At 41.5% G+C, this 144,179-nt stretch overlaps 2 protein-coding genes across 5 annotated transcripts; both read right to left on the bottom strand.

Moving 5' to 3' along the window:
- Window positions 1–49,380: 49,380 nt before the first annotated feature.
- On the bottom strand, window positions 49,381–71,145 carry ALDH8A1 (aldehyde dehydrogenase 8 family member A1). 2 transcript variants are annotated; one of them, XM_028723483.2, is made up of 7 exons: window positions 70,966–71,144; window positions 68,351–68,498; window positions 67,908–68,063; window positions 57,817–57,966; window positions 57,124–57,380; window positions 54,275–54,436; window positions 49,381–50,361 (listed from the first exon to the last, which is right to left on the bottom strand). In XM_028723483.2, exons 1-7 carry the CDS (start codon window positions 71,101–71,103, stop codon window positions 49,897–49,899), a joined length of 1,476 nt encoding a protein of 491 aa, XP_028579316.2. In that variant the 5' UTR covers window positions 71,104–71,144; the 3' UTR covers window positions 49,381–49,896. The 2 variants fall into 2 exon arrangements, with proteins under 2 accessions (XP_028579316.2, XP_077782096.1); XM_077925970.1 differs by lacking the exon at window positions 67,908–68,063 and having other exon boundaries at window positions 70,966–71,145.
- A 1,988-nt stretch (window positions 71,146–73,133) lies between these two features.
- Window positions 73,134–117,588, bottom strand: HBS1L (HBS1 like translational GTPase). Of its 3 annotated transcripts, none has more exons than XM_077925967.1 (18): window positions 117,380–117,584; window positions 115,492–115,557; window positions 114,731–114,862; window positions 112,302–112,493; window positions 90,487–90,595; window positions 88,197–88,441; window positions 87,918–88,083; window positions 86,787–86,904; window positions 86,098–86,244; window positions 85,651–85,725; window positions 84,450–84,567; window positions 84,243–84,311; window positions 82,839–82,943; window positions 80,807–80,897; window positions 79,059–79,167; window positions 77,723–77,823; window positions 76,016–76,160; window positions 73,134–73,767 (listed from the first exon to the last, which is right to left on the bottom strand). In XM_077925967.1, exons 1-18 carry the CDS (start codon window positions 117,420–117,422, stop codon window positions 73,756–73,758), a joined length of 2,043 nt encoding a protein of 680 aa, XP_077782093.1. In that variant the 5' UTR covers window positions 117,423–117,584; the 3' UTR covers window positions 73,134–73,755. The 3 variants fall into 3 exon arrangements, with proteins under 3 accessions (XP_077782093.1, XP_077782095.1, XP_077782094.1); XM_077925969.1 differs by lacking the exon at window positions 73,134–73,767 and adding an exon at window positions 111,243–111,752 and having other exon boundaries at window positions 76,010–76,160; window positions 117,380–117,588; XM_077925968.1 differs by lacking the exon at window positions 73,134–73,767 and having other exon boundaries at window positions 76,010–76,160; window positions 117,380–117,585.
- Between the last annotated feature and the right edge of the window lie 26,591 nt (window positions 117,589–144,179).

Below are 144,179 nucleotides of genomic sequence, written 5' to 3'. Positions count from 1 at the left end.
CAGATGCCTTGGACCAGCCCTGGGAGCAAACCATATAAATAAAGGAACAAGCACACCCCATATCATTCTGTTTAGTCCTTGTGGTTTTCATTTTATAGATATGGTGGTTTTTTCCCCATTGGAAGTTAAGACATTACTGCAGTTCTGAGCTGCTGCTGAGTAAGGTCTCAAGACTAAGAACTATGCTGATGACAAAATTAGCATACAAAAGGAATGAGATATATAACAATCATGAACATATTTTATTCTATTTTTTGAGAAATAGACCTTATTCATCCAATTTTGGAATGACAAAGTAAGAGATTAAACAGCTCATTATAATTCATTCACACTAATTTAATACTTTATTGCTATGTAATCCTTTTTTCTTATTTTCTAGAGTATCATATTTTACTGTATTTAAGCTATATTATTGAAATGTGAAATTATTGAGTTGTCTTTGTTTTTGTTTTTATTATGCATTCTGTGGTTTTTTTATATTGTAATTTTATGTTGTGAACCATCCTGAGATCTATGGGTACTGTATAGGGTGGTATACAAATTTAATAAATAAATAATAATGAACTATAAAAATCTAAATTTAAACAGCTGGCAAGAGCATGAGCTGCAAAATGAATGTCAAATCTCAGCTAAAGTGAGGCAAGTGCCTTTAAATTTAATCCATTTCAATATATCCAATCCCCTATGTATCTGTGTATTCTCAATCTAAATCGCTTTTACAATGCTGTTCAATGACTGAAGTGAAATATTTTATTTTTGCACAAATTTCTATTGATAATGCTTCTTGCCATTAAAATGTCATGGCTATTCATGGGTGCTGCGAAAATATGAAATTTAATTAGAACTGTTGTTATGGCAAATTACAAATGAGTTATAGGTTTTTCCCAGTAACAGACAGTGGTGCAAGAGTGCCTTCTATGGACTAGAAGATGTATGACTGTGGAAATTTGTCACAAATCTAGGAATCATTAGAACAGTAAAGGAAATAGCTTCTTACTATAACAAAGAAAGAAAATCGGGGCCAATATTACAATTTATACCAGTGCTGGGGAACCAACAGCCCACAGATGACAAATATGATGGGGCGAGTGAAGATGCAGCTGATAGAGAGTTGGATTTGCAGGTTCTGATTGTTGGCAGCTGCAAAGTGCTGTGCCTTTGTCCACATGGGAAAAGAAAAACAGTTCCTTGACATTGTGATGTCAGGAGATTGGCAGGTGGGCAGCCCCAGCTAACTGTCAAACTTATCCCATGGGGGTCTGGAAGGTAAGGATCTGGTCCACAAGCCAGAGCCTGTTCCCTACCTCCAAATTATGCCATCAGCACCAGCCCAAGACATTTTGCTGCCTGAAGCAAATGACATGTTCACCTGTAGTCCAGAATGCAACTCAGTCAAGCAAATATGATTGGTATTCATTCATTCATGCCATTGTTATTGTCTTAAGTCTACAAATTAAAGGTAAAGTTAAAGGGACCCCTTACCATTAGGTCCAGTCATGGCCGACTCTGGGGTTGCGGCGCTCATCTCGCTTTATTGGCCGAGGGAGCCGGCATACAGCTTCCGGGTCATGTGGCCTGCATGACTAAGCTGCTTCTGACGAACCAGAGCAGCGCACGGAAACGCCGTTTACCTTCCCGCCGGAGCGGTACCTATTTATCTACTTGCACTTTGACGTGCTTTCGAACTGCTAGGTTGGCAGGAGCAGGGACCGAGCAACAGGAGCTCACCCCGTCGTGGGGATTCAAACCGCTGACCTTCTGATCAGCAAGTCCTAGGCTCTGTGGTTTAACCCACAGCGATACATAACTAATTATTTTTTAAAACTTTTTCTAGATGTTTCCTTACATTTAAATGAATGTAAGCTAGATTGTTATGTAACTTATGTAACCTACATTACATCGCAAGCAGAGTGATGAACAATGCAGTATTTGGAAGCAACCAAATTGCAGCAGAATGCAAGCAGTGACGAATACAGGTCAGAACAGAAATCACTGCCTACTTACATTCCAGAGGACAGCAGGCTATTTTAGGAGGTGCATGACATGTCTGTAGCAAACGCAGCTCTGATCCCCCACAGAGGGGAGTGCTGGGGGGGAGCGGTCAGGAAAAATGGCTGGAGGCGGCTGCTGTTGCTCTCAGCATCTGTCACCCAAACCTATGGTCTCACTCTGCCTCAAGGCATAGATTTTATAGAATTAAACCAAGGCATGTAATCCAGCCAAATTAAGGACTTTTAAATTCCATTAATTCAGCTTCAAAGGTTAAGTAGATGTTTAATTCTCTTGCACTGAAATTTACAGGATGGAACTTTAACTTTGCCAGGATTGTTGCAAATGGGTTCAATTCATTAAGGGCTTCGGTTACCTAACAAAGCTCAAACATACAAACTGGGATTGTTTACCCTTCATCCAGTGCTATTTTTCTAGAATAAGGGGTGCCGGAACTCAAAATGAATGCCTCCCTCTTTCTTTTAGAATGGCCATGGCACCCACCTAAGAGGTTCCCCACCCCTGCTCTATAGCTAATGAACTCTGGCAGAAATCTCCTTCGAGCCAGTTTCCACATGACTACTGGTGTCACTGTTGGACCACCTTCTTGGACTTCCTCTGTTACAAGCTCCGAATGCACAGATCTCCCTCTACCCAAGCAGAACCCACATGCTCCTCTCTGACACCCAGCTGAGAAAAGAGGAGTGACTGCATATATCCAGCCTGGAAGGGAAGCAAGAATTTGCATCCAGTCTCCAATTTCCATGACCCTCCCAGTCTTGTTGTCCTTGATGTCCACATATTGAGCAAAACAAAGCAAGGGGTGGAGGAGCTACATGAAGCAGCAGGCTCTCAACTCCAATGGCAATCCCAAAAGTTGTTCTACAACTGTTCTACCTTTTTATCTACCCCATGAGTGGAGATAGCCAGAGCTACCTCCTGCCCATTACTGCCCATGCAATGCAAGCACAGTGGATTGGGGGTTTTAATTGCAGCCTAAATTCTTTCTGCTCTTGCCCCTCAGGCAACTGAACTGGCTTGTCGCAGGTCGCTTTGAAACCTTGTCAATCTTCAGGTGCCTCAAGAAGCTACCTGGGCAAGGCAGGACCCAGATAACCTACCAGAATGATGTCCACGGGGAATTTTGAATGAACAGCTCCCCTGACAAATGCAGCCTTGGGATTCACTGATAACACCAAAATCTAGTTTACAGCATCCTTATTCTTTCCCTCAGAAAAAACAACCCTGCAGCAATTCTTTAAACGGTTTCTATCACACTGTCAAAATTTGTCAAAGAAAGAAGTATAATGATAAAAAGCAATAAATAATTTTATGATGCTAAAGTAGCAAGTATATACTATAAAAAGAGAAGAAGAAAAAGATAAAAAATGTTCAAGATGCTTTCTGTTTGCTGTTAAAGCTCACACTATAATAAATGTGCTGGTTTTTACAAGGCCACAGGACTCTTGGTTGTCTTTGATAAAAGCACATCTTGAATGTTCCATAATATCTCTCTCTCTCTCTCTCAAACATTTCAGACCATGAGTAACTTATTAACCACTTAACTCACAGTGGAAATAAGGGAACTGTATGGTGGATGTTTCTTTTCCAATAATGTTGTAAGTATTTCCTGGTTCTCAGAAAGCAGTGCACAGAATGTACAGAGACACAGAGCCAGAAAACATACCTAACATTCTACTGCGGCACCACCCACTTATGTCAAACATTTAAAGCATAATGTAGCATCTGATACAAATGTGCATCTATCCAGACAATCTCCTTACCCAAACAATTCCAATCATTTAGACTGGGTTAGGGATATTTACATACTGACAAAAGCCATTGAACTAGAGAAATAATAGGCCCAGTACCAATTCATAAAAGGTACCATGAGAAATATATCTTGGAAATAAATTATACAAATATTTCTCTGATGGTTTCTTCCCTTCTATTGACTTGATGGGCTGTTAGTTCCCAAATCCACAAACCAAAAACCAATATGGTTTTGTTTGGGTTTTTTGCTTGACTATCAGATGTATAAAGATGCCTTACAGACTGACTGACTGACTGACTGACTGACTGACTCACTCACTCACTCACTCACTCACTCACTCACTGGGACATCAAGCTTACTTAGGTGCTTCCATGACAGGCACAGGAATACCTATCAAGGCAGAGCACTGATCCAAGTAGCTCAATATTGTCTACCCCTGTGGTAGCCAACATGGAACCTTACAGCTGGCATGTCCAAAGTCCGTTTCAGGGGCCTAATCTGGCCCGCCGGTCGATTTAATCTGGCCCTTGTGGCAGTACATGTCCTGGGGTAAAATCCTTTAAAAAGCTCAGCAACTTCAATCCTACAAAAGCTGGTTGGCCCTCACGCATGCTCACTTCATCAAATCTGGCCCTCTTTGAAAAAAGTTTGGGCACCCCTGCCTTACAGATATGATAGACCAGAACTCTTACCCTCCCTGATGATGGGTTGAGTCTGGTGGGAGAAGGACTCCAACACTAACAAGATCTGGAGAACATATTATTGTCTAGGCCAGCCTACAATGATTGCCAGTGAAACTCCAGGGTTTCAAAAGGGTCCTTTCCAACCCTGGAGATGGAGCTGGAATTCAACCTGGGATCTCCTGCATGCAATACATGAGCTCTATAACAACATTTCACATCAACTTTCATCCAGTGACACCCCACGTGTAAAAAAAAACACCCCAGCACCCACATATTACTCCCCTGCCCCATGAAGTAAGCATTATGCTGATTTCGGGGGCAGCAGCAGGGGGGATGGACAGCTGCAGTATTATCTAACTTTTATGTACCCCCCAAAATGCACCTTCAAAAGCCTCCCATTATTGTCTGCTGTTTTTCAATATTTAATCTATGAAAGGCATCATCCAAAACAACAGCAGCACTGTAACTTCACGTTTCAGCCTGGGAATGTTCAACAAGAGAGGGTATGCAAGACGCCTGCAACAGACAAACACCAGCCTTGTTTGCACAGATAAATCAAATTAAATCACGCCAAGATATGAATTATGAAATTGGTAAATGCAGCCTCTGGAAGATACACCCGGATACAGATCTTTCATTACTGCCTACTAGGTTATTCCAATAAAACCAATGGTGCATAGCCCAGTGTCCTCATGCTGCACCGACAGCGTGTATGAGCGATGTTTAACAGCGATGTCTCTAATCGTTTATTAATATGACCTGTTCAGAGTACCGTTGCATAAGATCAAGCGCTGATGATAATGAGAAGATCTCATATGCAGAAATAGCAAGCTCATTCTTCAAGTGTGTAGACACCATACACACACGTGAGGGAGATGTTAGCTGGCCAGGGGAGATGCAGAGGTTTGCAGAAGCAGAAAAAGAAACTTTAGAAAAACACCTCAATTGACCAAGGACAGCCCCTGTTTTCTGTACTTGTCCCTGGTAAATCACTGTTCATATTTTGCTCCTGTTAAATTTTGCAGGGATGCATTTTAAAAAATGTTGTCAGTGTACAGAGACATGTGCTAGAATTCTTTGGGTTTTCACCTCCTTCCCTGTGGCTTTAAGACAGTTTAATATCTGAGAGTAAAACTACATGTTCTTGAGGTAGCATGACTGCAGATAGGGCTCACTTGAAGGAGAGAACTGGTGCCAAAAAGGGGAGGAGCTTAGTCTTCCACATATTTAATGATTCTCTTCTGCAGATGTCCGCATCCACTATGCCCTCCAGGGCCTGGCTCCAGGGCCAGTTCCAGGACCTGGCTAGAGGGGGGGGGGGAAAGGTCAACAGAACATTTTCAGGGAAGAATCAGCTGATGTGGAAAAGCCCTCCCAAAGGTGCCTTGCAAGATATCTGCCAATAGATCCCAATGTGATTCTCTCCATTCTACAGATTTATGATATCAAAACTGAAATCATTGTATTTTACACTGTTTAGCCTGCTTGGGGCAGGGACCTGCCCTTTTCTACTCTGTAAAAAGTGCCACACAGATTGATGGCACAACAATAACAATGCAAAGCCTGTTTGGTTGTCTTGTAGGAGAAAGACAAGAAAGCATTTCCTTTACTGAGCAAAATTTTGCACCACTGGGGCATCTGAATTTTGAGCAGACAGTCTTCGTCAGCACAGGTAGTCCAGCACCATGCCAGAACTTTGCTACTTGCTATAAAACAAAGCCTAACTGAATGTACTTCGCAAATTACATCTTTAAATGTAATATACAAGGCCACGGTCTGAGATTAAATGGCTTGGTGGTGGCCACAATGAAGAGCTGAACATATAAGATACTCCTGTCTTATTTCCATCAACACTTGCATGCCTGAATCCATTGGATTACCCACATGACAAAACTCAGTTTTACAAAGTGTTAAATGCCTATCCAGAATCTGCAGCAAATCAAAGTCTAATTTAAAATGACAATGAAATTATTTTTACTTCCCAGAAGACATGAATTCAGGTATTCAGCAAAATATGAAGAGACTTGCACTTTCTGGAAGACCATTTATTCGTTGATTAAGTGAATGAAGTTTCAGTGTTATGATGAGGTTAGGTAGGGGGAATGGGCAGTGTTGAAAAAAGCATTTATGCTGATGTTATGGAAAGTTCATCGTCGCTCATTTCGTCCCACAGAGCCCCAGCTGTGGTCAGTGTGAACTGGAGCCAACAAAGGCAACAAAGCCCATTGTGCTAAGATCATTAGAAAGTCACAAGGACTGCCACAGCAGGAGAAACTCAGGCAGAGTAAAGAGAAACGATGTTGCTGTAAACACAGTTACGAAAGAATTACATAATAGTCTTAGGACAGTGTGATACTACATTCCATGCTTTGGTTATACAGATGCAACTACCTTATGCAGAATCAGATCTCTGATCTATCTAGCCCAGCACTGCCTTCTCAAACTGGCAGTTTCTGTCCAAGGTCAAAGATAGATCTCCCCAGCCACTGTACCAGACACCATTTTAGCTGGAGATGACAGAGATTGAATCTGGTACTTAACGCTGCCACCTTGAGATCTTTATTTTGGCCTGCTTAAAAACATGACTAGGCCAGTTTGATGTGTCAAGCTAACAAAAGACAGCTTACAGAGCAATACAAAAATACAAATTGCAATTGTAAAGTAATACAAGAAAATAGCATAAAAGCAGACATTATAGAAACTGTGTTTTTAAACAAAAAAATACCAGCAATTATGTATGTATAAACCGTTTCAGCAAGTGCATCAGCCCCAAAGTAGTACCATAGCAGAGGAAAAGTAGGCTATAAACTAAATCTCATTTTTTAAAAAATAAGTTATGAATGCAAAAACTACACTCTGTCCCTGAAATGAGGCCTACCCCCAAGCACAGAACTATGCATAATCAATATGGTGTGCCAAAAACACATGTAAGGGAGGGTGAATGTGTGGCTTGGTTAAAGGTCTGAAATAAATCAAGCTACAATTTCAGTTTATTCTGGAATAGATTATGTATTTTTCATGAATGGTCTTAACTACAGCATTGTCCGAAATGCTCAAAAGGGCAGCAACAGTTACAGATTCCAGTGGTTTTTTCTTTTTTTATAAAAAGGTAAAGGGACCTCTGACCATTAGGTCCAGTCGTGACCAGCTCTGGGGTTGCGGCGCTCATCTCGCTTTACGAGCCAAGGGAGCCGGCGTACAGCTTCCGGGTCATGTGGCCAGCATGACTAAGCCGCTTCTGGCAAACCAGAGCAGCGCACTGAAACACTGTTTACCTTCCCGCTGGAGCGGTACCTATTTATCTACTTGCACTTTGACGTGCTTTAGAACTGCTAGGTTGGCGGGAGCTGGGACCGAGCAACGGGAGCTCACCCCGTCATGGGGATTTGAACCGCCAACCTTCTGATTGGCAAGTCCTAGGCTCTGTGGTTTAACCCACAGCGCCACCCGCGTCCCTTTTCGCCACCTGCATCCTTTTTTTTATACAGGACTTCTAATATATGCACCCATCAGAAAAGACACTCATTGCATTCTTATATTACTCTAAACCAACAAGCCATAAGGAATCCATACCCTCCAATTCTCAGGATGCTGGGAATCTCAGAAATCATGGGACTCTTGGCTGTGGAGCAGCTATGAACACTTGGTTGTCGATTACTTATGTCTCCTAGATTTAGTATATGTTTCCCCTACCTTGAATAAACAGGTTCAGCTAATCCTACCAATGATGATAAAAGTCTTCCTGACAAGTTCCCTATGCTCAGCATTGATCATATGTAAATAAGTTCTCCTGTTGAAGCCTTATCTGTTAGCAGTTCCAGTTGCTTCTTGACTTAATTGCCTCTGATAAAGCAAAACAACCCTGGTGTTCCTGTGAAGCTGGAGCTGCGATCCAAATGTTCATGTGGCATTTACTTGATAAACAAGGGAGATAAGAATCCTTTGCAGCTCAGAGGTGATCTAGAAGGAACCAGAACTAACCAAGCCAAGCCTCATATGATATTTGACATTCCACTGTAGTTTCCTATTAATCTGATAGTGTGTTCTAGTTTTGTTTGTGATCCCCCCATTCCAATCTAAGGGATATCTGATCTATAATATGCTAACTCTGTCATTTCCTAACTTCCAGTTTTGCTCTGGTTTTGGCCTCATTTTATAAAACTAGGCTAGGAGGACGTACATTTTGGTTAAAGATATATTATTTCTGCAGCTCTTGTTTGCTGTTAGAAGGTTCATTATTAGCACTCTGCACATTAACCAAGTCAATGGATCTTTCACAAGGACATGTTTAGTTGTCTTGCTGTCATTGTCAGGGTTGGTGATGCTTCATGGAGATGTCAAAGTAATAATCTAAAGCTCTGGGTATGTTGCAACCCAAGCTAGCCACTATGAACCTTTGATTTTATTGAAATCCATGGGATTCTCTAAGGCTGCAATAATATGGTTCCTTAAAGGGCACCCTAGGGGCATAGCATCGCTTCCTTTCTGAGGGTGGAAAGAGGGGTCTACCCTTAGAAAGGGAGATTGGATGCTGGATGCCTTCTGCATGAGGCTGAGGAAAGGTTCACAGCCAGTTTCTTTTCACTGTCAACACACTGACATCAGAGATGATGATGAAGAGGTTTTTGGCCCAGTATACCTGAAGGCCTCGGTCCTGTATACCTGAAGAAGCGTCTCCATCCCCAGCATTCAGCCCGGACACTGAGATCCAGCTCTGAGGGCCTTTTGGCGGTTCCCTCACTACGAGAATTGCAGTTACAGGGAACCAGGCAGAGGGCCTTTTCGGTAGTGGTGCCTGCCCTGTGGAACACCCTCTCACCAGATGTCAAGGAAATACAGTAAACAACTACCTGACTTTTAGAAGACATCTGAAGGCAGCCCTGTTTAGGGAAGTTTTTAATGTTTGATGTTTTATTTTGTTATTAATATCCTGTTGGAAGCCGCCCAGAGTGACTGGGGAGGCCTAGCCAGATGGGCGGAGTATAAGTAATAAATTATTATTATTATTATTATTATTATTATTATTATTATTATTATTCCAGAGACATCTCAGGACAGCCTTCCAGTTCCCCTGGCAGGCTCCTGGAATGGGGGACAAACTGCATGGGTTTCAAGTTGCCATAGTGTATTTCACTCCCATTGATACCAATGGATGGAAACAGGGTTCTTTTAGGACAAGGAACAGAACAGGTAACCAAAAGAAGAAGAAAAGGTTCTCACCTTTTGCCCTGCTGGAGTGAAACTAGCAAAACATAGGAAAAGGTGGCCCATTTGCCTTTGGTTCTCCCCAACCCTCTTTTGGACTACTTAACTTTGACTGGACAATCACTTTATTTTCAGAGCAGTGTCCTGGGCTTTATGATTCTTGCTTGTTTACCTAAGACAGGCGATTCACACATGCCATTGTACTGTGATATTTCAAAATTATTCAGTTAATTTTAATGGAACTCAGTTTTGCAAATGTTTAGATGCTTAGCATCTCTACATTCATGTGATGGCAGATAAGTCCAGCAATGGCTATGAGTCACGTTCATTGAATGGGACTGCAAAAATATAAAGCCTAACTTGACTTTCAGGGCACACTTCCCTCATAAGCAGTTTACAAAAATGGGTTTCAAAACACATAAAAACATCACATGCATAGCCCGGAGATACAGCAATTTGCTTTTTCAATCATGAATTCAAGCAGCAGCAGCAGGAGCCAAGAAAATTAAGCATAACACATTAACCAAATGTGAAATAGGATGAAAATGCCCCCAGAATTCTCTTCAAAACTGGCAGTGGTGAGACTGTATATACAGTCCTAGGGAGGAGATTCTAAAGGCCTGATGACATGACTGAAAAGGCCCTGTCCCTGATATTGACCAACCTAACAGCCCTTACTGGTGGTTCATTGCTGTATAGTACTATGTTTTTAATATTCAGTTGGGAGCTGCCCAGAGTGGCTGGGGAAACCCAGCCAGATGGGTGGGGTATAAATAAATAATTGTTGATGTTGTTGTTGCTGTTGTTGCCTCATCTGAGATCCAGTACTGGAAGGGACTCTGGCTAAGAGGACTACAGAGAAATCAAGAACAACAAACCACCATTTGGGCCCTGATCAGGAGAAGTAATCAGAAGTACAGATCAGTACATCTGGGAAGCAATTTATGGGCAGTTGATAGCAGTCTTTAACTTGCACTTGCAACAGCTATGGATAATAAAGCTGTTACTCACCTTTCTGTCATAAAAAAAAATCTAGGTGAGATAATAATTCTTTTCCACTGAATAATGCAGCTGAATTTACTGTCCTGTCATCACTTTTATTATCCCACTCATCGTCCATGTTATCAAAGTACTTGAGGATGGTTCTTGCTTTGTTTTGAAAAAGAGACTTTTGTTATACAGCGGCATAAACTGCATCCTAAGAGTTTAGTCGGTGGCTAGGGTTGCGACTCAGGCCAGAAGGCCAGAAGTGGAAGTAAAGGTAGGATCTTATGACAGTTCCATGCAGCCCCTGACACTTTTAAGCAACTAAATAACAATTGTTTTCTTGTTTGATTTGGCTGGGCTTTGAGGAAGTGTTCTAGCTTTGCAGCATGCCAGAAACTCGAGGTAAATAAAAACCAGAACACTCCAGATAGAGTTATGGTGTGAACAGGGAACAAACAAATAAAAACATCAGAAGGCAGATACCAAAGGTAACAAGAGTTGACGACTGGAACACACATTGACTATGATGAGACAGGTCAACATAACTCACAACAGAAGTGGCTGGTTAGGTGTGGTGGAGGCCCCCTCTTGGCTTCCGCTTACCAAGAGGAGGAGGGAAGAAGAGCAGGGAGCACAGTGCGGTGCCTGATGGCAGGAGCATTGGATTCACTGCACATCCAGGCACCAGACTGTGCTGCATTTCTCTGCCCCTCGCCCCTGCCCCTCTCCCTCTCAGCAAGCAGCAGCATCCTGCTGTGTTAGGAAGCCAAGAGAGCAACGATGCCCACACTGGCTCACCAGCCACTACTGCTTTGCACACAGAAGGTTTTCTTTAAATCAAAGCTCTAGCTCTCAATTCTGTGCCTGTTCTGAAAGACCACATTGGTTCCAGGCAAACCGTTTACCTTCCCGCTGGAGCAGTACCTATTTATCTACTTGCACTTTGACGTGCTTTCGAACTGCTAGGTTGGCAGGAGCAGGGACTGAGCAACGGAAGCTCATCCTGTCACGGGGATTCGAACCACCGACCTTCTGATCAGCAAGTCCTAGGCTCTGTGGTTTAACCCACAGGGTCACCTACGTCTGTGGGGCTTACTCGCTAGTAAATGTTTTTTTGGGAAGGCTGAAGCCTGCTTTCCCTTGTTTTCTGTGTCCTATTATTATTATTATTATTATTATTATTATTATTATTATTATTATACATACACCATACATTGTTTTATTTGTACGCTGCCTTTCCATAGTTCAAATCAGGCTCAAGGTGGCTGAAAACATGAACAAATTAGATAATCACAAACCTAACAAAGGTAATCATAAACAATACATAAAATTTCAAAAAGTACACGGCCACATTTAACATATCAGCAATATTCCACCCCTAATTCTGAAAGATGTGCTTTAAATGATACCTCCAGTCTCTTTCAAAATTTCAGCTGGAATATTGGTTCCTGTTGCATTATTCCTTCTCAGCTCCTCCTGAAAGAAATTCCAGCCTAAGAATGCATGGTCCTCTTTCATCCTTTTTTGCACCAGTTCCATTCAATCAACAGCATGGACAAATTAGCAGCAGGGATGTGGAAAAGATAGGATGCCAAAGCTGACATACATTCAATTTTAACTACTACTACTACTACCACTACTTTAATCTTCTGGTGTATTTTGGTCACAGAGAACATGCACTTCTACAATCAATGCATCCCTCAGTGTGATCTGTCTTACAAAAATAAAAACAGTACAGAATTGGTAGCAAAATGAATTGTTCTGGATAAGTGCAGGTGCTTGAGGGCACTGGCAGTTCATACATCAGCAGTACCTCCATGAATATTTTACATGCCTGTCTACTTTGCCATTCAGTAAAAATGATAGGGCTATCTTAGCAGTTACCACCCAAAGCCGAATTACTTTTGCAATGGAGCCTGGAGCACCTAGGACATTTGGCTATCCCCATGCTTGCCTGCAGCATGCTGTTTACCTGGATGATCCTTGTATTAAAATGGAACCACATGGAGGGTGGTATTCAACTAAGTGTAACTCAAAATAGGCCCATTGAAATGAATGGACTTCATAATGTGTATTAATTTCAATAGATCTAGTCTGAGTAAAATTTAGTTGAATACTTAGATGGATTTTTGAAAATCCCTTCTCAAATATCGTGAAAGCTCTCACTCTCATTTCTTTCATTTGCTAGGATTTTTGCCAGTGTAGCCTAGCTCAATAGTGATTTTCTGAAGTGCCTTTCAGAATGTGCTTAGGAATATCTATTTGCAAAAGTAACATATTGTCCCATCCTTACAGGCAAGAGCTACCACATTAAATTCCAGTTCAGTTTCACATAATATCCTGCTTATTGTGCATGCCCATAAATGACTGCTTGATGGGGGAAACAGCCACCAATGATTAACTTCCAACAATGCAAAGATTGGAGAAAGAAATAGCACAGTTTTTAATGTTGCTCTTAAATAAAATCATGAGCAAGAATGCAAGTAGTTCAATATAAAATTACATCATATTCTGAGATATATTTGAGTTAATATGTTCAGGGGCACCACTCCTCCTGCTTTTTCAAATTCGATATTAAGCCATTTGTCGGCAAGAAAGTGGAGTTCGCATTTTTAGAATATTAAGTGAACAGAGTGGTGGGGAAAGAACGTGCAGGCAACTTTGGGAGCTATTGTTAGGCCTAATGATAACTATAGGCAATTTCATGCAAATGCAGGAATTTGCTTGGAAGTTGCTCCTCGCAGTAATTTACAACAACCTTCTTTAGAAGCACAGATGGAGAAGTGTCAACAGCAGCAATTTCTGGTGACCTCTTCCTTTGCAGCTGCGTGGGTCTCTTCTTCAATTGCTAGTAAAACCCCAGGAACAAATTAATGTACCAACCATCAGATGGGATGAAAAATAATGGAAGTAAAATATGCTTAATAGTTGTAAGGTCAAACAAGGTGGCAATGGTGACAGCTATGGGGACCCCTGCAGATATTTTTCTTTGTGCATATTCATGATTATTTGTGCTCATGATGCTATTGCAGAGGTCATACATAATTCCACTTTCATATTATTTCCAATCAATACATGCATCCCTCCCACTTTGAGTTGCACACATGGCCATGCATATGCGTGGTGTCGTGAAATAAGTAAATACAGTGATACCTTGGTTTACAAACTTAATCCGTTCTGAAAGTCTGTTCTTAAACCAAAGCGTTCTTAAACCAAGGTGTGCTTTCCCATAGCAGCGGGGGGCTCAATTTACAAATGGAACACACTCAGCAGGAAGCGAAACATGTTCTTATTCCAAAGAGTTCACAAACCAAAACACCTACTTCCGGGTTTGCAGCATTCTTAATCCAAGTTGTTCGTAAACTAAGCTGCTCTTAAACCAAGGTACCACTGTAATCCAGTTCATACCCGGAAATGGCAGGAAATAACTGGAGAGTCTTTACTGCTCGTGAGGAGACCCTTCACAGAGCCTGAAGAATATGAATTTGTACTGAGCTCAGACACATTATGCTTGAGCCCTAGGTAAGAGGTGGGTGGAATGTAAAGAAGGTTAGGCATGGCCAACCCCCGTTGAAACCCAGGTAAAAGCAGCACCAACTTCAGTATTTAATTCCCGCTGAGTTCAGGGAGGGTGTGTAACATGCGCTGGACTGTGCTTAGTGCGGTGTAATTTTGTTTATAACAAAGGTTTGCAGCAGCTTTAAGAAATGAATTCCTTCTTAGGAATTTCTGGCTATGCAGCCAGCGAATTTGCTGAAGATAGCAGAGCTGCAGGCTTAACTGTGTTGCAAGAGTTCTGTATTCTGTTTGTACTGTGTTAATTTATTCTTTCTGGTCTTCAGTGAAGTTATGCTGCAAAGAAGTTATAAGCAAACAGGGGCGATTGGGGTGGTTAATGAGAGCTAGAGAATAGCACTCAGATGGTGTCTCAATAAAACACCCCAGTGAAGATGGGAAGGTAGCAGAATGTATCTGCCTCTCCCAGGAACTGGATCCCCAGGCTGCAGTCATTGGGTTTCCACAGCTAACTTGGGCTACTTGGTTGTTACCGCTAGCATTTGTTTGCTGCCTCCAGGGCAGCTGGAGTGCAAAATAAGAAGGAATGCACACCATAAAAAGATTTTCAGGACATATCGATTGGCATAAATTAGTTAATGGAAAACTAGATATGGCAGCAGTACAACCTATCTGTTAGGGTGCATACAGCTGATTTCCTATAAAGCAGTGGGGGAGGGGAGGGGGTGACCCAAAGCAAAGGCAGCTGCGGAATCATTCTTGCACGCATGTCTGCCATACTTTGATGCCCAGCGAGGGTTACGTACCATCTCAGAACCACACTGGTGAGGCTGTATATACCCCGCAAAAAAAAAAAAAAAAGAATCGTGGAAATTGTAGTTTACCCCTCACAGAATTATAGTTCCCAGCACCCTTAACAAAATACAGTTCCCAATGTTTGGGGGAGGAAGTGCTTTAACTGTATGGTATATATGCAGCCTAAGAGAGCAATCTCAACCATATCTACTAAACAGTAAATCCTGTTGAAATTGGTGAGACGTACACTCAGGTCAGTGGGCTAGGATAGCAGCCTAATTCACAAGAGACTGGATAAAAGTTGCTTTGGGGAGGGAGGCCAAAGAGGGGAAAGATTCTTTTCTGTGCCCCAACCATTTTGTCAACCTTTCATTTCTAAAAGTTTTTCTTTATTTTCTTTTTTCTTTTTTCCCTTTTTCTTTTTCTTTTTTTGAGGCTGGGCGCCTCCACACCATATAACACCAGTCCTGAGAGATCTGCATTGGCTCCCAGTATGTTTCCGAAGACAATTCAAAGTCTTGGTGCTGACCTTTAAAGCCCTAAATGGCCCCAGCCCAGTATACCTGAAGAAGCGTCTCCACCCCCATTGTTCTACCCAAACACTGAGGTCCAGCGCCGAGGGCCTTCTGGTGGTTCCCTCACTGCGAGAAGCGAAGTTACAGGGAACCAGACAGAGGGCCTTCTCGGTAGTGGTGTCCACCCTGTGGAACGTCCTCCCACCAGATGTCCAAGAAATAAATAACTATCAGATTTTTAGAAGACATCTGAAGGCAACCCTGTTTAGGGAAGTTTTTAATGTTTGAAATTTTATTCTGCTTAATATTCTGTTGGGAGCTGCCCAGAGTAGCTGGGGAAACCCAGCCAGATGGGGAGGCTATAAATAAATTATTGTTATTGTTATTTTCCATCCCTACACCTTACATATTTTTAAGTGGTAGAGTACAATGCAGGAAAGCTACACACACAGACACACAGACACTACAAATATACACACACTATACTCCATTCTCAGAGCTTTTCTTTGAACCGCTCCTAATTTGTCACCATCCTTCTTGCATTATGATGCTAAGAACAGTAAACAATGTCCTATCACAGCAGAGCTGAGCAGTTCAATAAGTTCCCAAATATTTTACAAGATGCTTTGGCCAATCTGAAAAGACATTGGCCTTTTAGGCCATATTCTTGAGTTATTTTCAGCTACTTATTCAGTAACAGGTTTAAAAGCTTGCTGCAGCAGCACTGCTGCCTAGCCTCTCCCTCTCCCTGCTCTACTTAAGTGTGCATCTTAGGGTAATCACTAGATAAACGAGAATATTGGTCTTATGTAGCTGAAACCGAGAGAATGCCTATGATTTGAAATTCAAGGAACTTGAGGTTGAGCAAGTCTGGTAAATTTATGAGCAACACTTCCCCGTATTTTTTTTTTCTAGCAAAAAGTGTGGATCACTGCCATTATCTGTGCTCTAGGGCAATGTTCAAACAAGTATTCATGATGTACAATAGTTTCATTGCTTAATGCCCTGAGCTTATAAGCTGTTCCCCAGTATTTGCAACTTGGGCAAGTTTAGGGAAAACCTTTGACCCTGCAATGATTCAAAGAAACCTTGCCAAGAGCTCTTTCTGTTTCCTTTGTCTTTTCTGTCAGCTTGCACCTCTTACCTCTATCTATTCCTGGGTTATGGCCTCTCCCTCTGTACGGGGTAGAACTGCAGTAGATTAATTAATTAAGATAACTTTTTGGGGGAGACTGAAGGTTTTATATAATTAAAATAAGTTTGATTGATGGAATAGATACCCTGATGTATTGCGTAGAATATATTTTGAAGGTGTTTGTAATAGAAGTACTTATAAAAATTGGCACATGAAACTAAGATTTCCTCCCCTCTCCCACGAACAGGAAGACCTGCCTCGTCTTTGATGATGTGTGCTATGACACATTCTTGCATAATCTAAAAACAGTCTGCTTTTTGCTTCAGCACTATTATTTTTGCTCATATACAAGTAAATCAGTTAAGATTTCTGTAATCCTATTATTCTAGTCCTAACTTCTCTAGGCCTGCTATCAAGCCACTTCAATTTCTTCCTTCAAGCCCTGCAACAGGCTACACCCATGGATTTGCCATAGACCACATTCTTTGCATGCCAAAGACCTCAGTTTAACCCCCTGGCATCTCCAGATAGGACTGTCTGAAATTCTGGAGACTGTCAGTTAGTATAGACAATACTGAGCTTAATGTGACCAAGGGTCTGTCTTGATATAAGACAGCTTCCTATGGCCCTCTGTTATGATAGTATGCAGAAGTGAGCCTAGGGCTTTGAGCTACACAGTGCTTCCTCCATCTGAAGAGAGAACATGAAAAGCTTCTATTCATGAAACAAGCTGCTGTTTCACATTTCATCCATACGGGAAACTGTGGTTTGCACAAACTACCATTTCTTAGCTGGATATCAAACCAGGATCTAACTAAGCCTGTGTACATATTATCAGCTTCAAACACAGCTAGATTATTCTTTTTTTCTCAATTTGGATCAAATGCATCAAAACACAGTATTTCATAAGAAACCACAGGATAGGTACATGATGTATATGGTTTTTGGCTAACGGTGTACGCTGCTTATGAAACCAGTGTTGGGAGCACATGGATGCAAAGTATGTGGAGATGTGTACACAGACTGAAGGAAACAGAAAAACGCAGGACTTTGATTAAATGGTAAACTGAAAAGATTTTTATAAACTACAAACAGAATTTTTACATCCCTTTGCATGAAATAGAGGGCAGGCTCATAAACCTGAGGCTAACTGCAGCATAGCTTATCGTTAGATCTGAATGTGGCCATACTTCCTTCTCCAACCATAGCCAAACAGACAGGATCAATCACTCAACAGTCATTGTCAAGAGTCAATAAGGACATTTCACAATTCAGGACACTGTCCTGAAGTGTATGAGATTGTCACAGTTTCTTCAGAATTGTTGACCATCTGCATTTTGAATATTCAATATCCCAAGTCCTTTGTAATTAGAGCCCCAATTCAGTCGTTCAACCCCATATGATTAGAAGCATGTGAGGGGAAGAGCAGGAATGAACCCATAGGCCCTGCCTCCTCCATCAGGCCAAGGTTCTACAGAAGTAGAGAAGGCTCCCTATGGTGGACATTCAGTCCCCAATGGATGTACGGCAAGGGCAACAGGTGACAACAGTACGACAGAGGTGGCAAGACTCCATCATTCCATGAGGAGCAAAACACCTGTTTTTCTCTCCTAGCACTGATTCTCCTCAACATGGTTGGACACATTTTGATACACACAAAAGGCATCTTCCTTGCCTTGGTTTGGTTTGGGAAGGGCTGTAGCTCAGTGCTAGAGCATCTGCTTTTCATGCAGAAAACCCCGGTTCCAATCTCTGGCATCTCCAGGTAGAAGTGGGAGAAATTCCTGTCTGAAACCCTGGACCACCACTGCCAGAGCATCAGCGCAGACATTATTGGGTTGAATGGACTCAGTATGAGGCTGCTTCCTATTTTCCACGTTCCATTAAGAATGAGAGATTAAGCACAGAGACTATTCCAAAGCAGTTTGTCTCACTGCTGATATAAAGGAGGCGATTTTCTTATTTCTTTTGGGTAAGGGTTCAAAGTAGATAGCCAGCTCTAATTCAAAGGAAGCCTCGCAGCTGAAATCCTTGCAGAATGCTTCATTCATTCATTATTGATAAGCATAGAACCAGTACAGCTGGAAAATAAAATATAGCTTTCTTTGTTCAAAAGAAAGAAGCTTCAAGTTTTCTAAGAGCTAGCATTCATGTAAGTTGCCAAGTGCATCTTAGGCTGTACAGAGACTTTAGCTTTTCAGAGACTTGAAGGCGATGTGATAGAGCCATTGTTGCCTGTGAAACAAACTTTTATCACCCCTTTACAGTGTCTGGATATATAGGTTGGGCAGGCTTTCTAAAGCGTCTCTCAATTGACTCTTAACTCTCTCCTTTTGCACATCTATTTATATGCCACCCTTCCTCAAAAATTGGTTTCAAGATCGTTCACAATAATGCAACTTAAAAGCTACCATAGCCAATAAAATCATAAAACATACAGATAGCAGCCATAGATAAAAGCCCAGAGATAAACGATACCTAAAATATCTGGGTGAATTCAAAGTATTTTTGCCTGATGCCTTAAAGGTAACAGTGGTGGTGACTATTAAAACACCTCAGAGAGGGTCTTCCATACCTGGAGTGTCACTGCCAAGGAAAAATACCCCATTCCATTTTCCTCTATTTGATTCTCTGCCAGTGGATAGATGATGGGTTTGGGATCTACAAGAGCCATATGTTTGCTACAATTGTACGCATTGACTACAGAACTGCCCCAAGCACAATAGAGAGGAAGTGAGAACCCAATGTTAAAAGGAAAAAACACCTGTTTGAGGAGCGCACAATTCTCCTCTCCACCTGTGGCCTGCCTCCCTGCAGCCCCTCTTTAGTCTCTAGGCAAATTTCTTCCAGCTGTGGCTCCAATACCCTGCCTGGGCAGGGAGGGTGGGGGAGTGTTTGGAGAAAGGAGCTGCAGGGAAGTAAATCAGGAAGAGTTACATACCATTTACATGTATGCCCACATTGTCTTTTAAGGTAAGCATCTACCAACCTCTGAGCATCCATATCGGTACAAGGAGTGAGTCAATAACCTACCTCTCAGGCCTGTTGAGAGGGGTGATTGAAGTGGATCATAAATTACTTTGTCCATTCAATGATTATTATCTTTACATATGAAACAACAGTAGGTAATGGAAGACTTGTACGAAAAAGAAAAAGAAAACCCTATGAAATAATAAATATTATCTCTCTCTTTTGAATATCCCTTATATTGAGCACAATGCTCAACATGGTATATGGTTCCTCCTAACAACAAAGGGAAACGGTAAAGGGATGGTATCCGCAATATACAAAATACTACTCCAAAATCTCGCAAATCCCCTAGACGCAATCAAAAATCAATGGGAGAATGACATAGGCTATGAGATAAACCCCACTCAATGGACCAGAATGTGGTCTAAACCCCCCTTTAAATCCATATCAACGAAAAGAAAAGAACTCACACTGAAACTCACCTACAGGTGGTACCTAACACCAAGGAAACTAGCGCTAATACACCCAGAAACCTCACCAAAATGCTGGAGAGGGTGCACCTCCACAGGCACATACTTCCACATGTGGTGGGAGTGTCCCAAAATCCAACTATTCTGGACAACAGCCATACAAGAAATTTGTAAAATAACTAAGCAAGTAATAGACACCACCCCAGAATTGGCCCTACTAAACATCTTCCAAGACAACAATGCCCATTTACACCACAAAGAACTCATAACCCACCTGCTCTCAGCAGCCAGAAACACCATAACCAGACACTGGAGAGACCTGTCAGGAGTAAGCATGGACCAATGGTATCAAATAGTATGGGAAACAGCCCTACTAGAAAAATTAACTAATAAACTGAAACTGACACGGGGACAAACAGAAGAAGATGCCTTCACCCCGGTATGGCTCCCCTTTATCACACACACAGCCCAACAGGACAATGACAATAATCCACCAACAGCATACAAATCAATATGGCTAACCTGATCCAAAACACCCACCCACCTCACTCACACACGAAAACAAAGATCACCACAGCCAATCACAAGCAAACAATCACACCCTAGGCCAACCCCAACCTCTCTCACCACCAAAGGAACACAAGTGAACAACACAAGCACGCTGACACCAAACTCTACACACATTAAACATAATAGAAACACCGCCACCCAATCCCACCCTTATCCATCTTCCCTCTCTCCACCCCCCTTTCTCTTTTCTCTCCTTTTTTTATTTTTATTTTTATTTTCTTCTCCCCCTAATGCCTCAACAAATGAAACGGATTTGTAAAAATGTTACATGGGGAAAAATATATATGAGGCACTACACTTCTGTAAAACAAGAAAATCCTTAATAAAATATTTAAAAAAAAACAAAAAAAAACATGGTATATGGTTACCCGATAGCCAAATGGCACCAGTAATTTGCTGTGCTATGTTTAAAGTAGCATGTTGTGTTGAAGATGCAGCTTGCAACAGGCATATGCCCTTCAGTTCACCTTTTGGGGAGCTCAGATCCTCTCTTCTCTGAGCAACTTGCAAAATCTGCCACACTGGCAGCTCAGGTCAAAAATGACAGCTGCTTCTGAGGCTGTCACACACGGATCAGCTACACACGGGTGCTCTGCCTGAAGCGGCTTTGCCACCTCCCCACCTCCCCCGCCCGCCGTCTTGGATGATGTTTTTTTCCATTGACCCATTTCTTTTGATTCAGAAAATCTGCTTGCTCTGAGTGGGAGAAGCTTAGCTTATGTAAATCCGCTGACAGGTCTGGGTGCAGGCTTACAGCAAGGTCTTTCTCTGGCGGTTCATTTGTGGCCTTAACACGCAAATGGAAGGACCGGATCTCCTTTGTAGTTAGAGGTATCACGAAGGGGGATGTCAGAGAGAAAACCATAAGCATGGGCAAAGCTCTGTCCCGAGCAGGGATGGGATTCATTCCTCTGCACCTGTTTGTTTTTGATTGCTTTGCCATTACTCAAACTCTGTCTACTGCAGGTTGCATTTCTTTAAATTGGTATGCTCCTGGCTGGGGCTGGTGGTTTGGGAGCACAGCACTGTTGTTTTCCATTCCTCTGGCAGTCTTCTGATCATCACCTACACAATGGGCATCACCAGTGCTTTTTTTCTTGATAAAAAAATGTTTAGGGGTACTCTCATTTTCCTACTCATATTGAAATACTGCCCCTCAGTGAGGCCAAACCTAGATTCATAAAAAGTTTAAGGGTATGCCTACCCCTGCGTACCCCCCCAGAAGCACTAGGCCTCACTATTTACAGTATGGCTAGTGTTATTGATTACCCATCATCAAGTAGCTATTGTCATGTGTGGTAACAATATTGTGATTAGTTTCTCTGCATATTCATATGATAATGCGTCATTATCATGCATTTTTGAAAGAAGAAGCAGCCCAAAGAAATCAGTAGTGGTGGGTCAGGGAATTGGATGTGCTTTGTTATAACAACACATAGAAATAACAGTTTTTCTTAAACTGTTTGTTAAAATGTAATTGTTTGGCTGGGGATGGAGACAGAATGCCAAATGCAAACTTCAGAAGTGATGGGACTTCTTTATTAGCAGGGTCTGTTCTGCACCTTTTTTTCCTGGGATGGGAAGCAAAACAAAGATTTATAATCATGGTCTGCGTGTGAATAACGCAGACCATCAGGTAACAAAACCCCATTGTAACAAACAACAGTAAATCCAATCAGCACCTTCCATTTCCTTTCTTCTTTCAAAGCTTTGAATGGCCACATGCAGAAGAAAAGCTGGCAATTGCTGCAAAATTCAGAGAGAGCTGCAGTAATTTAACAATTGACCAAAATTTTGGATTTTGTCAAATCATTGAAATTATGGGATTTCTTACTTATTCAGAAGTAAGTCCCAAAGAGTGTGTTCTTAGATTAGGATTGCATCATTAGTCTAGATCCCAAAATCCCCATACAATTAATTTAAGAATTTAGTTGTGCTACAGAACTGCTGTTAACTGCCTCTTTCAGCTGTGGTTAAATAGCAGGGGGCGGTGATGACCAACAGTTGCTTTAAGTTGTGCTGAGTAATTGCAATGTGTTATTTTTTTTAAAAAAAAAAAAAAGCTGGAACCAGATGTTCTCTTGCTCATGCCCTGTACTTGGCTTCTATGACATTCACCATATGGTGCACTCTTTATGGGCCTAATGTTAAGTAACAGTTGGCTGGTATTCTGCAGTTGGATAATTCTGCAGCAGGTGTCCTGTACTTATGAAATAGAATGCTATTCCTCCATGAATCAGGAATATTATGTCTATACCTGTGGCTATAGAGACAGACTGGAACAGTGAAGAGGGACAGAGATATCACAGTTAAGAAATGGGATCAAGCTATTTCCACCCATATTTGATTTGCTACTGTTTATGCATTTCCTTTCTGACCACTGGGAACCTGCTTTCTTCTAGGGCCAACACAAGGATGTTAAGAGTTTAATGTAATATGCTGACATAGCATAGCACTGGCAGCCCATGTCTGGGCTCAAGCGAGCTCTGGTAATAAGAAACTGCTTTATAATAAGAGCTTTGTAAGGTTTGGCGGTTAGGCATTGGCTAATTGAAGTGTGTGGGAGGGGAGGTGCGGCTATCACCTGCCCCTCCATGAATAAGGATATTCCGGTAAAGGAATCTGGATCTTGTCCGAAGTCCGCTTGAGGGGCTAGGGCCATGCCAGGACCACAGGAACCCTGGGGTGAGCTTTGGTTGATCTTCATCGATGTTGCTCCCTCATTTGGTGTTTACCCTTCAGACTAGAGACGCAGGAGTCAGTTATAGTCCGTTGCCAGTGCCTAAGCCAATACTGCTCACTTTGCTGTAATCAATAAATTGTGGACTAAATTTTGCCCAATAACTTAAACTAAAATTACGTGTCAGTGTGAAGTTATTTTCAGGGGAAGGGCTTGGGGGCCTCAAAGCACAACCTGCTGGATCAGGCCAATGGCCCATCTAGTCCTGCTTCCTGTTCTCTCAGTGGCAAACCAGTTGCCCATGGGAAGCCTGCAAGCAGGATTTGAGCACAAGAGCCCTCTCCCCTCCTGCATTTCCCAGCAACTGATATTCAGAAGCATACTCTATCTGACCTCAGAGGCCCCTACAGTCCATGGAGGAGCATAGCTTCCATCATGGATAGACTAATGAATTTGTCTAATCCTCTTTTAAAGCCATCTAAATTGGTAGCCACCACTGCCTCCTGTGGGAGAGAGTTCTATAGTTTAACTATGCACTGCATAGTTTTCTCCATCTTGATACTAAGTAAAGCTATTGGTGCATCCCGTCCAATATTATCCACCCTAACTGGAAACCTCTCTCCCTGGAGTTTTAGACACAGGATGTTCCCATTCATACACCTGGAGATGCCAGGGATTGAAAGTGGAACCTTCTGCAAGTGAAGCAGATGCTCTAACATTGAGCTACGGCCCTCCTTGGTGTCGGTGGGGATAACAAAAAAGTAACAAGCCAGGTGTGCTTTCTCCCTCTCCCCCTTTTAAAGGATGGGATTGATGAGTGTTGGAAAGGGAGCAGGAACCAAAGAGGAGGACAACTGGGGGCAAAATAAATCACCCACACAGCCTGTAGTCTGTCTCCAGGGGCAAATCAAAGCATTCAGCAACCATATACTGCACCAAGGTGACCAGGATGTTGCCTTGTCTAGTCTTGCTTGGGGATCAGGGAAAGAGTGCTGCTTGCAGGTTCGCCTGTGTGCTTTGCTTTCTGTTTATTCCCCTGTGTTTAGTCCCTATTAAAAAGACATCCCTTCTCAGCTCTTTCTCCTTCCAGCACGCTGTTTTATAGCAATTTTGTTGTCACGAGAGCAATCTGTTTTCAAGTCATCTTGTTGCCTTAAGGTCTGTCTTGTTGCTGCCCCCCTCCCCACCACGAAAACTGTAAATGTAGTTCATGTGTCAGTGCCCACAAAACTGTGTAACAAGAGCCCTGTAGAACTTTCAGCTGTGTGAGAGATAAATGTAGCAAACTGATGCGCTTTCCATTATTACTCCAAGCATGGTGCAACATCAACTGTGCTGGTGTTGACTATGGTGGCAGCACAGAGGAGCAGCAGCTCAGGGAACCACAGCGATATGTCCCAGGGAAGACAAGGAACATGGAAAAATTGGAGATGGGGCAACTGGCAGCTCTCAAGTTTAAAAAGAAAGTGCTCCAAATATGAAATTAAACAGCCCTTAATACTGCAAACAGAAGAATCTACTTCTCACCCTTGGCCATTGAGGTACACTGTTTTTTCTTGCATAGTTAGCTAAGAACTGGAAGTGATTTTTCCTTTTATAAAATAAAATTTGTTTTGTTTAAAAAAAAGAAACCACAGGCATAAGAATAATGTGTTCTCTTGCTAATTTAGTACAAGGGAGAACATGTGTCATAACACTACCAGTAATGGTACAAGAACATATTCCAGGATTCCTCTCTGATGACGATAACATAAGCGTGTTTGTGTGATACAATCAGTAGGAGTCATAAATCAGATAAAGGCTGTTCTTCTAATAGCACCTATTGGATTCTGTCTTTCAAATTACTGGTCTTCTTCAGTTAAAAGTCTCCGGTCTTCCATTATTTCCAACAGAGAGCAGTGGAAATCCAATGTGATTAAATAATTAGAAGAAAAATGATACAATAGTGCAACCCACTTTGTTGGGAGACCTCAGGTGGATGGTAGGTATACAGCCTAAAGTCATTCTACCCTGGCTCATTGTCCCATGATTTGTGCCAGAACAAATTACAAGTAGTTATGCCAATTGCTCAGACTCTTATCCTGATTCTATTAGTGTTCAACTTTGAGCATTTCTTTTTTTTAAAAAGCCCACAAGTTACAGTACCTTGTAAAACTACCTAATCTAACGGCAGTAATCTCTTTATGGCAGGGATGGGGAACATGTGGCCCTCTAGATGTTGCTGGCTTCCTGCTGCCATCAGCCCCAGCCGGCATTCTGTATTCCAGGAACATCTAGAGGGCCACAAGTTAGCCACTCCTGCCTTATGGCCACATGGGCAAAAAACATGTAATCCCACTTAGCTAGCTACACACTCCTTCCTTTATCAAGTTTTTCATTCATTTAAAAGACATTAACCAGACTGAACAAGTGTGCACCAGTGGTGGAGCTTCATGCTCCGGCACCAGGGGGCGGAGAGCAGGCGGGGTGGGGCTGGCGCGCGTCCTGGGGGCGTGGTGTGCCTCCCATAGGGACCTGGTGCCCAGCGCTGGCAAGGGGGCAGCCGCAATGGCACCCCGCCGGGATTGCACTGCTGGTGCGGTGCGCTCTCCCCACTCACCTCTTCCTCCGCCAGTGGTGAGCACCATTCCCAGCCTTCTATACCAGGCCTCCTCAGCCTCGGCCCTCCAGATGTTTTGAGACTAAATTCCCATCATCCCTGACCACTGGTCCTGCTAGCTAGGGATCATGGGAGTTGTAGTCCCAAAGCATCTGGAGGGCCGAGGTTGAGGAAGCCTGTTTCATACTGTTTGCTTCTTTTCCTTTAGTTTGTTTCTCTCTGTGTACAATCCTTAGCTTCTGCAGTTTTACAGAGCCTATGCTGACCTCCACAAACCAATCGTGGCTAAACCACCAAATTGCTATGGTAGTAGCAGGGACCTCTTTGGTGGGTACTTCCTGTTCTGCTCCCTGTTTGGGCACTACTTCCTTCCTGCTGCCAAGAGGTTGTGGAGGATGAGCAAAGCCAGAGTATCATTTTCTCTCATAGTACTCTCTGCCAGGATGAATTAATTTCCTATGTTGGAATATTCCGGTTGTTAACAGAAGGGTTCCCTCCATCTCAGGGTGGAAGGAAGTTGATATTGGTACATTCCTTACCGTAATACAAGGCCCCAGGATATTACTGCACAGATAATTCCTATGAAAACTGCCATATCACTAAGCGCTCTCTTCTCTTCGATACAGACGAGCAAAAAGTAATTTTCCTTTAGCTGCTACTACAGGAAAAATTCAAATGCATGAGCCCAAGGGGTAAAGGCCATGAAAATCCACCCCACTCCAGTATGCCTCCATTTAAAGCAATGGAGGCCAAGAGTGGCTTGTATAAATGTAGCAATTTCCCCCTCTCCAGGTGATTCATGACAGAAGCATCAATCCTGTTGACAAAGACAAAGCACCACATCCCGTAGCTCACAGAAAGCATGATGCAAGGTTGTACTGCTTCCAGCTAGATAAAAACAAAAAAAATAAATAAATCCATCATACTTGTTTGACTTTTCTCTTGGAATTTAGTACTCTGCAGTCTGTAGTTCATTTCTATAGTATCTGGCATTTGAGCAGCACCATCCTGGGAAATGACCTCAACGGAAGTAACAACTTAGGTTCCTAGAGCAAGTAACACCACAGCCCAGCATCTATCAAATGGAGCAGAGTTCTCAAAGGCAAAGCAATCCTCACCCTTACTTAATGATTTTTCTTCCTGTTTTAGCCATTGCAATATGCTGTGATAGTTCTGGTATGGTTTTCAATTGTCTTTTCTATTGCTTCTTTTATTTCTTATATTGTATTTTATACTGAGTTATACAGAATTCAAATTGTAATACAATAAAATACAACTTGTTCTGTGAACCACCCTGAGACCTCCGGGTATAGGGTGGTATATAAATTCAATAAATAATAAAATAAATAATAACTTAAGAAATAAAAGAAGCAATAAAAATACAATTAAAAATCAGTATGAATATTTCATGCAGACACTCCGCAGACCACCTGAATGAATCTCACAGGCCACTGGTGGTCCATGGACCACAGTTTGGGAACCCTTGTACTAACAAAATAAAAAGAGGGAGGGCCACAGTAAAACATTTTCAGGCAAAATATACATTTGTGGCATTCCTCAGAGGACAGTTTGTTTATCTTACTATCCAGTTCCGATTTCCCAGCCAGGTCACAAAGATGCAATACATTCAACTGAAAATCTTACACACAGGTTTCAAGTCTTTAGAAGCTCAGAAGCTAGCTAGATGGTGCAGCCCCAACACCTGCCAACTACTGGACTCTTCCTGCTTCTTCCATGGTCACATGCTATGGGACAAAACTCAGTGTGTGTGTGTGTGTGTGTGTGTGTGAGAGAGAGAGAGAGAGAGAGAGAGAGAGAGAGAGAGAGAGAACCAGTGAAAGAACAGGAAAAGGGTTTCAGTGGATGTATCCAGGACCTCTGCGTCAGATCTTTGAGCGGGGAACCTAAAGCCCTATAGGTGTTTTTTTGGACTCCAACTCCCATCAGCCCCAGCCAGCATGCCTTATGCCTGTGGATGATGGGAGTTGGAGTCCAACAACATATGGAGGTCCACAGGTTCCCCAACCCTGTTTTAAAGGGACAAGCATAATCTCCAGCTTGACAGGTGGCAACATTTTTGGAAGCCAATTTTTGAATGTGCTGTGGTGATTCACCCTGCTTAAACTTACAGGAGAATTTAAGACACTCTTAGTGTAGACTTGTAAGACAGATGGAGCAAACTCAAAGATAAGTGTACTAAAATGGTGGCTGATCTGAATTATAACTTGGTTTGCCCTGAATATTTATTCTGACTATTACAGCCTTTAGCAACTATTAACCAAATCTAATGTGTTCCACGGCTCGGAAACAACATCAGGAAAGCAAATGAACTAATTTGCTTGTATAATTATTTTTTCTGATGAAAGAAACAGGTTGTAAGGAAAGCTGCAAGTGACCCCGGCTTGAGTCTTTGATGACAAATGACTGCTAATGCACTATTTGCAAAGAACTGATGCAATATTACTAAAAGTTGGTCTCTCAAGAGGTCTGTTTGCTTTGTGAAAGCTCATCTGTGTGTCAATGACATGACGCAGTGAGAAAAAAGCATTTGCGAGCTGAAGGTCAGCCAGCTCTGGGGGTTACCTGCAGTTAGAGACTGAATTAATCTCTCTCCTTGTACTTGACTCGGAACTTTCCATTGTACCCCAGGGCAGGGCAATCTCTTACAGACAGATAAAGGTTTAATTGACCTGTGACAAATTCTTTTCTCAAACTATTCAAAACCACACTTTAATTACCTTTACAACTGAATTTAAAAGAGGATTGGACAAATTCATGGAGGATAAGGCTCTCAGTGATTACTAGCCATGAAACCTACTGTATGCTTCATCTCCACAGCTAGAAGCCATATGCTTCTGAATACCAGTGGCAGGAGGGGACAGTGCTCTTATGCTCAAATCCTGCTTTCAGGTTTCCCACAGGCATATAGTGTCAGGGACTGGCTGGATGGGGAGGAGTAGTGGAAGCTGCCTGACCAAGAGCCCCCCAGGGAAAGCACACAGGGAGAGTTTAGAGCCTGGATCCTGGTGGTGGGAAACTGGCCACAACCCAGACAATGGGACAACCAGAGGCTGGGAGCTTGAAGGAAGATGAAGGGGAGGAAACAGGCAGGTGCCGCAGGAATCAGACTTGGCAGCTCAACCCTGACATATTCTTCTGACAGTCTGCAAGCCCCCCATACTCCCAGAACAAGGCATCCATTGAATGTTACTTAGCCAGGCAGAAACAGAGAGGGAATCTTGGGGACTTGTTGTAGACAGTGGAAGGGGCCTGACCCAGAGGAATAGGAGGAGAAGGATGAGTTACAAGCCAGTGTGGGCAACTGCTTCATCTAGACAGGAGCAACCCTTAGAAGTCTCCATGTATTCTCTCTTCTACTTCCTTAATAAAGAAATTAACTGTAAGTTAGCTGGTGTTTCACTGCCTTTCTCTGATCTGCAAATGACCTGTTTTCCTTGTCAGCTCCCTGACATATAGGTGGCCATGGTGAGATCAGAATGGACCAATAGCCTGATCCAGCAGGCTCTTCTTATGCAACTGGAGATAAAAGGCCCAGAGTCAGCATGTGGCTCATATTCAGATGTTTCCCTGTGCCCTTGACATGTATTCAAATTAACTTACCATTGGCCCCTCCCTATCTTGGCACGCTGAGTAGCAAAAGGTGCATGAAAAAGAGCTTCTCATGGTCACGGACACAAGCAGGCCCAGTGCCAGGCTGCTGCTAAGAACTGTTCTGAGCACTTTCCAACTCATTTTTATCATGCAATCTGTGGGAGTAGCAAGGGGTGTGCTGGGCATCAGCCAATCTGACTCAGAGGGCAGATGGTAAAACTGAAGGCCATGACCAAGCTGACATCAGGCCAAGGTTCCATTATGATAATCAGCAGCAATGATAGTTCCGTAAGTCGGGTCAATGCACTTAAAACCACTGCTCTGTCGTTAAAATCCAAAAGCATTTGAATGCTGGATTTCTAGTTTAATTCAAAGCAGATGGAAAGTTCTGAAGCACGGAGGTTAGGAACATGGAAGTCACATTAAGCAGGGGTCTCACTCACTTTTTGTGGATGTATGCAATTCTGTGCATGCATGTGCTGAGTGCCTGAGCCACAAGCATCTTTGCTTGATAAATGCATGGTAAGCAGACAACAGGGGTGGGATGCTTTGGTGGAGTGGTCAGTAGGAGAGAACTAGCTCAGCTATGGGGACTGAAGTTGGCCTCTACTACAGCCCAGGAGCTGGAGACCTGAGAGAAAGCCTTGTGAAAAAGAAAACCACCACCGACAGCAGACTCAAAATTACTCTGAAGGAGGGGTCCCAGAGTCAGGGGGGAAATCATTGTAGAACTCTCCAAAAAAAGAAGTCAACACGAAGGAAGACTTGGGGGAGACCAAGGGAAACTTGCAATAAAATGTGGAGTGCTCCTGTTCTGGGGTCCAGCCACCCACTGCTTTCCCCAAAACACACCATTCTGTTCCATTCTGCTTCTCCTCAAAAGACACTCGATGTCCAATGAACATGTTCAGTCCTCGTTTGCCAGTCTGAGGGTTCCTACATATGTGAAGGAAGAGCTCTTTAAACAAATGAGTTCTGTAAACCTTGGGGTCCTTTCAAGCCTTCTTATACCTCCCTCTTGTGTGTGGATTTTGGCTGTATAAAGAACAGGACTCGGTGAATGTTAGCTACTAATATATAGGATATGGCAAGCACCAGGAGCCTCTCTCTTCTCATCCACAGCTTTTTCCCCTCTGACTTACCTTGAAGGGATTGCTTTTCCTGCCTGTTTACAGCTTAAGAGCATAAGGAAAGCCCTGCTGGATCAGACCAAAGGCCCATCTTGCCCAGAAGCCTGTTAACAGTGGCCAGCCAGATGCCTATGGGAAGCCCACAAAAGGGATAGGGCTGCAACAGCAGTATCTCAGTCATGTACCCCATGACTGGTACTCACAGGCATCCTTCCTTTGATACAGGAGGTAATAGAGTCATCACAACTAGTAGCCATTGATAGCATTATTCTCCATGAATTTGTCTAATTGCATTTGAAGTTGTCTACAAACCATTACTTGGATATGTATCAGAGTGTCCTGGCTCCTTATTATTCAAAACATGGTGACTTGTGGCCCAGTTCTCCCCACATTTACACACCTTAATGGTACCAAAGAAAGAAAGCATGGTCCAGATGCTATTAAAGCTAATTGCAATTGCCTCATAAGAAACGTGCAATTATCCTTATACTGAACAAGACAAAAATAATATTTCCACTAAAACCTGGCCATGCAATGGTGGCCATGGCAAAACTTTGCCCTGGCTATGGAACGGTTGATAATTCATAATATGAAGACAAGCAAAGGTTTTTTTCAGTTCTTGGAACAACACAGGACACAATGTGAGCATAGTTTTTATATTCTATTGAGAATGAATTGACAATAAGTTTTGGTAAGCCAATCTTAGTTGCTGCCTAAGCAAGACCAGAAGCTACTATCTTTCCAAGAGATGCAGCTCTGATTAATAGTTAACTAGATTTTACTGTTAATCCCAAGAAGTCAGTGAAAATGATGCCAGTCTTTGGACAGATGCCTAGTTTTGGCTAACTTACCAGTTGAGAAGAGTTTAATTCTGATTTTTTCCCTAGCATCATACTTTTAGTTTTGGGTGTAGATTTTCTAAATCCACATACAATTCAGTAAACTATTTCTTAGGGCAACACTAAGCTTTAATGAAGCATACTATGGGAAAGGTTTGAGAATCCCTACTTTAAATTTAGTGGCCCCAATCCAGAGAAGATTAGTCTCATTGATATGGGTGGGTTGTATATGTTAGTTGAAGCCAATTGCCTCTATTTACTTCAGCGTTATGACTAACTTTTCCTGGGTTGGTACTCTCTCTTCAGTTTATGCTTTGGGTTTATAAAAATCTGAGTAAGCTACTATCCAAGGCAACATTGATCCACCAGTTACTTTCAGACCAACGGGGAAGTGTAATGCCAGCCCTCTCTGCACAGCTGTCATTCAGTCCCAGATGTCACGTAAAAGCACCAGCCATCTCCTTTGGATGCATGTGGGATTTGCTCCACCCACCCTCATTCAACAATTGACCAGCACAGCCAACACATACAGCACTCTTCAGTGGACAAAAATCTCGTCCACACCAGTACACCAGCAACAGAGTGCCTACACAAAATTGTTATACACGTGTTTGTGAGAAACACTGAGTTGTAACTACTATGTTGACTGAGAGAGGTTGTGGTATTAAGGTCCAGCAGCCATCCTCAAGCTATGCTATGCACTAAAAGGGCATGAAGAAAGAAAAAAGAAGCTAGTAAGACTAATAGGCTATAGATAATAGAATCTTGATCTGCTCTTTTCAGTTCATTTCATCGTGCTTTGCTTTGCTTTTGCTGTTCTGTCTGTCTGTCTTTCTTTTTCCTTTTTCTTTTTGGAGGGGAAAAAGGATGCCCAGAATAGCAAAAGAGATGGCATTAGGATTTCCTATTCCTGCTGCTGTCAAGAGATAATAAGAAAAAATTGAGTTACATAACGTTTATGAGCTTACACAGGAAATTTAATCTGTGAAGACACAATGCGCCTTGGGACTTCCTAAATACCAGCGTTATCTCTGAAAGGAATAAGCACTATTAATTTCACGTCCAAAGAATTTGTACATTTTCCCTTCAACCTTCCTTGGATTTCCAGTAAGCATGGCAGATATTAATGGGCAGTAAGATTAAAGTGCTCAAAGGAAAAGTAAGTAACCTAGTAAACTGTCTATAAAACTGCGTTGGAAGACCAATGAACTCAAAAAGCCAGAACTGAGCATGGGATTGGGGAAGTGACTTAAAACTGATCAATCCTTTGATACCATGATTATATTTCTACTCTGAACTTTGTCCCTGGATATCTCAGTCTCTTCTGGGCAATGAAAATAGAAGATTATCCTGACAATACAGTATGCTCTGTGAGGTTCCTGCAAGAACAACATAGCAAATAAATGAAATAGGAAACATAGACTATAGAAAAGAATGAATATGATTACTTGCCTGGCTTCTGGCATAGGGGGAGAACAGGTTGTTGAATTTGCATTCCTTGTTGTATTCCATTTCTGTTTTGTGGCTTTATAGAATATGCATATCACTAAAAAAATTGGTCAGTAGATCAAATGAAATTACCGTATTTTTCCATGTATAAGACACCCCCATGTATAAGACGATCCCTATTTTTCTTAACCTAAAATTAAGAAATTAAGTTGTTTAGCTTTTTGGGGAGGGGGTGGAGGAGGTCACTTCCACCAATCGCTCACCTGCCTGCCCACCACTGCTGATCGCTTGCCACAGCCACTGCTGATTGCACACCTCGCCACAGCCACCAATTTTCTGCCCACTCACTGCCACCAACAGCCCATCCGCCCACTTACTGCAGCTGCCAATCACCTGCCCGCATCACCACAGCCGCCAATTGCCTGCCCAGTTGCTTCAGCCACAGCCAATTGCCAGCAGGCCTTGCCGCAGCCACCAATCACCCAAGAGGCTTGGCGTCCCTTAAACTTAAACTTAAATTAAACTTAAACTTAAGTTAGCCATTGCTAACTGATCAGCTCCATTCATTTCAATACAGTGGTACCTCGGGTTAAAAACTTAATTCATTCTGGAAGTCCTTTCTTAACCTGAAACTGTTCTTAACCTGAAGCACCACTTTACCTAATGGGGCCTCCCGCTGCCACCGTGCCACCGGAGCACGATTTCTGTTCTCATCCTGAAGCAAAGTTCTTAACCCTAGGTACTATTTCTGGGTTAACAGAGTCTGTAACCTGAAGCATATGTAACCTGAAGCGTCTGTAACCCAAGGTATCACTGTAGGTCTACTCAGAGTATTACTTCCCCCACCTTCAGAATTGTTCTTAAATATGCATAATAAAATATTTTTTAAAAAAATAATATGATCAGGGTTTCTTTAAAAAGGTGACAGCACCTGTGGTTGTCACATTTTCTTTCCCTCTCTGAGAAAGTGGGAACTGTGGTTAAACCAGCATAGGATGATTTGAAATGTTGCTGAAGGAATAGCATTGCAGACTGAAGCAAGGAGGCTCAGCTGCTGCCCTCACCCGGAGTCAAGCTATGAAATCTTGATGAGCACAAACATTGCTACAGGGAAGTAGCCCTCATGCAATCTAGCCATAACTGCAGCAGGCTTGGACAGGAAGCAAATACTCTGATACTGTAGAGCCATCTAGTGACTCGTTTCTGCAGCTGGACAATAAAACCTCCTAAAAAGGAGCACTTGGTACTTCCCAACAGGGATGGGGAAGAAAGTTGATGAAGTTGTATTTGAATGTGAGTATAGAATGTGTGTGCTTTCCAAAACAATCCACAAACCAAAACACAGCCATCTTTTGAAATTTGTGCTACTCTGAACTTTGCGACGCTGGTCTACAACTGAGTTATGGGTACAAAAATGCATCTGTTGGTGAAAATAACATACAAAAATACATTAAATTAGAGGAACTTGCTTTGCAGATACATGTCTTATTATGCCAAATTAATAAGGAGAAATTCACATTTAACTGTTGATGAATTTTCCCAGGGACTTTAAGAAATAATGAGAAGAAGAAGCAAACTGGTATGGAAATGTGCAGAAGTAATCCTGACTGGAGAAATGAGAAACCAAGAGAAACTGAAATTGAGATGTCAACCCAACCCTACTTTCCAGATCTGTTGTTGAACATTATTATTAAGAAAACTTTGAATAGTTCACAGTTTGTTCTCATCAGTGGTCCCTAATGCCCATTGGGACTAGTAGGGTGGAAGGCAAGGAGACCAACAGGAGGAGGAACAAAAGGCAATGACAGGGGGAGCTAATTCATACCAGTTTTGTCCCCATCCTTCTCCCTACTCAGCTCCACAAGGGCAAAACTGAGACTAAGGAAGAAGAAGAAGATCCCTGGACTGGATGCAAGTAAGAAGTCAGGCAGGTAGGGCCTGACCAAGGGCAAACTGAGGACAATGGGTTAGTGCCCCATTCACCCTAATAGACCAGCTTCTATTGCTTTATTTTTCATTTGGGTTCTCTATAAGGTTCCTGTGAGCTGCCCCTAAAAAAGACTTGGCCTGCAGCTCAGCCTTAACCAAACAGCCCATAATTGTTAGAACTAAGATGGCACCAAAAGATCAGATAATGGTCAGAGGACATGATACTTCCCTCTATTGATATAATTATATCTCGGATTGTTTTAAGCATTAGGTATTGTATTTTAGGATTTTGTTTTAATAGTGTGGTTTTAGCTCCGTTGGCCACTTTGCACTCTGTGTGATATACTGTAAGATGATGGTGGTGGTGATGATGATACAGCAGCTCTCCAAGGCTTCTGGCAGGGTCCTCTCCAAGGCCTGCCTGGAGATAGAAGCATAGGATTATAGAGTTGGAAGGACCCCAAGGGTCATCTAGTCCAACCCCCTGCAATGCAGGAATCTCAGCTAAATCATCCATAGCAGATGGCCCTACAACCTCTGCTTAAAAACCTCCAAGGAAGGAGAGTCCACTACTTTCCAAGGGAGTCCATTCCACTGTCGAACAGCTCTTAATGTCAGAAAGTTCTTCTTGATGTTTAGTGGGAATCTCCTTTCTTGTAACTTGAAGCCATTGATTTGAGTCCTACCCTCCAGAGCAGGAGAAAACAAGCTCGCTCCCTCTTCCATGTGACAGCCCTTGAGATATTTGAATATGGCTATTATATCTCCTCTCAGTCTCCTCTTTTCCAGGCTAAACATACCCAGCTCCTTGCTGGGGATTGAAGGTGGACTCACACTATCAGTCACCCAAGGTTACACTGGCTAGAGCAGGCATAGGCAAACTCGGCCCTCCAGATGTTTTGGGACTACAACTCCCATCATCCCTAGCTAACAGGACCAGTGATGAGGGATGATGGGAATTGTAGTCTCAAAACATCTGGAGGGCCAAGTTTGCCTATGCCTGGGCTAGAGCAAATGGGAACTGGAGTCCATCAATACCCAGAGAGCCACAGGTTTTCCCCATCTCTGCTTTTAATCAAATTGGTTCAATGCTTTTCTGCTCAGCAAATCCCAAAAGAGTAAAGGTCATATGAAAACAAAACACAGTGAAGTACAATAACATTCCATCCCGCCCATCCACCCATCCATCAGCAAGCAAGCAAGACAATTTAAAGCAGCAAAATCTCAACGTCGGCAGTGCATGGTGAAATGCAGGCACTGCATGGTGAGATGTCGGAGGTCAGTGGTCATGGAGTGTTCTGCATAGCTCTTTGCTCCTATTCTCTTATGGTAATCAGAAGCAGAATATATTACGCAGAAGTAGGTAATTAGCACATAATGTCCACAGCCATGAATGTGAGTTTTTTCTTATTCCACATCCCCATCAAATGGAAGTTTTTGTGGTGCAGCAATGGATTTACTGGGACTGCTAGCACATAAAGCTGTTATAGAAGGATAGGCTTCATTAAACTGGTGGTGACTTTCCCCTCTCAATATATATTTGTGATTCACACTGAAGCCTTACACTAATGGCCCTAGAGAGGTTCACATGGGGATTTATTCCTGCTCAACACAAGCAGATCTAAGCATTTGGACTGACTTATATCTCACAGGAAGCACGTGCTCAGCATTTGAAGAGCATATCAAGGGAACCATTTCCGTTTCTCGATGAAGAGCATCAGCCTCCTGCAAGCAGTTTTACTGCTCCTCCTTATGATCAAGTTCTGTGTGGGCCTGTAAGCTGCTTCATCAGTCAGCTGTACGGCACACACTCTTCCTAGTAGGGTTGTATCTGTCACAGTGTGTTTGATGGCCCTATAAACCTTTAAAAAAACAATAGCAGGAATTTCTAAACAGTGCCACAGCTCAGAAATAAATGATTGCTTCGAAAGCAAATATAGTCACGACAACAATTGTGTGATTCTTCCAATGCCCAGTTTTGTTCACTAAGATAAAGAATTTGTGGCATGTCATTCAAATGCCACATTTGCTGGAAAGGATGGGAATTTTGCCCCCGAAAATATGGAGAGCACTGGTTTAGGCGGCTATACTACAGCGGGACATTTGGGCCTCTTCTCTTGCACAGCAAACCAGTGACACACACACACACCTTACATATAATAAACATGTGTGTTGACATGCAGCAGTTCTTTTGGCCACTGACTGCAGCATGATGACAGACTGGGCTCTCAGAGCTGTGGGGCCACTACAGCAGCACTGGAGGGTGAAGAGGAAGGAACCAGAAGATAAAGACAGAGGCAGAGGCAGGTGGGCAGGTGACCCAGGAAAACAGCATAGGTTTGGTGAGGTTTAAAGGTGGAGAATAATTGGCTTTGGCCAGGGGAGTTGGTAAGCAAAGCAAGCCCCTAATGTGTGTGCACACACACACACACACACAAATGGGGGAGGGGTATTATCAAAAAACATCCCAGTGGAAATTAACATGCTCAATGGGCAAAGAATACTAGCTCAATTTTGGGGAGTGGGGATGGAATGCAGTATCCTGGAAGAGGGCACGGTTAGCTGGAACCCCGAACTCCACACTACAACATTTTGTTGCGGCCCCACTTGTTCTCTTTCAGCTTCATTTCCTTATTTGTAAAAGGCCACAGTACTATTGTAGGGGTGGCAAAAGTGCTTTGTGTGGCAAAAAATATTCTGCATGCATTCAGAGTTAGAGTAAAGGAGAGGCAAGGAATTCTATGGTATCCCTTACCAAATCAATCACCACTGCAATGTGAGCCACCCTTTCTAATTGTTATATTTAGAGCCTCATAAAGGATTTTGAAAAATAGCCAATTCCACACCTAGCAATTTTCAGGGAAACGAATGTACTGTTTGGAGGAAGATATAAATAATTCCCACAGTCACACAATGAAGCTCCACATCCGGTGGTTAAAATCATGTGAACTTGTCACCTGGGTTTGCTCGAATATAGTTTAAGGGCTGACCTTACAGAGAAGCATTAATCTCCCCATTCTGCCACAGCCAAGCTACCCTTCCGGGAGTCCGGGAGCCCTACCCATCACAAGCAGGAAATACACCATGACTCGCAAGATTCCTAGAATAGGTAGGACAAAGTGGGAGGGGAAGGGAAGCAACCGATAATGATAGGATCATACAAAAGAAGATCATTATTCTAATGAGTCATACACTTTCACTTCAGGATTCACATGCGATGCACAGCTAGAGTTTGTTCTTTTATCTAATATCTATTATCTAATATCTATTACAAAGTTAATTTTCTTAAAATAGGATTATATCAGGGCTGGTCCAGGATACTTTGCCGCTTGAGGCAAAACAGAAAATGCCACTGCCTCTTCTGCCCCCACCCCCTGGGGTGACAGGAGACAGCCTGGGGAAGCCCCGGCACACTGAAGGCGTTGGGAAGAAAAAAGGAGGTTGGAGAGGAGCAGCAACAGGAGGAGCAGGCAGTGACAGGCAAGAAACAAAGGAGGCGGTGAATGATGTGCTCCTGGGGGGCCAAGATCTGTCACCCCTCCCATGTGTACTCAGCCTGCCACCTGAAGTAACTGCCTCAGCAAGTCTCATGAGCAGACTGGCCCTGAGGTATATATCTGTCAGTTCTCAGGAAAGGAACCTAATCAAATGCACATCAACCATTGTGGAGAGTGGCAGCTCCTATACTTATTTTACCAGATTATATCTTCAAAATGGGACACGGGTGGAATTGTGGTCTAAACCACAGAGCCTAGGACTTGCCAATTAGAAGGTCGGTGGTTCGAATCCCCGCGACGGGGTGAGCTCCCGTTGCTCAGTCCCAGCTCCTGCCAACCTAGCAGTTTGAAAGCATGTCAAAGTGCAAGTAGATAAATAGGTACCACTGTGGTGGGAAGGTAAATGGCTTTTCCGTGTGCTGCTCTGGTTTTGCCAGAAGCAGCTTAGTCATGCTGGCCACATGACCCAGAAGATGTATGCCGACTCCCTCGGCCAATAAAGCAAGATGAGCGCTGCAACCCCAGAGTCTTCCGTGACTGGACCTAACTACTACAGAGGGCAAATACAACCCTTCTAGATCTATTGACGGGACGCGGGTGGCGCTGTGGGTAAAACCTCAGCGCCTAGGACTTGCCGATCGCATGGTCGGTGGTTCGAATCCCCGCGGCGGGGTGCGCTCCCGTCGTTCGGTCCCAGCGCCTGCCAACCTAGCAATTCGAAAGCACCTCCGGGTGCAAGTAGATAAATAGGGACCACTTACCAGCGGGAATGTAAACGGCGTTCCGTGTGCTGTGCTGGCTCACCAGTGCAGCTCGTCATGCTGGCCACGTGACCCGGAAGTGTCCGCAGACAGCGCTGGCTCCCGGCCTATAGAGTGAGATGAGCGCACAACCCTAGAGTCTGGCAAGACTGGCCCGTATGGGCAGGGGTACCTTTACCTTTTTTAGATCTATTGACACCAGACTTCTGAAGCTATTTAGCAATGGACAAGACTGTATTTCTAGCCTTACCCACTGAGAGTTGGTGCTGCTGCAGTATGGGATATGGAAATGTCTCTCATCCCTACTGCTGCCATAGCCAGTTTCCAATAGGTGTGCATGACACCCATAGAACTATATTCTACTAGACATCACTCCCTAATCACATTGGCCCTGATAACTGGGGAATGAATTAAGATTTTCTCAGCAATTATATATGGCTTTTGAGAGTCAGGAAATAGAAATGGAGGGCATCTGGGTACCAGTGGCAAATGAGCCATAAATATACGTTGGTTGTGTTTTAAACACATCCTCTGGAAAGATCCTAAGGCTCAGAGGAGAAAATAGCAACTACATAATATTCTGCCCACATAACTCTCCAACCACCATCTCTGATGCAAACCAAACATTCCTAACTGCCATAATAGAAACTGTGAGCATTGGCCCATAATTTCCTTGATTGTTATGCAAGCATTGGTGAGATGTGGGAACAGAAGAGGACGCATCTTTCTCCCAAATTCTCATGGGAACAGCTACATTTTCTTGAGCAAACACTGCCTACCTTCAGCTCTTACTGGTGTTCCTCATAGCATTGATTCTTGTTCATTGGCCTCACCAACATGCCCACATCTTTTATAGGGAATAAAATGTGCACCATTAAAATATTAGAAGAATGAGTAACTTTAAATTACACAGAGCCAGTGGACTAGCTCCGGACCATTGTTTAAAGATAACAATCTCTCATTCTGTGCAGGAAAGAATTTATGCACATAAAAGTAGAATTTAATTGGGCTACATCAGAAATTAGTATGACCAATAGAAGCCTCTCCCCTTTTTGTGAATGAGTAACATACTTCATACTCTGGGGACAGAAGAAGGAAGCTCGCATAAGGCACCAAATTTTGGTGTCGCACAGCTTGTTGCTAAAAAATGAGAAAGAAACCTCCCTCTGCCCTACTACCCTCCTATTTTAAGTGGAAATGTCAAAGATTGAACCTGAATCCTTTTGCATGGAAAGCATGTCCTCCTCCATCAGATGAAGGGTCTACTTTGTCCAAAAGTATATACTAGTTTTTAAGAACAACTAATTATTCAACAACATTCGTGAGAGGTATGCTCCATACTCAGAAATATGCTCAGCATCAGAGATGAAAAATTCACCAAAGCTCTACCTATATGAGCTAACCATTCCTGCTAGATTGCACCATCTTTCACTCCCACACACTTTGGATCCCTTGTTTCCTGGCATTTCCAGTCCACTGAACCATCAAGCCACTGTACAAAGAAAAAGCTGCCAATAACCTGTCAAGACCCCCCTTTTTTACTTACACAATAAAGCACATGTCTCATTTCTATAATATGACAGAGTTCATGAGGAGACTCTGTCATTCCCAGTACATTTCACTTTACTCACTGGATTTACAAGAAGATAAGAGGATGTTAAGACCAGAGATCTTTGCTTTTCTCATGCTCCAGCATGAGCCCAAAATTTCAGAGTTCATGATCTGGTCTTTCTGATTATTATTTTGCAAGGGAAGAGTGATACATCCTGAGGAAAGGGTGCAGTTCCCTTTATCTGACGGCTGCCCAGAAGCCACTAACTCTATTGACCTCCCAGGGACAGTTCTGGGAAAGTGGGATGGTGGAGGGGAGGGCAAAAGACAATGTAGCTTGTTTGCCCTGACATCATAAAGCACAAGGGAGCACAAATAGCTTATCCCAGAAGAGTAATAAAAGTTCATGTGCAGAAGCAAGCAAATCCCCCAAAAGGCATTCCAAGCATCTTGCAACTTAAGAAGCCCCATTGTCAAAAGAATAATGATCAAGGATAGAAAACACAAGAGCACCAGCAAAACAATATTCATCGTCCAAACACAGAAATGGAAATGGAGAGGTAGGCAAATATGCAAAGGAAGCTACTTTATACCAAGGTACTAGTCCATCTACCTCAGTATTATCTGCACCAGCTGGTGACTGTTCTCCTGGGTTTGGGACAGTTGCCTATTGAATAACCATACATTCCAATTTCTTTGTGTGGTGGTTAGATGTTATCCCACACTTTCCAGTGCATTTCCCTGTCAATTTCCTCACCCCACTTTACTTAAAGCAAGTTTGCTGTGTTAGACCTCTGGCACATTGATGAGAATTATGAGATTATGAATATATACAGTGGTACCTTGGGTTACATACGCTTCAGGTTACATGCGCTTCAGGTTACAGACTCCGCTAACCCAGAAATAGTGCTTCAGGTTAAGAACTTTGTTTCAGGATGAGAACAGAAACTGTGCTCCAGCGATGTGGCAGCAGCAGGAGGCCCCATTAGCTAAAGTGGTGCTTCAGGTTAAGAACAGTTTCAGGTTAAGTACGGACCTCTGGAACAAATTAAGTACTTAACCCAAGGTACCACAGTAATAATAAAAATTTATTATTTATTCCCCGCCCATCTGGCTCGGTTTCCCCAGCCACTCTGGGCGGTTTCCAACTAAATATAAAAATACAATAAAACATCAAACATTAAAAACTTCCCTAAACAGGGAATGTCTTCTAAAAGTCAGATAGTTGTTTATTTCCTTGACATCTGCTGGGAGGGTGTTCCACAGGGTGGGTGCCACTACCAAGAAGCCTCTGCCTGGTTCCCTGTAACCTCACTTCTTGCAGGGAGGGAACCACCAGAAGGACCTCAGAGGAGGACCTCAGTAGAGCAGCGGTGGGTGGAAGTAGCTTTGGATCTAACAGCAGACCTCTGGGTGGCATGAAGTAGCTCAGCAAGAATTCTAAGCTCCTGACTGTACACTCCAGTCACTTCTGGTATGCAAAGAAATTCCTGGGCTTTGTACCCTCTGATTCTAAATGTATGCATTTTGCACCTGGCTTCAGCTAGTAGATCTGGAGGTTTTAGCAAAAAAAGCAAAGTAGATACCACAAGTCTGAAGACCGCTCATCATCTTAGATGAGTATTTTATAAAGCCTTCATATTTGTATGTAGTAGCAAAGTAACTCAAACCTCTCTTTATGTGAAGAGGAGGTAGGGTAGAAGGGATAAACCTGGGAACAGTAGTTATAGGTCACACTCTAGCATCTCAACAAAAGTGTCAAATCGCATTGTAGCTTCCTTGCTTAGATAGCACTTGTGTTATAATGGTGGAGAGACATGATGTATGAATATTGGTCACGTATCATTTTTGACGGTATAGTGGGGTTAGGGGTGGAGGCAGAAAAGGTCTTGTGAAAGACAGTATCAGCAGATTTTTACTTCTTGAACAAAATGTATCATCTCCTTCCCATCTCTCCCTCTCCCTCTCCCTCTCCCTCTCCCTCTCCCTCTGTGTGTGTGTGTGTGTGTGTGTTAGGCCTGCATGGCTGATATTTGATATTCTAAAGAAAACACCTCACACAAACCCCAGGTTAGCTGTTGTGCCAACGTTCCTGTGAAATGTGCCTCAAAAGCATGGTTTCATAACATGAGAGCTGTTCCATGCCTCTGGGGCAATGATCCAGGTTTTGTCCTTTTCAAAACGGTGCGTGAAGCTGAGTGCCAGAAAATTGTACAGAAACGTACACATACAACACTGCAGAGATCTAGAGGCGTTTAGAAGCAACACCGGAAAGTGAGAAAACAGATGGGCTGTGTGCGCCATACTACATAAATAAATAATACGACAAATTAAATAATTCATGCAAAGAGCTGAGCAGATTTACATATGCTCAGCAAATCTTGTAACAGTCAGCTTCCTGGATGGTAGCTCTTAATCATCTCAAAATATAAACAAAATGCCATTTCTCATTGGTGGGTTATTGCTTAGTAAAATTCAAGCAGCAAAGCTACATAATATTGCCAAAAATTGCCTTCAGTAGCCATCCAGAACCTTCAAAAGTACAGTGGCAGGCCCTGTGCTTCTGTTCAAAGAGTTTGCTCCAAAACAACATGAAAGTATGGTTCATTCTTTAACTGTCAGTTGATACAGATAATGGGTGGTGCTCAACCAAGTTTTACTCGGGGTAGACCCACTGAAATTAATGAACATGAAGAAGTTAGGTCCATTAATTTCAATGGATCTACTCCACTTGGTTGGCTACCATGTACTGAACACTCTCAAGCAGATGTGGCCTTCCAGATGTTGTGCGACTACAACTCCCATCATTCTTGACCCGTGGCCATGCTGTCTAGGGCTGATGGGTGTTGTTGTCCAAAACATCTTCTGCCAAAAGAGATGGGATGGACATTTGTCAAGTTATGATTTCTAGTTTAAAATGTTCCCTGCCTCCATGTAGTAAACTGAACATATACTGCCAATAGAAATTCTTTGGTTGCTGGATTCAAAAATAGCAAGATATGAATGAAAAGGCAGCAGAGACACCGTGCAGAATTCCTCAGTGTTGCATTTAATAACAGGTTCAGCACTAAACATCCATCTAGATTTTTCCACCTATTCCTCAAACCAACAGGCAATAAAGCCACCACCTGCAATTTCTCAAGCTGTTACATTTTTCAATGACTGAACATGTGAAACATTAGCTGAGAAATCACACCATCCTAGTGGCTGAAATAATTCTGGGGGGAATTCCTTTGGCTGCTTGGGGGAATGCATCATGCAAGTGCTTAACAGCATTTCACGAAGCTGGGAAACTGGTTAATGCTTGACATTTTAGCGGTACTACTGGATCCTGCACTCACATAGATATGCAAAGGATATGTGGGACTGCAGAATTATAGCTCTATCAAGAGAAAATACAGACATAATTTCACCAGAAATATGTACCTAAAATTAGAAGACATGGAAATGGTGCAAAGCTGCTGTCAGTCATTCAGTGCCAGATTTACGTATAAGCTAAACAAGCTATAGCTTAAGGCCCCACTCTCTTGGGGCCCCCCAAAAAATATAAAGGGGAAAAAACCTGAATGTACATTTCCAAAATATAAGATAAAAAACAAATAAAATAAAACCTATATACAGCAACAGTGTTTTGTGTTGTGTAGGTTCCTATGGTGTAAGTATTGGGCCCCGGCTGCTAGTCTGCTCCCTAAAATATCCATGGTTTGCTCATTTCTATATATAGGGTCCCTACATTCTGCATTTGCAAATGGCTTTAGATACATTACCATATAGCATATATTCAACACGAAAAACAGTGACAATTTGTTGTTGACAAACGACAGCTGGACATATAAAGGGCCCCATTAACTTCAGTAGCCTAAATCCAGCCCTGGCTGCACCAGAAGGGACTTAAGGGTTGTCTACGCTAATGTTTGTTCTGTGCCTAGAATACATAGGTTCGAGTGATGGTTTTTATTTTTATATTTTGCTTTACCTGTGCTTTCTAGGCAGTAGTCTGAGCAGTTTTCCCCTAGCCCCACTGCTTTCCCAGGGAAAATCCATTCTTTACTGCTAAATTGGAAAAACCATCAATCCAGAGAAAACCCAAATTGCTGTTTGCTCCGATGGAGTGCAGAAAAGCAGTTTTCCGGGGGGGGGGGGGCAGCAATGGGACAAGAGGAATAGTGAATAATTCCTTAGAAGCCTAGGTCACAATATGTGGTTTCATGTATATTAGCAGTATGATGAAAATATCACCAGAAACCTTTCAAGACATTTGTATATCCAGTACAGGTTATGCTCCAAAAACCTGTTTCTAAACACATACTGCATCACTGGAATGCTTCCAGTGATACAAACCCATTAAGGTTTAAAATCCGATTAACAATTCAGTTTTGATAGACATGTACAACCCACCCCCCATCAGTTCCCAACATTAACACACAGAAATAGGGCCATCAGGACATTGCTTCTGTGTTCAATGCAGGGACACCACATCATTAAAGATGTGTGTGCCATTCACCAATAATGATACAGCATTTTTCCATTGAAACTTGAAACGTTTTTGTGTGCAAGTGTAAACAGCAGAGCTTAGATGTCTCCCAGTGGTCGGTGGTGACTTATCATTATAATGCTTGCGAATTTATGGGATCCACTTCAACCAAGAAAGGCAGGCTCTTCCCATTCTGCTCGTGGGAAAGAAAAAGAGCATCAAAAATTATTAGCCGGAGAACAGTAACTATGGATTGCAAAGCAGTTCCCTCTCTTCTGAAGCAATCTAACTTTATTCTGTGAGAACCATGAGAAGCAGCAGCAGTATTAGAATGGCTCTGCTTCCCTAGCCCAGTTCCCTCTCCTCTATTAGTGAGCCTCCAGAATGCATTTGTTTATTTGCATTCCTAAACTGCTTAACATTTGAAGGGGAGGATGCAAAAATGCAACATAGAAACCACAGAAGACGTCATAAAAACAGATAAGAGGATCCACTCTTTTCAGTCAGGGAAAGCCTGGTCAAAAAGATACGCTTTTACAAGGCAATTGAAGCTACTGATGGTTGCTGCTTCATGTGTGGAAAAGAGGATAACAGAGGGAAATGCCTGGTTTTGCTTGACTTTAATTATGTAACCTGAATCTGCGGCTGTGGGGTTGAATCCCACCCAAAGACAGTGACAGCCTGGATGTGCTGAGAGACAGAGAGAAAAGCTCCAACTTTTTCTGATGGTTTTCAGAAATCTTGAAGGAACCGTGCCCCGTTCAAAAGGTTTTTGCTCTTTGTGTGTGAAATGATGCCCCAGTGTGTGTCTTTTTCATTTCTTTGATTGACTGTTTAGCATCTGAGTCTTGCTTAGAGAGTTTTTAATGAAACAACTAATGAAACAACTAATAAATATAAATAAATGAAATGGGCAGGGGATCGAATTAGAACAGAAATTCAAAATTTTGCAGACAAACTCAAGGTTGGGAATTTTGTCAGGACAGCTCTAGCCCAGGATGAAAGCCGCAGTCAGTTAATTTGGCTGGGAGAGAAAAATAAACATTAAGGCTGCGTGCTATGTTAATATAATCACCATTAGGGAGTTTGCCAAATAAGTGCATCATATTTTCAACTAAGTGTTAGGCAATGAACTTTGCTATTCAGAACAAGAATTTTATAGCAGCAGGAGGCAGGAAAGCCAGACACAGGAATGCTGTTATCCTGGAGGGTTTGGCTTCTAAGAAACTGGTGTTAAGCCAAAGAAGATTCAACATTATCCTCGCTGTTGCATAATATTTAATTTGAATTGACACCCAATTTTCAGTTTTATTCACACCCTAAATTAATTTCTAACTTACGACTAGGTAATGACTTTTGTCTTCGCTCTCGGTCACGAGAGTTCAGTGAAACCTGGATAGAAACTGAAGCACAGCACTTGTTGTCTTGATGCAGAAATGAACCCACAAATGAGGGGTGCATGGTTATTTCTTGGGAGGGGAGCCTGCAGCTCTGCATGCACATTCAGCAGCAGCTTGTGTTTGCATTCCCTCCTCCCAGTGCTCCCCCCCCCATGAAAAACAGGTGGCAAAACTCAACATGAAGTTGCTACAGTAAGTCAACTGGGAGAGATGGGGCAGCCCTGAACAGATGCCGTTTTGACAACAGCCACATTAACCACCTGCAGAGGTGCTGAAAACTACAGCAAACTGTCTCTCTAGCTGGTTTCAGGGTAGGGGCCTGGCTAGAAAGCTTAAAGCCAACCAACGCTACATAGGAAATACAAACTGGCACCTCCCCATAGCTTGACCAAACGCTGCTAGAAGTGGCTAGGAGCTAGGTGGAGTCATAAATCTTTTTTTAAAAGTATAGACTCACACACACTGGCCAACTTCCATTTTGACTTGAAATGTACGTTTGGGGCTTCTCAGAAATACGTAAAGGCAAGAAGTGGGTGGGCAGAGCACTGGCCCGCAATGGCGCCCACTTGATAAGTGCTGAAGCTGCACTCCAACATGCTCCAGCTGGGGGGGAAAGCAATGCCTCTTCCTGTTGGACTGGGCCATATAGCTGGGATGCCTAAACCCAGGGATTTTTTTCAGGGGGGGATGCAGGGGTACACATACCCCTAAACATTTTGTGAATCTAATGGGAGAAGAAACCAAAAAATTTTAAAATTCTTCTCTAGCACGGTGAATCGTCAGTTCCGTTGCTACCCCTGATGGCGGCCTCTTTTCCTGTCACGGTGTTTCCTGAGCCTCAGACGGAAGCGAGCGTTTAATGTGTGAAGCAGTGTGGAATGTGGATGTGTGGTGTTTTGCAGAGGAATCAGAAAGATGTTAGTGTACACAAGCTCATGCCAATGTGGAAGTTACTGTGAGCTGTCAGCTGTGTAATATGAGGTAATGCATGTTCTTTGTACTTTTGTCCATTTACTGTACTTATTTTCCCCAATTTGAACTATAAAACGGTGGTTTTCTTGCGTCCAAATGAGAGTACCCCTAAACATTTTTTTTTGGGGGGGAAGCACTGCATAAGCCTCGGAACTGTGAATTCAGCAGAAGGCTGTGCAATAACAACTGGCATACTCAGAGTTCTAGAAAGTCTGCCTGACTGGAAAAGCAGAGCTTGTCATGTGGATCCAGTTAGCTGTAAGGCTGGTTGCAGCTGAGATAAGCATCCCCCACCACCACCACCACCCAAAAAATGTAGAGGAGGCAGTCTTCACCTTGAAACTCCAAGAGGTAGGGTGGAGTGACTTCTGAGTGAAATCCCCAACAAGCACAAAGAGAGGGGTGAAGAGGAATATCTGCAGTTGGACACCACTACAAAACATATCTCCGATCTTTGCACTGGACATTCGCACAAGGATTGTTGGTTTCAATAGATCATCCCCCTACCTGCTGCCCTCCAAATGTTTTGGACTACAATTCCAGTGAGCTCCAGTCAATATGGCCAATGGTCAGAGATAATGCAAAATGGAATTCGCAGCATCTGGAGCGCACCTGCACTAACATCTGTTGCAATGAATTCAGACCATATATTTGGGGTACAAGCAATAGGATTGGTTGCTACAACAGATACTAGCTGAGCATTTTGTATTTATCACAGTTCTCTGTGTAGCTTTGCTGAAAGTCTTGAACATCAATTGGTTGAAATTTGGAAAATCAAATGTTCTCAAACATGCCACAAATACAGACCCATGATCACAACCACCTCTGTCTTCCCCAAAAGCATGCTTCAAATGTTGTTAATCTAAGTCTTTAAATAATGATGATGATGTCCTAGGGAGACCGTGGTTGTTTGTTTTGGGGATTTTTTAGCTTGATTGTAGGTACTAGAAAATGCTGGCATCATTCTGAGAAAATTCTGCAACATCCCAGCCTGGCCAGAGCCAATTAAAATCGTTGCAAGATGACGTACACGTCTCGACTGAGGGCAGGAGAAAGTCAACCAGCAGGAGTGGAATAATCAGATCCAAGTTGATTTCCATCTGTAAGATTTAACAGATGGGCTGACTCTTCAGACTTACATAAAAACGATTAAACAAAATCCTCATGATGACTACATGATGTCTTTCACCAGACAGGACAGCTGGCAGCAAAGAAGGTTTTTGAAAAATTCCATTGCCCCAGGAATGGAAAACTACAAGATCTTTACAGTTATCAGACTGCATCTCGTAGGTCCAGTATAGCGAATCCCTTCCACTCTCCATAATTTAACACTAAGATTTCACCATGGGCAGTGAAATACAGTCAAACTATGGTAGTTTTCTACCCTCCAAAGCTCAAAAACATGGACGGTTTCTTCCAACTGAATCCTTTTTCCATTTTAAAAAAATGAATATTTTTTTCTTTATGGGTTTGTTCCATTTTGAGTGATTTTATTAATGGTAAAAAAAAAAAAGCATCACAGAAGAAATGTATTTCTGTAGTACATAAAAATATATTAAACCTAAGCAATTCACAAGGGGGAACAAACAACACACTCTGCTGCCCTCATATGGATGTAAATGGAAGCTATATCTGAAACAATCGTTGTTTTCCCTATTCCTAAAGCTCACAGAAGGAATTTCCATTTGAAAAGGTTATAAGGTTATAATTTCTCGAATTTCCATTTGAATTTGTAATTTTGGTCATGTTCAGTAAGCTAGAAGTTGCTAACTTGGCACCCGTGGGTGCAGCAGCAGCAGCACCCTGGAGGTGTTCTCCAGCTGCCCATGTGAAGCTTTGGATCTTCCTATTGTCCAACCAAATGACTCAGGGAGCAGACCAGGTGAAGGCAGGCTTAATATGAGCAGAGACTTTTGCAAAGCTGGGACAAAGGCACTCAGGCCTCATCCACACCATACATTTAAAGCACATTGTTTAACACAAAGTATACAGCTAACTGAAGTTTACCCCTCACAGAGCTCCAGTACTGTATGCAGCACCCTTAACAAGTTGCTTTGTTCCCAGGATTCTTGGGGGAAGTAACATGCTTTAAATGTATGATGAGTATGAAGCTGCAAGCACAGGCATTTTGCAGACCCCATCACCCCAAAATAAGCACTCGGTCCTAAAAAGAACCCACATTCCAGCTACAAGCTTTTAACTTGCACCCCTGCTTTTCTCCATGGGAAGCATGCAGGCAGACAACTAGCCAGTGAACTTATACCATCAATGCAATTACAGTATAAATTATGGCTTTCAGGGCACATTGTAAGCAAACCTGTCTCATTATCTATTTCAAAGACAGACACAGCAAAAACCACCGTGTTTGTTTATTCTGATGTGGAATATTTTTCATCAGTGCATCTCACTGTGTTTTATAGTAATTGTTTTCACCTCAGTGAAAAACTCATAGGAATCCTTTGCTCCTTCTCTGCCTACCCCTGAGGCTTTCATGCCGCCAAAGGGCAAATTCAAGTCCCTGATAAGCCAGCAGTTGGTCCACACCAATCCACACTGGAGTTTCTTAGCAACGCGATGAACCCGCCCCACATCCCTTGACCAGACAGTGGCTGCCAGTCCATATTTGACCCCATTCGCTCTCCTGATCACTTCCTCTTCCGTGTCAAACACTGTGACGCAGGTTACAGGGCCAAAGATCTCATCCTGCATGCAACTTGAGTCATCGGCAAGTTCAGTAATGACCGTCGGAAGCATGAAATACCCATTCCGGTTTCTTGTTGGAAGAGTCAAAGTATCGATCCCCTCTCCACAGAGAATTTTACCCCCTTCAGACTCTGCTTTTTTGACGTAGTTCTTTACCTATTAGGAGCAACAGCAACAAATCATTTTCGGAAAGGGTTGCAATTTCCGATTATCCACAGATTGGCTACAGAAATATTTTATTTATTTATAGGTATAAAAGTATTTCTAAAGCACCCTCATAAAATATCAGGGCAGTGCACACAAAAGAAATGCTTTTAGAAAACCTTAAAAGCATAATGTAGTAGTTGTGAAAGGTTTCAACAGCTCTGAAGGCCTTTCGGTGTAAAAAAAAAAAAAAGGTCTTCAGGAGGCTCCTGAAAGTCAAAAGTGAGGATGCCTGACAAATCTCTGCTGGAAGATGGTTCCACAGCATGGGACCACTGGCACTAAATGCCCCTGACATCTGGTTGAGGCCAGTCAGGGGGACAACTAACAGTGCACCTCCAGACTCCAGTGATTGGGTTGGGGTATAAGGGCTCAAGCAGTGCTTAAGACAGCCTGGACTCAAGGTGTCCAGGGGAACACAAGGCCCTTCAACCTGGCCCAGCAGCATATGGGAAACCAGAGCAGGTGCTTTAGCCGATGTGTCGCACGCTGCTGGTCAGCTGCCCCCACCAGCATCCTAGTCACTGTGTTCTGCACTAGGTAGACCTTCTGGACCAGGCCCAAGGAAAGCCTCGCATAGAGTGCATTGCAGTAATCTAGTCTAATCCAAATACAGTGGTACCTCGGGTTACATACGCTTCAGGTTACAGACTCCACTAACCCAGAAATAGTACCTCGGGTTAAGAACTTGGCTTCAAGATGAGAACAGAAATTGTGCGGTGGCAGTGGGAGGCCCCATTAGCTAAAGTGGTGCTTCAGGTTAAGAACAGTTTCAGGTTAAGAACAGACCTCCGGAACGAATTAAGTTCTTAACCCGAAGTACCACTGTATGGGACTTTTTCCAAGTGATTTGTACTGAAATGTCAACAGCAAGCACATGAGGCGGGGGCAGTACAGCTTTTGGAGAAGCTTCCTAGCTCCACCTCCCTCTATCGCCTACTAAAGTTGTGGAAGGTGATAGTCCAAAACCTGAAGCTCTTGCGTCAGAATCCTAGTTATGCAAGGGGCCCCCACAGACACAAAAGGCTCCCTGATTCACAGTGTCACCTTCCATGTGTTAGAAGAGCATGGAGCTAGTGCACTCATTTGCACTGCATCTGTTTGCGGATGTTGTTTAGTAACACCTGAAGAGAGCTGTTAGGGATTTCAGGTACAGTACTTAACTAATAATGTTGATAGTAATCAATGCTGGAGAAACCCTTGGAGCATTAAAAGTTTATATTTGCTCTTGGAAATCGGAAATATTATTTTCAATCCTGCTGTCAACATGTTTGGAAAACAAGCTTACAAGAGGAAGCAACAGTTTTAATTCCTTGTCACCCGGACAATACATGCAATTTTAACAACTGCAGTACTTAAATTTTGAAAGGTATACTGGGCCTCAAAATCAGCTAAAAGTGGTCGGAGTGAGAGAGTATAAACTAAGGGCATTTGCAGATGACCTAGTTTTGACTTTGCAGCAGCCAAACACTAGTACAAAAAGAGTTTTAGAACTGATCGAGATATTTGGTCAAGTTGCAGGATTTAAATTGAACAAACAAAAAACTAAAGTCTTGGAGAAAAATCTAACAAATGAAGAAAAAGAGACATTCCAGAATGAAACAGGTTTGGAGATAGCAAAAAAAGTGAAGTACTTGGGGGTGAATTTGACAGCGAAAAATGTGAATCTTTTTAAAGACAATTATGATAAATGCTGGACAGAAGTTAAGAAAGATTTAGACATATGGTCAAGGCTGAAACTTTCCTTGTTAGGCAGAATTGCTGTTATCAAAATGAATGTATTGCCTAGAATGTTATTTTTGTTTCAGACATTACAAATAATAGACAAGATGGACTGTTTCAAGAGGTGGCAGAAAGACATATCGAAGTTTGTTTGGCAGGGCAAAAAGCCAAGAATAAAATTTAAGACATTAACAGATGCAAAAGATAGAGGGGGTTTTGCCCTGCCGGACTTAAGACTTTACTATGAATCAGCAGCGTTTTGCTGGTTGAAAGATTGGCTGCTCCTCGAGAATACAGACATTTTGGATCTTGAAGGATTTGATAACAGATTTGGTTGGCATGCATATATATGGTATGACAAGGTAAAATTGCATAAAGGTTTTAAGAACCATATGGTGAGGAAAGCTTTGTATAATGTTTGGATAAGGTATAAAGATCTGTTTGAAAGTAGAACCCCCAGGTGGCTGTCACCAATGGAAGCAAAAGAGGTGAAAAAATTGAATATGGGTTCTAATTGGCCTAAATATTCTGAAATTATAGAACAAGATGGTGAAAATGTAAAATTGCAGAGTTTTGAGAAACTGAAGTTTAAGGTGAGAGATTGGTTACATTATCGACAGATAAATGAAGTATTCAAACAGGACAGAAAGAAAGGCTTCCAAGTGGAGAAGTCAAAACTAGAAATAGAACTGTTAGAACCCAATACTAAAAACTTGTCAAGAATGTACAACTTGCTGTTGAAATGGAATACTCAAGATGAAATGGTGAAATCCAGTATGATCAAATGGGCACAGGATGTTGGGCATGACATTGAGCTTGCTGACTGGGAGCAGTTATGGACCACTGGTGTTAAATTTACGGCATGTAATGCCTTAAGAGAAAACATTATGAAAATGATCTACAGGTGGTACATGACTCCTGCTAAGTTAGCAAAGATCTATCATTTGCCCAACAACAAGTGTTGGAAGTGTAATGAAACGGAGGGAACTTTCTATCACCTTTGGTGGACCTGCCCGAAGATTAAGGCTTTCTGGGAAATGATCTATAATGAAATAAAAAAAGTTCTGAAGAGAACCTTTGTTAAAAAACCAGAAGCCTTTCTCTTGGGCATGGTGGGCCAAATGGTGCCAAAGAAGGATAGGACATTTTTTATGTATGCCACTACAGCAGCAAGAATTCTTCTAGCAAAGTATTGGAAGACGCAAGATTTACCCACGTTGGAAGAATGGCAGACGAAGGTGATTGATTATATGGGACTGGCAGAGATGACTGGCAGAATTCGAGACCGGGGGAAAGAGGCGGTGGATGAAGATTGGAACAAATTTAAAGTTTATCTCAAAAACTGTTGTAATTTGGAAAATTAGGGGCTCAGAGTTATAAGAGATAAAGAACTACAGTTGTATTAATAACTAACAGAAGTTAAATTTATGAAATATAATCAAGTTTATTATCAGAGGGTTGCTGAAAAATCTTGAAACAAGAATGCAGAAAAGGGGTGGTATGGGGAAGTCGATTTTGTGTTTGTTTATGTTTATGTTTTTGCTTTGTTTCTTCTTTACTTATGGAAAACTAATAAAAATTTATTATAAAAAAAACAAAACAAAATCAGCTAAAAGTTCTGCCCTGTTCCACAACCCAAAATGACTGTGAATTTACAGTGAGGTGAGAAAAAAGTACTCTCTTCATATCCTGAGGTCCCTTCTTCTCAAGCCAGAAAGAAAAACAGCACTTTATTTGATCACAAATAATCAACAGCGCGGGTGGCGCTGTGGGTAAAACCTCAGCGCCTAGGACTTGCCAATCGCATGGTCGGCGGTTCGAATCCCCGCGGCAGGGTGCGCTCCCGTCGTTCGGTCCCAGCGCCTGCCAACCTAGCAGTTTGAAAGCACCCCTGGGTGCAAGTAGATAAATAGGGACCGCTTACCAGCGGGAAGGTAAACAGCGTTTCCGTGTGCTGCGCTGGCTCACCAGACATAGCTTGTCACGCTGGCCATGTGACCCGGAAGTGTCTGCAGACAGCGCTGGCTCCTGGCCTATAGAGTGAGATGAGCGCACAACCCTACAGTCTGTCAAGACTGGCCCGTACGGGCAGGGGTACCTTTACCTTCACCTTTAATCAACCTTGGTTTTTCTTTTTCTTTACCTTTGCTAAATGTTCTTTACTTATCAGTGCTCCCTGGTCAATTGTGGGATCTGAGGGGTTTCCAACTTTCCACTTTTTGACAGCTTCCACAAACCTTCTCAAGAATTCATTGCAAATGTTTCTTTGAACAAAGATTCTGCTGGTGCAGAGACATATTTCACCCTAGTAATAGGATGGAGAGGCAGGAGGGAAGAAAAAACATTGGTCAGGGATGAAAAATGTGATTTGTCTTAATCCAGATTCATTTATACTTGTCTTCTGCTTTCAATATAGACTGATTCTAGATCTTAGCTGTTCACAAAAGTAGGTGTGGTTACTAAGTGCCCCATTCCCCAGCACATGCTACCTGAGGCCCTGGAATTACCATATTTTTTGCTCTATAAGACTCACTTTTTCCCTCCTAAAAAGTAAGGGGAAATATGTGTGCGTCTTATGGAGTGAATGCAGGCTGTGCAGCTATCCCAGAAGCCAGAACAGCAAGAGGGATTGCTGCTTTCACTGCGCAGCGATCCCTCTTGCTGTTCTGGCTTCTGGGATTCAGAATATTTTTTTTCTTGTTTTCCTCCTCCAAAAACTAGGTGCATCTTGTGGTCTGGTGCGTCTTATAGAGCGAAAAATATAGTACTCCATCAAGTGCAAATATCAGCATGTGGTTATATTGTTTGCCCCTAGTACCACATAGACATTAGCTATCTTAACAGATGTGAGCTTCTAACTCCATGTTTGCCCAGATAACAGGGAGGAAGGTCACTTACAGGGACAATAATTAGGTATGAGAAGGGATATTTAACTCCTCTTGTAGCTACTGATTATTTCCTGTCAATCTACACACACACACACACACTCCCCCCCCCCCCTACAATCAAATTCACTTCTAATTTCAGACCCAGATTGGGGGCAGGGGCAGTAATCTTTTGGAGGAATTTGCAGGGATGAATTGATAGGTGCTCTCTCCCACTCAGATTCTCTGCTGGAAAATCCCTCCCTGGGATGTCCTGGTCCTCACCCTCTCCAATTCCCATTGCAAATATTATTCATCCCATCACCACCACACATGCCTGTTCACAACAGCAGTGATGTCCAGCTCATGTGTGAAAAGGCCGTCAGACATTTGACTGACACCACTGAGTGAAGGAATATCAAGTAACAGATGTTTCATGTTTGAATCAGCTGAGGACAGCCTTTTGAAATAGATCTTTGGTGATCACTCGTGGCCAGGTAAGATGGTCTTCCATGAACACAGTCTTAACAATGAGTCTGTAAGTGACTGTGGAGGCCAATTCTGGATCCACAATTCCTTCCACAGTGGGAATGCAGCTTATATGGCCACAGCGCTGGATGGGGTGAATGAGATGATGAGGGCTGCAGTTTCCAAAGCAGTAACTGAATGTTTAAAAGTGTTAACCGTTTCTGCGCGGAAATTTGGAGCAAATTACCCACACAAGCCTGTCATATGATTGATGTCACACTGTGCTTCCTGCATAATTACTGAACAGCGACGCCACTGAAGTTTGCAATTAGTCAACTTGGAAAACAGATCTGATCAATTTGTGATGCTCAATTAACAAATGCCATCCCTCTGGATCTTAATGACTAACAAGCTTCTGCACCTGGACAGCCAACATTCAGCAGACAAGGGAGCTAAAGCAAACAGTGCATGTGAGGAGATCACTGCAAATTCCTTACCATTTATTGAAGATTTTGTTAAAACTCTGATGGGCTGTGTGAAATCAATGCACAATTTATGCTGTATGTGAGGAGGGGGGGACACACTTATCTATCATATTCTATAACCCGGCTTTTTAAATATGTGTGTGTGTGTGTGTGTGTGTGTGTGTGTGTGTGTGTGTGTATGCAGATCTACGGCATAAAAATAATTAATCAAAACCTTGCAATAATATTTACCTTGGCAAGTTTCTAAATGTGGAATTTAAGAACTAGGTTTCACTTGCACTGCAATGGCATATAGGCTCTACAGAACTGTGTGTGCAGCCAAGGGACCCTCGTTGCACCTCCTCCAAGCATCAACAGTAAATTGACTACCCAACCAAATAATCAAATCAACCAAGCAATTCTTCCTTGGTGACCATATATTCTCTACTGAGGCATCTCCAGCTTTTTGATTGTAGCTGAATGAATTTTTCATTGCCTCCCACTGCTAATTCTGCCAAGTACTCTCTTACATGTATATGTGATTCCAAGTGGCACTACAGCACTACACATGAGGGGGGGTTTAGGGGGGTGTAGGTGGCAATTAATGCATGTTTCATTGCCATCTATCATACCCAAGCACTCTTCTACTGTAGGGGGATTTCTCCAAGTGGCCTCCTGCCACAGGACTATCAGGGTGTGGGCGTCTTCTTGCTGTTGTTGATATGTTCCTCAGATTCTCAAGTATCTCAGATGCATTTGCTTGGTATGGCAACTAGACAACAGTTCCCAATGTGCAAGTGGAATTATACGCATGGCACCAGATAATACCAACACTCACGGGGTGTCAGAAACACCATCTGTGCACTTGCATCAACACATACATGGACAAGGAGGGAATTCTCAAACAGAACTCAAATTTTCTCTGAACATGCTCTGAGGAAGCTGAAAAAGTACTAGCCAATAATAAATCAAGAGGATTAACATTTGCTTATTCATTCCTATCACTTGATGTTTATGTCTCGGTATCCACTCAGTTTGTCCCTTGTGGGATAGCCTTGTAGAAATCAGTTCCCGCATTCAAAATGACCCCCTCAGGATAAAATTCTGTTAGGGAGGGCATGCACATTTTTGGAGTTTCAAAAGCAAAGCATTGAACTTAGTATAAAAAGAGACAGGGAGTTGCCCATTTTCCATACCTGATTCGCAAAGCTGGATCTTACAGTAGTAGGGACGCATTCATCTAAGTTGGCATCCTCAAAGATGATAGCTGGATTTTTTCCTCCAAGCTCCAGAGAGAGCTTCTTACAATACGGAGCACTCCTTTCAATGATGCGCTGGCCAGTGAGAGTGCTTCCCGTGAAGGAAATCAATGACACCTTGGGATGGGAAACTAGAGCATCTCCGGCTTTCGGACCACTCCCAAATATGATGTTCACCACACCTGGAGGAATACCTTGCAGGTAGCAATAAAGAAAACATCAACACTCTTTCTCTTTGTAAACGTGGTATCATGCTGCTTTAAAGACTACCCTGCATCCTATAGCAATATATACACATTTGGATGCAAATGTGTCAACTATTTTATTACTATACAGTGGTACCTCGGGTTAAGAACTTAATTCGTTCTGGGGGTCTGTTTTTAACCTGAAACTGTTCTTAACCTGACGTACCACTTTAACTAATGGGGCCTCCTGCTGCCGCCGTGCCGCCGGAGCACGATTTCTGTTCTCATCCTGAAGCAAAGTTCTTAACCTGAGGTACTATTTCTGGGTTAGCAGAGTTTGTAACCTGAAGCGCCTGTAACCCGAGGTACCACTGTATTGACACTTTACAGATTGATTTACAGAAAATATGACACCCCTATACTAATACATCATTTGGGGAATTACCTGCTTTATTGAGAAGCTTGCACATCATCCAAGCAGTAGCAGATGTCATCTCACTGGGTTTGGCAATGACAGTGTTTCCACATGCAATAGCCGGCGCAATTTTCCAGGTCAGCAAGTAAAGTGGCAAATTCCAAGGACTAATTAAGCCAGCTTTATTTTTATTGTTATTTTAAAGGAGAGGAACAAAATAAATTGGTTTAAAACGGGAGTCTTGACATTTTGACAAAAGTTGAGATTTCCCCAATACCCAGCTTGGGAACACTGCATGCGCTTCAACTGTTTTCCCTTCTACTCTACCCTCAAGGACCCATTCTGGCTGCTAGCCTACAGAGGAAATATTCATCTGTGTAGGGGGAGGGCAAAATTTTTCAGCCAGAGGGTCATATTTCCTTCTGCGCAACTATCCAGAGGACACAAGCCTGTGGTGGGTGGGGCCAGTAGGAAAAGTGTGTTTTGTTGTTGTTGTTTAGTCGTTTAGTCGTGTCCGACTCTTCGTGACCCCATGGACCAGAGCACGCCAGGCACTCCTGTCTTCCACTGCCTCCCGCAGTTTGGTCAGACTCATGCTGGTAGCTTCAAGAACACCATCCAACCATCTTTAGAATCATAGAATTGTAGAGATGGAATGGACCATGAGGATCATCTAGTTCAGTCCCCTGCAATGCAGGATATTTTGCCCAAGGTGGGTCTGAAAGCCATGATCCCGAGATTAAGGATCGCATGCTCTACCGACTGAGCCATCCTACCTTGGCAGAGCAGTGTGACTCTTGCCTTCGTGCAGTCGGCTACACCCCTCTCTGTCCTCCATCCAAGGTAAGCAAAAAGCGTTATGACTTCCAAGACCAGACCATTTTAGCAAAGAGAAAGAGGCAGCATATGCTGCCAGTTAAAATTTGACCCATATGCTCACACTAAACAAACTTTATAGGGCAGTCCAGATTTGAAGATCGAGAGGCAGACTTTTTTGTGTGGAAGGATTTGACTGAATGTGGGATATATATATATATATATATATATATACATATGCAGGTTTTGGTGTCCTCGGGTGTCTTCCCGTGTAAAAGATGGGGTGCCTAGACACCCCATCTTTTACACGGGAAGACACCCGAGGACACCAAAACCTGCATTCCTGTACCCGTGAAAATCTACGAAAGCATATATACATATATATATACACATACACATACACATACACATACACGTACACGTACACGTATATGTATATGTATATGTATATGTATATGTATATGTATATGTATATGTATATGTATATATAACCGGCTGAGAGGCTCAGATGAAGAATTTTTGTTATCTCCTGTTTTACAACTTAAATATCAATTACTGACTAGTGCAGAGTGGCAATAGCTGCGATTGAAACATTTGCTGGTGTCTATTTATGGCATACTTGCTTTGTGTGCTTCGGCACCTCCTAAACTGTTGGAGGGAATCACTGGGTCCTTACAGAAAGCTAAACTTTTCATTTGTAGCAGGAACCCCCCCACCCCAATCATTCTGCTTGTACAAACTTCACACAAACACACACTCACACACTACATACGCCACATTTCTGTTATAAATTCATAGAAAATCAACCATACATCGGATTTGCACTGTTCCATTTTTATTTTACTCCATATGACAAGAACTAACAAAGGGGGGTGACTTATTCCTGGTCAGCCATAATCCCTCCACCATCCCAGCACATCCCAGCACATCTGCAGGAGCCCTGCCCAGATGATCCCAGACAGAAGACAATCAAAATCACAAAGAACTTGCATATGGGAGTGGATTCAGCATGGACTGAAACAAAGGACAATGATCAGATCTTCCCTCAGGGGGCAGGAAACTGCAAACTCCCCTTTGTCTCCTGGAAGTGACTCATGGGGAGGGGGGAGAGGAGGAACCAGCCAGGTGACAAGACACTCAGGTTACCACCAACTCCTCCCTCAACCCCTCCTTTCTGTAATATATGCATGATGTTTCTGGGGGTGGGCTTGACCTAGAGGAGGGGAATTTCAAAAGTTTTTATAAGACCTTGCACACTATTTTTCTGGGTCTTTCCTCTCTCCTGCAAGTGAGGGGAACACCCTGATGCATCAGCTCAATAAAGGCCAAGCCTACAGGCTGCTGTTTTGCTCCAAGTTATCTTGGTTGGTGTCTTTGTTTTTGTCCAAGAGAGCCCTCGGATTTTTCCGTTAACAGTTGGCGACCATTCTCAGGGACACTTGGTTCTCCTGCAGAGGTGAGGAGGGAGATAGAGGGGATCAGGCGCCACTGGGCAACCTTAGCCCAGGGATCCTTCTTCCTCTCCCTGCCTCCTCTTTGCGGGCGGTAATCAATCGTCACCAAAAGCTCAACCAGGGGAGCAAAGGCGAGGTCAAGCCGGCTAAAAGAAAAGGATCCCGGGATCTGCGGGGGACATCTTCAAACGTGAGTATGGTTTGAAGTAAAACACATTGGGAGGGGGGTTGGAGAAGCAGTGTCCCCACGACAGCCAGACTTTCCTTCTTTCATTTCTTACGTAGCCCCTCGGAGTCGGCCGGGTACGTTTAAATTCTGTCCTTTTCTACCCCGATTCTCCCCTTTCGGAAAGTGGCCAGGGAGATCGCGGAACTTTACTGTCTGGCGTTACCCCTCGGAGTCGTCTAGGAACGTCAAAACCTTTCTCTGTCTCTCCCCTCAATTTCTTACGCGGAACGTGTCCGGGGAAATTGTGGTACTTTTACTGTTTTCCGGCGTTACCCCTCGGAGTCGTCTGGGTACGTCTTAATCTATCTGTCCTTTTCTCCCCCGTTTCCCGTCTTGGAATTGAGTCCGGGGAAGCGTGGCTCTTTTGTTTTTTCTCTGACGTCCCTCTCTCGGAGTCGTCCAGAGGCGTCCAACCAAGCATTTTTTTCTCTCTCTCTCTCTCTTTTCTCGTCTAATTATGCAAATGAAGCCGCCCCTCCTGCCCGGAGACCTTTGTTAGGGATGACCCGGGTACGTGAGAACGCAAGGTCGTTTGTTTCCTTTCCAAACTCTCATTTTCTGGGACCCCGATCTGGCACTGCATTGCGCAGGCGTTCAGTAGGGGACTCCAAACTTAGTCTCAAAGGCTAGGCAGGAGGCTGTCGTGGAGGGTAGAGGGGGAAATTGGGGCCCCACACTAGGATTAGTCTTGTGAACAGCGCTGAGGTAAAGGAATTCCGGGCAGAGAGACCCGTGGTTTGAGTTTCCGGGCAGAGGGACCCGTGGTTTGAGTTTCCGGGCAGAGGGACCCGTGGTTTTGAGTTTCCGGGCAGAGGGACCCGTGGTTTGTTTCAGGTTCAGGTTTGAGATTTCCAGAAATTAATTTGTGGTTTATAGATAGATAAGGAATTGTGTTAGTCAAGGGTACTTTGAGTACTGAAAGGATCTTTTATCTGCCCCCCCTTTCTTCCCCATTGTCCCTCCTCCCTTGTGTGTGTGTTTCCACTCTTTCTGTCTTTAGCGTACTTCGTTAATGAAAAAAAGCCCAATAATAACATATGAGAGAATGGGAGCTCACTAAAACACCCTAGCTGGACTCCTCCTGGCAACAAAGCTTCCATGAAGCCTTTTTGCCCCACAGAGGATTCTAATATGCCCCTCCAGCTTGTCATCTCCAATTGGGAAAAAATAAAATAAAGGGGCAAAATGGTCTTTCAAGTACAAAGTATGAGACCGTTGTAACTTTTAGTGGGTGGCTAAGCTCACCACCTGGAACCCAGGGCACAGCAGCCACCTCAGGGATCCTTCAACAAAATCAGGGTGTGAACCCATAGGGAGAGCTGAAAACATCAAATTTGTGTTGTTAAACTATGACCTAAAGCTAGAACATAAAACGAAAACTTAATGGTGCTCAGAAGGCAGTAGATATAATAACAGCCCAGCTTGAGAGCCCACGCAGTAGAGATCTTAGTTATTAAAATAATAATAATAAATGAATAAGAGATGTACTCAAGGATTTAGGAATATTCCAAGCATTTGTATTCACATATGAAGTGTGCAAATGTTTGTTATTTAAGAAAAGCTCTAAAAAAAGAGTTTTCCTCCCAAGTGGTAAAATCCTGTATACATGCTACCTGTGTTCTGAAAGGAGGATTACCTCCCCTCCTTCCACTAGTTTAAAAGAGGAGGGTGATTTTAAGTCTAGTGGTAAATGATGTTTTGTTGTAACTTTTGAGTTTGTGAGTCTACATCCGTGTTCCAGTCTTTTGTTTCAGTATTTTGAAATGTGCTGTGGAAAAAAAAACACACTAATGTTTCTGCTGCAAAAGCCTAGTTGAGCCAACTGCTCTCTCAAGCTAAAATGCAGTGTATGTATTTCATTAAGCACATGCCTATGAAAGGATGGTGTTCTTTCTAAGAAAATTGTTATTAAATGTAGAGGCTTCCATGGCCAGCAAAATTCTATGAGTCCAGTCCAAATATCAGTCTCTATAAGACTTCCTGGCCTCTTTTCTCAGAAAATGCCCCCTCTTGTTTCATTCTATCTGTTTCAGTTTTTTCCTCCCTTCTTACTTCTGTGCCAGGTAAATTTACTCCCGAGTAAGCTTCCTTTAAAGGAAACTGCAAAGAGGGGGAAGCAATCTTTCCCAAGGTACCCTGCATCTCACTTTCCTATTCACTTTTGTGTTCCCTTTAAATCAAATCTATGGCTGTTTTAATTATTTGTGAGTGGTTATATCAATTGAATTAACTTTGCTTTATAAGAGATCCTCTCCCTATCTTAGGAAAAATGTTCACTTCAATCTTCCTTTAAAGATAATTTCTCTAAGAACTTGCATTCTTTAGTCTAAGGAAGCAAACTCACTCAAACTATCTCAAGATCTGCTAAAAGGGGTTCTGTGTAAAGTTGGGTACTTTTATTTTCCTCTTCCTTAGTACATGATAGGAGCATAGATGTTTCCTTTCCCAGTTGTAAATCTGTACTTAAATGTGTATGTCTCTTTGATAGTACAAATCCTGCTGTGAAATCTTGCTGTGAACTCTATATTTGGAGGGTTGGACTAGATGACCCCAGGGTCTCTTTCAACTCTCCCAATTTGTGGCTGTGTGGAAGGAACATGTGTCTGCAAGCATTGGAGGGTAATTCTTAAATTCTGGCGTGCTGATGGAGTTGAAATTCAGCCTAGTTTTGCTCTTTAGTCTTAAAAGGTGAGAGGTGAAGCTGTGATGTTTTGAAGCACAACTGGTAATATCAAGCTGATTACAGTGTTTATCATTAGGGGGGGAATCAGACTTCAGAGTCAATTCAAAGTTTAAGCACATACAAATACATATGGGGGCCTTGACCAATCCTGTAAATAAAGGGCAGGAAAGAATTTGTCTGCAAATGGTGAGGCTGAAATGACTGAGAATATTTAAAATAATAATAATAATATTAATAAAATCCTATGAATTCTGACTCTCTGGCCATTTTCCCCATATATAAGGGCGTGGCATTGTTCCGCGAATAGCCAGAGGGATATTAGCCCTTTCCTGTACATAAAGGAAGCAGTCCTTTGCTTGGGCTGCAATTGCTAGCTTTGGTGAATACCAGACGGATATTAGCCCTTTCCTGTACATAAAGGAAGCAGTCCTTTGCTTGGGCTGCAATTGCTAGCTTTGGTGAATACTTGAATTGCTGAGTTTCTCCTTTTTGTTTTAAAATCTAACCCTATTTTTAAAATCTACTCCTTACCCTTTCCTTCCCTTATTCAAATGGTAATTTAGCCAAAGGATGCAACATTTTCAATAGTATAAAAGGTTTGCTGAGACATTAACTCTGCACATACACAGAGGCTAGATCAGTCAAAAAAAAAAGAGAGAGAGAGGAAGGAGGGGGAACTGTAGGGTGGAGAGAGGAGGTTTTGAGAGCTTGCCTGCAGGGAGAAGCTTATCCAAATTTCCTTATGAAAAGAACTTGGAACCATTGGGGGAGATCATCCTTGATGTGTCTTTTGCTCCAGGGGCTAATTAAGACAAAGGGGTTGGGTACTGGACCATCAAGGGTCAAAAGGTTGCCAGGTTTCAGGTCTTGACATGCCGATTTCTTTTCACAGGTAAATATCAAAGCACTCCCACTGTGAGTTCCCCCTCTCTTGAGTAGTTTGCCTCCCCAATGGGATTTAAATTTTATAACACTCCCACTGTGAGTTCCTCTCTTGAGTAGTTTGCCTCCCCAATGGGATTTAAATTTTATAACAGTTTTTTTTTGTGTGTGTATATGCCTATGCATTTTAGGAACAGCATTTCCTGACAGACTTCTCACATGAAATAATTTCCCCTTTTAACAGGATATGTGAACCCCATTAACAAAGTGTTTGTCCCTTCTTTTCTCCCACAGCACAAATGATAATGAGGGGATGCAAACAGTGATTTAAATACTCTATAAAAGTAATTGCATTTGTATTTCTTTTGTCTTTCTTCCCTTAAAGCCAAACAGTCACTTTTTTCTGTTCAGCAAAACAAGTCTGAATCCCTGCTATATTAGTTGATTTTCCTCTATCTCTGACACTTTTTTAGGTTACAAATAATCTGTTTTTCATTTATTAATCATTTTTTCATTGGGTTGTTAGAATGCCAAAACAAGTTACTTCAGGTGACTTCAGGTTAAAAACAAAAAAAAACAAAACAAAAAAACACACAAATTGTGTGTCTTAGCATTTATTTATTTTTGGTTCCTCATAGGTCATTGTGTGTGTGTGTGTGTGTGTGTGTGTGTGTGCGTGTGTGTGTGTGTGTCTTACTTTGGGGACATGTCCATCACATGTTGAAAGTCATTTTCATCAAGTTCTACTTATCAGATAGCACATGCTGAATTTGAAGCCTTTTTCCATTGTTTTCCCATTTTTTTAGTCCAGTAGAAATCTGTGGTTTTGATAAAATCTTTGTATTATTTAATAATAATTATTTTCTGAATCTGATGTCTTTGTGTCAAGTTCGTTTTCATCTGAATGGTAATCTAATTTTTTGCTTTCTTTTTATTTTTTAAACTTTCTTGTATTTTTTTTACAGTTCTCTTTCTCTACACGTGGAGTAATTTTTTATTTAATAATATGGAGAAGAAAAAAACTAAATGAAGGAAAGCAAACAAACTTAGCAGATAATAACAGTAATTATATGGAAATGTGATAATAATATTAAAATGAGTAAAATGCTTAACATGCTAAGATTTTATTATTTGCAGCTAATAACTCAAGGAGATTTTCTTGGGGAGGGGGCTTTTGCCCCTTCTTTTCTAACTCTTGTCTTTTAAGTCTCCAAAACCCTGCCCCTTACAGGATATCACTTCTACAGATGTGCTACTACAGATCCAATGAAAAGCTTCGCCACCACAAGACTATTACCTGCAGCAGCAACGACAGACGCCAAAGTTCTCAAAGTGGCCACAGCAATTTCTTTCAAAGGGGAAGTGGGGCTGACAAAGGGGGGAGGAGTTGAATTGCAAGGACATTTTCTCACTTTTGAAACTCAAGCCTCTGTGCTCCAGGATTCAAAAGATACATACGTAAAAGATCACAATTGTGTCAAGATATGCAACTGATATTTAATTAGTTTGTTTTGTATTATGTGTTATTATGTAGGAATGTTGAAATGTGTCTGACAGTGTGATTTCCACAAAGGGGGGGGGGGCTATTTTTGGGCCTATTTTTCTGTATAATTGTTTTTATGTTTAATGTCTTATTCCTTACAACCCAGTGGAGGATTCTCATACATTTTATGCCTTTTAAGAGACCAGGCTATTATGTAGTCCAATGTTTAGAATTAGATAAATTTATAACCATATTTCGTTGTTCCACCTGGCACTATGCCAACCTTCCCTACCCATTTAAAAAATGTGCTAAAACTCGCTTTACTAATGAGAAGCTTCTAAGATACATGAAGGTGGATATGCTTTGGTTTAGTAGGAATAATCCCTTATAGAGTTAAATTGACTTATTTGGACAAGTGCCCTTTAAGAATGGGTTTGTTTTAACAGATTGGTTTGAAAAGTTGAGAACCATGGGGCAAGATAAATTCAAATTGGACTCAGTTTGAATTGGGCAAGTGTATCCAGGCTGCAATTAGCTTTTGGTCCTTTAAGTGCAAGTGAGCAACTTCCCATGAGTGCAAGACCACAGCCTATAATAAAAAATCCCATAGACTGGCCAAGGCGAAGACATTTCCCTCAGGACGTGCCCAAACCTGTGCCAGCTGTGGTGAGTGCCAGACAACATGGTTGATATGAAAGCCCTAAGTGGATTCACCAGGGATTGCCACTGCTGTGACACCATGCTGGTGTGAGACCATAGAAGAGCTACCTTGACACCTGAGAACACAAAAATGGCGGGGGACAAAGCAAACTGCATTTTTCAGTCATCAGTGGACCTTCCTGCTAAATGTAAAGCATACGCCACTATTGAGAAAATATCTCTTCCAAGGTACTAGAATGCCACAAGTAACTGAGCAACAAAATATTAATTTTACATGATATCCTATGTCTAACTATGTGCACTGTTACACCATTATATTTCTATGCAAATATCCTTAAGAAGCATGACATCCAAGTCCCTTTCACGTTCACATGGACACACGGAGAATAGCAGGTTAATATTTACCACCTTAAATTGTGCGGAGAAAAGGATTGCAAAGTAGCCACCTTTGCAATCTTATCTCCGAAGGGGGGGACTGTAGCAGGAACCCCCCCACCCCAATCATTCTGCTTGTACAAACTTCACACAAACACACACTCACACACTACATACGCCACATTTCTGTTATAAATTCATAGAAAATCAACCATACATCGGATTTGCACTGTTCCATTTTTATTTTACTCCATATGACAAGAACTAACAAAGGGGGGTGACTTATTCCTGGTCAGCCATAATCCCTCCACCATCCCAGCACATCCCAGCACATCTGCAGGAGCCCTGCCCAGATGATCCCAGACAGAAGACAATCAAAATCACAAAGAACTTGCATATGGGAGTGGATTCAGCATGGACTGAAACAAAGGACAATGATCAGATCTTCCCTCAGGGGGCAGGAAACTGCAAACTCCCCTTTGTCTCCTGGAAGTGACTCATGGGGAGGGGGGAGAGGAGGAACCAGCCAGGTGACAAGACACTCAGGTTACCACCAACTCCTCCCTCAACCCCTCCTTTCTGTAATATATGCATGATGTTTCTGGGGGTGGGCTTGACCTAGAGGAGGGGAATTTCAAAAGTTTTTATAAGACCTTGCACACTATTTTTCTGGGTCTTTCCTCTCTCCTGCAAGTGAGGGGAACACCCTGATGCATCAGCTCAATAAAGGCCAAGCCTACAGGCTGCTGTTTTGCTCCAAGTTATCTTGGTTGGTGTCTTTGTTTTTGTCCAAGAGAGCCCTCGGATTTTTCCGTTAACACATTGTTGCTTGCAAATGCTTAATTACACAGAGATTTGAAATTGAGATTGATCCAGCAAACGTTAATATTTTTAATATACTGGAGTCCACAAAGCTTGCATAGGAAGGAGCTGTCCAATACACCGGGATGTTGAGGTATAATGCTGAGAACACCTTGTTGAGGCATAGTAGTAGTAGTAGTAGCAGCAGCAATAATAACATTTTAAAATTCTGAAGTAAAATTGTGACACCTAGTGGCATATCTGTGGAATTCCATAAACAGAAAGCACATTTTACAAAACAGTAGAATTAAAGTAGGTTACGTTTTATCAGAATGTGGGATTAAAAGCTTGTATTTAAAATGTGAAAATGTGAAATTTATCTGCTCTTCCCATTTACAAAACCTTCATACTCCATTGAAGGTTATGGGATGTTGTGTTTTGTTGTAAAATCTATGGTGTGCAAAACTGTAAAAACAAAGAAACAAGGGATGGAAATTGTAGACATATTCTGGGACATCACTTGATGTAGATTGGAATGTGATTTATTTTGTTACGTTATCTGAAATACTTTATTCAGACCATTGAGCTATGGGCCTTCCTCGTGTTGTCCTCGTTAACCTTTGAGGTGGTAAATTCTGGAGTGGGCTCAGGCCGCAAGAGATCCTAACAAAGGTGTCAGGGTCACAACTGAGCACTGCTGGGCCGTGTGCAAACAGCACGCTCCATAATAGGCCTTACCAATTCCCACAGGTGTTCTCTCAGTATAATGCATACAGCCCACATGGTCCATTTGTGTACATTCTGCTGTCTGGTGAAGGATGGATGATGAAAAGAAACGGAAATTGTATACAGATCGGGGGATGTCCACCATTCTAGCAAATGTAATGGTTTTCCCTGAAACAGAGAACCAGTTAACAAATACGATGACGCTTTTGTTATTTAAGCAAGGAATTAATTGCCCAGATTTCATAGCCAGTGCCCCACTGCAACCACTACAAGTTGCAAGCAGTTTACAGAAATGTGCAGGGAAGCATGCACTTGTACTTGATGAGGCATTCAAGTATTACGTATTGATTATGCAAAACGAAGAGCACATAGGAAGGTGAAAACTCAAAGAGAACACCATTTCCTTCACCCTATTACCACTTGGAAGCGCAGCCCAAACAGGCTTCTGTCTTTACCTTGATCCTTTGATTCTGCTTGAGCAAATGACTCCAGATCTTCTTCAATAAGGTCTGCCAACTTGCTCATTATTTTTGACCTTTCCTGGGGGCTTTTGGCCGACCAGCCTGGGAAAGCATTTTGGGCAGCAATGACAGCTGCCTCAACCTTAAAAAGACAATGAATGCATGCAGTTTGGGTAGTGTTCAGCAAAACCAAAACACACAGTGTATGTTAACAGAAATTATGAGGAAAGGAGGGGAAATTGCTTCGTGGCAAAGCTCCTGTTTTGCATGTAGAAGGTCCCATGTTCACTCCTTGGCATCTCCAGGTAGGGCTGGGATGGACTCCAATCTGGAACCCAGACAGTCAGTATAGACATACTGAGCTAGGAAGATCAATAATTTGACTCTGCATAAGGCAGCTTCCTATGTATTTATTGTATCACCCTTTCCATGACTCACTTCAAGCCAGGGCACCATTCCAAGTAGAAAACCATAGCAGAAATACACAGGGGAAATTAATAAGTATTAAAAATAGGCTCTAGAGCAGGGATGTGGAATGAGTGGCCCTTCAGATGTTGTTGAGTTTCGATTTTTATCAGTCCCAACTAGCATGGCCAATGGCCATAGACGATGGGAGTTGGGAGTCCAACAACATCAGGAGGACCACAGATATTGCACCCCTACTCTGGAGCATATATAGATTGCTTCTTAGCTACCTAGGTCAACCACAGCCACCAGCCATGTATGAGAGTAGTGTTCAGAATCAGCAGTTATCACAACTGTTCAGAGAAGGTTTTAGTGTGTGATGCTGTATTGTGCTCTATGTTTGATGAGAGCCACACAAGAGTGGCTGGGGCAACCCAGTCAGATGGGCACTACTACTACTATTAGACTTATCTTCTGGGCAGCTGTGAGACAGGCACCTCTTCTTTAGAAGCAGAAGTTAAGCTATTGCCAAGACTATCGCTTGACTTGCCCAACGTTAGATCTACAAATGTTGTTGGGTCTATAACTTGCACCATCGTCAGACACTGGCCATGCTGGCTGGGAATGATGGGACTTGTTAACTGGGGACCCGAAGTTGGAGAAGACTGTGTTAGCCCTGTCTAGGAACAATACTCTTCCATCTGTATGTCATCTTCCAATTTATTACATTAGGTGGCACTGTTGAGCTTTCGTTTTAAGGGTAATAGCAAGAAACCAGCCATTTCTCCAGTTCGCATATGTGCTTATGGGCCCCAAAAGATTAGCAACTCCTGTGCTAAGCAGCAGCCAGGAACAACAGAGACCCATCTGGTTTCAATGGATATGAGGAGCACCAATGACCCACTGGTGTGGATGAAAAACACAAGCACTGAAAAAGCAGCAGGCCGGTCTGAACAGTCATCTAAAAGTCAAGTTTACACATTTGCCAAAAGCTGTTGTCAAACTCTCACCAACCCTGTCATGATGTTTGGGTGAGGAAATGTTATCTTCCAGATGTTGTTGAACACCAATTACCATGAAGTCTCAGTCCAGTCTGGCCAGTGGTTAGAGTTCATAGGAGTTGGAGTCTATCATCATCTGGGGAACCATAGGATCCCCACCCTTGGTTTAGGACCAGTCATCACACAGACAGAAGCCAGCAGGTTGCGCATTTTCCCAGTCTCATCACTGACTGTCGCTGGCAGGGAAATGCAGAAAGGGGGGCCCCTGATCCGCATGAGGAATGCTCTTAGATGTTACAGCAAAGATTACAAGAGTGCTCCACAGCAGTTACCAAGCCTTGAAATAAAAATGGAGCCCACTGCAAGTTTTTTTCCCTAAGGAGTACACAAACACCTCTATCTCAATCTATGTAAGTGCACATACATCTGGAGGACACAGCCTTAGGGAAGGCTGGACCACAGGTCAATGCAAGTGGCTACTTGAAGTTCTTCTCTAAACATAATTGGTCAAATATAAAATCACCCCTTCTGTTTACATACAGAAGCAAACTAGGAAAGCACAAAGCTTCAGGGAGCAAGTTTAAACTTTAGCAAACCCAGCTAGTTACACTTCAACCATTACTTATCAGTGCTTAGCAAATATTTGATAGACTGGCAATGCTGAAGGTTGAGGTGAAACTGAAAAAAAACAGATATGTGGGTTTGTTTTTTGCAACTCCAGTCATTACAAATAGCTATTTTGATTTAACTCAGTTCTTTTCAAAGCCTTAAGGAATAATGCATTAGGTGTAAGAGGCCATGAACACAGTCATGTAACAAGCAATTCACTGCCTTCTCAGTTCACCTTGTCATTGGATACACTTCCATCTTACCAGTTTGAGAAACAGCTCATTGAGAAAAAGAAAAAGAAACTTCAAGGGAAAGTACATTAAACTTGGGTAGGAACATTGAGGGCTTCAGCTAGTGGAAAGGAGTTTTGATTCAAAGATTTTAAAGCTTCAAGCCAATACCATTAACCAATGCCAGACAGACATTCTCTGCAAATATTTAGCAGCATAACACAAAACCTAAGGCAATTTCACTATGAGTTTTATACTGGGGAAAAGTTAAACAAATAAAATCAGCTGCAAACCATTTTTGTTAATTGTCCAGGCAATTACCCTGATACCATGAAAAAGGAGTTGAATCTATGCAGGAACTCACCTCCTCTCTGCCACTGTCTGGCACCTTGCAATAAACTTCTCCTGTAGACGGGTCATAGGAATCTAAATATGAGGAGCAAGGAATAAACTGGCCTCCTATATAGTTCTCCAAAATCAAGTGAGTCTTTGAGCCGGCCATTGTGACTCCGCTGGCATGATCTGAGTACTTTCAGTGAGCTTTCAGTTCATAGTGCACATCTATTGATTTATGCTTGTAAGCCAGAGCTCCTCCCTCCCTCCCTTTAACTTCGTTAACTGGATCTCCGAATGGGAAATTTCCATCTCTCTTCAGACAATGCTAGATACTATGGACATATGATGATAATAATGCCCAATTCACTTGTTTGTTTTCTAAATTATGATGCCCACACAGGATGATTTTATCATGTACATGTGGTGGTGAGTGTGCGAAACTGGTATTGGTACAACTTTGCATAAAATAGCCAACATGTGAAAAAAATCCAAATGCCTCTCTACACAAAATACATGATTGATTCAGTGTAAAGACTTCAAATGTGAACAATACTTGATGCGAGAGGAGGAAACAGGCGTGGAATGTATAGGCTGATAATTATTATATGTAACAAATTACTGTAGCAGGCATTCGGCTGGGTATATATTAAGCACGCACAGCTTTCCCTTTAAATTTATTAATTCATCTTCATGGGCTTAAGGCTAGTTCCAAAAAATATTTAGATCACTGTAAGTGGTTTTTCACTTACCTCTAGAAGCAGATATATTAGCTGTTACTCAGTTAAAATTGTGCAGATGTATTGCATTTTAAGCTATCTGCACAATAAGAATCCAAAATAGACTAAAAACAACAACAACTAGAATGCAATCCAGCATGCTATGATCTCCAAATAAGAAAGATCAGGAATTATGGGCATTGAATGCACATGGAAATTATACAATCGTTCTTTCAGTGGCCCTGAAACCATCTCCCTCCCCCTTGACTTGCATGATAAGCTATCAGGTTCTTCTTTAGGAAACTGCAAGTTTTCCTCTAAAAGTTCAGTAAAATGTCAAAGGATGAAGTGATTCCATTGTCTCCATACCACTCCCTCTTCAAGAAATCATCTGAGCTGAAGATGGAATAGTTTATGTAGCACACTTACATAGCTCATCAGAACTGGACATTATATAGCTTCATGAAACTTCAAGTGTGATACATCACATCAGAGTTTTCCAAACTTTTCATGTTGGTGACACTTTCTAGACATGCATAATTTTGTGACAAAGTAATTCAGCTTTACTAGCAAACCAGAGGTTAAACTAACCCTTTTCCAGCCCTGGAAGGTGCGCAGGGAGCGTTCACGCGACACACCTACACACTGCAGCTGACACACTAATGTGTCACGACACACAGTTTGGAAGGCTCCCTACCAGTGCTTTGGCCTTTTAAAAAAATCCTATGAAGATTGTATTTATTTAACTAGATTTGCTGGTGCATGACATGGGGAGCGAAAAAAGGGAGCCAGGAGGAAATGCATGTAAAAATGTAGACACTAAGCAACTCTTCAGATGTTACTCCAACATGAAGAGTGAGACTGATTTAATGTAATGGTGATCCTCAGGGCTGCATCCCACCAAGTTATCCCATTTGCACAAGGACTTCCAGCTTCACAACAAAACCTTCTCCACCTTTCATTCTGCTGCATTCCCCTGCTCCTCAATCTGTTCTGCGGTTCCCTCAAACCTCCAGAGCAGATGTGGGGAGCAGAAGTTCTGTTGTGCAATCAGTTCCAGAGCCACTGCCGATCTGATGAGGCAAAGTACAAGAATTCCCATCCCCAAATACAGTGATGACCACTATCTACAACAACAAAAGATAGACTGATCATCTTCATTTTAGAAGTACTGGCATTGTAGCTCATTTAGACCATGTAATTGATAGGTGAAGAGAAAATCAATACACTTGACCTGTCTTTAAAAGATGGCACATGTAAAGGTAAGATTCCAGGAGTTGCTGTAGACTTCTTGGGTGTTCTGAGATGTGCAGAGTGCTTATACACCTTCAGACTTAGGTGTCATCTGCTGGTATGCACCTATGTCTTTACAAGTTCACATCATTTGACAAGGGGGCCTGTTTACTGCCCCTCATAACCAACTGTACCCCAACTGCGCCAAGATTTTATTTATACAAGACAACATGAACAGAAACAAATATTATGCTCAGGCCAAGCTACTTTATTTTTCTACAATCTAAAAAATAAAAATAGCCGTTATTGGACTAACTAGGGCTACACAAATAAGTTTTAAATTAATCTGGAACAGAAAGAAATTAATGGTTAATAATGGTTTCTGAAACAGAAGGAAACAGGGTTCTTTGAAAATGTATTTGTATAAAATCTGGAACGCTATAGCCCAATTGAATTAATTTATGAAATAATGTGCAGCAGGTAAGCAGTGCCCCCCACCCAAAAATAAATTGTAAACAATGTTTAAGGCTGGAAGTAACATGCTTTCCCCCCACGATGAATCATTGTCCTTTAACACATCTTTCTGATAAACTTTTCATAAAGGTCCTCTAGAGTTACCAATGATGGTTTAAATGGGAAATAGAGTGGAACTTGTGCAGTAAGAAAGTGCAACGTGTATTTCCCTATTGGCATACTATTTTGAAGCAAGGACAGCTTCAAAATGTTTGAAGAACACCTGGTATTTCATCTCCTCCTCTTAGAAAGGTAATTGCCTTTGCTCCTTCCACTGATATGACTGGATTCATCAAATAAACATATTTGGACATATGATTTCATTTGGTTGGGTTGCAGAAGTTCTGGCACAGTCATCATTCTTTTATCTAAAAAGAAGAATAAGAATTTAATTTTTTCAGAAAAGACATTGGCATTTATCCAAAGTGTACAAATGCAAAGAGCTGGAACCAGGTTTGAAGGTGTTACTGGGCAGGACCAGCACACAAGCTGACCATATTTTATTTATTTTTTACCTTTCATAGCTAACAGTAGTAGTGGGGAGTGGTAAGAATAGTAAGAGGGAGGGGAGAATTTTATATTGGGGAAATGGCATAGAGGAAAGGGTTTTTTTAAAACAAACAAACCCTCTCCTAGTAGCACAGCTCCAATGCAAAAATTCTTGCCCTCACAACCTGCTTTTAAACAAGCAAGCAAAGAGACATTTGGTGATCCAAGCACAGATCCCCCATCATCACATCTAGTTTGGCGCTTAACCTTTTGTGAAAGAACTCAGCAAGACTTCTCTGCCTAAGATCACTGTGAGGTTCCCTAAACAAAATGCTGGTGTGTTTGGAACTTTGGAAAAGAATGGCAACTGAGCGGGAGATATGATAGAGGTTGATGAGATTATACATGATGTGGAGAAACGAGAGACCCAGAACAAAGAAAAGTGTTTTTCACATATTTCATAGATTACAGACCCTGTTGTCACAAGTTGTAATGGGCTCAGATGACTTTAAATTCAGATCTGAGACACTTATGAAGAACAGGTTTTTATCAATAGATATAAGCCATTGTAGACTAAATAAAACCTCTGGGTTCAGAGGCAGTATTCCACTGAACAGTAACTGAGTCTGTGCACACACTAGTGAATAGTAGGTGGTCTGTGTGTGTTACCTTTATGGCATAGGAACAAGGTTTTGGACTGGGTGGACCATTGGTCGGATCCAGCATGGCTCTTCTTCTATTAATTGGGACTTGTGTAAGAGCAATGGGTTATGGCACACAAGGGCTACCTTCTTCTAGCCATGTTGAGCTTGGGATGTGACTAAGCACATAAATGAGTGAAGAGCTGCAAGCACAGCTCTTTGACAGCGCACTGACACATCATTCCATGAAGCCGTTTCTGCAGTTAGCTAAAATGCTGCCCAACTGTAAGGTTTAAAAAGTGCACACGCAAAACCTTCACAATTTTCGTTCAGGAAGATGACTCTTATGCCACCCTGCCTCAAGAAAAGTTGTGCCACTCAACTGCATAGACAATTCATCACATGACCTACTTGGCATCTCTGAAATACTAAAAACAAAAAATGCTTACATATACCACAGCCAAATAATGGCTTTTAAGCAGTATGCATTTTAACACAGCAGTCTCCTCTGAACTAAAACCACAACTTTGCCTTTCTTCACATTGTACCTTCTAAGAAGTTTGGATGGGCAGATAAAGCCGAATCAAGCTATTCACACATGTACCTCTCAAGTGACATGCTGTGGATTAAGCGAACTGAAATGCTGCCACTTTCTGCATTACAACAAGCAGCTGATCCACCATCTAATTTTCCGAGACAGACCATCTTGTCAGAACCTGATCCCCAACCTATTGAGGACTGGGATGACCAAGCCTCTTCTTACAGATTCCCAAACCCCAATCAAAGTAGGATCGATGCTGGGCTAAACCACCTCCATCAAGGGGAAAAAAACCCAGTCAGCTAACTAAAGGATAGCATAAGAAAAGTGCAAATCACCAAGGAAAAATAAGGAAGGCAAGATATGATTGCCATCTTCAAATACCCAAAGGGCTGTCACATGGAAGATAGAGCAAGCTTATTTTCTACTGCTCTGGAGGGTAGGACCCACACCAACGGATTCAAGGAGATTTTGACTAACTATCAGGAACAACTTTGTGACAGAAAGAGCTGTTAGATTGTGGAACAGTCTCCTTAGGGAGGTTGTGGCCTCTCTTTCATTGGAAGCTTTAAGCAAAGGTTGGGTGGCCATCTGCTATGGATGCTTTAGCTGAGATTCCTGCATTGCAGGGGTTGGACTAGATGACTTAGTCCAACTTCCAACTCTACAATTCTATGATTCTATGAGAATTGAGACCTGGACAGAAAAGTGTTTACAAAGATTTTGGCCTGGGAGACGAAAAAAGTGCTAATATTTCTAAGTGGTTGTTGTTTATTTCCTTTAAAATGTTTAATAAAAGAGTCTCATTTCCAAGCCTGATTAGCTATTCAAGTAGCCTGTAGTTCATTGTAGGTGATTTTTTGAAACAAGTGGCTGGAACCTCAACGCAAAGAATATACCACTTCATAATCAGTCATTATAAAGCATGCATACAAACACATGCTATACCTCCGTCACAACTCCTGCAGCTATGGTGGAGCCACTGTAGCGCAACATGAACCTTCCAAGTTCTTTGAAGTCTTTATAAAGTTCCAGAGCAACAGGCCTTTGTGTTTGCAGTTCTACTAAAGCATTCTGTCCTTTAGTCAAACACCTGTAAGGGGGAAAGAGCAACAGTTCATATACATTGTTATTGGATCTATTATTGTGCCTGTACACATGTGTTCAAGGAAAACACACATTTTGGGGAATCAGTAATACCAACTTTGGAATATTTACTGGCGACAAATGCTCACCGCAGACAGGATTGCATTGTAGATTCAGGTAGGTAGCCGTGTGGATCTGACAGTCGAAATATATTTTTTTTTAAAAAAATTGTCCAGTAGCACCTTAGAGACCAACTAAGTTGGTTCTGGGTATAAGCTTTCGTTTGCATGCACGGTAGTATCTGTGGAAGTGTGCATGCACACGAAAGCTTATACCCAAAACAAACTTAGTTGGTCTCTAAGGTGCTACTGGACAATTTCATATATATTTTTTTATTTATTAGAATTGCATTGGTTAGAATTACTGAGCTTACTTTGGAGAATTTAGCAGTACCAATTAAAACCATTTATTGACACGGCTTGCTTCAAAAAGACAGGAGTGGTCACACTGTGATCACAGCTGTGTTTTTTTATTCATAAAATAATTTGATTTTAAAAATAATGGTTTCGTGGCTTGAAGCACAAGTACAGAATTTTAAGCATAAAAGGGGCTAATAGCACATTAAACAGACCATCTTCTCCACATACCCTGGACTTTATTGTGGAAAAGGGGGAATGAGAATGTTGGAGAAAGAGAGGCAGAGTTGATTTATACAGTAGGAGGATCCTAAGCCTTCATGATCCAGCCTACTTAGAAGGAGACCGGGGAGAACAAAGAAGAAAGATTCACATGTAAAATACTGGCTTTCCTGATCTCTTTCCCAAGAGACAGCAAAAATAAGGAAGTTGGAAAGAAGTCATACAGTTAAGACTCTAATGTTTACCTGCCTGGGGGGGGGGGGGCAAAGAACTGGATTTCCACTATAACCTTGAGGTGCACCAAACCTAAGGCCAGAGTCCATGTCTGAGAGGCTGGACATAGCATCATTACACAATAAAAGCTCAAGCTAATGGAATTTTCCTAGGTCCACTTCAGTCGTATCAACCAAGTGTAATCCCACAAGGCTAAAAGTACAGACCCATGGTTACACCAGAGCAAGATATGCCGGCTGGCATCCATTGCCTTTGCAAGGAATCATTTTTTTAATTAATTATAAATCCCATGGAGTCCAAGCAACCTAAAAAAGTTCCAGTGTTGGTACTCTCAAAATCTCTTGTTGGCACTTCCGCAAGATGGAATCTCATACACAGAATTTTTTTAAAAAGGCAATTTGGACAGGAATATGATACAAGCAGAGAGAATATAAAACCAAGAATGGTACTTCAAGCACCTATCTCTCTAGAACTAAGAAAAGGCAGCCAAATGACATGCTCAGAACATCCGTAGCAACATATTTGTTAGTTTGTTTCAGAATGCTTTGAGATCTAAATGTAAGATCAACTATTTGCATTTTATCTGCCTATCTGATTATCTCTCTTCCCATTTCCACTAGGCTTAACATGATAGAAATTCGAGTTGGACTTGCTATGCAACACATTTTTCACCAAAATTTCCTCTTAAAATACTTACTTAGGCTTTTTCTTTGTGACTTCACCTGTACTCTTGTGAAGCACACTCAGTAACCTCCTAATAGTGGCAGGCTCGCTTACAGTTTGAAAATGTAAAAGCACCTGAAACAAGAGTTTGTTTTAATTGACAACGGTCTTAAAACTATTTTCAGCAGATGACAGAACGTGAACAAGACCGAAACGCTTCTATAAATGCATTTTGCAAGCTACAAGAAGAAAGATTTTGCACGAATAGCTGGGAAAGGTTCAGAAAAGGATAACCAGAATACTCAGGGGGTTGGAGCAACTGACCTCTAAGAGGAAGGGTTACAATATTTGAGGTTTTTTAGTTTAGAGAAAAGGCAAGTAAGGGAGAGGGACAGGATAGAGACATATAAAACTATGTATGCATGGTGCGAAGAAGGTGGATAGGGAAAAGTTTTTCTCCCTCATCAAATTATCCAATGAAGACGAATGTTGGACGATTCAGGACAGAAGGAAGTACCTTGTCACACAGCATGCAGTTAAACTATGGAATTTGCTCCCACAAGAGATAGCGATTGCCACCAACTTGGATGGCTTTAAAAGGCAATCAATGGCTACTAACTATGACAGCTAGGTTCTACCCCCATTGCTGGAGGTAGTATGCCTCTGAATAATTATTGCTGGGAATTACAGGTATGGGAGAGTTTTCAGGCTCTGCATGTGGGCTTCCTATGGTCACCTGATTCTGCACTGTGAGAACAAGAGCACAGTATGAAACAAAGCAGTTCCGTTTGCTAAATGATCTCCGTGTGCAAACACAAATTGCCTTTCTTCTCTTCTTCCCATGGGTCGCTGCCCTCTCCAAATCTACTCTGGAGCATTGAAAGATCCCCCAGAATACATTTAGGGGGGGGGTGAGTGGAGGGGGGTTCTGTTGCACAGTCAGAAATCCTTGTAAATACTTTTTTGGCTACCACCCAGAGTTCTGGACTAGATGGATATTTGACTTGATCCAAGAGGCTTTTCTTATGAACTCCTTACAATGTTAACCAAAACTGTCTCTTGATTTAATTGTGCAGTCCACATGAGGCCATCTTTCTGTCTCTCAGTCTCAAGTAGTGCTTCTGCCTACTATCTTAACCCATGATTTTGAGCCTTCAAAATATCACTGTAATGAATACAGCCAATCTTCTCCAAGAGCAGCATTTCAAGATGTATTCTCTGCTTTAGGATGTGTGCAGCAAAGCAGGGACACATCATTGTGCAGTACATACAGAATGAATCTGATTAAAAAGCAGGCACATGCATGACTGATAAAATGCTAAAACACAGAACGTAAGGTCTTCAGAAAACAAAGACAGTGCCACACTTACAGGGAATCCTTTGGTGATAGGAACTTCAATATTGAAGATGAGGATCCGAGCTCTGAAACGTGTGCAAGCTTTAATAGGTTCCTTGGGGCAACAAAATATGCACGCAACACTGCAAGAGAGATTGTGAAGAAACAAATCAGGCTAAGTGGATCTGGGTTTTAAATGTGGTAACACCAAGAGGCATGCTTAGATGACAAACTAACATGGAGACTGCATCAATTCCCACTGTCATCCTTTGGCCTATACCAGGCTGATGCCTTCCCACAGTGGCCAATCCTATTTGTGTATCCAGACTGTGCCAGGGTGAGGTTTGCCCTCAGCTGGGCTGGATAGGATTGGCAGCAGCAGTGCTACCAATAGGTACTCTAGAAGTAATGCATTTATTACTGTTTGGGGATTGCTAGCTCTTCTAAAGTGCACACGCATTCTGTTAGGCAGGAGGTATGGAAGTGGTTATTTTATGTATGTTTGGGTAGCACATTGCTTTCTACCATATCGTCCCAAATGCTCTACAAAATTCCACATACATAAAACAAAGCAGAGAGTAGAAGTTTGCTATGGGTTCTCCAAGTAATTTTTAGTGTGATGTGCGGAGGAAGGTGGTGCTATTTGTTCACAACATTATAAGTTGGGCAGAATTATGGATTACTGAGAGAGCTTTCAGCAGCAGTCTTCTTAACTCCTTTCCCCTCTCTCTAGCTACTTAGTCCATCATGACTAATACGAACAGTGATCACCATGTCAAGATCACTAAATCTCTTTATTTTCTCATCTCCATCTCCAATAATATAGATTCAGTCATTCATTCCACTAATTGGTAACAAGTACAGAGAATCTCTGAGGGTGCAATCCTAACCCCATTTATCTGGGAGTAAGACCCACTGAAATCAAAAAGGTTTCCTCCTGCGCAAATATGGTTAGGATAATGCTATTAAATATTGTTAATAATCAAGTGACCCATTCTCCTGCTTCTCTCCTTCACACATACCCAGCACCACCAAACTGAATTAACCAGTTAAGATTCCCTTAGTATGTCAACTCCAGTACTGCTCTACATAATAAACTCCAACGGTGCTTGTTTTTAAGGAGACTAGTACCTTAATGTAGAATGCCACTTTTAGCTCTTGTTTCCGCCCCCCGCCCCTCCACACACACACACACACACACACACACTTATTTGGAAGAAGACAAGAGCTAACTCTTCCTTGGTCATCATAGTCTCTTTGATACTTTCTGCCAAATTTAACCCCTTTCTGCTTCTTTTTTTGAGCCCCATTTTCTTTTGCCACCCTTTTACTGGTCTATCTCAGCCAAACAGCAGTCACATTGTACTGTTTCTCTTCCTTACAGTACCAAGTGTACTAGTAGTGTTAAAATACCGGTAACTGTTGTTCAGTAGCAATAAAGATTTTTGTAAAAAAAAAAATAAAACCCAACGTTGTACGCAATCTATTTGAGCACTCTTTTGCCTCCCAAAACTCCAGATGAATATACCAACAAATCGTTATGCCTAGTCCTTATTAATTTTTTTATCCCAACAATTGCCTGTCTGTGATCAAGACCACTGCCAGTTTCACATCGTCACTTGCATGCAGGCTAGGTGATTTGCAGTTCTCTTGCTATCCAGGTAGCAAGCCTCCCACACCCTCCCTCCCCAACCGGTAAACCACTGATTATCAACTGCAACGGTTAGAAAGCTTCATGTTAAATATAAACCGTTGCTTAGGCAAAGTCTTTTCTGTACTCACTTGATTTTGATGATATCCATGCCAGTCAAAGTGAGAATAACGTGATCTCCTGCTGCAGCCCAATCCACTGGTTCATCATGTAGGGCAATTCCTAGAAATGAGTAAAACCAGAACTAAACAGTGCACTACCTTGGTTTAACTGCTACAAACAGCTCTGTTTTTGCCAGTTCTGCTGCATCAACCACGACTCATCAGTTTTCAGTATGAATGAGGTGATAGTAAAAGCTGTTGACTAAAACCTCAGGCAGCTTTTCTTCTCGGGAACTACCATCATCTAAAGTCACCTTGCCTTACGGAGTGAGTTTTCTGCAAGTCAATGTTGAGCTATAAGCCTGTCACACTGCACAGGTGTCACAATTTTGAAAGTATGACTGCACAAGGATTTAAGAAGGAATTTATTATTTACGGTACAAGCACCCTATCCGCAAACTTTTAAATATCTCGGTCGTACCTGCTTTCATTTTTCACCAAATGAGTTTTTGTTTGCTTTCGACGTAATGGTGAAACAAATGGGTGTGCTAGGAAGCACACTAAACTCTGTACTAAATCATATGTATGAGTTACTGAAGAATTCCTGCACTTATATGCTGATGGCTAAATGCACGAACATCTAGAGCTTTGAAGCATTCATATGGTTGCTGGAAACCGTAACTGGAAAAAGGAGGCAATTTTGCAAAAAATATTCTGGAAATGCTGTACTTAATTTGAAAGTACTAAACTTTCAGAAAAAGCACTATACTGTCATATTAATTTAATGCTTGATTTTACAAAGTTATTGCCTCATATTTGGGATATACATAAAGCAAACCCAAACCAATAATAATAATAATGCTTTGTCCATTAAAACAGTATAATTGTTCAGTTTAATCTACAATAAAAATATTCTGCAAGTTGTGAAAACCAATAAAGTATAAACTTCGAATGCAGTCCAGCTATACACACATACACACTGACTCAGCTAATTCTAATGGAAATTAATATTGCTTTGGAATGTGACTTCTGTAAAGAATATTTTAAGTAGCCATCCTATATAAAAAATAATGTTAAATGAAATAAACTGAATCCTGACTACTAGGATTATTTTCTCACAAATGTTGAAGTATTACAGTCTGAAAAAGGCTGCTTAGAGAAATCTCTATATCACTTTCTCTCCCTCCCTGTCTATGGCATTCTTACTATGCCAGCTATTAGTGGAAAGTTCAACAGTAACATGACAGCAGCTATATTATTGTTTCATTCTAATAACTGAAATAATGCAAATTATTTAAGTACTTCCATACAACCTTTCAACCTAAGGAAATTTTAAACTTTAAAAATGTGTATATAAACACACAACCTGCAATAAAAATTACAAAATATCCAGTAACAATATCTTACTAATAAAATCAAATAGCAGCAATTAAAACAGCTGCAAGGAGTGAGCATAAAACTGGGTCGGATAAAACAACCAAGAAGAGCATAAAGACTCCAGCCAAATGAAAAGCTTGATGAAGGGGCGGGGAGGGGAATTACCACCTTACATTCAATAGAGGGAAAGCGAATCAAACATATCTAGATAGGGAATTGCACAACTGGGTGTTGCAACTGGGTGCCTTCCATTGCCACCAGCCACATTCAATCAGAAGGCAGCAGGATGTGGGGCAATACCTCTAAAATGATGACAATAGTGAACAGGTTTTTGTAGAAGCATGTCATTCAATATCTTGGCTCTAACCACCCACCCACCCAAAGTGGAAGCCAGTGAAGATGGGAGGGGGGCGGAGCAAATATGCTTCAATAAATGTAAGAGCGGTGCACTAATCCAATACTGATGTCACCACGGCAGTTAACCCTTTCTGCTTTATCCAGGAATGCATGCAGCTGCTGCAAAAGTGCTCTTGGACACAGCTGCTCTCTGGACCTCCACAGTTCAGCAGGAGGAATCACCCAATTTTCTTTGAGGTTTTCACATATGACAATGTAGATTAACGCATTCTAAAGCTGCCTGCAGGGTAACCCAAAGGGAGATCACCCGTCAGCCTTCATACTATACCTTTTACAGTGCAAGTTTCATTCGGAGGCATCGCTAGCAGCCGATCTCCAACTTGAACATATCCTGCTTCAATTTTACCAGTCACACAAAATCCCGATCCTTGATCTGCAACAAAAACGTTGGTTGGAGACAGCAAAAGTATCATGCAACTTCTCTGAAGGTTGCACCACCAGAGATGCAATTTTTGATAAGAGAAAAATAGGTGCACAATTGATTTTACATTGTAATGCAAAGCGAGTCTTTGATTTCATCAGTAAAACAAATCTCAAACTTTGCAATAAGGAACCAATAAACATCCAACCAGTTAGTTTTCTATTTGAAAAATGTACTCAAATATTTTATGTTCCGTTGGGCTACCTATCGTGCTTCAGTGGTTTTAAAACTACTTTCTCACCAAACCTACAAATATGTGACTGGCTGGAGATGTTAAAACAGAGGGGTTATGGTGGCACTATGGTTGCCATTCCAGCACCAAGAACTGTACTCTTCTGCAAGCGCAGTTCTCAGTTCAGTCGGGGATTCATAGTGGATGCAGTGTCTTCTTATTTCCTATGGTAGCCCTGACTGTCAGCTTCTTCCCTCTTTGCCTCAGCTTTGCCCTTGGCAGAATGAGTAGGGAGGAGGGCGGGGAGAAAACTAGAATTAGTTGGCTCTGCCTGCCATTGGCTCCAGCTCCTCCTACTACTGCCCACTTTGCTTTCCAGCCTACCAGTCCCAATGGGCAACAGCTGCCACTGCATACACAGAATCTTTCTTCGATGTGTGCCTAACCATTATTGGAGAACCAGGGTGGAAATTCTTTCAGGACACTTTTGTTCTGCCCTCTCTACGATGAAAGTATCGGGGAAGGGGAGTGGGAGAAGCATCCTAGATTCAAAAACTATTATAGGTGCCAACGTTCCCATGTGCCGACACATCTGCTGAACTCAGCAGGTGTTTTTTTTTTATTTTCACTTAACAAAATGTATAGAGCAACATGTATAGTAGCAAAGAAAAATCTAAGCCATTTACATTAAAAGTTTAAAGTACTTATTTTAAAAACGCAGAAAAAAATCAACAAAATTTAAAAACAAGTGCATTGAAAATACAGATAAGAACAAAGGAACTTAATAAAAGTTACAAAAAGTCTGGCCGATTCTCCAAATTTAAGAACTGCAGTGATAGAATAAACATTTATAATTGTGGATACTGTGTATTGCACTACTGCAACAAGCTATGCAATGACCCAGCTACACCAGTACATGCATTTCAATCAGTAATGAAAAGCAGGATATTACCTATTCTAAGTAGCATTTCTAGATTAGTTTTTTTAAATAAATATTTTAAGGAAATTTGTTCACCAGTGAAGGGAAATTGTATGACAAAATTTTTATTTTTTTTAATGCTGGAAGAAAACTTACTAACCTTTAAAAACATCCGATACACATAATCTGAATGGTTTCTCCACAGATCTCTGAGGTGGCTTGAAAGAATCTGTAAATAAACCAATGTGCTCTGTGAATAGCTATGTCCTTTACTTTCTTACAGCAAGCGATATTAATTTGTCTCTACTGCATTCCCCCAGCTGTGTACTGAAACTGTTCTAAAAATCTTACAGAAGTAAACACATACCTATTTGTTCTAACAAGCATTTTCCTTCATACCATTTGGTCAGCTCACTCGCTTGACTTCTTGTGACAAGATTTTCACCACCAAGCCCACTTGTAGGTATATAAGCTACGTCCGACTCCTGGTTGAGAGAAGTGTTTAATTTGCACTGTGAAATTGGAAAGCAACTTTTCCAGTATTCTAAGTAGTATTTCTAAGCTTCTGAAACTCAAACTAAGATTCTTCTTGTGGAAGATAGAAAGCTAATGCTACTTAATCAGTTACTGAAGTTAATTAATAAGTCCTGCACTTCACAGAATATTGAAGGAGAAAGTAACACCTATAGCAATCTGATCCTTTCATGACATCACTGTATAGAACATCTCTCTCATACACATCCCCACACACCTTGAACTGACCAATGACAATTCCCTTCACACCTCACAAAAGGCAGGGCTCAATAAATCTATTGGTCTTCTCGACAGTGACAAAGGGCCTCTCCCTCACCTTGCAAGCCTTGCTGTAAAGCTTGGCTTGGCTTAAACTCTCTCTCCATACCCTGTTCACCACGGAGGAAAGGAAAGGTGCTCTCTTTCATAAGCTGGGCTTCCACAAAAAGCATCAGCACTGCCTCGCTGCTACTTCTGCAAAAACTGAGAGGGAAGGGAAAGAAACCACACCCAGGATGGGTAGTCTCTTTCCCTTCAATTTAGTTTTTTTCAGAAAGCAGCGGCAAAATGCCAGCGGTGCTTCTCTAAAAGCTCAACTCTCTGGAGAAAAAAAAAAATACTACTCATTTCCTCCACAGACAACATGGACAAGAGGAAAGGATGCTCTTGTTCTGTAATTTTTTCTTTTGAAGACAGCATTGAAGTTGAAGTATTGCTCTCCCAAGCAGTGGAAGTGGATATAAAACATCTGTCAGTGGAAAAGCAGAGGACTAGAATTTTAGTTCGTTAAAAAGAAATTCTTGGCAGTCGGTAGCAAATTAAAGTATCAGCCCTTTGAAGAGCTGAAAACCTTTTTGCTAAATGCCAGCATAATTTTCAAGTCATAATTAGCCAGTCACCAGAAATTTTGTCACAGCCCTATCACTTATTATATCCACACATTTAGAATGGGGCAATATCATTTTGTGACCTTCCCTGTACCCATAACAGTGGATATAGTCATTGAAAACTTAGCCTTTTAATCAGTCACTTGAATTCTATATCATTTTCTTTACCTTAAAGCCAGCTTGCTTCAGGAACTGCCCGAGCTTACTGACAATCTCCTGAAATCTTTCCTGTTGCCAATTGACCTAAAATAAACACATAATATATCACCAAGGAAAGATAAAGTACAAACACCATTCTTAACACAAGTGAAAATTATCTCTTGCCAAGAAGCAACATTAGCAGTAAGACACCCCACCGAAAAATAATTATAAAATAATAAGATAACCCAGTAGAAAGAACACTGAGTGCTGAAAGAATCAAGAAAATCTTCATTTAAGTGTCAGCTAAGGCAATAAAACACTTTGTATGTGCACCATTTTTTCCACAGAATTTCATCAATCTAGAATTCAACAAAATATTACAGTTTCCTTGGAAAATAACCAAGCTCCATTTGTAACAACTTGTGTGTTCTCTTCTTGCAGAAAATAAATTTTAAGAAAGTCAAGGGAAAATACCTGGTCCATTTTATTGACAGCAACTGCCAGCTGTGTGACTCCAAGAGATCGAACCAACAGTCCATGTTCTCGTGTTTGCCCACCAGTCTCAAATCCTGCTTCAAACTCCCCTCTGCTGGCATCCACCACTAATATAGCCACATCAGCCTAAGGAAGAATAATTGTTACACAGTATTTCTTGGCATTTATTAACCATACACACCCGAGCCCAACCACATCTGTAATTTCTTCACAAATACGCTTCCTTTCCCCCTTTATAATAAAATGCACGCATATCTGAGTCACTCCAAAAATGTAAAGCCCCAATGGCGCCCATTGTATTGCTACAGTAAGAACTACAAAGCTAAGATTTGCTATGCTCTTGCACAAACAGAGGAAAATGTACGGATCTATTATATCTTTGGGAAAGCTAGTGTTTGTTTGCTTTGCATTTGGACAATGCTTATGATATAATAAAATTTTACACAATGGTTCCTGAGATCAAAAAGCAGGTTTGTGTCTATGTTTGAAGACAGCTGGGTGCCATTTTGAATCAAGGTGGCATACTGAACATTTCAAAACTGCACAGACAGATTTTAACCACTGATTTTAACCACTAAACACTGCCAGTGAATGAACTGTTACAAAACTCAATTCAATGTGTTATCACTTCTTTTTATAGACAGGTGATGCCAATAAAAAGTCTTTACCATTGCGGCTCCTGTGATCATATTTGGAATGAAGTCTTTATGGCCAGGAGCATCCATCAATGTAATAACTTTTGTCTTTGTCTCAAATTTGGTCATACCTACATCCATTGTCACTCCCCTAAAAATAAAGCACAGGCATGAAGTGTGTCACTTACAATCCTTTCCAAAGTTTACCTTGTATAAATAAATGAGTGCTAAAAATAAACCACCTTCTTTGGGATAAGCACAAAAGAGTCTAATGTGATTCTAGTGCCATTCTATGATAAAGGCACCCACAAAATAATTTTTTTAATCATGGTTACAAGAAAAAGCTATCACCAAGTTGATACAGCTAGCAATGTACGAGCTTGTGTCAATGTACGAGCTTGCAATATCAGAGGAAGCTATGAAATGAGAATGTGCTTACATGCCAGAGCACATCCAAGAATGGTCACCACACCAAAGAAGAGCAGTCTCATGCCTACTTCATCATGGAAACTGGTCATGCAATTCAGCACTAATTCTGTACATAAGCAATGGCAACAAACAAAACCCAGTATCAATAGCCTTAGAGAAGGATATTTGCAAACTGTATGGAGCATCCTGAGGTTCCCTGGAAGCTGATCATGGGTTCCTTAGTTAGAGTGTACTAACCACCACTCCCATGCAGTTATTACATCACAACCAATTCCATCACATCCAACTATGCACTTTTACAGGAGAATTCTTTTCTCAGCTAAAAAGCCACAAATATTGCAACAGTTTCCTCAAAAAGTGTGGCTCCAATTCCTAAATTATTCCGGTTGCCTTTTTTCTGAACCTCTTCTGACGCTATATTATTTACCAGGTGAACCATCTAGGACTAAACACAGTGTTCTAAGTGAGGTCACAGGAGATTCCTCTACAGGCAAGTCATTGCAGAAAAGATTCCTTTCATGCAGAAAGTTTGAATACAACAGCTTCTTTCCTCAATTCACAAGAAGGGAGAACAATTCTATCAGCATAGCATTTATTCCACTAATTTAATCGTATCTTATTCATGCTAACAGTAAACATCAATGTTAAAAGTGCATTACAAGTAATACTTCATACACACACACACACACACACACACACACACACACACACACACACACATTGTATATTGCTCACCTCTCTCTCTCTTCCCCTGTCTCATCCAAGACCCATGCATAAGCAAATGATGCCTTTCCAGCTTTCTTTGATTCTTGCTCATATTTGTGCATAGTTCGTTTGTTCACATTGCCCAGAAGATACAGCAAATGACCCATGAGGGTACTTTTTCCTGCATCAACATGTCCTAAGAATAGGAAATACATGTGGGATTATCTCTGATGGATACATGTTAAAAGCCACTTGAGGGAAGAATTGTTTATGTGTATTCAGATCATTTTCACTCCAAAAAAATATTACCTATTACCACAAGGTTAAGTAGATGTTTTCCTCCTTGTCTCTTCTCCAGCTCAGCTTTCACATCTATTTGCTGTTTTGCTTTTCCGGACTTTTTCACTGAAGTTGGTGTCAAGGTTGGTTCTTCTGATACTTGAACAGTCTGGGGTGGAAAAGCTGGTTTAGGAAGAATCTCAGTAACCCCCACGTTGGCATCTCCAGCTGAGAGTCCCTTTTGTGGCATATGCCCATTCTCTTCAGCATTCACACTGGAAAAAGCAAAGAATGAACTTTAAGAGAAGAAGAGTTTCACAACTATACAGAACAAATGAAATTCATTCTTACACGTTCATCAAAACTGCAAAATAAAGGAACAGAGGCAAGCTACCAAACAGTCACAGACAGTGGGTAAATACAGACAATCATTTACTGAACAGTGACTTACTACAGTGTGAATGTCAAGCAGTTGGCAGGGCAGAGCAGAATCAGTACAGAAGGGACTCATAGCACTCTTCTTCCCTGGAGTTATGAGTAGGCACAAAACTCCTTCACCACTTGGTCAGACCATAGCCTGCCAAATTGTCCTACTCACTCTGTGCTAAGTTCTCACTTGGCAAATGGTCATCTGCACTTACCTGCTGAATGGCTTGCCTGAAATGCTGGCTTTACAAACAATAAATGGCATTCCAAGAGTTATTTGGTAGGGTACCTCCACTCACAGAAGGCTCTTTGATCCAGCTGAGACTTCTGCTAGCAGAACAGGGAAGGGGGCAATTTTTGCCAATTCTCCCTCTGTCTGCAACGCCCGCCCCCCCAAAAAAAAACTGTTCCAGAATGGCGGGGAATCCTTCAGAAGAACATGGGAGGTGGTGTGCAGGGGAAAAAAGGGAAATTGGCAAAAGTCATCTCCCTCTCCACTGCACAGATAGAAGCCTCTGCTGAAATAGAACTATAAGTAGAGAGACACCACATGACATAAACCTCCATGTAAGCAATATTGCTGTGAAGGGGCTGTTTCTGCAAGAATTTAGTGGTCCTGCTGCACACAAGGAGCTCTCCACACAGATCTTTGGATCAGGACCATGGTCTGCCAAGAGTAATTCTGAAATGCATACTTTACTCAATTACTCTCAAGAAGACATTGCTGCTACATATGCTTGAAGGCCTACCAAGAGGGGATTTGGAACTGTGTTTGTGATTCTGAGTAAGTCTGTGTATACATACACACAGAGACTCTCCAGCAAAAGTGTCAGGTATATATGCACAAGTATGTGGAGGTATAGCAGAACATAAAGAAAATTAATAATAGTGAAAGTAGTTTAAGGTGGACCACCTGTTGTACTGTTGCTCAAGAGCACGTCATTTACGTTTGGTTCTTAAGCAAGAGTACACAGTCAGGATTACTTAACACAGGTTTGAGCCATAGCTATGAAGAGATGCTGAACATACATGCTTGCTTTATAAATTTAGAATGTAAACTATGAAGACTGCAGCAAGATGCTGACCATGCAAGATTGAAGTTGCTCCGTTTGTTTTAACGTAGATGTTTGATCACAATATGTGGTCATATCCATTGCCCTAAATACAAGTATATGTATGTTGCATTCAGACTGTTACTTCCACTTTACTGATTTTATTTCAGAATTCCCCCTCTTCAAACCTTCAGGCATAGGTCAATTGAAATGTCTGATTGAGAATAATTGAGTAAAGAACACATTTCAGAATTACTCTTAGCAGACCAAGGGCCTGTGTAAAGAGCTCCATGTTTGCAGCAACGCCACTGGATATTTGCAGAAGCAGCCCCATGCATTCTATTACTTGCCATGCTATTTATACATGAAGAGTTATATCTGCTTGTAGGCGGCTCTTTAATCTAGCAGAGGCTTCTATCAGTGAACCAGTCCATTGTCAGAATGGCCGTCACAGGTCTACAGATGGACACCATAAAACCTCTCCTTTTCCCCTCTTTCAATCATTATACTTCAAATAACTGAGCTTGCAACAATTCAATTTGCAAAGTTGTATTTTAAACTAACCTCCAGAAAATTTTGCACCCTGTGAAACAGATTATTTTAATGTGGCTAGCTGTTTTCTCTGTGCTACTCAGAGTGAAAGATTCTTTTTCAAAAAAAACTCACGAATGCAAGATGCCTTTTTCTGAAAGTAATTATGAGTCAAACAAGAAGCCATGCTGCTCAGTTTTGTGACATATTGACTAAATTTCTGTAAAAATAGACCCCCAAAAATCTTGATACAGGTGCACCAATCTGAAGGAAGATGATGCCAGTGTACCTTGCAAGGGGTGAAGGCTTACCATGGAACTTCAAAGCCGGTAGTTTGTCTCTTTCCAGACACAGTCATTTTGGTAACTTTTGGCACGACATCAGATTCAATTCTGCTTGTCTGGGAATCTCTGGCTTTTCCTAGTAGGAGAGAAAATAATGCATATAAAGCATAAGTACAGTGCAAACAGGCTTAAACTTCAGTGTAGTCCAATGTGTTATCTTGGCAGATTTATCAACTGATAACTTTTAGCTTTCTAAAAATCAGGTTTGCTAAAACTAAAAATTTGTATAGTTGTATCCAAGTAAAAAGCTGCTTTTGTAGCAATGTACACTATACATGTGAACATTCAGAGCAGCTTATTAAAATTTTTCGCCATCCTGAGCTTTTGAAAGTGGAAGAAAAGGAAACCTAAAATTAACAAATAAAGTATTTATTCTGTATCTAAGCCTTCTATCTCAAAAGGTGTGCCAAAAACTTGTAGCCAATGCTCATCGTATTTGGCATCCTAATAATGGAAGTTTTCTTATGTAATGGCTGGATGTTTTTGAAACTCCCCTAACTTCAAATAGGTGAGGTTCTCATTTTTTAACCTTCTGTTGATGCTGTATTTGAGATAATATCCTTTTTAACATTTTCCTCCCCACTCTGACTTTGTTGTTTATCAAAAGCTAAATGTAAAGCACGTATAGTTATACTTGTCTGAATGCACTTATAATAGTTTCTCCCTGTATGTGTTCCCAAATAATGAGGTCCATCTTTCCAGACATTTGTTTCTTTTTGCAAACTTCTGAGTCTGTGTGTTTCTGCTGCAGTATTCTAGGTGTTTTTATTCCACTGTGGCTGGTGTGGCCTTTTAAATGTGTCTTGCTTTTTCTTATTATGTTATTTTGTGGTTTTATATGCATTTCATGGTTTTATATTGTAAACCACCCTGTAATCTTCAGATGAAGGGTGGTGTATAATTTAATTCAAGCCAGATATTGAAAGGGAAGGGGAATGACATTTTCCTAAAGGATAGGGTGAGACAGCAGTTCGCAGCTTGGCGCCACAACCAAGTGATTGCCTAATTTTATGCCATTTCAACTTTTGCAATTATCCAGTCCTTAAAAGAAATACACACATGCACAAACAAAATCTTTCAAATCCTCAGTACTGAAACATTTATTTATTTATTTTTAAAGTATGGTTGACTAGGGACACGGGTGGCGCTGTGGGTTAAACCACAGAGCCCAGGACTTGCCGATCCTTAGGTCGGTGGTTCGAATCCCCGCAATGAGGTGAGCTCCCGTTGCTCGATCCCTGCTCCTGCCAACCTAGCAGTTCGAAAGCATGTCAAAGTGCAAGTAGATAAATAGGTATCGCTCCGGCGGGAAGGTAAACGGCGTTTCCGTGTGCTGCTCTGGTTTGCCAGAAGCGGCTTAGTCATGCTGGCCACATGACCCGGAAGCTGTATGCTGGCTCCCTTGGCCAATAAAACGAGATGAGTGCCGCAACCCCAGAGTCGGCCACGACTGGACCTAATGGTCAGGGGGCCCTTTACCTTTACTATGTTTGACTAATTTGCATAATTTATTGAACTTACGGAATGTAGAGTTCCTTGGTTCAGAATTTATTTAATTGTCCCAGGGCACAAATAGCCTTCACAGTATTCAGTAATCTCTCCCTCTCACCCACACTCCAGTGTGCTGTACTTGGTTCTACTTTGTTAAAGCTGTGGGCTGCACTAATGGTACATTTCAAAACTAGTGAGTTTAACATGTTAACAGAATGTACTGAGCAGAGGAAGTCTTTCATCCTGCCCGTCTAACGCTGCCCTAGATTCCCTTGCCTACTGATGAACTGGGGTCATCACCTAAGTGTGTGACTACGTATGCCTCGCTCTACTTCGAGACGTTCAGCAACTTGCAAGCTGTTTTTGAATAATTCCCCAAGAAAGAAGAATGAGTTATTTAGAAAAAGGTTATTTCCTAAATAGAAGTTACACCAGGGGGTTTCCAAGTAAAAGCCCTGTTGCTTTCAGCTGTGACTTCTTTATAAAGCTTGTGAGCCTGTACGCACACGGTAATTTCTTGTTCAAGTAAGATGTTCAGGGCCCCCAAGTAGACACACTCATGTACGGTGTGTGCGGCAAAGAACCAGGCAGGCACACTTTCAGACTGGTAGCAATTTCCATAACTGCAGCAACCACAATAACTAAGAGCCACCTGGATCTCACAGTGCATTTGTCATGCAAGCAGAGCCTTAAGATAGCCTGCAAAGACACACAAAATGCTCTGAGTTTAGAAGGGGGGAAAAACTTTGAAAATACTACATACAGATATCTAAATTACTCCCCCTGCACCCAATCAAGTCCTTAAGAATATAGGAGTCATCTGGAGCACGCCAAATGCCCATAAAGTCCAGCATTCTGCTCTTACTGTGGCCAGCTATCTATGGGAAGCTCACAACCAGGGCCTGAGGTAACCTAGAGAGGATAGCCTAATCCAATTCTGTGAAACGTGCCTAGATAACATGCATCCTCTCCTGATATAATCCAGTGGGCTATCCTGAAGTAATTCCTATCAATGTCTTGTCCATAAATGATAAAACATAATGATAAAACATTGCCTACCACCTACTGAAAACAGAGAGCAAGATTCAAACTTATTGTGCTATTGTTACGTATGGAATCATCGTTGCTGTGCAAGAAGTGGTGCGTAAACAGCAACTGTCACAGAGTATGATAAAAGTGGTTGTGCACCAACTTTCACAAGTACAAGACAAGCCCTGGATTCAGCTCTAAACTAAGCACAAGGTTCCGTTAGCAGAATGGCTTGTGAGAGCAGGGTGCCACAACTGGTTATCACCCAAACTGACTACATGCTCAGACGAAAACAGAGTTTTTTAACTGATTAGTGCACATTTGACACACATGATGTGCATTTGCACCATGCAATAGAATCAACAGAGTTCAGTATGAAAATAATGTCACTCTGCTTGCAAGAAAAACACACAAAATCAGATATTGCTGTGAGCAGCTTAAATTTGTTCATGGGATTTTGCTTCGTTTTACAACTGCATTGCTCTAGTTACATGTGAGCCACCAAATAAGTATTGTTCAACAGGGTGAAACAAGCTACCTGCCCAAACTGACAGAAGATTTAGGGGAAAGAAAATGCATATGAGCACAGCAAACAAATGAAACATGACTAGCAGCCCAAGATAAATGAGAGTCCAAGCTGTATAAGATATAAATGAAGATGTCCACGGTGCCCAAATGGTCTAATATGTTTGGTTCCATCTCAAGCAAACTGTTGCCTTCAAGCTGTGAGAACAATATTTCAGGAATCATTTGCGCAGTAAACATGCTTCCCAAAGGCGGTCTCTGATTATCTGATTCTCACATTCTGCTATAACCACAAATGTGTTTGTGGTGTTTCCTTATTCAACGTATCTTACTAAATGACTCCAATGTGTGTTTCATTGACAAGCAGGGAAAACATTGTGTGATGTTATTCGCAGTTGTCTGACCATAAATGGGCATGCAAAAAGCAGTGTCAGCACTAAATGGGGGATAGCCCTACCAACATTTCTCCACAAACCAGTTAATCTAAACTGAAAGTTTATGTAGTCCAAGGTAACGTTCAACACAATTAATAGAATTTCTGTTGAGGTTCTGGTTCGTTATGAGTATGTAAAACTGAAAGTACAACATGTAACGAGTCGATACTTTTACTGCAATTCAGTCATGTTTCCAGAAACGAAGTAGTATCAGGCAGCAAATCTGACGTTACTACACCAGAGGATGGTGCTGTTAACAGATCAGTTACCAGTGTGCTTTACAAATCAAACATAACGAAACCTTTAGGCCTAACTTATGTTCGCTGATTTCATTGTGTCCACTCTGAATATGATTTAGTCAGAGGCAATCCTAAATCTTAAACTCATGATAGCATCCACAAGAAGTCACAAGTTTAAGCAAATGTGTCTGCAAATCTTCAGACAGGCTCATCTACACAGGAATAAAAATTACACCAGTGTGTGACCTTTCTATTATGAGGAAAGCCTTTCTTCATTCCAAAACATGTTAAATGATAAAATCAAAGTTCATACAGAAACCAGGTGCCCAAAATGCACATGGGGTTGGGACTCTGGGGGTGAAACTACATATATGAAAAACAAGGTTGCCACTGAAAACAGCAGTCCCAATTGAGTTCTCTGCCTTCACATCTGTACCTCCAACTTACTGTGTCCAGATGTCATTATGATTAACATCCCCCACATCCAATAACATGGAGTGAGGGGTGTCAAAATGTTACTGCTACCCCAAAAAAGTGCACAACCCAGGCTGCTGCTTTTGGTGGAAGCCTTGTGCATCTTCCACAGAGTCTCTTGTCCAAGACAATGTTGCTGCATACACTCAGCATGTGTGCTATTAAAATATATTTCACTTTGCCCTTCTAGATGAGCTATAGTTTCAGGCATGATTCGTCATCAAGTATGTCCCATAAAAAGCTCTGTGGACAGAGATCAAAGCACCCAGTCCTAAATACTATGGGGAATGACACCGTTCCCCACCACCACCTAATAAACGTACATTTCATACACTACTGTCCAATATTCTTGCTACATTATCCACAAATTAAGTATGGAAAAGAACTGCATTTTTCCAGCCCATTATAACTTTATACTTTGAAATAATAAGTTAACCATTCTAGGGACAATAAGAATTGACAACTTGAATAATTCAGCAACTTTAAAAGATTTTCAATTTTTGTGCATCTGACAGCAAGTTTAAATTTAACCAGCAAACCAAATACAACTTTCTATGACACTATTATATTGGATACTATCTAAAAAAGGCAAAGCTAACTGGAAATTAAATAATAATAATAATAATAATAATGAACCTTTATTGTCACTACACCACCTGTGTGCAGTGAAATTAAACGAGGCCCCCCCTCCATACACTCAGTCTTGTTCACGCTGTGTGCTTGTCAGACGTCAATTACACTACTATTTTTTTTCCATTCAGCCCACAGATAAAAACTGTTCTTCAACCTGTTGGTGCGGCTGACTATACTTCTGTATCTCCTGCCCAAAGGTAGGAGATTGAAGAAGTGCTGGCCAGGGTATGAGTCATCCCTAAGAATTTTCCTGAGGCAGCGGTCTCCCACGATATCATCTAGCGTCTAGCGAACTCCGAGGACAGCCCATGATGTCATATCCTGTATTCACCACTCTCTGTAGGGACTTCCTGTCCATGGCTGTTAAAACAGTGTACCACACGGTTATACAGTATGAAAGGACACTTTCTATTGTTCTTTCGCAAGACCCTAAGGAAATGGAGTCTCTGTTGGGCCTTCCTAACCACCTGGGTTATATTGATTTTCCAAGTGAGGTCTTCACTAATGTAAACTCCCAGGAATTTAAAGGAAGAGACTCTCTCCACACACACACCCCTGATATACAACGGGGCTAGTTCCTCTCTCTTCCTCCAAAAGTCCAACACAATCTCCTTTGTCTTGCTGATATTCAGGTGCAAATTGTTCTCTAGGCACTATGTGCAGACTTTTTGAACCTCCTCCCAATATGCTGACTCATCTCCACCTGTAATTAGACCCATTATGGTGATATCATCTGCAAACTTAATAATTGCAGTAGATGGATCAGATGAAATGCAGTCATATGTATACAACGAGTACAGGTAGGGACTCAGCACGCATCCCTGTGGGGTGCCAGTGCTGAGTTTCAGAGAGGTAGATGTAACAGGCCCAATCCTCACTATTTGTATGCAATCCCTCAGAAAGTCTTTAATCCAATCACAGATGGTAGGGCAAAGGTTCCAGGTCCACCAGATTTTTAATAAGAATGTCCGGAAGGGTGGTATTAAAAGCCAAGCTATAATCAATAAACAGCATTCTGACATAATTCCCCGGTCTCTCCAGATGACTCGCTGGAAGGTGAAAAGCTGTGGCTATGGCATCGTCTGTTGACCTATTTCTCCTGTAAGCAAACTGGTGTTCATCAAAATCCGGTGGAAAACATGTACTAAGTTGTTGAAGAATCAATCTCTCAAAGCATTTCATCACTACAGATGTTAATGCAATGGGTCTGTAGTCATTTAGGCAGTTAACTGCTGTTTTCTTTGGGACTGGGACAATGGTGGCGGCTTTCAAACATGATGGTACACAAGCAGTCTGCAGGGAGATGTTAAAAATCCTTGTCAGGACCCCTGCTAGTTGATCAGCAGTTTTTTACCACTTTCCCCAGCGCACACATCCGGACCAGCCACTTTGCTGGGATTCACCGCCCACAATGCAGCTTTCACTTGATGGTCATATAGAATAAGTAGCTGAGAGTTTATAGGCTGGCAGGCAGGAGCCGTGACACTTGATCTTTCTACCTCATAGCGGGCGAAGATGTTCAGCTCCTCCGCTAACACATCATCAGCCTTAACAGTGTTCCCCGTATTGCCCTTGTAGTTGGTTAGGTGCTGCAGTCCCTGCCACACTTGTTTCGTGTTGTTATCGGCTAGGCAATCCTCCACTTTAGGTTTATATTGTTGTTTTGCCACCTTAATGCCTTTCCTGAGCTTTGTTCTTGCCCCTCTGTATGTATCTGTGTTCCCTGCCTTAAAGGCATTATCCCGAGATTTCAAGAGTAACCTTACTTTAGCAGTCATCCAGGGTTTGCTGTTCCCATAAACTCTAATGCACCTCTCCGTTGTTATATTATCGGTGCACACTTTGATATAGGAAAGGACAGGAAATAAAATAAACACACACTGTTCTCCTTTGCACATGTAAATGAGATAGATTTCATACAAAGATTTCATACCTTTTAAGTGCACAAAAATAGAAGGCAGGTGACCTGTAGTTATTGAAACTTAAAATAGCAAGTTAATTCATTTAATAAATCCCCATCCAGTGAGCTTGCTTTGGCTTAGAAATGGAAAAATGAGCTAGTAGTTTGAAAATTTCAGTCTATATTGTCTTTCTAATATCTCTGCCTTGCTAAATATTGAGCATTCCCCTCCCTACTTATTATCTGCTCTTCTCATTATTATTAAGTGTGAAAATCCACCAGTTCCCAAGGACAGTATCACCTAGAAATTTTAAACGGCAACACTTAAAATGCAGTTTACACCAGGAGGGGCAACCTGTGGCTGCATGCCTGTTCTTGGACTGAAACTCTCATCAACCCCCAGTCTGGGCAATGGTGAGGGCTGATGGAAGCTAAAATCCAACATCTCACAAGGGCCCTCATTCCTGTTCTACGTCTCTTACACATATAACCACGTATATTGGATTTGTTAATTCATGTATTTTTCAATAGTCATTTTTGTCACACCAGAACAGATTTCTGAATACACTGCAAAGTCCAACACAAGTTCACACTTTTTACTTTCACCATTAATATGCATGTTAGCAGCACAATTGTTTTGTAGTACTGAGACCTCTTACCTATATACTCAGATTAGTTTACGTTTCAAGCGACTTGCATGATAAATGAAAGTCTGCTAATAACTACGTGACACATGCACCTGTCCATTCAACATCTTTTTTTCGTGTATTGGGGAGATTACAACTGTAGCATCGGAGCCAACTCTGCACATCCAGGCACTGTGGTCTAAACCACTGAGCCTCTTGGGCTTGCCAATTGGAAAGTCGGCAGTTCGGATCCGTGTCATGGAGTGAGCTCCCATTGCTCTGTCCCAGCTTCTGCCATCCTAGCAGTTCGAAAGCACACCAGTGCAGGTAGATAAATAGGTACCGCTGCAGCAAGAAAGTAAATGGCTTTTCCATGTGCTCTGGCTTCCATCACAGTGTTCCGTTGTGCCAGAAGCGGTTTAGTCATGCCGGCCACATAACCCAGAAAGCTGTCTGTGGAAAAATGCCGGCTCCCTCAGCCTGAAGCGAGATGAGCACTGCACCCCATACAGTGGTACCTCAGGTTACATACGCTTCAGGTTACATATGATTCAGGTTACAGACTCCGCTAACCCAGAAATAGTGCTTCAGGTTAAGAACTTTGCTTCAGGATGAGAACAGAAATTGTGCTCCGGCGACACGAGGCAGCGGGAGGCCCCATTAGCTAAAATGGTGCTTCAGGTTAAGAACAAATTAATTACTTAACCTGAGGTACCACTGTATTTGCTTTTGACTGGAATTAACCATCCAGGGATCCTTTACCTTTTTTTTTTTTTTTTAACCTTTACCTTGCATAATATACGTGGGCCTAGCCTACGTATCATGCTAAGCCAAACCATGGGAGCTCACACATTCATGCTAAGCACTGGGGCTTATGAAAGCTAGGGCCACGCATTCCATGTTCCAGGCTTAGTGTGTTAAGCGAAGCAGGCCATACACAAGCATGGATCTGAAGTTGCCCCTCAAACTATATAAGGGGATTGTTGTTTCTGCCACTACATTTGCAGCTCTCTGCCACACACACACACACACACACACACACACACTGTACCATATGATTCCTACGAGTCCCTCAACTCAAAGCAGATTTATGGGAGGGAGTTGAGAAATCAAGAACACTTGGAAGTCGCAGGATTTGTCTGGTAAAGCATACAAGAGCATAAGCACTTGCAAATGCTGCTGTTCGCTTTTTTAGGAGTATTTACACAGAGGTACCTCAGATTACGAACTTATTTCGTTCCAGAAGTCCATTCTTAACCCTAAGCGTTCTTAACCCGAGACGTGCATTCCCTACATAGGCCTGTGACCCTGGAAGCGGATTGCGTTTGTACAGAGCAAAGTTTGCAACCCGGGACACCTACTTCCGGGTTTGTGGAGTTTGTAACCTAAAGCGTTCATAAGCAGGACTGTTCCGAACCCGAGGTACTACTGTGTTGACCTCAAGTCCGAGGTGGCTTACAATAAAAATAAAATAAACAATAGCCAACAGATAGTAGGTTGGAGCAAATATGTATTTATGTTACTCCCCAGACCTCAGTGCTCCAACTGCCCCTCTGCTGCTTAATCTCTTGGCCTGGAAATGGCTTCCCAATAGCCATATATTAGATGCTTATAGGATAGAGCTTAACCATTTGGCTATGCACATTTCTATACTGAAACACCAAGAATGGCTACAAATTCTGTTGACCCAGAACTGCAAGAAGTTTCCTTAATGTTAAATAGGCAACAGCACCATAATCTACCAGTATCTTTCAGTTAAAACAAACATGCTGTGATACACCGTGTTTGGAATAAATGACGAAGGCAGGCTTAAAGTTCAGTTAAAAACAGAAACGAACTCATCCAAACGCCCTAGAGCACAATACTTCAACCTTTTCATATCTAGGACCTCCGCCTCCCTGACCTCCACAAACTGCAATAGGGGACCCACTTCACGTATTTTACCCTTACCTACTTCTCTCCTTACTTCTTTAGGGTGACTAAATTCAAAGCTATATTTTAAATCGTTGTACACAGGGGGGTGGGGTTGTTTGTAGATTGAGCTCATCATGCCAGGTGAAAGAGTACCTAGTACAGTGGTACCCCGCAAGACGAACGCCTCGCGAGACGAAAAACTCGCAAAACGAAAGGTTTTTTCGTTTTCGAGTTGCCTCGCAAGACGAATTTCCCTATGGGCTTGCTTCGCAAAACGAAGCTTGCCCCGGGGACAGCGGGTCTTCTCTTTTGAAGCAAGGGGCGGCGGGGAGATCGCTTCTCCCCACCGCCCCTTGCTTCAAAAGAGGTCTGCCCCCGGACCTCTTTTGAAGCAAGGGGCTGCGGGGAGATCGCTTCTCCCGGTGCTCCGAAGCGGGGTGGGGGGGCGGGAACACCTGCCCCAGCCGCCGGGCTTCGTAGCGCTGCTGCGAAGCCGGGCGGGGGGCGGGAACACCTGCCCCAGCCACCCCGCTTCGGAACGCTGCTCCAAAGCGGGGTGGGGGGGCGGGAACACCTGCCCCAGCCGCCGGGCTTCGTAGCGCTGCTGCAAAGCCGGGCGGGGGGCGGGAACACCTGCCCCAGCCACCCCGCTTCGGAACGCTGCTCCGAAGCGGGGTGGGGGGGGGCGGGAACACCTGCCCCAGCCGCCGGGCTTCGTAGCGCTGCTGCGAAGCCGGGCGGGGGGCGGGAACACCTGCCCCAGCCACCCCGCTTCGGAACACTGCTCCGAAGCGGGGTGGGGGGGCGGGAACACCTGCCCCAGCCGCCGGGCTTCGTAGCGCTGCTGCGAAGCCGGGCGGGGGGCGGGAACACCTGCCCCAGCCACCCCGCTTCGGAACGCTGCTGCGAAGCCGGGCGGGGGGGGGGGCGGGAACACCTTCTGAAGGCGGGCGGGGGGCGAAAGTCTTTGTCCCCCCTGCCTGCCTTCCCAGGGGCTTTTAAATCGCCCCGGACAGCGGAGAAGTCCTCCGCTGTCCCGGGCGATTTTAAAATGCCGCCCGCCAGCATTTTAAGATCGCCCGGACAGCGGAGAAGTCCTCCGCTGTCCCAGGGTTTTTTAAAATGCTGGGGGTGGGAAGAAAAGCCCTTGTCCCCCCCCCCCCCAGCCTTCAGAAGAGGTCCGGAGACAGTCTGTCCCCGGACCTGGTCTGAAGGCGGTTTCCCTAGGAACGCATTAATTGATTTTCAATGCATTCCTATGGGAAACCGTGCATCGCAAGACGAAAAAACCGCAAGACGAAGAGACTTGCGGAACGAATTAATTTCGTCTTGCGAGGCACCACTGTATCTTCTTCTACCCAACTACTAAAGTTAAAATAACTCTCTTCCTGTTTGCATTTCGTCACCTCTCTTCACCCACCCCAATTAGGAAGGAATCCAAACAAAAATAATATACTGGTGGTACCACTGGTGCTGGACACTTTAGGATGGGGTACAACCCACTTGTGAATCATAACCTACTGGCCTACTGGAGCAGCCAGACCACATGGAAAGATAGGACTCTTGAATAATACAAGCACAATTACAATAAGAGAGCAAATGAAGGAATATACAGAATGCTATCCAAGATACAGTTTCAGGAGAGAAAAAATAGCCAAACCAACACTTTTGTTTTTCTGCTAAATTTCAGATTAAAAGATGGAGCATGATTTATTTTCCTTTTTAAAAAATGGTTTATCTGTTTCCATATTTTATTTTCAATTTTCAATAATTTAACAATTTAACATCCAAATTACTTACTTATTCATCCCTTCTAGACTTCCCCCCACCCCATGCCTGGCTTCCAATTTCTCCCTTTTATTACCTTACACGTCTTTACTTTTTGTGCTTTCATCTTGTATTTTTATCTTGTGAACCGCCCTGAAATATATTGATGAATCTAATAAATACTCCTCCTCCTACTCTTTATTTAAAAACCCCCACAAAAACGGGCTAATTTTCTTTCTATACAAAATTAGATAAGGAGCCAACACAGTTTGCCATTCTATATTGTTGGTAGGCTAGATTTATATACAAGAATGTCAATAACAGCAGCACCAAGCTGAAGGACATTAAAAATACTGAATAGATGCTTTCACATTCTTTGCTATCTAAATGTGTTAGCAGTAACACATTGACAGAAAGAAGTATTTGAAATCAGAGTGTGAAACTGCTAAAGCTGCTTTGAATCTCATTTGCAAAAGGTAATACAAAGCTGTATCAATGCAGTAGGCTGATTAAGCACCTGAACTAATCAGCCCTCATAGCTTCCATGACATCGAATGTTACCAATTCAATCAACAATGAAAAAATTAGCACACATCATATGTATGGTGACACTTATTGTACCTTATATATAGAAAAAGCTATTACAGCACTTGATTAAAAAGGTATCATCAGTACAGTGAACACTATAGCTAGGCCTTGCATCATGAACGTATACTGAACAACTGAAAGTATATTCTTAACTTTTTAATGGTTTTTATTGTATGGTTTTTTTGTTTTATTTTATAAACCACCTTGATCTATTTTTGACACAGTATAAAAATATTGTTATATATAAATAAAAGTAAACTAACAAATGTGCACAGAAGGTTGCTGTTTTTTTAAAAAAAAATCAGGGTCATGGTATCAGCTACCTGATTTTAAATAAAGGAAATACTGAATTATGGTTGCACTTTAATGCACATTTATTTGGGTGCCAGTCCCACAGAAGTTATTAGAACTTACAACTGATTAAATGCACACATATAAGGCTTTAACACCTGCTGAGAGAGGAAAATGTATGTCCTTGTGGGTGAATCCCCATAACTAGTTGCAGCCACTGAATAAAGTTCACAGCTCAGTTAGGAAGATTTGGAACTGAGGTTCCATAGCACACAGAGGCAATAACAACCATCCTGTGCTAAGAAGCTGCAGTACCACTCTCAGGAATTTTAATTTAAAATATTTCCTATGTGATACAAGAAAAAAAGTAGGCCAAGAAACAAGCAAAGGACAAAGAATTGACCAGCTTCATAGAGTCCTTCCTATTATGTCAGATTCAAGAGAACGCTTTAAGCTGATACAACTCTGCGTCCTGAAATTCAGAGTATAGAAGCTTTGTAGGGAGTCAGACAAATGGTACTCCTCTTGGTATGACACCAGCTTGCCAATGGCTCAGCAGAGATTTCTTCCTGCCTTCAATGACCCTGTAATGAGAAACTTTAAAAAAAAAAAAGACCTTTTGCATGCAAAGCCTGTGTTCACTGAGCTATAGAAGTCTGCAGCTGTGCTGGGAATACCTGAACCCATAGCTCTTCAAACAAAAAACCCACTCAATTTCTAATACATAAAACTGCATACACTACAATTCACCACCGACAAAGATTAAAATATGTGTCAGGGTAAACTTTGAAAGCTCTCTCTTCTTTTTAAAATCATAGTGCAGTATTAGAAAAAACTGGAAATATTTTTGTATACTAAAATAATTAGAACAATTTTCTCTCAATTTTTTAAAAAACTAAACGAAGAAAGACCAGCAGATTGAGGTTCCCAACAGCATATGCAGACAATGCGAAGTTTTAGACAGTGTCATAAAACATTAGGATATACTGTACTACCAACATTAGGTTGGCTGCAGTCTTAAAAATCTGACACGTTAAATTTAATGTGTACTTAAGAAATTAAGTGACTTTTTAATGGATAGGGATATAGTAAATATGCTGTAAGAGTGCACATCTGTACCAATGTTGTGAAAATATTGAGGGTGAGGGGTTGAGATAACTGGTGTAAGTTCATTTCTGATTTGTTTCCCAATATAATGGAAATGCACAAAGCTAAAATTTTGAATATACACAAAGCAATGGCTCTTGACAGACAGAATGGTGGCAAAGCAATAAAACTAAATGCACTGGAAAGGTAAGAAAGCTCCTAAGAGATTAAACAAATTAATCAAATGATACAACTGGCAATACATGAAGTATTGCATTTATCTCTAGAAAACTCTTTACAGACAAATGAAAAATTTTTGACTACTTTCTTAGATAGGTTACTGTTTGAAGTTCTGATGGTGTCAAACATTTATTCTTAATATTCTTGAAAATCTTACAGAGAAAACTGTTACATATGATAGTTTTACAGGCAACTTTTGTTTCCAAATGTTGGATATCAGTAAACATAAATATAAAAAGTATGGGATTAGTAGAGTGATAATTCAGGATTTTTATTCAAATGATATTAGAAGGTGCAAGTTACAGCTCACAAGACTGCAACAAAGAAAATGCCATACAATACTACTACTACTACTACTAATAATAATAATAATAATAATAATACAGTGGTACCTTGGTTTGCAACCGCTTTGGATTACAGCCATGTCAAACCTGGAAGTACGCGTCCCTTTTTTTTGGATTACAACCCATTTTTTGTGGGGGGAGGCCCCATTAGCGAAAGCGCAACTTGGGTTACAACCTGTTTTGGTTTACAGCCGGACCTTTGGAACGGATTATGGTTGTAAATCAAGGTATCACTGTAATGTAAGAATGTCTTCACACAGCCCCAACTGTAAGATTTGTAATGCAGGATCACAATTCTGGATGTGCATGGTCAAGGTGGAGTAGGGGAGCAAAAAGTTGTACAAGAGCAGGGATCATAGATGAGAGGCAGAAGAAAGGAACATCAGAAAGCTATTTTTCCTTGTTAAAACTGGTTGGTTGGTTGGTTGGTTAAAAGAAACACCAACACTCCATGTTTCTCCATCCCTGTTTTAGTCAAACTCTGCTGTTGTTTATTATTCACAAGCAAACACCCATATATGCAGAGCATCCATCGACTGAACGTAACTATCTCTAACCGAACAAAGCTACCTGACAGGCTTGTTCGAAAGATTCTATTCATCTTAAAGATATAGCATATATCAACACTGGGTGTGTCCACAAAGCCAGCTATAGAATAGCAAAGCAAGGAAATGAGGGTGCTCTGCATGCAAGAGAGAGTTGGGGACAGGGGAAGGGGGAGGGGAAAAAGAGGTGGTACAAATGGGCTTGCGAAGAAAGGAAGGAGTAGGAGGCATGGGAATAGGGGTGAAGATGAGAGCAGGGGAATGAAAGGCTTTGAAGGAAAGGAGAAGGCAGAAGGTGGAAAAGGTGCTAAGCAGTTGCAATGTGTGGGAGAAGGAAAATGCAGGTTACCATGGGGATTGTTTGTGCGAGGCATGGGCATGGTGGTGAAGGTAAAAATGGGGCTGCAGAATAGAAAAGTGGTTTTAGAGATGGGGTTGGGATGGTGAAACATGATAGCCAGACAACAGTAACCAGGAAGTGGTTTTCTACAAGGACCAAAGGACAAACCTTTGTTTATAAAATATAGATTATTCTTCTGCTTCTAGGCTCTAAAATATTGGGACCTACTCTAAGCCTTGTGGCAAAATATCCAAACAAATAATTCCAGTAGAATATGTATAATTGCTCTTATCATTAACGTAACAAATCCCATATTTTCAAATATTAGCAGGGTTTGTTTAAAACAGAACTATGTAATAACAGAAGAGAACACTAAACATTATTTCATTATTCAGCCGTACACAGCAGCACATTTCCACTGATTTCCTGTTGATATGCAAAACAAATCTGCCCTAGCTTTTAAAGTGGTGTTCTTTCAAAATAAAGTATGCTACCTTTAAGACTGCAAGATAAAACATCTCAGGGAAAAAGTCTTGGGAGTGTCATTTTTTCCAGTGTAGGTGTATATACAAAGTGAAGCTCAAAAACATTTTAAAATGTTTCTCACTGCTTTTGACATAAGCCACTTCCTTTCTAAAGCCCACACACAGCTGTATCAAACAGAATGTGACTCTTGTTACAAAATGTTCCCCAAAAGAGATTCATATGGTCCTATTCACTACCCCGTATTTTACTAATGTGAAATAAATGACTGAAGCTTTTTTAATCATAGCTACTTTTAAATTATAAGGAACTTTGACATTAGGCATACACTGTCCAAAGTACGCTTAGTAGTAGTCTGCATCAAACATGAATTCTTTACCCAGTGAATTCACTCTTAGCTACTAAATATTTTGTAAAGTTGTTTATCTGTTCTCCATGCATTTGGATACCTCTTAACACATTGAATCAAGATGGCAGAATGAACCTTTTAAACCTGTACTGATTTTAATCAAATTTTGCCATGAAACGGGATCATATGACATCTATCCTTAAATATCAGCCCCAGCTGCCTCCTTAGGTTGCTGACTTTGGGCTCTAAGTACTTGAAATATCATTTTCCCTGTTACAGAATAACTCATGCTATAAAATCTGTGGCTCTGGTCATAGTTCCATCTACAGCTACAGTATATGGTAAGACCGTATAGAACAGAGTCTTCTCTGTTGTGCTATCCCAGATGTACAATCCCCTCTCCATGGAGATACAATTGTCCACTACATTAGCTGTATCGAGATGCAACTGTTTCCTTGGGCCTATGGAACAAGTACTTAGGATGAAATGCCTCTTAGCTGGCACACCAACAACACAAACCAAGACAGGAACCTTATGACGCTGTAGTAGATGCCATGGGGCACAATGGATTGGGTTTAGGAGGTCACACATCACATATCAGCCTGGAATCTTCATTAAACTTGCATGCAACAATGTTATCTTATCTGTATGACAACTGTTTTCCAATACAAAAAGTAGGCTAAATCAAATCTCATTGCTCTTTTTCAACTACTGCAATTTGTCAGCAATACCCATATAAGCAACAAGAAGATTTTAGCAGTAACAGAATGTTAAGCAAGTGGTCACAAAGTAGAAAAATATAATGGATCTAGTGTAGATATATGACCTTTAGACAGGAAGGAAAACACTCAAGTGTTGAGTCACATGAATATCCTCTCCCCATCTCTTTCACTTTTTTCTGAGTTTTAGCTACTGAATCCATGTGCATATCTTCAGTTAAAGCACACTTCTTGTATCAACTAATCAATACACACATGCACCATTTGATACAGACAAGCAGCAAATTCCTGAGTTTTAATGCACTTAAATTGTTTAAGAAATAGACACTAATTCACAGAACTATGGAACTCTTTCTAAGTTTTAAGGCAAATCTCTTTAATAGATGTTGCCACAGATTTAATTGTCGTGGGACCAAGGGTTTTATCCACATTTTTGAAAGGTAGGCAGGGAAACAAGAGACCAAAACTGCAACAGTTTATACAGGAATACCCATTTCACTCCTGCTCCTCAGAACCTACCGTATTTTACATATAGCTCGGAACCTCAAAGAACTACAGACAGAAAGCTGTGAAGAATGAGGTCAGCAGTTCTAAACAAAATATAAAACATACAATAATGGCAAAGATAGATTTTAAACTTTTGGACTGTTGTAGTGTTTCTATATAGCCTTTAGAATGACCATGAAACACAATGATATTTAAACAGCTTTCCAACAAAACACAGAGTGAGCAACCATTATTTTCACTTCAGTTCCAATTACTAAATTCAGGCACACTAAGGAAAAGAATAATTGTTATTTATTAATTCCACAAAATGTGAGTGCAAATTTAAACTATTTTTAGAGTTTTTAGGAATGAAAATATACAATTCTGTGGTTTTTTTAAAAAAAAGCAATATTAATAGAGAAGCCACCAACACAAGGTACTGTAAGTATTTGAACCCTCACAGCAAGACACGGAAGACAGTGTGCACTGATTATTGATCCTCAAATTAAATTTATTTTATATCTCTATATTTTTCATGAAACAAGCTACAGGTCAATTTTACTTTAAAATTTGATTTTGAATACATAAAAAACCTAGGATACTGATTTCACAATGCTCTGAATATTTTGACTAGCACATTTTAGATGTCCAAAGTACACATCCAAATAGTTTTTTACAGTTTCAAAATATACAATATTTATAAAAAAATGTACCATATATACACATGCAAAAACAGAGGCTGGCTTCAGAGCAGGATTAAAATTTGCTGCCTCAGCTCCAGCTCGAGTTTGAACACATTGTACAGCATGCTGGCTGTTATCATAAAAAGGAGGTCAATGCACACCACCAATATAGCAACCCACATGTTCTTCATTTCCACAGTACTTGTAAGTTACCACCCCTCTGAACTCAAATGAACTTGCAGATTCAAGTTATGGGAAAAGGGGCAGGTGGATCACTATAAAGGAGAGAGGCATGCAGCAGTCTTGCACTGTTATCTAACAAACATAGTGCAACAATAAGTTTGCACATGCCTTACAGCCTGCCAGGAGGGAGAGGATAAATTTATTCAGCTCCATGTCAAGCCCCTCCAAGGGGTGCAACCATATCCAAAAGAGAATGGGTCATGTCCTAAGTTACCTGAAGAATATGTGCCAATCAGAAATATTTTCAAAGCTAAAAAATCTTTCCAAAAAATCTAGGAAGCAAAAATATAGTTACAAAACAACGTAAAGTTCATCTTTGGTAAACCATTGTGTTATATACATCTACATCCTTTTTTAAAAAAACCTGCAGCATCATTACACTATTATATCTAAATATACAGTGTTTACACATTTACTAATGACCATTTCGGAACCTGTCTAAATAGGTAGTCCATGGCTTCAAGTTGTGGTCAAATGAGTGATGGACTACACTACAATTATTCCAGTCAAGCTGCCTAAACCACACCTGCCACAATCTACCACACTAGTCCACCTACATCATAACAGCCTCTTCCCCTCATTTTCTATGGAATCCCATACAATTGCGGTACATGGAATGCCTGGGAGAAAACTTTAAGCAAAAGTGGCAGAGGAAGAATTCCACTGAGCAAGAGATGCTGGAAAAACACTATTTTTGTCATCTGATGCAGTAAGCATTTGGAAATAGTGGTATTTAATGAGACAGCTGAACAATAAGTGTTAAATCACAACAATAAAATAAAAAAATAAAATTGCACCAAAAGGCAATGGAATGTACCTTACAATAAAAATATACTTTCAAGTTAAAAATCAAAATTATTTTACATACTGACATGGCTGTTTGTTTCTTAAAGCATGTAAAAACATCTCTCCAAGAAATATATATTTTACCCAGTGAACTAAATAATAGCTGCCTGTTAAATTAAATACAAAAGTTATGATAGGGTGCTCACTGAAAATACAGCAATGCATTGTGTTCTGTTCAAAACACTTGATACTATCAAAAACATACAAAGTCTTAACTTGACAAATGCCTATAATCCTTGATGAAGATAATAATAATAAAGACAAGTATGGAAAGCAGCAGAAACAGAAAGCTAATAGACAAAAAATATAATCTTATCACCGTTTGAATGAGATTTAAGATACTGGTGCTCAAAAGAATAGTATTCTACAACATATAGTTAAAAAGATTGCAGAACTAGGTGTTTTGGTTAATAATTAAGTTATTCCTCAGTTGGACAGAGAACATCCTGATCATTCTATATTAAAAACATTGGGAAGTTTTAGCCTGAATCTTTTAAAGGACCACTGCACACATTACACTTTTTACAGGTACATGTAAAATATTTTGCTTGTACCTTAGTAAGTTTTATAAAGTGAGCACATGGCTGCCATATGTCTGCTTATTTGTACAATATATGTTTGAACTAGGAAGACAGACTGGGCTGTGGTTCCCTGCTATGCACCTATATGACAGCTAACACACATGACCTCCTGATTTAATATGAAGTGACGAAAAAGCCAGAGAGTACAGGAAAGTACAGTAATGCCAAATAATTTGTGTGAAAGAAAAAAGAATGCATTTGACAACTACCCATTAAAAATTTTTTCACAAGCTGTGCTCTTGAATGTATACTTCTGGTTTCACCAAGTTTGAACATGATGGTAAGCCATTTGTAAATTAAATATTTTTGCCATGGGGATTTCAAAAACATGCACTGACAAATCAATTTTTCAAAGAAAGGGACAGATTAAAAACAAAGCAAACAAAGCTCTAATGTGCCACAAGGCAGCTACAAACAGTAACAGTGCCATATTAAACACATTAGAGATTAAAAACTTTATGGAAATTCATTCACAGCAAGTATTTAATAATTTGGTCCCCAGTGTAATTTTTGTTAAAGGTAATCCTGAAACCATAAATTAATATGTTGTTTCTAGCAGGAGCTAGCACATTCTTTCTTAAAAATATTTTTTCAATATTAATTATTTAGAAAAGATTCAGCACCTTAACACATTATTCCAAAGTTGAGGCGCTAAAGATTAAGATCTACCTCTATCAATTATAGAATAAAAGGATAAAAAAGGACTGGAATTCAGTGCATCTATTCAAAAACTTTACTACAAAAGTTTGTTAACCAAAATTAACTGACAATTGTCTTTGCATTTAAGACATCCATTCTACTTTGCCGTCCAAGTCAACCTGTTCAAAATATCTTTTTTAATGTGAAAATAATCAAAACTGCATTAGTTCATTGTGCTGTTATCTAGTGAAGGCTTTCTTTTGGCCTAATTTTACAATGTCATCTGGAGATGGCGATTTGAAGTCAAAAGGTGTTATTGCTAATAAGGGTCCAGTTTCATTAATTTTTACTTCTTGCATTTGCCTACTGTATAAGAACGCCTTATGAAGATTAACTGTTTGGCGCTTACATCTCTTTGGGGGATAATGAAGACACAGAGTTATAGCAAAGGCTGATGGTGTTGCAGAGAGGGCCTTTGCCCATGAAACAGTGCCTTCCAAAATATGTGACCTCATTTTCTTTTGGTTCTTCTTCCTTCCTTTAGCTACAAACATTTGTCGTCCTTGCTTTGAAAATAAAGCGTCTTTTTCTGGAAGTGAAGTGCCTGACTGTACATGTACATGTTGAGGAGATAATGTTGATTTTCTAATAAGAACACTTAGATCAATATCTGAATTCACAACTGTAGGTTGCACTGTTTTAGGTATACGAAGCTCAGAACAGCTGCTTGTTGTTCGAGGCTTATCCAACGCAGTTGATTTTGCAATTAAATCTGAAAGTGACAAACTCTCAAGCTCTTTTACTGGAGAAGACTTGGAGAATGTTAAGGAAGATAAAGATCCTGACAGTTCTGTCATTCCAGATGAAATTTGAGGTTGGTTGGCTAGTTGGGACAATGGTGAAAGTCCTAATTCCAAGTCTGTGAAACCTGCTGATGGGTTGCAAAGATCAGATAAGGGTTGAGGCTTGTTTGAATTACTTCCTTGGTGTTCCTGTAGGAGATCAGCCAGTGATGGGCTTTGAGACACTGAAAATGTTAAGCTATTCGCTTTTGAAGAGGTGCTGATATGCCCTTGGAAGCAGCCCTTACTGTGTGAAAATGAAGGGGCATTTCCAAATAGTTCAGCCTTTTTACTGAGCTGGTAATTTCTCTTGCTGTCCAGCATCAAATTTCCAAAATCATTTATAAAACCAGGAGGATTATCCAAACAGCTTTTGCTATCATGACTGTAGTTTTTCTGGAGAAAAATTAGTGCACTATCTTGGGCATCTGCTGAATCACCTGTTTCGTTAAGCCTGACCAGGCCCTTCAAGTCAACTCCTTCAAATTCAGATGGGTTCCAAGACACATTTTCTGAAGAATTTTCCTTCAGCAATTCAGCCTCTGAACTAAAGCATGCATCACTTTCATTGCAAGATTTCCAACTTGTGCTGGTGCTGTCAGTTGGTGGGAGTGATACCTGCTTGTTCAGTGGTTTATAAAGTGACTTATCATTGTCACTGAATGGTATAGGAAGAGCTCCTGAGGAGTTACAAAAAGTTTTTTTCTTTTTTACTGAAGGTGCTTTAACATATTTGGGTCTGAAGACTGTTTTGTCACCTGGAGCTGAAGCGTTACAAGATTCAAAATTGACCACAGGGTTGCTGAGACTACAGCAGGACTTAGTGGTATCTAAAGTATTTTCAATGGAGTTAGTCAAGTTGTTAGTGCTAGAAAATATTTCTGAGCAAAATAAGCCTTACCTTACAAGAGCCAACAATTCCAAGAGAGACACAGCAAAAACAGTTCCAATTTGTGGCAAAGCAGGAAAGCCAACAGCAAAATAGAAAAAACACAGAAAGGCATTTAATTAACAAACATTATCAAAACTGTATTAGATGTGTAAATCACAGCCTCATGAATTCAGTTTACTAACTATGCTAAATAGACAACTCTGCAGTTGAAACTTAGCACTACTAAGCTAGAATATGCCACGTTTTTCAATATTATCTCTCTAATTACACAATCTGCATCAAATTTATAAATTAACCATTACATGATATAATTTTAGTTCAAATTATTTAGTGCAACATATACATAGTGCCAATGATATTTACAGATCCTTGAAAGACTACAGATTAACAGTATCTTAAGCATTCATCGCAGGATGCCTCTATATATGTAGCTTAGTCATTTAAGTTATTAACAAACAGAAATAGTAAAAAGAAGCAAAAAACTTCCTATACGGCTGCCCCTTATGCAAAAGAGCCACATAGTAAATCACACAAAAATTAAACGTAAACATACCTTTTGTTGCCTTCCCTGCAATTACGGCATCCTCATTCTTTATCTTATTTTGCTTATTGTCTTGGGCAAGAACAGAATCCAAAGCTTGTTGTACATCAAATTTACTGCTCAATACTGCTTCCACCATCACTTTCTCAGGCACAGACTTTCCAAGCACTTCTCTCATGCGATCAAGGCACAAGTCAAGCTTAGCTAAAAAAAAGGACAAGGGACTCTCATATAATGGCTTTAAATACGTAAATATGCACAGTTGCACTAAATTTTGAAGAAGTGTGCTCTTAGTTTTCTTAACCAAATCACAACCATCTTTATCCAGGAACAAATATCCATTCTCTACCCTTTTAGAGGAGTGGTCCCCAACCTTTTTGGTATGGTGACCCACAAATCCAAATTTATTGTCACATCAATTTTGGACCTTATGACTTGTTGTCAGTTTCATACATTTAAACTGTGTCTGCCTATTTTATAAAAGTTATTTAAGAGATCTAAGCAAAAAGTAACTTAATGCCCCTATTTATGTGGAATTTGTTGAAATGTTTATAGTACTTACAAAGTTATTCACAGATTTGGTTATGAGAATGTAAGAACACCAAACATCTGACTGTAGGCTATTTCTTAATAAGTTATTAAAAAATTCTTTAAAAAGTATTGCTACAGAGTGTCAGATACAATTAAGTATGAATATTTTAAATTGACTTTATCATGAATAACATTATTTTTTAAGGTATCAGTGGGAAGGCTGAAATTGCATTTTACCAAACAGCATAATGTTGGGTTTGATGGTTGCCAGACATAGCCTCAGATCATTATTGATAAATAATTACTATATTTCATCCTCACAGCAGTCATTAATGAAAAATCTCACAAAGATGCAGGCATTCCTTAATCAGCAAGTGCAAGACACTCAGTGATTACCATGTAATTTTGGTAAAATGGAAGTCAAAATTCAGATCACCTCACTTCTGAAAAATTATCTTTGAGGGTCCTAGCAAATGATAGTTCAAGGAATTGTTCTTTTTGCACAGTTTTGTGACACCAGCTGCAAATGGATTTCAAGCCCACTCAAAACTGTTTCTTCAGCAGAAAAATTTCAACCAAGCAAACTTCAAATCACCCTTGCCTAAACACGTAACTATGGTAACCATGGTTGCAGATCTAGTGATGGATCGCCACAAGCTGTCTTCAGTGACTGTTGCAGCTCCATCTCTGATGAGCAGGTTCTGAAGGCAGCATCTGTGCATCAGAGGCAAGCTGCAGCTGTCACTCAAAACAATTCCCTGTACAATCACTTTGTGATGAACTATCACCAAATCAGTTGCCAGCCTCCAGAGAGCAGTACCCAAGTGTTAAAATATAAGACTTGAGCCTTTTCAGTGTTCCCTTTTAAGTGTCAACACAGCATTATAACATGCCAACAAAACAAAAAGTTGAAATAGGTATTCTCATACCTGTTAAGAACAAGCAACTATAATTATTCTGGGTTTGAACAGGCTTTGTAACCCATTTGCAGGTCCAACACACAAGTTGGGAAGCACTGACATAGGACATTCTATTTTCCTAAGCAGAATAATGAAGTTGTCAGCTTTTAGGACTTCATAACAGGCTGAATATTTATCAGCATAGGTATCATCAAGAAGACAAACAGCATTTACTCCCAAGGGGGAAATGCATATATTCAGCATTAAATAATTCAACATAATTTGATATGTCACTTAACAGTACATTTTAAGCATTTACAGATACTGTAATTAACTTCTAAGGTAAATCACATCTTCTCAGGCCTCAGGATTTAGCAGATGGTTAACCACAACTGCAAGCACTGGAAGTGGGGTGCTAATAAAAATCTGCTAATTACAAGCCTTTAGCTCTAAGAACTGTGAATCACTTATTTTAATTCAATACCCTTCTAAAAGCCTGTCCACCTACTCCAATCTACATGACAGAAGTACAGTGAAGAGTAAGCAGATCTGAAGAGGAACATCCAAAAAAACTGAAAGAAATGTAAGGTTATCCAACAAAACTCTGAAAAAGGCATTAGTAGCTTGAGTGTCAATAGCTGAGCAACTGAGGAACTGTATTCATGGTGTTGACTACAGAAGGAGCTTGCAACACCAAATCCCCCAGTATGCTTCCCAGCCCAAATGAGGCTGGTCTAACAGTAGCCCTCACGCCCTCATAACACCCATCTTTGTACATCCATCTCTTTACTGCGGGTGGAGGGAGAACAGATGATGAGAGGGTAAGTGAAGGTAAAGGGAGTGATTTGAAGTCTCCATCAGTCCATCTCTCCACCCAATAGCCTCCACTCATTAAATCTAATAACTATTATGCAAACTTCAGAATATGACATTACTGTCACATGCACATGTTCTGGTGGCAACACAATCACTTCAGTTTATTAAGTCAATGTAATATATATTTACAATTACCTTTTTCAGCACCTGTTAGCTGGTGACTTGGAATACAATCATTGCTATGTTCTGTTTCATAATCATATTTTTCTTCTAATGTCTCGGCATATGCAGTAGGATTATCGCGTCTTGAGTAAATGAATTGAGCAGCTATAACATAAACAAAGAGTTCAACAGTTTTGTTCAGTTCCCAAATCCTAAGACATTTTGTGCCATTTAATAAATCAGGCTATTTTTTAATATTTACAGCAAAGCAAATATTTGTTATTCTAATGATTCATAATATGCTTTTCTGTAAATGCTTCAGATTTCTATGGTATATCTTACTCTTGCCAATTCGGTTTCCTATTATGATCAACACAAGTTGTGAGCAACTAGTTTAGCTTTAGAGGACTTCCATCTTTCACAGCAATTTGTTTTTAGCATAGTTATATGGCCACAGCAATATAAAATTAGTTCAGTTAATCATAGAATTGTGGAGTTGTAAGGGACTGTATGATCTAGTACAACCTCCTGCAATGCAGGAGTATACAGTTGTCCCATAGGGAATCAAAGTGTTGTTCAAGTAGTACTGGAGATGAATTCTAAGCTTGCCTCTAAAAATGATCTTACACAAGTGACTTTAGCAATTTATGCCTCCACTCTCCCTTTCTTTCTTTCTTTCTTTCTTTCTTTCATTCCTTTCCTTGCCAAACTATACACAATTTTTGATGTAGGCCAATACATTCCCTGTAGGTCAGATGGCACACCATACATAAATGGCCAAATATTAAACTAACCTGTTGAAGGTGAAATGCAAAAATCATCCTCTACAGACTGTCCATAAAGATCATCTTCTTCAAAGTCTAAGAAGCAAGAAAGACAATTTCCTTACAACTGAATTTAAAAAGTTTTCTTATACACATTCTTATAACAAACATTAAGCTACATTATAGCTCAGGTGCATCACCTCCCAGGTCATTCTACCCGACCCTCAGAACTTTCCGCAGACCATGTTTTCTCCTGAAGCAATATCCTCATTGGCCATGCTCTGTGTCCTTCTTGTGCACTTTTGCCTGGCTAGAATGTGTCCTTGAACAGTGATAATGATAGAGGTGTGCAGAAATGTCAGACTTGTGAGATTAGGAGGGTTTTATTTCCTAATAATGTAATTAAATTATGATTTTAGGCCTCAAAGATGAAATACAGGGAAATCAAATTCCTAAATTTTTAAAGTCAAAGCTTTAAAAATATTCTTCTCTATAATAATTGAAAAGGAAATATGTGAAAGATACGTAACATGAAGGCATATGACAACAAAAGGGCAGTAATTAATCCAGAGTAATAGAGTGTGCAGGTAGGATATAGAATATTATTATACTATAGGGGAATCATGTTGGATTTGCCCATCTGATCTTAAATTATTAAAGATAGATATTTCTAAATAAAATTTAATCATTTACAGCACAACCCTAACCATATCTATTCAAGAAGGGTAGTAGTCAAAAGGTTCTGCAATACATAGATTACAAATAAAGTCCCTTATAATTCAGTTATATATACTGAAATGCCTATTCTGACCTCATATGAAAATATAGTATGTCATAGATGTATGGCACATAGCATGTTTCCAGATTTTATCTTGTTGATATTATTGCAGTTTTTATACAGTGTTTTTTCATTATAGGTGTGCAGCTCTACAGTACTTTACACTAATACGTATATTCTCACATTTGTTTTAAGTACAGTACTTATGTGTAATCACATAAAATGGATTAAGCATTATGAAAAGATTTTTGGGGAACATTTAGAAGTTTTTTGAGGAGCCTAAACTTGGACCAGTGCAATACATGGATGCATCTGCAGCAGCAGTTGTAAAATCAGATTGTTTATAAACATTGTGATTGTTTTCTACACTGAAACTGACAGGATTTTCCAACAGCAACCAATCAACCGCCCCTGCTAGCAGGCAGCTTGTGCATCATGTGTGTTCCTTATACTGAGGAAGTGGAACCTGTGGCCTTCCAGATGTTGTAAGGCAGCAGCTCCTACCATCTGTTACCACAGCCTATGCTTCCTAGGGATGCTGGGAGCTGGTGCCCAGCAGCAACTGGAGGGGCTGCAGGTTCCCTATCCTTGGCTTGCAGTACTCCAGAGGTCCACCGTATCGAACCACGAAGGGTCCTTACTTCTTGTCAGTTCTTGAACCCCTTTCACCCTCATCAGCCATCCCCACTACCACACACACTGCAGCAGCGTCCCTTTCAAAATGGTTGCGCCTCTGTCAACAGTGAGGGCCACAGGTTTCAGGCCCCCACCAGGTATGCCAACAGGTGTGGTGAGCCGTGGGGCAAAACAAGAGGGAAGGACCCCAGCTCCTCTCCAACGAAACCCGACCCGCCTCGCACCAAGCGGCCTCCCCACGCTTAGCCATGCCTTCTCTTTCTTGCCCCCCTCCCGCTGTGCCTCTCGGCTCCCTCCGCCGCCGCGACCCCCTCAGCGCCTCGCTCGAGACCCCCCGTCGCCGGGCAGGTCGTGGGCGTGCTAGTGACGTCACCACCACTCTCTCCCCTCCCTCCGCCCCCCCCCAGCCGAGCGGGGCTAGTTTGTCGTGCGAGGGGCGGGGTGGGCCTTCCCGCGAAGCTGGATGCGGAGAAGCAGCTCTCCCTTAACACAACAACTCTCTACCTTCGTCGTAGTTATAGCCACGCACGTTCCTGTGCCGGGCCATGGCGAGCGCGCCGATGGCGACCTGAGGTAGTTGAGAGAGGCTAGGCCCCCTTGACACCCCCTCAGACGAGGCGTCTGTAGCGCCCCCGGGTCACCATGTTGTTGGTTTGGGCCTACCAGTGCTGCCGCTGCCCCGCCCTCCTCGTAGGCAGCTTTTCGCGCATGCGCTACGCTGTATATTTCTCTCTCTCTCTCTCTCTCTCTCTCTCTCTCTCCTCCCCTCACCCAGACCCGGTACGCGCACGCGTGTGTCAGGCTGGAGTGAAGCGGCAGGTGGGAGGGAGGGCGCGTGACGTACTGCCCCCGTCCGGCCTTGGCGTGTTGTTGTTTGTTCGCGCTTTAGCTGGGCTACGTCAGCTAAACTGTCCGATCGCTGAAGCGGCAAGCGGCCAATCAGAGCCAGGCCCGCGATGACCAGGCCCGCCCTCTACTTAAAGCCGCGTCAGCGCCGCGTGCGTTGCGAGTTGAGTGGCGGGCTGCTACCTATGGTCTTTCGACGATACCCTCTGAATTAGGCAGGCTCATACGAGGGAAAACACCTCCTGCTTCAGTATTAATTCCTAATGCTCATTCCTGCGCTCCACGTCAAGAATTATGAGTTCCCACGACCAGACGTGTGTCCTTCAGAGTTAATGTGGCCCTCGCAAGGTTTTGATTTTGTTTCTTTTTGCATGTTATATGTGGCTACGTTGGGACGCGGGTGGCGCTGTGGGTAAAAGCCTCAGCGCCCAGGGCTTGCCGATCGAAAGGTCGGCGGTTCGAATCCCCGTGGCGGGGTGCGCTCCCGTTGCTCGGTCCCAGCACCCCTGGGTGCAAGTAGATAAATAGGGACGGCTTACTGGCGGGAAGGTAAACGGCGTTTCCGTGTGCGGCTCTGGCTCGCCAGATGCAGCTTTGTCACGCTGGCCACGTGACCCGGAAGTGTCTCCGGACAGCGCTGGCCCCCGGCCTCTTGAGTGAGATGGGCGCACAACCCTAGAGTCTGTCAAGACTGGCCCATACGGGCAGGGGTACCTTTACCTTTATGTGGCTACGTTGGTGGCAGACGAGCCAGTTAAGTTGCCCTTGACTATCCAAATAAGAGGTGTTTTATTACAGTTTATGACGTTTCGAAAATCATTGCCTTCCTCTAAACAGCTGAGGACAACGGAAATGGTTTACCCTTCGAATGAAGTGGGTTAGGCTGAAAAAGATGACTGTCTCAAGGCCACCCAGCGAGCTTGGTGACTGAGGTAGCAGAGCACACTTCCCTGGGAGTCTTACTGGACTCAGTGGTGCTTACTTCTGAGTAGACATGTACAGCGGTACTTCAAGTTACAGACTCTGCTAACCCAGAAATAGTACCTCGGGTTAAGAACTTTGTTTCAGGATGAGAACAGAAATTGTGCGGCGCATTGACAGCAGGAGGCCCCATTAGCTAAAGTGGTGTTTCAGGTTAAGCACAGTTTCAGGTTAAGAACGGACCTCCAGAACGAATTAAGTACGTAACAAGAGGTACCACTGTATATGGCCAAATCATGGAGGGAGATTTGAAAGCAAGTGCCCTCATTCTAGCCTTAACACTTAAGTTTTAGCTACACTGGTTCTCCCAATAACAAAGTCCAAAGTGGCTACTATAATTTTTTCAGTTTTATAAATGGCAGTTGTACTGGTGGTAAAGAATAGTACTTTGCTCACAGAGCCCTCATTTCAAATCTCTTTATAAAAAAATAACCTATGTTATGCAACGAGGCTTTAGCTTATGTTCTATGTTTGTAAAATGCTCGTGATAGTGCTTTACATAGTTACTCCACCAAAAAGCCGGTGGGGGGATGTTTTCATCTGGTGCAGAAAGCATAAAATTTTTGGTGCCATGCAAGCTCTGGGGAAGGAAATCCACCAAATGGGTGCAACCCACCTTACCTCAAATGGGGGAAGGGGGTTGGAACAAATCTCCAAAGAGAAGGGAGAAAGATCCTAAGGAACATACAACTTTAACAGTAAACACCAGCTTCATTCAATGAATGTGATAACCAGCGGGAAAGAACTAAATCATCAGTTTGTTAGCACATTTAAATTTCACAAGTCTTAAACATAAAGAATCTATTACTCATTGCTAGAACAACTGTGCTATCTTTGAATAACTAATCTATGACAAATGTATTCTCCATTTTATAAATCTACTTGAAAACCTATCTGATAAAAGATCATCCCTGCAGTATAATGATTTTGTTTATATCAATGTGCTTGTCACTCTGCCCTTGAAAAAAAATTATAGTAATACCACAAAGTTGGGTGGATATTGAAAATATGCAAGGCCTTGATAATGAGACACACTGCCCACAACTTTTAAGAAAAACATGCTAAGGGGAAAAAAGCCTTCAGGCAAGTTTCTTGTAGTGTTAAACACAATATGCCTAAATATTTCAGCATGTGTGTTTGTGACCAAAAGAGAAACTGGTGGGTGTCACATGGTGCTTGTTTCCATATAGGAAAAATGCCACATGTAAAGTAAACCTTTCTGGAAGTCTTCATTACTCTCACAGTTACAGAGATGAGGATAAATACTTCACCCCTGCAAGCTAGTCTATTTTGGCTTCAATTCTATTTAGTTATCATCATCACATCTTTACATGGTGAACAGTTCCTGTGCAATGATGGACAGATATTCTCTTTGTTCATCTGCCCACTGTACTTTTCTAATGAGGGCTCTTGCTGTCCCACTGGGCTGCATACACACAATAGTTTTAAAGTACATGGCTTCCCAGATAGAAACCTGGATACTAATTTACCCTCTTCCCTGAGCTACAAGTCTCTGCAACCATAACAAACTTCAGTTACTGGGATTCTTTGTGGGAAGCCATGTCCCAAGTCAGGAGGCTTTGTTTTGAGGAACAGCTTGTGGAGGGTCTTTTTGTGTCTGATGTTACACTTCCTGCCACATACACAGGCTCCTGCATGTGGTGTTTGTTCTAGTGGGATCTCTATTGACATTATTGTGTTCTGAACTGTGGGTTTGCAAGGGTCCTAGCACTGAGGATGTGGTGCTACTGAATATAACCCACATTCCTTCAATGCCAGATGTCACACTTGCCCATTTGTAGCCAGTGGAAGGCCGTGCATGGTTTTACTGTGCCACCTGCATTTCTCGAACCACTTACAAGTGCAGGCTTTCTGGGTGCACCAGTCTGGCAAACTTACGTGAATAGATTGCCAACAGGAGGCCAATAAATGGCTGTTTAATCATTCTGCAAATACGTCTATCTAATTGTGCTCACAGGTACACAACTATCGAAATACACAAAAAAAATTTTTGAAAAATGTCCATTAGCACCTTAGAGACCAACTAAGTTTGTTCTTGGTATAAGCTGTCATGTGCATGCACACTTCTTCAGATACACTGAAACAGAAGTCACCAGACCCTTATATATAGTGGGAGGGTGGGGCTTTTCTCAGGAGGGTAGAAGGAGATGGGTGATTGACTCAATGGGTACGCAACTATGTTAGAAAAGGCTTGTTGAACTTTGATGTACACATAAGGCCATCAGTCACTTCCTTCAGTGGTGCTGCACTGTTTCACAGAGACACCTGACATCACAATGGCATCAGGCTGAAGGTGCTCTGAAGTCCTGAAGTTGGGACTTCAAAGCACCTTGCAAGGCAGGGTTAAAACAAAAGTACCCCCCCTCCATTTTAGCAGAGGATTCTATGCAAACCTCTTCCTGAACCAGTCTACACAGTCATGTACCACTGTTTGCCCCATAATTAAGCAAACAAATTTGGAAATCTGAATGGCCTTAAACTGTCAGCTCAATTTCAACGTTCTATAACCGAGGATAGGATCACACTGCTAATATGATTAAGATAATAAAGCATGCTAAAATGTACTTAAAAAGCTAATCAGTGATAAACAGCAATGAACATTAATTGTCACATCACTCAAAAGCAACATGTTTTAATTTAAAAGCCATGAAGATTCCAATTATGTTTTCTGAGGAGTTTGCAAAATAAAATGGCTTCACCCCAAATAATATTAAAGCATTATTTTGCATTGAAAATGCTTTTTAACCGGTTTTTTTTAACTTCAGCAAAATCTGGAGATATTACAGATATTAAATTAACCTGTATTCTATAATAGTTGTTTGGCTAAGTATCTGTAATCTCTTTTCATTCTTTTTGCTATACAAGTCAAAGTTTGAAGTATTGTATCTAATCAGTCACACATAACACACCATGTCTTAAGCAGGCAACTGGAAAGTAAAGAGACCATAGAACAGCCTTTGTTTAAATATTTAATTGATGCACCTTGACCATAATGTAAATAAGGAAATATTAAGTTGTCAATTATAGATAATTGTCATAAGATAAGAATTACTATTCGGAGCAATTCCAGTAATTTTTTTCCGCCAAGAATGCATGTACTGGGCACAATGCTACTTAATTTGGCAACTGCTGTTAAACTGAGATCTAACAAAGTAACACACATAAATAAATCAATGAGACTAGCCTCGTTGATGAGACTGGTGTTTAACGGCAATATAATGCCACTGTGGTCTACAGTGGTACCTCTGGTTAATAACTTAATTCGTTCCGGAGGTCTGTTCTTAACCTGAAACTGTTCTTAACCTGAGGTACCACTTTAGCTAATGGGGCCTCCCGCTGCCTCCGCTGTGCCACAACCATGCGATTTCTGTTCTCATCCTGAAGCAAAGTTCTCAACTCTAGGTACTACTTCCGGGTTAGCGGAGTCTGTAACCTGAAGTGTCTGTAATCCAAGGTGTCTGTGACCAGAGGTAACCACTGTAATGGATATATCTTTGACTTTTATCTTGTCTCCAGCGCTAGTCAAAGTTAGAGAATCATTACTACAAATAGGCAGGCTTTTCCTCCTACAAGTGTTTTTGAAGTGAAAATGAGATAATCACTACAAACTACTGAGTAAAAGAAAAGGAAAGTGGAAATATCGGTTGATTGATTGACTTCTGAATATACATGCCTAACTACGATTGAGTACAAGTCCTAGAGAGTTCAGTGAAACTTAACTCCCAGGTTAAGAATGCATTTGATTACAGTGGTGCCTCGCAAGACGAAAATAATCCGTTCTGCGAGTCTCTTCGCTTAGTGGATTAGCGTCTTAGCGGCTATTAAAGGCTATTAGCGGCTTAGAAAAAGGGGGAGAAAAGCGGGGGGAAATCGCAAGACTCGCAATACGTTTTCCTCTTGCGAAGCAAGCCCATAGGGAAATTCGTCTTGCGAAGCAACTCAAAAATGGAAAACCCTTTCGTCTAGCGGGTTTTTCGTCTTGCGAGGCATTCGTCTTGCGGGGCACCACTGTATATTTCTCGACTTGATTATGTTTCTAGACCTTAGTATCAGATTCCTTGGTCTTTACTGCTACTTCCGTTACATAAGTGCCAAATATATTGCAAGATCAGTAGTTTCTTAAGGGTGCTGGGAATTGTAACTCCATGTCTGAGTAATAAAGTGGTAGATTGGGACTGTATCACTCCAGATGGTTGATGAGGGTGCCTTTTAACAAATCCTTTCAAGTAAAAGAACTACGCACACAAAGAAACAGATTTTTGAATGCTGTCCCATGTGAAAATAAATCACCCTTCCAATAGGGGATCACAATAACATCCCAGTAACATCTACAGTGGTACTTCAGGTTAAGTACTTAATTCGTTCCAGAGGTCCATTCTTAACCTGAAACTGTTCTTAACCTGAAGCACTACTTTAGCTAATGGGGCCTCCTGCTGCTGCCGTGCCACCGGAGCACGATTTCTGTTCTCATCCTGAAGCAAAGTTCTTAACCCGAGGTAATATTTCTGGGTTCGTATTCCACTTTCTTAAGTCTGCAGAATTCCTGACTACAGTAGCGAAACCCACATATAACGTGAACTTCTACTGTACACAATAAACTATATTGAACAAAACTGATAACATTTCTTAGAGGAGCAATGAATATGTCCACCTCTAATGAGAGCAAAGTCTCTTCTCTCAGTGAACTGTTTTTAAAAACTGTTTTAAGTCCCAAAGCATACTAACTGCATGTTCCCCTTGAACTCAATAGGACTTACTTCTGCATTGGCATGTTTAGAATTGGGCTGTTAGCCAGTTAACTTCTGTGCTCCTCTGATTTGAACTTTTTTGCTCATGCAGTATTAAGCAGATTAACAAAGGGTGACAAGGTTAAGCACTTGTAAAAACTATTTACACATGATCTCTTTAGATCAGCAGCACTGGGAGAAAACTTACACTGGGGTAGTGAATGGATGGAAGTGTTACTTCAGAGTAACACATTTTCTGCAGATGAGAATGCTTAAATTGAAAGTCTGTTCAAGGGATATGCAGATGTGATTATTTATAGTCTCTTGCTGAATGCACCTCTCGCACACTTCATTCTGTGAACAAATAGTTTTCCTGGGTTAGAAAAGTGTGTGTTTGTAAGCATTGTCACATGGCAAGTTGTACCTGCTGAGAGGAATAAGGAACAACAGCTTGTTCCCTCCTAGGAATGAAGAGCTATAGTTATGGGTTGGCTATGTTGTTTTTCGCTTCACAACAAACCCTTGATTCTTTCATGACAGGAGATTTAAATATTTTATAGCATACTGTGCAAAACAGTCAATAGCTCATGCTTCAGTACATTGCTGAATAAATTAATCTGAACATCAATAGGTGAGATGCCAAGGACTTGTGTTTTTCCAAGTAGGCAAAATGTGGGTTTTGTTTCCAGATCATGGGATGGAATGAACACACACTTAATCTGAATGAAAAACAATATTCTGATGATAAGCTCTCTGATATTGGGAATCAATACATGAGGTTTCCTATTTAAAACAGAGTTCCTATAAATCGCCAGATCTGCTCAGAAAATTCTTGTTGTCAATATTGGATGAGCTTCTCTATTCTGATACGTTTCTTCCTCCTCACCTTAATTTAGTTTGTAGACTCCTTGAGGTAAGGAACATCTTTTGATGACATTACTGGCACACGAATGGCACCATTTATTTCTTTTTAATGTCTGCTTCTTTCCGCCTCTTACTCCTGCCGTGAAGAACACATACAGTACAAGCTATATAACAGTTCTGCTGTTAAGATTATAAATATTTTGCATTTCAAATAGATCCCTTAAGTGGTATGAAAATTCATGATACTTAATAATAAATAATAGAGGTCAGGAGGAATTGCCTGCCTGTTTTGTTATCCTTTATTTCCATATCTTCAAAATGCAAGGAAGAAGGGCATCGGAACTGGAAATTATGCTTTATAGACCTTTATAGGAACAGTATGGCAAAATTATGTGGCATCTCTTCTTTCATGTTTTGTTTTGGATTTTTTTTTAATAAAAAAAGGCCCAACAATTAGCTTTCTCCAAAGCCATTACCGATATAAGCTGCCTGAAGGTCTGAGATGTTTTCATGGTAACACTGAATGTACCTCTCAACAAGAAGCAGTTTTTATAAAGCCACAGCCGCCTTTTGTGGTTGGAATCTTGGGGGGGGGGGGGACTTTAAAAATGCACCAGGTGTTATCTTACAACTTAACACAAAATGTAGGAGATACAGCAACCCCATATGCCAAAAGAATATATATACTGTGTATACATATATAGCAAGACACAGCTCTCTCTATTTTCCGCCTATTAAACCCTCAAGATTCTGGAAGTCATTCCTGCAGGTGGGCTGGATGAGGTTGAACTGAAACTTAACCCATGGTGGAAGTCCTGTGGGTTGGGAAATTGGCCAATCTAGATGGAGGTGTACAACCAGTTCTGGGTGGGTTTGAAGTCCCCACTGAAAGGCCAGACTTGCAGCCTTGTGGTTCTAGATTAGTCACTATCTATGGAGGTTCAGGTGACAGTGGTAACCAGCGAAGTCTTTTTAGGAGTGTAGGAATTGCATATTTAGAGCACTTGAACCTTAGCCTTAGTTACTCATGTGCCACTTATATGCAGGCTTAACTACTACAATTGCACTTGTGGAGTTGCCTTTGAAGACAATTCAGAAGCTTCAATTGGTGCAAAACCAGCACCTGGTTGTTTTCAGATACAAGAAGGTTAGAGCACGCAACAACAGTCATGCACCAGTTGCTGTTTCTGGGCCCATTTCAAAATGCCTGTGTTAACCTTTAAAGCCCTAAGGCGTTTTGGACCAGATTAACATAAAGACCTCCTTCACCCGTACTATCTTATCCATTTGCTGAGATCTTCAGAGGCCCTGCTCGTTTGCCTGCTGCAAGATTGATTAGGTTAGACTGAGCAAGATATAAAGGGATGTATCCAAAGAATACATTGTGTGACTGCAACTACTTTCACACACACAAGGTAACTTCCACACTCTTCTCCCCCATACACCCCACAAATCTGATCTGGGGGTTTCCCCTAAGCCTCTGATTTTTGGGAAACAGGTGCACTGAGTGGAGGGAGAAGAAAGGGAGAAGTTCCACTGAATGAGCAGAGGTGGTTCCGCTCTTGGAATGACTTTGTTGGATACAGCATAGAACCTTCTCCATGTCAGCCCCACAGTTTTGGAACTCTAATGCGTTTGGCCTCTGCAGTACAGCCCTTCCAAATGAGTCTTAAGAATTAGCCTTTTCTATGACACATTCTAATGATGGAGACAGCAGTGAAACGCTGAGCTGTCTCACAGACGAATTCCATGGAAGTTTATTTGGAAGTAAGACCCATTAAGTACAAAAGGCCTTATTTCCTAGAAATTGTTTAGAAGATTTGTATAATTAACATGTTTTATGGAAATATTTGAATTAGGCTTTAGGCCTATCTTATGAGCCGATCTCTTTAAAATGTTGGCTATGCTTGATCTCATCATTTTAATGTACCTTAATGCATCTTATTTTGTTATGTATGCTGCCTTGTGTTGTAAAAACAAGAACAAAAAGGAATCCTTTCCAGACTGGACTACTTTGGCATACCCTTCAACATGTTGAGTCCCAAAACCTGGATACGTATCTTCCTATCTGTGCTCCTATGTGAGTCATATGACCTGCACAAGATTACAGAGCCTAAAAGAGGTGCTTTTGGTGGGCCGTGCTTTCTCAGTGCCAAAATAACACGTTTTGGGGCACCATGTGGAAATCTTGGTGTGAAATCGCACAATATCACAGTGCCCAAAGTGGCCACCGTGCTCTTGTGGGAAACAATTGGATGTCCTCTTGCAGGAGGGGACTTGCAATTCTGTATATTTAAATACTCTGAAAACCCCTGTTAAAAACAACAGCAATGTACAGTGGTACCTACGCTTCAGGTTACAGACTCTCCTAACCCAGAAACAGTGCTTCAGGTTAAGAACTTTGCTTCAGGATGAGAACAGAAATCGTGCTCCGGCGACGCGGTAGCAGCAGGAGGCCCCATCAGCTAAAGTGGTGCTTCAGGTTAAGAACAGTTTTAGGTTAAGTACGAACCTCTGGAACGATTCTTATGAAGGTACCACTGTATAAGAAAAACCTCCATATCAGAAACTATAATTCCTAAACTTTTCTCCCTGTCAATTTTCAGAGGCAGGGAGTTTGTAAGGTGTAGTGGTTGACTTTGTACCACCAGGAGCATTCAGCCTTCAGATAATCCTAACTGCATTAAAGTACATGTTTGCTTTTCCTCCCTGCACACTTGGATGCAGATGGAAGGCAAACATTTGGGCAAGTGGAAAGCTTATTTCTAATAATCAGGAAGAACGGTCATGTGTTGCATTCAGGGTGGATTTGATTTAAATCAAATTGATTTAAATCAAATTGATTTAAATCACTAATCAGTAAGACTTGATTGAAATCATTTTTTTTACAGAAAGACCCATTCTTGCTGGTATAATCTTATTATTTACAACCAGAGGAAGTTTTCATTTTTGGAATAATAAATTTTCAGAGTAATTTTTACAGTTCTATAAAAAATTACTGATTTGGTTATATACTATTAGAAATACATAGACTGATAATTATGAAATTATTGTGAGGTTTAATAAGTTAACTGCTAATATTTGGACAACTTTTCTACTGTATTTTATTCAAAGGAGAAAAACAATCATTTCCTTAATAACAATTAAAACAATTTATATAACTAAAACAATAACATAGCATATGTATCCATGTTTGTTAACTGATGTGGTTAAACAATTTTTTTAAAATAACAACTTAGACTGAGTTTAAGCACACATGAAAAACTTAAAACAAATCCTTATTTACTGATGAATAGCGTTTGGAATATAATGTAACTTAAATAGAAAATTATCTTTAGAAAGATTTTTTTTCCCCAAAAGCATTTTATTTTAAAAATCCGATTTAAATCAAACCTTTTTTTTCTTTGAGATTTTTTTTTTAAAATCATTGATTTTTATCCACCCTGGCTGCATTGGTCTTTTCAAAACTTTAGAAATACTAAGAATGAAATTTACTGAAAGCTGTTGTGGAAATCTGCCTACACATATGCATGAGATACTTTTGGACATAGTTAAAAATATGTCAGAAACACCCATCCTGACAGAAAAGGTCAAGAAGTTAGCTGTTTGAAAGATGCTTACTTTCCCCCCAACCCTGAAGAGTAGTCTTAGGATGCAAACCCAAGATTTGAATTAAAAGAAAATGTGTTCTACAGTATCTTCTGATAATGAAGAAATATCTTCTGAAAGAAGGGCTGCAACAGACTCTCAGCCCAAGGCATTTTTGCTTTGTTTTTATTGCTATCATGCCTTTTGCATAAACTCCCCAGCACCATCTCACTATTCCTGCCAACGCTTTTCTTATGAGTCAGCTGAAAACCAAAAGTCTGTTGTTTTTTAAAAAAACATTTCTAGGCCACCTTTATTGTACAAATGCAGGTGATAGATGTGAAAGCCTATTTTCCAGGCTCAGCTCTTGTCTAACCAAGACCTACTGTATATTCTGGGGTGGTCACGGCTGCACTTGTCTGGCCATTGGAGGTGGTAGGGATAGTCCCTCCTAAACGGAAACAATGACTAACAGCTGCACTAGTGGGGCAGATCCCAAAGGCACTCCAATCATAACCAGAAGACTACTGGTGCATAACTTCCAGGTGTCTAATCAAAACTGTAGAAGCTACAAGAATATGACTACTATAGTCCTCCGCTTTAGTAGCAACAAATGATTTGGCCCAAGTCAGCAGATGATTTGGCCCCATTACAGATGATTTGGCTTAACATCAGAATCATCTGAATAATGATGAAAGTTGCGGTAGCTGCAAAGGAAAGAATTAGGAATAGTGAGGGTGGCAACTTGAGTGTTAGTTGGCTTAGAAGAAGCAACTGATGAAACTGCGTGAAACAGTATTTTGGTAGCTTTGAGAACACTGTCTAACCATCTCGTCCTCTGTCGTCCCCTTTTCCTTGTGCCCTCAATCTTTCCCAACATCAGGGTCTTTTCCAGGGAGTCTTCTCTTCTCATGAGGTGGCCAAAGTATTGGAGCCTCAGCTTCAGGATCTCTCCTTCCAGTGAGCACTCAGGGCTGATTTCCTTCAGAATGGATGCGTTTGATCCTCTTGCAGTCCATGGGACTCTCAAGAGTCTCCTCCAGCACCATACTTTTAACATACTTTTGAGACACCTCACTGAAGAAATTTGCAAAATTTAAGCTGTTCATAATATTACTCAACTACACTGGAAAGACAGATCCTGAAGCTGAGGCTCCAATACTTTGGCCACCTCATAAGAGAAGACTCCCTGGAAAAGACCCTGATGTTGGGAAAGATTGAGGGCACAAGGAAAAGGGGATGACAGAGGACGAGATGGTTAGACAGTGTTCTCGAAGCTACCAGCATGAGTTTGACCAAACTGGGAGGCAGTGGAAAACAGGAGTGCCTAGCGCGCTCTGGTCCATGGGGTCACGAAGAGTTGGACACAACTAAATGACTAAACAACAACAGAATGCTACAACACAGTAATGCTATCACTGGTTAATCTGGCTATGCACTTATTCCATATGATATAAAATGTCTTATCACTCAAATGAAGAGCTAATTTTCGTCTTCACTGTTTATACAAGGTCTTGTACATACAAAGATCATCAACATCCAACACTTGCTTTTCCTACACAGTATTTACCGTAGGGTAGTGTTTGGTTTGTTCTGTGGTTTACCAAGCTTGTGTGTGAGGCAATGACAAAGTCTAATGGGACTGGCTGGCACAAAGTGATAATGTGACGTAGAGCATGCCCCAGCATTCTCTGCAACTCACAAGCCTTCCTCAGCAGGCAAATTGAAGAAGAATTAATTGAGGGCACAAAGCTTGAAACCCAGTGCTATAAAGCAAACAAAATAAATGACATCCACCATGTTAGTCAAACAGACCAGCACATTCTGTATGAGACTTTTCTTCAGTATATAATATATCAGGACATGACACTTTAGTCAGTTGACAACTGTACTACGTTCTGTATTCGTTTGGTGTCTATAAGGGCCTCTGTTCACCAACACAGAGGGTGGTCAGTATTCCTTTAGGTGAAGATCAACTAGTTCCTCTGTTCTAAACAGTTAAGAATAGAGTTGCTTATAAAATGTAGGAAATGCTTTCTGGAATTTAGCCAATAAAAGTTTTTGATCTTCGCTTGATCTTTATTTTCACTAATCCTTTTCTTTTTGTGTTCTTTCCTTTTGTTGATCTGCCAAGATTCTGTCACTCTTGTTCTTCCTTCTCTGTCTGTCTTGGTCTTGCTCTAAAAATATCTTTGCTAAGTTTAATTAAACATTTTACCATATTTGCCAAGAGCAAGTTCCCATAGTGACATAGAATTTCTCATCGAAGTGCCCTGGAAATTAATAAGGGTTTATTGTAACCTTTAAGATTTTATTTTCCAAGATTTTCATATTTTTCAGGGGTAGGGTGGGGTGAGGAATAGGCTCCTTACATCACTCCAGGCAGTGTCTGTTATGATCCCCATGTCATTCTCCAGGCTATTATTGTTATTCATTTATTTATTCCCTGACCTCTGCCCTAAGGTCCCAGAGTGAGTCACAACACCAAAATACAACATTAAAAAGCAGTTTATAACTTACAAGCATAAAAAATACAATCCTAAAAACAGACACCCCAAGTGTCATTTTACAATCCTAAACACATACCCCAAGTGTCAAAAGCCAAGATAAAGCATTGCGTCTTCAGCATTTTTTTGCATCAGCATCCCTCTCCCATAAAAAAATAAAAATAAAAATCCCCCCCTGTCTTTTTGTGGCATTTTAGTTGGTCCTAATAAATGTATTAACTTACTGTGGTTTGGCCATTACGAGAACAGCATGCTGGACTAGATGGGCCATTGGCCTGATCCAGCATTCTCTTCTAGAATTATTAAACAAAAAATAGCAAAAGGATGGGTTGAGATATGGTAGAAAGGCCCCTGTATGGGCCATGGAGTAACATCAGAAATGTAGAAAATATAATTTCAGAATTATAATAGGAACTTTGATTTCATGACTGATGATATTTATGTAGCCCATGCTACATGTTTGTACTATGGCCCCCCAAAATTACGTCTGACCCCTTCCGGAACCTGCTGAGCTCTGACTCTGTCTAGTTACTAGCATTTTTAATTCAAAAGTTGGCAATCTTAGAGGCTGGTTAACCCTGTGGGCTTGTCAGGCCCCCTTTATAAACATGAACCGCTATATAGCACATTGAGTTTCCAGTAGACCATATGTGGTATGAACATAAGTGATCAATATCATGGGAGGATTGTTTCTAAGACTAAGGTGAAACTGAGTCTCCTTTGTTATTTTTGCTATTGGATCCCACATGTTGTTTAAGTAGTCTTGCTATATTTATAGTATTTGAATTGTTTGTTTGGTATGTTGTTATATTTTTGTTTTGCTATGTTGTTATGAAATTTTTGCTATGTTATTATTAGATTGTTTTTGCAGTGTTTGTTTGAAATACGTCCCTGTTTCTCTGTTGTGAGCTCCTTAGAGCATGATTTTTTTGTGGAAAAGCGGTATATAAATCATGAATGAACATTCATTACCTCCTGGTTTCCGCCCTTTATGACACAGTTTAAATATGCCAACATTAGCATTTTTGAAATCCTGGTATGAAGGGTGTATTTATTCCGCTTCCTGAACTGGACTTCCGTATGTCACCAAATGTTTTGAAAACGGTTTTTTAAGTCAACATGTTCTGAGATTGTAGTGGGTATGCTTCCTGAGACTGAAAAACTTGAGAAATTGCTGACTAGCCAGCAGGAGGAACAGACTTGCGGGATTATGTTTGCGCGACTGCAACTACTTGTGAATGCTAGCAAAGAGAAGGATGTGGCTTCTTCTCATGTACTGGGAGAGCAGACGATGATTCAGATCGGTGTTCTGCATAAGGCTCCCATACCTAATAATCTGGCCCTGAAGGGTCAGGCATATAAAACTGGTGCTAGGAAGGAAAGTTGTGTTTCCTACAATAAAAAAGTCATTCTTTATGGGGGGATAAAAGAAATCCTGGATGGTCTCCAAATGTCAACAAGATTATAATCAGCTAATTTGTTTCAGGAGGAATTTGACAGTTTGAACATTTTACTGTAAGCCACCATCCCTCTCCTTCCTTCAGCCACGTTCCCTTCCTCCTCCATTAATTTTGGCAAAGTTAATGGCACTATCTCCATCGTCCTAATGGACACAACTCCTTTGGGCAGAGAGGCATGTATTTCCCTCTGTCAGGCAGCATCACAAAAGATATTATTGACCAAAGAGGAAGATTTCCTAATGAAGCTATAATTCATTGAAACATATGATACCTGCAATTACATGAAACATCCTTTTGTTTTGTTTCTGGTTTTTTTAAAAAAAACCTCCAGGTCTTTGGTTTGTTTTTTCATTCAGACACAAGCCCTTCTGCTCCTTATTACCCCCAAGCTATGAATGAGTTTGGGCGTTCATCAAATCCCCTACCTCCTGGTTTCACCCACTCTCATCCCACACCTGCAAACCTGAAAAGCCAACCCTTCTGGCTGACCTCTTCTTCCCCATCCCATCTTCGCTGTCAGCATTGCTGTATAAAAATAACTCAGTGAAACACTTTTTGAACAAGGGAATAAAAGAAGGCACTTTTCTGGTAGATAGTTTCAGAAAGCGTTTGGGCCACAGCAAAAGAATATCCACTGTTGGTTGCAGTAATGTTTCGGAAGACCAGTTGCTGGAAACTGCAGGAGGGCAGAACAGTCAATCTGTCTCCACGGGAACCTTTGAAAATTGTAGCTCTGGGAGGGAAACAACTCCCAGAATTTTGGTTGGGAAGCCATGAATGTTTGAAGTGGTATCATAGCACTTTATGGTGTGAATGCGGCCTGGATCTTGTCCAAACTTTATGGTTCTAATACTCTTCCTCCGAACAGTTGGAAAAAGTGAATTTCACACACTGGTGAGGCAGTCACGCTCACATGCTCATAAGCCACATTTCACTCCCACAAATGTGGAGAGAGGGCAGGGCAGAACTCCCTATGCAGGTAAGTCAATGAGGGCACAAGGAAGGCATACTGCAAGGTGTGACTGACTTGTGACTGTTTCCCATGTCTCCCCCACTCCCACCCCTTGTCATGCCTCGGCTGTCTTGCCGTAACACTCTTCTCCTCCAGTAGTGGCAATCAGTGCTTACCTCTCACACAGGGACTCCATGGCAGCATTGCTGTTGTTTCCATCTCTATGGGCAGGTAGCGGGGGCAGCATAGGTGAATGCTGAACATCAGGGAATGCATGTGATGTATGAGGAAAGCCAATCAGCCTGCCCACCCTGGAGAGGGTCCAGTGCAGGCCTCCCTACATAGGAATGGAAAGATGCTGGTGACTATCCTCTAGCTTTCAGATGATTGACCCATGCTTTGCTTTTGATACAGTCACTGATAACACAATTCACAAAAGAAAAAGAAAAGAAAGAAACCACACAAATCAGGTTTGTAGAGATGACAGTTTAGGCCATGATGGAAAGAACATAAATCAATGAGCACGTCTTTCTTTCCATGGGCGCTTGATAACATCCTCTGACTGTAGGCCAAATATATGTCAGTACAATTTACTGTGGAATATAATGTCAATAACATATAAAGTGCTGTCTAATTAGTAGGAGTGGGGTTTTTCAGAAAACAAAAAAGATCCTATTATGTAAACCAGAAGAGCAATGCTTCTTTCCTTTTACAAGTTGCTAAAAGAAACGACAAAAATACCACATATATATTTCCAGACAGGAATAAAGGAAGAACTGCTTAAGTCAAGAATGGGGATCCTCCAGATGTTGTTGGACTCCAGTTCCTATCAGCCTCAGCATGGCCAATGGTCAGGTATTATGCGAGCTGTAGTCCAGCAAAATCGGAAAGGCATTGATTCCTCACCCCTGGTTTAAGTTTTACATATGAACCTGCCTTGTACTGAGTCACCTTATTGGTCCAGCAGCCCTGGGACCAGGGTCACCACCTTGAAGAAAATCAGGGGTGGGGCAGGCAAAGATGGTTATATGGGTGGGAGGCAGGGAGGAAGAAGGGACAGCAGAAAAGAAACTTAAAACTAAATAATGAAGCTCTGAACAATGTCTCCTGCTGTTGGAAGTACATGTAGCAAGACAGACTGTGCACCACACACACACACACACACACACACACACACACTTTGCAGAAGTAGCCAGAGAACACAATTCTCAGTTTCCTCCTCTTGTTTGGAATGCTGAGGTGCCTGGATTTCCTCTGGTCATTCCCCAGCCCCCCTGTGCAGCTGCCCCTTCTAGCTTCAATCGCAAGCCCCATAAGGAACATTTTTGGAGGTTTTTGCCCAATCCCAGCTCTCTTTTCATCCAACAACCCTTTTACAAGTTCGTTACATGGCTTGCTGGAAAACGAAGTCCAAACATGGCAAAGAAAGAAGGCAGCAGTGCTCATCAATTTGGGGGGAGGGGTTGGCTCTCTCAAATATTTTATGGGGGGGAGGAGTGAAGGGACCTGTCCCCTAGGATTTGGTGCCTATGCCTGTGACCAACTGACAATCCCTTGAATTGGGAATTCCAAGGACTAAGCCAGGGACCTTCTGCACGCAGAGCAAATCATCTACCCCCAAGCTATGAAAATAGCATTCAGATAATAGTGTGGTAATCAAGAATGTTGGTTCAGATAACTAAGGCCTAAACTAGAGGACAGGAAGCATGAAAGTTTAAATGCAGTTAATTTATTGTAAAAGAAACTTCCAGAGATACAGAAAAGATGTGGGAGTTGAAGTGAATGGTGATGAGATTAAGATCATTGTTCCATCCGAAGCAAGTGCATTTTTCATCAGATAAAAGGGAAAAAGGAAAGTAAAATTTTCTGAAGATATCTCTAATGTGCTATCTATAAACACAAAGGGCACAATCCAGTCAAAGTGCTTCAGAGCAGAATCTTAGATGTGTTTAAAGTAAGCTCCACTGAAAGCAATGTGCCTTACTCCCTGTAAGAGTGTATACAGAATTGTAGCCTCAAAGTCCTACTGCTTTTCACAGAAGTGAAGCAAATTTCTTTCCAATAGGACATAAAAGTGCTGAGCTTTGGCTAGATTGTGACCTAGATCAACTTTGACTGACCTTTCAACTTGCCATTGAGAAATAAATTATAAACTAAGATTGTACATTACCAAGTAATTCGGAGTGTGGTTTCAGTAAGAAGCAGGTGTATGTGTCTATTAAATGACTTTTATTCAATAGATTCAATGTGCAATAAAAGAGATTCCAAGCATTGGGAAGAGATTTCTGCCTCAGAAGGTGGTAGAGTCTCCTTCAGTGGAGGTTTCTAAGCAGTGGTTGGATAGCCATCTGTCAGGGATTCCTGCATGGCAGGGGGTTGGACTAGATGACCCTTGGGGTTCCTCCCAGCTCTACGATTCTATGATTTTAGTAGGCTCCTGTGAGATGACGTGATTATTTAGTAGGCTCCTGTGAGATGACGTGATTATTTTTCATTCAGCGTTCATTGAGAACTGGGAACTGGGCCAAAACAAACAAGATGAACTTTAACAAGGAGAAATGTAAAGTATTGCACTTGGGCAAAAAAAATGAGAGGCACAAATACAAGATGGGGGACACCTGGCTTGAGAGCAGTACATGTGAAAAGGATCTAGGAGTCTTGGTTGACCACAAACTTGACATGAGCCAACAGTGTGACGCGGCAGCTAAAAAAGCCAATGCAATTCTGGGCTGCATCAATAGGAGTATAGCATCTAGATCAAGGGAAGTAATAGTGCCACTGTATTCTGCTCTGGTCAGACCTCACCTGGAGTACTGTGTCCAGTTCTGGGCACCACAGTTCAAGAAGGACACTGACAAACTGGAACGTGTCCAGAAGAGGGCAACCAAAATGGTCAAAGGCCTGGAAACAATGCCTTATGAGGAACGGCTAAGGGAGCTGGGCATGTTTAGCCTGGAGAAGAGGAGGTTAAGGGGTGATATGATAGCCATGTTCAAATATATAAAAGGATGTCATATAGAGGAGGGAGAAAGGTTGTTTTCTGCTGCTCCAGAGAAGCGGACACGGAGCAATGGATCCAAACTACAAGAAAGAAGATTCCACCTAAACATTAGGAAGAACTTCCTGACAGTAAGAGCTGTTCGACAGTGGAATTTGCTGCCAAGGAGTGTGGTGGAGTCTCCTTCTTTGGAGGTCTTTAAGCAGAGGCTTGACAACCATATGTCAGGAGTGCTCTGATGGTGTTTCCTGCTTGGCAGGGGGTTGGACTCGATGGCCCTTGTGGTCTATTCCAACTCTATAATTCTATGATTCTATGATTCTATTGTATAGTCTGATTATGAAGAGAATCAGGTCATCTCTCACGCAGTCTTCATGCTCAATGAAGAGATAGAGTTTGAACCACAGAAGGAAGAAATTGGCCACTGAAAAATTATGGACGTTGACTGTGATTCCTTTCTCTGCCATACTGATTCCTTTCTCTGCCATACTGCTTCTCAAGGTGCAGTATGGAACATGTGAAGTAGTAAGTAGAAAATGCCTCTGAGCATGTGCAGATGCTCACCGTTCTCTCATTGGTATGACAGTGAGCACACCTGAGATCAGTGCTAAGGCTTTCCGGGCATAGACAGCATCAAGCCGTGGCATCTGTCACTTTCTAAATTAGGCACTGGATTGTCACCAGGCCACTATATCTACATCAGTAAGAAAATGATCACAGAATTCTGGCTATGAGGAAAAGTTAATTAAAAATCTGGGCTCATCTTCAAAATTGAAACTGCTTCTCTTTCTGCCATGTCTCATATTTTCCTCCTCCTCTCATATAAGACCAGAACCTGGATCATCCAGTGAAGCTTATTAGCTGGAGAGTCAGGGCAGACAAAACATAGGACTTCTTCACATTAATGCACAATTACTTTATGAAAATGCTGCCACAAATATGGTCATGTTTGCTGGCTTAGATGGCTTTAAAAGGGGATTAGAATAATTCACAGAGCATTAGTCCATAATAATAATAATAATAAATTTTATTTATATCCCGCCCTTCACAGCCGAAGCTGGGCTCAGGGCGGCTAACAACAATCAAAATAGTCCAACATTCTAAAAACATTCATTATAAAATTAATTAAAATCAAATTAATGGCAACCATCAAGCAAAATTCTGTGCAGATTGCCAGAGGAGGGGGTCAGGCTGCGCCCTGACCAAAGGCCTGGTGGAACAGCTCTGCCTTGCAGGCCCTGCGGAAGGATGTCAGGTCCTATCAATGATAACTAATCAGGAAGGCTTTGGGGATGTCTAGAATAAGGGGTAGTTGTTGTGGAGTAGCAGCATAGGTGGTAATTGACTGGACCTGATCTAACATGGCCCATTTTGTGCTTCTATATGCATGTTATAGAAAAAAGGTGCATACTGACCATTCAGAAGTGTACCTGTACATATGGTAGGAAGTACTTCATAGAGCAATATCGGTTCCATGGGTTGATGGACTGTATGTATGAATCCACCCTTTGCAAATCCTCACTGAATCAATTGGCCATCATTAACTAATCGCATTATAATATTAATATGATACTTATACCTGTTGCTTCATTCATCACTGACAGTCACTGACAGATGTAAATTAAAATGCAACATGTTAAAATTCTGTTCGTTGCCCTAGGCATGTTCTAGTTGTTCATTTTGCCATTTCATGTTTAATCGTTTACCTGATGGTTATGAGTAAAAATAATAATTAAACCCCAATTTAAAGAAATACATTAAGTTCTTTCATAGGGGATGGCTTAAAAGAAGGCATGGAATTATCAGATTTATTAAAACTTTAAAATGTTCAGCAGAAGATAAACAACCACCCTCTTTTCTTCCACTGTATAAAAAGCAGGCAGAGAGATGTTGAGGTCATAATTTGCAAATACAAGTAGCATCCTGCTTTTAAAAGATGTTCATAAACTGATTTTTAATTTGGGAAGATATAGAATAATTTGGAGGTTCTGTAGCTTCAATTTCTGTGAGCTTAATTCCCGGGGGGGGGGGGCAGGTATACACATTCCTTCTTTGGATTAGAGTTACCTTTGATTTGGGGTGCCTTCAGTTTGTCAGTATTTTGTAGGAGGGATTCAATAGGTTTGTGTGATAAAAGTAGATTAATGTGATCTGCCACCCTAATGCAACAAATTCATTTTCTCAAAAAGTGGAATTTTTCTTGATTGGGAAGTGATGGGGAAATGCATAGAAAAGTGTGGGATGAATGAATGATTAACAGGAATATTGGTTAATACCCTGCAAGCAAATCAGAAACAATGCTCATTGTCTTATAACAGCCCTGAAAACAAATCAGAATGAATCAGGAGTGCCAACTTGAATAAAATATTGGGGGGGGGGGCAAGTAAACCCTGTCCTGGATAATCAATCACATGACATGGCGCACGGACACCATTTGAATGGCAATGGGGGGGGCAACCCATCAAATATTTTATGGGGGGACAAAGACTCCTTGGCCCCTAGGAGTTGGCTCCTATGGAATGAATGCTTAATAAACAGGTCATTTGGAGGAGCCCTTGAGCAGTTGAGGGCAAAAAAAATAAAATCTGTTGTTGAAGAGCTAAGCATAATGATGCAATAGCAATGGAAAGTAAAGTTTCTAGGGTGCGCCTAAAGTAATTTGTATATTTTCCAACCAAGGAAAGTTAGTTGAAATCATAAGAAAGAGATTACTTGTTATTGGACATTTGTTGCTGAGAACCAAGCAGTCCCCCTCACCCTGTGCCCATGAAATGTGGAGAAATATGGCACTCAATCTGTGTTGTCCATACCATAGATCTATGGGAAGGTGGGGAAAAATGGACTACTTCAAAATTCAACCACTAGTTAGAAGGGTGAAAAAACATCGGCCATGCCAATTTACCCAACATTTATAAAAAGAGACATCACCTTGCCGACCAAGTTCCGTATAGTTAAAGCTATGGTTTTCCCAGTAGTGATGTATGGAAGTGAGAGCTGGACCATAAAGAAGGCTGATCACCGAAGAATTGATGCTTTTGAATTATGGTGCTGGAGGAGACTCTTGAGAGTCCCATGGACTGCTCACTGGAAGGACAGATCGTGAAGCTGAGGCTCCAATACTTTGGCCACCTCATGAGAAGAGAAGACTCCCTGGAAAAGACCCTGATGTTGGGAAAGATCACAAGGAGAAGGGGACAACAGAGGACGAGATGGTTGGACAGTGTTCTCGAAGCTACCAGCATGAGTTTGACCAAACTGCGGGAGGCAGTGGAAGACAGAAGTGCCTGGCGTGCTCTATCCATGGGGTCACGAAGAGTTGGACACGACTAAACAACAATGAAGGCCAATAAGAAAAAGATCCTTCAAGACATCAATACATAGTTTTGCCACAGTGTTTCATGTAGCAACTTCTGTATCGTAGCTACTTATCTTCAGCTTGCCTGAAAGGAAAACAACCACCATATGTTTCCTCAAGACAGATGATATCAGCTTTGTGATGGACAGTGAAATTATCTGTAGACAGATGTCAAAGGATGAAGGGTTGATAGAGGGGCAGCATTGCTGACTTGTCCTTAGATGGTCATGGCTCTTACTGTAGGTTGTGGAGGCATGGACTTTATAGTCATGTACTAGTACTCCTGGGTATAGCCACAAGCATACGTTTAGAGGATTTCAGCGTTTGAGCTGCACCATTTGGATTTGTGCAATGTTTCTAACTATGAGGGAGAGAGAATGCCTTCAAATGTCAGAATCAGGAATTTAAAGTTCATGTGAAAAGAACAATCAAGGTCACAAAAGAAATGACCGTTAAAGAATTGCAGATGTGGAAGCAAAATATCTGTGCCTGAATAGCTCAGTTGGTTAGAGTGTAGTGCTGATAACACCAAGGTTGCAGGTTCGATCCCCATATGGGACAGCTGCATTGCAGGGGATTGGACTAGATGATCCTTGGGGTCCCTTCCAATTCTACAATTCCATGATTCCATGATCATAGAGGAAATTAATGAACATCAATATACAAAGCATGTATGTCATTGGCACTTTGAACTGGGGGGCCGGGCAATGATTGTGAAAAGGATGCCCATTGCAACTTGGTTCAAGCTGGCCAGGGCTGTGGTTGCTTGTGGATAGCTCTGAATGTTTGGACATGGTTTCTCTACTAGTAACATGCTAGGCTGCAAAACCCAAATTAGTTTGACCCAGTTAACATTGTCTAAATTCTGTGGAGACTCATCTTCACTTCTGGGGCAATAAGCAAGGGGAAAGACAATACTATAGTTTATTTTATTTTTTATAAAAACAATATAAAGGGGAATTCCCAGCTCAAGAGGCAGGGAAAGGGAGAAAGCACACCTGTAAAATCTAGATATTAGTGCTAATTTGGCATAGAATTTGCTTCCTGTACCAAAACTTGCTGGAACACTTTGGAACACTTTCCCTTTTAAAAACAAAATATAAAAAAGCCCCAAAACCGCAAAAGCCCTCCTTTTTGTTACTGTGTAACAATTAAAAAAAGTCCTAACACCACAAAACTGTAGTTTCCCACTAGTTCAGGTCTTAACATGATTAGACTGTTTTGCGTTAAGACAAACATTGAAAATTGCTTCCACCTCTTTCCGATTCTTTTCTGCTGGCCTCAGTCTGTGATTTATTGTCTGCCTCTCAAATGTGACATTTTTGTTGATATTCTTAACAATTACCACACCCACCAAACTATACTCTCGACACAGGCTTTCTCTCCACTTTTGTTCAGCTGGCTTGTTGGTGTGCCACAATTCAGATAGTAAGCTAGAATGCACAAAACTGATAAACTCATTCTTTTTCGTTTATGAAATAATGGTTGGGTCAAGGTTGCTCAAAGTAGATTCAGAAAGGACCTGAGCTACTAAAATATTACAGAGGTTAGAGTCTCTTTTGTACAGCAAAAGGCTAAAGCGCTTGAGGCTTCTTGTTCAGAAAAGAAAGACTTCAGGCCTTTAGTGATTCTGGGCAGTTTGGGCATCCAGTAGGATGGAGAACGAAAGGCGTTAATCTAAGACCTGAGAAATAAGAGCAATAGTCTGGTAGCGTCATAAGATCAGAGTACAAAAACAGGAATATAAAACCAACCACACTTGGAAGCAGAACAAATATCCAGCTTAGTATTTCGACTGTCAAAACAAAAAAATCTTGGAGCATTTTATTCCAAATCCCAGTGCAGAGACAACACCATCTTTATCTTTCTTGTACCACGCAAAGACAAAAGATGTGATCTGTCTGGGGCATCTATTGCACAAGCGGCAAGTTTATTAAAATAAATTCCAAATAGAACAAAGCATTTTTTATTAATTTTTAGAATGTACGCAAAATAGTGGTGATTATAGAACAATGTATGTCCTTATCATTTTCTCTTGCCTTCTTCTATCAGACGTTTTATAAATCTTTAATCCGTATGCAGCTGTAACTTTTTTTTAATGCTTTTATTATATATTATTCAACTAGAAGGGGAAAGTGTGACTTCCTAAGCACTGATATCGTCCGCAATTGTAATCCCTCCCACTGCCTTGCCTGGATTCAAGTCTGTCTTACAGGTTTCACTTTTTCAGTATGAGGAGAACGAGGTATCACTTCCCCCTGTTGATGTTCCTTGACATAAATCAGTGTGTTGACTGTGTGATATTTAACAAAAAGAACCTCTAACATTATGCAGCCACATACCAGCATGACATCTGTTGTAGGGAAAAGGTGTTGAGCAATGTTCATACAGATTGAAAAGTTCTTTAGTACTTTACATGAACTTTTTGGCAGAGACAAAGGTGGGGGGAATCTCTACACAGTCCAAGTTCTGCTACCTTTATCATCCTAACACATGCTCTTGGTTGGAAAAATGGGGAACGATTTCTAGGGCATAAAGCACAGGTGATGGACTTGTGGCCTCCAGATGTTGTTGCGCCCCATCTCTCATCAGCCTCAGCTAACATGGCCATTGGCCCGGGATGATGGAAATTTTAATCCAACAACATCTGGAGGGCCACAGATTCCCCATCTCTAGTGTAAAGTTTCAAAGTAAGTCTTCTCTATGAAGAAGAAGCATACAAAATGAACATCTGAGCTTACCTATTTCAGTCTGTAGCTCCTGTGTAAGGTACTGGGGTGGGGGTGTTCACAGCAGTAAGACACTGGTGCTCCACCACCTATGCCACCTGCATTGTTTCTATGACAAACCTGGTAGACTGAGCTTGAATGATACCATCTAGCCTGCGGTACCAGCCTGCCTGAGCCTCCAGTTGGCTGGTTCAAGGGGCATCTGGTCCTAGAAGAGTCTGGTCTTGTTCCTTAGCCTTAGCTACTCAATGTGGGGACTCAGCGTAGTTCCTGCTGTGTTCTCCTGATTGCTCCTTTTGATCATGGTGACCACTACCTGTCTTTGAACCTGCTTCTGGCCTGAGTGACTCTCTGTTGCTGCCTTGGAGCTTGACCTTTTTCCTGACCTTGAACACACACCTGCCTTGGGCTGCTTTGAGAACCTCATTTGCTGCCCTGGAACTTGACCTCCTGCCTGATTTGGATCGTGCACCTGTTTTTGTGGACAGCCAGTTCCTCAGGCCTCAGAACTTGATCTGAGAGAAGTCAACAAATGCAACATAGTCTCTTTTAAATAAATGTGTTATGAGAATCGATTCCTTGGAACAGACCATGTGGCACATTTCCCCCCTGGCGGTTGCCCTGGAGTTTTTCTTCCCCTCTTCAGGAGTTTCTGCTGGTGTTTATTGTCATAGGATCCTGGCAGTGAATATTTTTCAGTCTCGTCAGCTATTTCTGCCCTCTCTGTTTGCCTTCCTGCAGCAGCTATAACAGTTGAGGCCATTAGGGAAAAGAAAGGCTAAAGCAAGCCAGTCCTCAATGTCGGGACTCACTTCCAGCTAAAAACCCCTTTCTTCCAAAAAGGGGTGCCAACTTGAATAAAATATTGGGGGCCCAGGTAAGCCCTGCCCCACATAATCACGTGACGCACACACAAACACACACCATTTGATAATATAATATAATATAATATTTCATAGTGGCCAATATATTACATGTCCCAATACGAAGTTCCTCCCAAGAAAATGAAACCATTTACTGCTTCTCAACAGCCTGCTGCTGTCTCAGACTAGCAAAAGATCATATAATCCTTTAAACACTGAAAGGAAATTGTAAATAAAACACAGGATGGCCCCCAGGGTATTAGAAAGTGCAGCGAAGACAGAAAATCTGATGGTATAGAATAAAGGCCCCTGGGAATTTAAGAGCTCTGCCAGCTTAATATGCCAAAAAGCGAGGGTGTGGGGTGGGGCAAGACCATTTCTGTTCTTTGCCTCAATAGGAACCGGGTGGGTGTTATTCTGTGAGCAAGATGGAGAACAGCCATGTTCGGAATGAAATAGCCTGTTTTTCTGGGTTGCACTTGCCAGATGTGTGTGTCAGTGAGAAAGTTAAGCACATGTGTTTGATAGGGGAATTCCAGACCAATGTCAGCACAAAATGGACAGTTCTTTGTAGACTGGGATTTCAAAGACTGTATGGCAAGATATGATTTCTTCTTAACATATGAAAAGCAGCCTTCAGTTTCCTCAAGCGACTGCAGAGGCTTAAAGAGATGAACAGACAGCTATTGAAAGCAAGATTGTGCCTGCTTGGTGGTTCTATCTGACTTCCAGATCAGCTCCCAAAATAGGAGAGGCCTGGTAGACAAGTGAAAGCTATTATGCTTTTGATGTAAGGACCAACATTTAAGCAGATGGAGGAGAGTGAAAGGGGGAGATGAGGCATTTGCAAACATCATGATAAAAGGGAGACTATTTGAGAAGTCACTTAACTCTGCGGGGAGGAGGAAAGCAAAGAATTAGCAGGAGGGGTCAAGGAGACTACCAACTCATCCCAAATCAACAACGAAGCAGTGTAGGAGAATTTAAGAAGAAAGCGGTAACTGAAGGAAGGCGTCGCATTACGCTCCTCCAACCTTCCTTTCAGAGCTTGTGGGTGCATGTTTTCTTGACATTTACAGAGTCCAAATTATTCACCATCCATCTCAGTGATTTAACACCAGAGGCAGGTGGTAGTTACTATCGAGCAGATAATTTCTTAGCTTTGTGCCAGGGCACACAAATGCGCCACAAGTGGGGCTGAAGTCTACCTTGGAAAATTAAATTTGCATCCACCACTATACGTATACCTCGGGTCCCAATGTAGTCTTCCATTCACACAAGAGGGTGGCAATTTTTTCTACCACCTTCCAACTTTATACCTGACCCCCACTATTCTCAAGGGTGAAAAAGATTGCTGGGGAACACAGGAAGTGTAGAGTAACAATTGCCTCCAACTTAAACCCAGCCTTGGGT

This window comes from Podarcis muralis, chromosome 3 (assembly GCF_964188315.1).
Source record: "Podarcis muralis chromosome 3, rPodMur119.hap1.1, whole genome shotgun sequence".
Lineage (NCBI taxonomy): Eukaryota > Metazoa > Chordata > Lepidosauria > Squamata > Lacertidae > Podarcis > Podarcis muralis.
This window is presented reverse-complemented; position numbering and strand designations above follow the sequence as displayed.

Coding starts and splice junctions, on each gene's coding strand:
- HBS1L (XM_077925969.1), bottom strand. CDS start 117,422: ATGGCCCGGCACAGGAACGTGCGTGGCTATAACTACGACGAAG. Junction 115,558..117,379: donor TGGCTATAACTACGACGAAG/GTAGAGAGTTGT, acceptor CTTGCTTCTTAG/ACTTTGAAGAAGATGATCTT. Junction 90,596..111,242: donor TTTTCTCCAGAAAAACTACA/GTCATGATAGCA, acceptor CTCTCCTACTAG/GAAAAGCCAGAGATTCCCAG.
- ALDH8A1 (XM_028723483.2), bottom strand. CDS start 71,103: ATGGCCGGCTCAAAGACTCACTTGATTTTGGAGAACTATATAGGAGGC. Junction 57,381..57,816: donor CAAGCTTCTCAATAAAGCAG/GTAATTCCCCAA, acceptor GCTACCTGCAAG/GTATTCCTCCAGGTGTGGTG. Junction 54,437..57,123: donor GATCCAGCTTTGCGAATCAG/GTATGGAAAATG, acceptor TCCTATTACTAG/GGTGAAATATGTCTCTGCAC.